This window comes from Lepidochelys olivacea (genome assembly GCF_965140295.1).
Source record: "Lepidochelys olivacea isolate rLepOli2 genome assembly, chromosome: 1".
Taxonomy (NCBI): Eukaryota; Metazoa; Chordata; order Testudines; family Cheloniidae; genus Lepidochelys; species Lepidochelys olivacea.
Genome location: NC_140411.1, coordinates 61379047 through 61523225, shown reverse-complemented (window position 1 = coordinate 61523225; position 144179 = coordinate 61379047). Strand labels below are relative to the sequence as shown.

Below are 144179 nucleotides of genomic sequence, written 5' to 3'. Positions count from 1 at the left end.
GGTCAACCTGGGTTAGACAGATTACTACATTTCTGTCACCTTTGGTAACCATCGATTGTAACTCATTTGTGCTTTAACCTGTAGAGAACTCTCTCACCTCTTTTAGGATATGTCTACACTACGAAATCAGGTCGATTTTATAGAAGTCAATTTTTACAGTCAATTGTGTATGTCCCCACTAAGCACATTAAGTCAGCGGAGTGTGTCCTTAATACCATGGCTAGCATCAACTTACGGAGTGGTACACTGTGGGTAGCTATCCCACAGTTCCCGCAGTCTCCGCTGCCCATTGGAATTCTGGGTTAAGCCCAATGCCTGATGGGGCAAAAACATTGTCGCGGGTGATTTTGGGTACATGTCGTCAGTCTCCCCTCCCTCCGTGAAAGCAACGGCAGACAATTGTTTTGCACTTTTTTTCCTGGGTTACCCATGCAGACGCCATACCATGGCAAACATGGAGCCCGCTCAGGTCACCACTGCTGTTGTGAGCATTGTAAACACCTCGCGCATTATCCTGGCGTATATGCCAAACTGGGCTGAGACACCAGCATGAGGAGGATTTTGATGAGGCCATGGACACAGATGTTCCTGAAAGCACGGGCTGTGGAAATTGGGACGTCATGGCGGCAGTGGGATGGATGATACAGTGGAAGACCGATTCCGGGCCCGGCAAACAAACACTGACTGGTGGGACCGCATAGCGTTGCAGGTATGGGATGATTCACATTGGCTGTGAAACTTTCACATGCATAAGGCCACTTTCCTTGAACTTTGTGAGTTGCTTTCCCCTGCCCTGAAGCACAGGAATACCAAGATGAGAGCTGCCCTGACAGATGAGAAGTGAGTGGGAATAGCCCTGTGGAAATTTGCAATGCCTGACTGCTACTGGTCAGTCGGGAATCAGTTTGGAGTGTGCAAGTCTACTGTGGGGACTGCTATGATCCAAATAGCCAATGCAATCACTGACGTTCTGCTGTCAAGGGTAATGACTCTGGGAAATGTGCAGGTCATACTGGATGGCTTTGCAGCAGTGGTGTTCCCTAACTGTGCTGGGGCAATAGACGGAACATATATCCCTATCTTGGCAACGGAGCACCTTGCCAACCAGTACGTAAACCACAAGGGGTACTTCTCAATGGTGCTGTAAGCACTGGGGGATCACAGGGACGTTTCACCAACATCACCGTGGGATGGCCGGGAAAGGTGCATGATGCTCGCATCTTTAGGAACTCCAGGCTGCAAGAAGGGACTTACTTCCCAGACCAGAAAATAACCATTGGGGATGTTGAAATGCCAATAGTTATCCTTGGGGACCCAGCCTACCTCTTGCTCCGATGGCTCATGAAGTAAACAGGTAGCCTGGACAGTAGTAAGGAGCAGTTCAATTATAGGTTGAGCAAGTGCAGAATGGTGGTAGAATGTGCCTTTGGACATTTAAAAGCTCGCTGGCACAGTTTGCTGACTAGGTTAGACTTCAGTGCAACCAACATTCCCATTGTTATTGCTGCTTGCTGTGTGCTCCATAATATCTGTGAGAGTAAGGGGGAGACATTTACGGTGGGGTGGGAGGTTGAGGCAAATAGCCTGGTGGCCGATTTTGAGGAGCCAGACACCAAGGTGATTAGAAGAGCACAGGTAGGCGCACTGCGCAACAGAGAGGCTTTGAAAACCAGTTTCATGACTGGCCAGGCTAGGGTGTGACAGTTGTGTGTGTTTCTCCTTGCTGCAAATCCACTCCCTTTGTTGATTTTATTTCCCTGTAAGCCAACCACCCTCCCCCTTCAATCACAGCTGGCAAAGGAAATAAAGTAACTATTGTTTTGAAACCATGCATTCTTTCTTTATTAATTAAAAAAAAAGTGAGATAACTGACAAGGTAGCCTGGGTGGAGTGGGGTGCGGGAGGAGGGAAGGACAAGGCCACATTGCTTATTGTAGCCACACTACAAATCAGAACTGTTTGAATTACAGCCTTCTGTTGCTTGGGCCATCCTCTGGAGTGGAGGGGCTGGGTGCCCAGAGCCTCCCCCCACCTCGTGTTCTTGGGCATTTGGGTGAGGAGGATATGGAACTTGGGGAGGAGGGCAGGCGGTTATACAATGGATGCAGTGGGGGTCTGTGCTCTTGTTGGTTTTCCTGCAGCTCCAACAGATGCTTCATCATGTCCGTTTGTTCCCCCATTAGCCTCGGCATCGCCTCCTGCCTCTGCTCTTCGCACTCCTGCCTCTGCTCTTCGTGCTCACTTAATGCTTTCCTGGCCTCTAGCACTGAATGTCTCCATGCATTAAGCTGTGCCTTCTCAGTGCGGGAGGACTGCATGAGCTCGGAAAACATGTCATCACAAGTGCGTTTTTTTCGCCTTCTAATCTGCAATAACCTCAGGAACGGAGATGATAGAGGGAGCATAGAAACATTTGGAAAGTGGGGGGAGATAAAAAGGGAGAGTAAAATTTAAGATGATACATTTCTGAGAACATTTCTGACTCTTTCACAGTGAATCAAGCAATTCACAGCAGACAGCACATGTGCTTTAGGTACAAGGTCGCATTTTGCCTTTTATATTAAGCGCCTGCCGGTATGGTGACACATCACACGCAGCTGGGCAACAGAATTCGGTTTCCAGGCAGCCATGGTAAGCCTTTTGGTATGCGGGGTTGGCTTCTTATGCCTTCATAACATGTGGGAATGGTTTCAAACTGCAGCGCCATCCTTTCCCATAGCAAGCAATGCCGATCAGGTTTCACATTTAAAAGGAGGGGCTGCGGTTTTTGGGTGGATGTTCAGCACACACCTCCCCCCATTCCACCGCGTGGCTATTCTCTGGGATGATCCCTTCACCCCTCCCCCCACCACATGGCTATTCTCCGGGATGATCCCTTTTAGCCAAGTGCAAACAACCCAGCATGAACGGAGTCCTTTTACTGTTCCCTTACAAAAATTTCCCTATTTCAACCAGGTGACCATGAATGATATCTCTCTCCTGAGGCTAATACAGAAAGATAAAGACCGAATGTTGCTTAAATGCGACCAAAACCCAGGACCATTCGCTGCCATGCTTTGTGCTGCAATGATTCCAGACTACTTGATACTGGCTTGGCATGGTAAAGTGTCCTACCATGGAGGATGAAATAAGGCAGCCCTCCCCAGAAACCTTCTGCAAAGGCTTTCAAAGTACCTCCAGGAGAGCTTCATGGAGATGTCCCTGGAGAATTCCCATTCCATCCCCAGACACGTTAACAGACTTTTCCAGTAGCTGTACTGGCTGCGAATGCATCCCAAGTCTTCAGGGAAAATCAAACATAAATACTATTGCTTTTAAATCTTGTACTGTAGTTACAAATGTGCACTCACCAGAGCTGCCCTCTCCGGCTTCAGGGTCAGAGATCCCGCCTTGGGAGGGTATTGGCTCCAGGGTGATGAAAAGGTCCTGGCTGCCGGGGAGAACAGATTCACCACTTGCCTGCTGTGCATTCTCCTCCTCCTCCTCCTCTTCCTCATCCACAAAATCCTCCTCCCTGTTGCATGAGACTCCCCCCTTGCAGGTGTCCATGGACAGTGGTGGGGTAGTGGTAGGGTCCCCTCCTAGAATGCCATGAAGCTGATCATAGAAGCGGCATATATTGGGCTCTGACCCGGAACGACCATTTGCCTCCTTTGTCTTTTGGTAGGCTTGCCTGAGCTCCTTAACTTTCACGCAGCACTGCTGTGTGTCCCTGTTGTAGCCTCACTCCACCATGCCCTGTGCGATTTTGGCATATATATTAGCATTTCTGCTTTTTGATCAGAGTTTGGCCTCCACAGGTTCTTCTCCCCATACAGCAATCAGATCCAGTGTCTCCCTTTTGGTCCATGCTGGAGCTCATTTGCGATTCTGCATGGTCACCTGTGCTGCTGAGCTCGCCACACTGACCAACCAGGAAATGAAATTCAAAAGTTCCCGGGGCTTTTCCTGTGTACCTGGCTAGTGCATCGGAGTTCAAAGTGCTGTCCAGAGCAGTCACATTGGAGCACTCTGGTATAGCTCCCAGAGGCCAATACTGTCGAATTGTGTCGGCACTACCCCAAATTCGACTCAGCAAGGTCGATTTTAGCACTACTCCCCTCGCCGGGGAGGAGTACAGAAGTCGATTTTAAGAGCCCTTTAGGTTGACGGAATGGGGTTGGTTGTGTAGACGCATTCATTATAAAATCGACTTAAACGGCTAAATTTGACCTAACCCTGTAGTGTAGACCAGGGCTTAGTTAATAAATCCTAAGTTAGGTTACTATAAGATTGGCTACCAGTGTTATCTTTGGTGTGAGATATAAGGTACCAATTGGTTTGGGGTAAGTGACTGGTCTCTTGGGACTGGGAACAAGCTGAATATTTTGTGATTCTTTTTGGTGTAAGTGACCATTGATCACGATGTCCAGCTTGCTGGGGTGGCATGATACACTGGAGAGCCCAAGGGGACTGTCTGTGATGCCATGGTAAGACTGTTATAGTTCTTCAGGAGTTCACACTTGTTACTGGGTCAGTGAAATCTAATTATAGAACATGCCATCAGTTTGGGGCATCTGCCCTGCTTTTTGACAGCCTGTCCTGAAGTTGGCACTCACAGTTTTGAACCACTCCAGGCAGCATGACAAATACTACTAAATCCTGTTATGTGGCTGTGAGAGGAGCATTGTACACCACTGAGATGTGAAAGTAGGGACGGCAGTTCCCCTAGTTTTTGTTCCTCACCACTAAACCCACAAATCATTGCTGGAAAGGTATTTTACTCCCAGCTATATAGATGAGTTAATAAGCATATAATGTGTGGTCTACAATATAGACATCAATAGGAGTGTATATAGTGTAAAGCAGGTCAGAATATAGTCCACATGATAAGAAGCTCATATTATATATAAAAAAACCTTGCTTTCTTTCGCTGTAACTTTCTTAACCCTGTTAAAGGGAAGGATTGAATTTAGCTCTTGACAGGTGAAAGATTTATGGCTAGAAATGTGACGGATGGTGACCCCTTTCATCAGCAGCCCACATGCCTAGTGTGTGAGAAGCTGTGATTCAACAAGGTCATAGTCATTACATACACCCTCACCCAGAGACACAGATGACAACTGCACCTCATCCTTCAGCCAGGAAGTTTGTAGTCCAGGTTGCTAAGGCAGCAGTGGTAATCCACACAACTCATTTTATTCCACCCCCCAAAGAAAATTAACAATTTCACTTGTGATCCTAAATCCGATTCTAACCTAGGTGTCTAGATGGCAAAGGCAATTGCTTTAATCCATTAAGCTACTTTAGCTCCCTGTCTTTATCTGAAACTTGCAGACAGGAAGTGTCACTGGGAACTTGATGGACTTAAATACTTAGTGCAATCAAAGTTCACTGTGTGTAAATTACATTTTCTTGGGTAGCTTGTTTAAAAGGGAAAAAGCGAAAAACCGATCCTTATCACAAGCCTGGACTCTTCGGATACAGCTGTGGCCATGTTAAACAAACCATGGCAGTGAAGGATTTGAGAAGAGCTGGGGACAGAAGTGGTTTGTTTGTTGTTATTAATTTGGAAGTGGCTGCAGCCTGGCAGACAAGCCATTTTTAAGGGTGATGCTAACCCAACAAGAAAAAACAACAGAGCCTGTTAAATCAGTGATACTACGAGTAGACATTTGTGTGACATGTTGATTTCTTAGGTTTCAGAGTGGCAGCCGTGTTAGTCTGTATCCGCAAAAAGAAAAGGAGGACTTGTGGCACCTTAGAGACTAAGCATTTATTATGCTCAAATAAATTTGTTAGTCTCTAAGGTGCCACAAGTCCTCCTTTTCTTTTTGTTGATTTCTTAGTCTCTCCCTATTATTTGCTAAACTGCATAAGGTTTCCAACAACTTTATGCTGAATCTAGCTGTCACAGAACTATAATTTAGCGTATACACAGGAATCAGTGTTTGATGACTGGTAGCAGAGAGATGCCTAATGTCAGCCTTTTTGGCCTCAGGCATTTTAAATCCTCTAAAACTGTTGTTATGTTTAGATTCTGATTGTGGAGAACATAAAACGTGCATCCAGAACTGCCCATCTGAAGGGGGAGGAGACTGCCATGCTCAGAAGCCCTCTTTCATTTACATTGAGCTTTCTTGTGCTACCTCAGTTCAAGATTTTAGAAAGTCCAGGGTTTGATTGTACTAACTCCCTGGGAAAGTCCTTCAGGGACTAAATGGTTTGAAAAGGAGTTGGATCTGAGATTGGAAACGTGGTCAGCTCTTCATGCTCATGCCCAAGGGCTCAAAATGAGAAAAGCTGGAAGCAGAGATACCTTTGCATTGAACAATCTGCTGGTGGCAACACACATGTTGATCCCGTCTTGAAAAATTGGCCTCTTAATACCTTCAGGGAGTGTTACTTCCTAGTCCATGCTCATTAGTAGGGTGGATACAAATTGATGTTTAAAAAAACCTAGATTTTTTTAAAAATGTAAGTCACAAATAAAAAATCAATACATTAGTAAAAAGTTAAACTCTATAATTGCTTAAATAAATGTGTATAGCTTTAATGTATCCTCCTAGTTAACAAAAAAGAAACCCCAAAATTTAGTGTATTAATTGCAAATCAACATGTTTTAATGGTTGCCAACGACTGAGAATTCTTTAGGAAAATAATTATAAAATATATATACAAAACACGATTAAAATCGATTATGTAAATCAAGGTTTCCTGCTTGCTGATTTAAATCATGATTAAAATTGGAGATTTAAATCGCTTTGATTTAAATCACGTCACCTGCTGATTAGTAAGAAAGCAGTCAAATTGAACACAAAGAGTCAGGGTCCTAGAAGGAAAAGAGTGTTTTCAATTGAGTAATAATTTGAACCACAGCTGCTTCTAAATGTCTTCCCTGATTTGCTGCAAGAGTAGTTTAATCTTGGAAAAGTTGGCTGAGATTTTCTTATACCCTTGCATCATAACCACCCTACCCATGCTATGTAACTCAGCTTGACAGAAAACCTAAAATGCTTCATTACCTTTCATGAGATTATTAAAGCCAGTGAACTAATGGATTTTCAGAGATAGAAGCCACTGCAAGAGGCACTAACTCAGCAATGGGTGTTGAATCTGAATAAACTACCCTCTTACCAGGCTTTTAAAGTCCCAAAGAGAAGTGCAAGAAGCTCTGTTCTTGTGCAGGCTTAAATAATCCACATAGTCGTACGTCCATCTATTTCCCCGGACGCGTTACTCCCAAAAGGCCAGATTCTGCTGTCTGGCTGCAATAATAGAATCCTACTGCAGCCACTTGGTGCACTGTTCTTGACTAGACTCTTCCAGAACCTTCCCTGCATGAGAGTTAAAATCAGAGGAGTCATTACGGACAATTAACTTTTATAGGAGGCACAGCAAGGACCCTGGAAATTTACAGATGAAGCTAAAATGTTGTCCTTTGTTCATTCCATTCTAATGAGGTTTTCCAGCTCATACACCCTCTCCTTGCTGCAGCCTGTAACTATTATTAAAACAAAGGAGTTTTGCATGCTGCAGCTGAGGAGCAATAGGGTTTAGGGTTGCCTTGTGTTCAGCTGCTTGTTGACAAAATTATCCATAATGAGGAAAGATGAAGAATATTTCAGGTTTAGCTTTATTTGTGTGGAATTAAACTGGTTCCTTTATATAGCCTTTTTTTAACAGCCATCACATTTTTACAGTAGTCCTTCTAACGCTAAAGGTAGGGTGACCAGACATCCTGTTTTTAAAGGGACAGTTCTGTATTTAAGCCCTCCTGCAGGTGTCCTGACTTTTTATTAAAAACAGACAAATTGTCCCATATTTTCTGTCTCCCTCACATAAGTACTGGCGTGTCCTGCTCCCTGCTCGCCAGCCGCTCGCCCACCAGTGGCTGATGATGGGGGTGGGGGTGCGAGGCTGGAGGTGGGGAAAAGATGCACTGTGTGGGGCCAGCCACTCCCCTGCCAGTCCATCAGCACAGCCCCCCTGCGTGTTGGCTCTTGGCCAGCGGGTCCCCACCCCCAGTCCCATTTCCGGCCAGCACTGGCTACACGGTGCAAGCTGAGTGGCTGGTGAGTGTGGGCAGGCATCAGGCAGCGACCAGTTACGTGTCACCTCTGTTGCCCACCCGTCAGCCCTTTACATGTTCCCTCTCCTGCTGTCCTCTTCCTGCTTTGCCCCTTCACCCCACCAACCCCACTGCTCCTCCATATCCCTCCCCCCTGACGGGGCATGTTCCACTCCCAGCGCTGTGTAGAGAACCAGTTCCTGCTCAGAGCGCTCAGCTCACCAACAGCCTGGCCAGCGGGCTCCTTCCTTCCCCCACTGCCTCTGGCTGGGCTGGTGCCCTGGGGAAGCCCAAGACCCTCCAGCCCAAAACCTCTCATAGCACTGGCATAGGGAAGCCTCTCTGCCCGTCAGCTAAGCTCTGGAGTGGCGGTGGGCAGAAAGGGGGCAAAGCGATTTCCAGCCTGTTCATGCCCTGAACCTGCAGGCGCCACAGCAGTCCCCAGGGCAGGGGCCTAGCACCCTCTTCACCTGCACCTCCCCTGCATCCTGCCCCTAGGGAGCGCGGGGCTGCTCCATGCCCTAGGCACCCTCCTCTGCTGAGTCGCCTCTCTGGCTGGGTTCGCTGAAGCCCCTGCAGTGAGGTTCCCTGGGCCCTGGTGCATAATGCATCTTTAGGGCTTAACCCCATCTTGTCGTGCTGTAGCTGGGGGACAGGCGGTGGCTGGTGGTGGTAGCCAGCAGCAGCCTGGAGGTGCTAGCTGCCTTTCAACACTGCAGACAGGAAGGGACAAGCTGCTTCCAGCCACACAGGAGGGGAGGGGAGGGGAAGAGATGAGCTCTGCAAAGACAGGGGCCAGGTCGTCCCTTCCCCTTTCTCCTCCCCTGCAACTGAAAGCAGCTCCCATCCCTCCCTCCCACACAGTGTCGAAAGGCTGCTGCTGGCCACATTCTGATGTGACCCCTGGAGGAAGTCTGGGGAGGAGGCATGGTGACCATGCATGACCCCCCACGTGTTGCCTTGGGAGGACACGGTGCCAGATACTAGGAGAGGCGGGTCTGTCTCGGGGGCTCAGCCAGCCATGGAGGGCGGAGAGTGCTAGACAGAGAAGATCAGGTCAGTCGGTCACCCTCCTTGTGTGAGAGAGGTGTACAGGAGTGTGTGTGTGTGGGGGGAGGGGGTAAAAATGTGTGTTACCTCTCCCTGTGTGAACCCTAAAGCCTTCAAGATAAAAAGGTAAATAAAAAGAATCCAGCTACACAGTATTTCTTTTTAACAGGGGCTCAGACAACTTGATGTTAATTTGAACGTTTGTACAATTAATGGCCCTTGAGCTCATTTGAATACGAGTAATTTTACCAGGTGTCCCATATTCAGTATAGGGAAATATGGTCACTCTATTTAAAGGAGACCTACAAAGGGTTATTAAGAAACTGGTTTGTGCTCCCTTTTCACTCCTTTATAGTGTAGAAAGAGAACCTGATTTTGTTCAATTTGTTCTAAAAAATTTCCTGCTTGTTTTTTCCCTTAGGAATATCAGGAACATTAAGTCTACTCTTCTCTGGTTTTGCTGGAGGATGTGTGGGAGGTCTTAGAGATAGCATCCTAATGGAAGACGGGAGGGTGTTAAAACCTTAACAAAAGTTCCCTTTATTCAAAGTGTTGGTCAATCACTGAGGTCAAGTAAGTGTTAGCAAAAACAGTTTTAAAATAAAACTAAAAGTACATACATTTTAAGTAGTCTAACAAAAAATCCCATCCCTGTCAAGTTGCTCAACTTTCACTCTCCTGGGTCTTGTGATGTCACCATTTCACTACTCCCCCGCCCCGTCCCCCCAAGCAGCTCTGTAGCTTCCCCTTCCCTACTGTTTTTGTTGAGGGATGGCTGCTTCTGTTCCTTTGTCCACTGATTCCTTGGACTCATTCTCAGAGCACTGGGCAGTTTCTGGGTTTCTCTGCTTAATGTCCCCCTCTGGATTCCTTGTTCTGACTCTGTGACCTACACTTCCACATCTGTTTTTTCATTCTTTGTCCCCTGTAAGCTGGGCTCTGTGGCCCCTCACATCTGAGGGAGTGGACCTTTCATTCTTTCTGTGGACTCTGCCCACCAACCCACAATCCAGGTAGGCTGACCTCTTTCGTGAGCATTAAAGTCATGGGCAAGATTTAAAAAGGAAGCTAAAACATGAATTTTTTTTTTTAAAAGAACACTTTTCTCACACTCCTCAGAATTTGCTCTCAGAGAGCTGCAGACCTGAGCCCGGCACAACCTGCCCTATGCATTGTGGAAAAGCATTATCCTCTTCTGAAGCATTGCTCCCACTGGCCGAATGGAGTCTGCTCAGGTATGTAGACTCCTAGGTTCAAAATGGTTAAACTATTTGCCAAATGCTGCTGCTGCTATTGCCCACAAACAAAAACAAAACAAACAAACGCACAGACATGAGATGATTTAGGCTGCTTTGTCATAACCTCGTGTCTGCTCCAAGACACAGGACGTTACTAGCTCATGAGTAAGAATAATGACCACATGGTTAAAAACCAAGAGCAAATTGAAGGCCCCCTTGAAAACAGATGTTCAGACGACTCAGACCCTCTCTCCATTAATTTCAGAATTTAAATGCCCGTTAATTCCTCTTTTTATTGCACAGCGCCACATTGCAGCAGGTTCAATGTCAGAGAGAACCATCCTGCGGGGACACTTGATTGATCAAATCTGAAGGTCACTTAAAAATGTGGGAACTTTCAAAACAACGGGGGTGAAGGAGGGTGGTGCTTCAAGCAGCAAGTTTCCATTAGGAACCACCACGTTATATCGAACAGCTGCTGAAAATAGAAACAGTTAGATGTGGGGAGCTGGCAGTGATGACTTTGCCCATGACCTGTAGAAAGAGGGGGAAGAAGGCAATACACACAAAGGGATTTAACTGTGGAAGTTACCCAACTCCTAGCCAAATAACCGCTGGAAACTGGTGAATGTCTAGTTTCAAGGAGGGGCAGATGGGAGTGTTTTGGCAGCTGGTGAAGAGATTAAAGGGTATCCATTCTGCCATGTTTTCTCCTCTTTTTATTCTGCCTCTCTCCCTCCTGCTTCAGTCTATTTACCCCATCCACTCCCTTCCCTAATCTTCACCCTTTTCCCTCTCCCTCACTCTTTTTCCCAGACGCTCATTCTGTCACATTCCCTCTATCTTGTTTCCTGTGTCCTCTACCTACCACCATTCAGCACTCCCCTCTCCTACAGAGAAAGTAAACAAAAGTACAGACGCCTTCCCCAGTGACAATATCTGGAGAAGGGGGTGGCTGAGTTGCTTATAGCCTTGCTGCTTAACCACTGCATAGTCTCCGACTCTCTATGGACCTAACTCTAAATGTAGAGGAAGGCTGCCTCTGGAAGATTCACCGGGAGTTCTCACTGAGGACAGAAACATATGACCAACCTAGTGGATGGTGGATCTAGGAGACACACAACACAGCACCAGGCTGCTCTCAATTTCACCAGTTCAGCTGGCCGATGGCTATTTCAGAAAGCCAGAATCAGCAGCAGACACAAATGCAATAAAGAGCCTATAAGACCCACTAAATGGTCTATTCCATTTAGCATCCCTATATACATCTTCTTAGACTCTTGTCTATGGTGGAAGCTTGTCAGTTTGATATCTATAAAGCCAGAAGAAATCATAATTGAGAATATGTCCAACTGGTGCAGTATTAATTATCTGTAACAAACATGTCAAGTCATTATGCTGCTTGTACACATAAGAGTAGCTTCAGTTAGTGCATTGAAAGGTCAGCAGAAAGGAGAGAGAAAATGAGAGATGTGAAAAATAACATCTCTGATGTTGGGGGATACGCTGTGGGTACTCCTGAGAGATTGTCTCCAGAGTATTCCAATCCCATTCCCTAAATGAGCTGTACTTTCCTTCCATACAGTTACTATTAATCATGATGCTGTCAGTATAAAGGCATAGGAATATGTTATGCTAGCCAATGACTTTCCGATTAATTCCAACTCTTCTGTCCATAGAATATAAATCCTTTACCCACAGAAATATTATTTCTGATGGTCATCTAAGAGCCGCTCCTTAAAAGAACAGTAAGTGTTATGGAATTCTGCAATCATAAATGATATTACTACATGATAAAATTCAGGGTGGACTAGAACCTATTCAGAAATATACAGTACTCCCTTAGGACTAACAAAGTACCTTAATAATTCAAGAGAGATATCCAAGGTACAGGTTAGGCATATTGATCATCTGATGCTGGTAATGAATTGAGGCACTATTTAGAAGTCTCCAAGGAATATGCTAATTGGGAAGGTATTGTTATGTTGCTACAGTGTGATGCATTAGTGACTATTAGACTTCTGTTTAATGGATAAAGACTAGGTGAAGGAGCCACCTCCAACCCATGCAAAGCAAGCAGATAAGGCTAGGATATTTTTTTAATTTTTCCATATGGACAATATAGGCAAAAAGCCACAAAAAAATGGGTGGTCCTTTCTATGATGGCGTTCTATTTTGCTGAGTACATCACTCCTATCAATGCTGTTCAGAGTTATGTGTGCAACAAGGAAAGACTATAAACCAGTTTGAGCTGCAAAGTCTAGTTACAATGGAGTCAACTAAACAATAAGATTTCAGCCTTATCTGTAAATAATCCAGGCCTTTGTAGGTTTCCTTTAAACCTCAGACCTGCAACACTTTAGAGAAAGTAGAAACCTACCTCAGAGAATACAGATTTGCAGATACATGGGTTAGTCTGTATTTTTAACTGAAAAAGCTGTTACAGCTCTAGTTGTATTTTGTAAATCTGTAATTGAGCTGATTTTACAGTGTATAAACTATTTAAACATGTGAGGAACATATATACTAAAGATAATGAAAACCATTCATATGCTGATTAAATATTTTAAATGTTACTAAAATAAAGTAGAGATTTGTAAGGACCTAACTCAATATTGTGGAATAACAGTGTAAAATAGTACTAAATCATGCCAGCTTTGAATTATAGACACCAGCTATTCAAGGACAGCAAACTATTTCCTTCCAGTCTTCCATTTTATGGATTCTGCTCTCCTCTCCCCCAAGATGTATAACACATGTAACTAGGAGTTAAAGACAAAGACATTAAATAACTTTCACCACGCACTGAATCTTAAACCTTTGAAAACAGGGGTTTATAATGTAAATATTGACATACTGCTATGTCCTGAGCCCTTGCCACTAAAAACAGTAAGAAAGACCAGAACAGCCTTGTCACTCCAAGCATCACACTGTACCCAACTGTGATGTTCATCTCATTTACTAATATGAACAGACTTCTGATTTTATTTTTATTTTTTTGAGGCTACATGAATGAATGTCATTAGCATTGGCATCAGTTGCTACTTCCTCCCCATTGTAGCCTGTTTGCTACAGATAAGTGTGACAAGTTACATTTATGCTGCAACAGAAGGGACTGATGAAAAAAATATTAAATCTAAATGAGGATTTTAATATAGCTTTCTTTCCAAAGGAGATGGCAGAAGACCTTCAGGAAGGCCATAATAATTCACATATATAGAGCCATTGAATCTTATCAAGTTATTAATGAAATTATTCGTCTTTTTAATTCTAAATGACTAAAATAGCCTCTTAGTTGAATGGCTAACTTTAATATCATATTGATTAAGATTTTGCCTCAGGGAACTTACATCCTATACTAACAATCCAATCCGAGGAACCCATTTAACACTCTTATTAGCTCTATACAAAGATTAATTAAGCAATAATCTCTTCAAAATGGCTCCTCATCAGTGGTTAATAACAGGTTTGTTAGTTAACTTCCTAAAGCAAGATCCACAGTGGTGAATGTTCTAGCAAGCTGGTTAATTGTTTTAATGATTTTTGCAGCTTTTATTGCTGATTTAAATTCTACTTCACAATTTGTAACAGGAGTAATGTTCATAAATAATTATCCACAAGATGCTGTTATGGCAGCACAGATGGAAAAAGTCAGTCATTTAACTAAAGGGGTTCTGGAATTCATTTAGAATGAAGGCCAAAATTTATAGCAAGTAATTCTTTTTAATACATTTTCAAATGTATCTAAGATTTCTTGGTTTAACATTTTGATTTAATTTTTTTTATTATTGCTATCTAATAACATTTCATCATTTCCTTTTAACCTACACTCCAGAAAGCATAAATGTCTCCACTACCAAGCAAACAAAAGCCACAACCACAGCAGAAGTGGAGGCTGGGGCAGGTGAGAAACATCTAAGGTCTATAAATAGGCCTGGCTATCAAATATAAAGACTCAAAGCTACATTAAAACTTACTATTGTAAAGTCTGGTAGAGCCCTTGCTAGATGCTGATGACTAGTATCCAACTGATTTCACCAACTACCTGTGCCTTGGAAAGATTTGCAGTGAAAAAAATAAAAATACAACCCCCTATTAAGAGTTATGCTGACTTCTCATAGGCTCTCTCACAAGATACTGCCAGAAGCAGACAATTTCAACTACACAGTGAAGACTGTAGCTAAAGGACTTCTCTTGTACCTGCAAACCTTGCATTGTTATAATCTGCTTAAAACAAATAAAATCTATCTATCTATCTAGTGTAAGCCAGGGTCTGAATGAGCTTTCCTCTACTATCTGTTGATGAACTGGGGGGAAAAGACCTCAGGAACCAACTGTATTTGCATAGACACACCTACTTTGCCTCAGTGATCAGCAGACAGACCTGCCTTGCCAAAGAGATTGATTTTGGTGTTTTGGGTTAAAATCCATTTTAGTCTTGGATGCAGGAGCAGTGAAAGTTAATGATCCTTATTGTTAGCATAACAGACAGCAGAACTGTACTTAATATGCCTTAATTGAGGGAGTCACCTTACACTGAACCTCGCTCGCTAAGCAGGGGGTAGCGATGCTAACTTCAAGAGAAAGTCAGAGGGTGGGTGTAGCGTCCCTGAGGATACTCAGGGGTGTGTGGCACCTCACCAACACCTGCCTTTAGCAAGAGGAAGCCCTTGTTTTTGGCTCCTCTAGATCAGCTCCCTGAAACTATGAGGCTTTAGCAGCACAGGCAATACAATCCAGGCCTTGATGGCCCTGTATGGGTAGGGATAGGCACACAGCGAGCTTCAAGTTTACTGAGCATTCCCCCTTTCCAATGAACACTCAACAGAATTACCAGGCCTGCTGTTCTCAAAGGAACACGTCTAACCAGCTTGTAAGATTCAACCCAGGACCAGCACTTGTTTAACACCACAGCATTAGATATATTTATAGTGAAAACAAGAATACGTTTATTATCAAAGAATAGAGATTCAAGTGACAGTGAGTAAGAACACTGGAAAGAAGAGGTTACACTCACCTTGTGCAGCAACTGGAGTTCTTTGAGATATATGTCCCTATGGTTGTTCCACTTCAGGTATGCTCACACCCCATGCAACTTTAATCAGAGGTACTTGGTAGTAGTCTCTGTTTGACCAGTGCATGCACCTTATGTATCCCTGTGCCCCACTCGGAAGCTATATAGGGCTGCACGGGCAAATTGCCCTCAGTTCCTTCTCCATCGCAAAGTCTCCAGAGGTAACTCCAAAGCAGAGGGGAAGGAGTGCAGGTGGTGAAGCACCCATATGGACACATATCTTGAAGAACTCCAGTTACTGCACAAGGTGAGTAACCTCTCCTTTTTAAAGTAATGTCCTTAGGGTGTTCCACTTCAGGTGACTACCGAGCAGTGCCCCCAGTGCAGGAGGGGAGCCTTTGGAACCAAGTTCAAGACTCAAGACAAGATAACATTTCCAATCTAGAAGACTGGGCCACTGCAGAATGCTTGGGAAAAGTATGTATGGAGGTCCAAGTGGCAGCTTTACAAATGTCCAGAATAGGAATCCTCTTGAGTAATGCCATAGATATATAAAGAGAGATCTCATGGAACGGGCCAATACCCTAGGAGGCAGCTCTATGTCTGCAGTTACATAGTATAATCAGAAATCCCTCCAGAGCGTCTCTAGGTGGAAATTGCCAAACCTTTAGACATATCAGCAAGGGACACAAATATTCTGGTGATTTTCTAAATTACTTAGTTCTGTCCAAACGAAAGGCTAATGCCCTCCTAACATCCAAAGTGTGCAAAACAGCCTCCTCTCTGGACTCATGCAGCTTTGGGGGGGAAAAACCACAAGATGGATATCTTGGTTGATGTTACACCTGGGGTAAAAATTTTGTGTGTGGACATAAAACTTTGTCCTTGAAAAATATTGTAAATGGAGGGCACACAACCATTAGAGACTCTTTCTCTAACCCTTTGGGCAGCGGTAACAGCCACCAGCTAGGCCATCTTCAGAGGTAAATTAATGAGGGAAGTAGCTGCCATTGGCTCAAAAGGAGAATCCATAAAATCCTAAATTCCAATTCCAAATCAGAGTGGGTTCCTTAACTGGAAGGGAAAGGTTCTCCGACCTTACAGTTGTGGGATGAGCGAAAACTGAGAATCTCTCAACCAGGGAATGAAAGGCTATCATAGCCACCAAGTGGTCCCTGATAGAACTCATAGATAGTTCTGTCTTTTTGGTCTCTAGGAGGTAATCTAGAAGTATTGAGAGGGAAGAGTGAGCAGATGGAAAATGTCTCTGGACACACGGAAGGCTGAACCTTTTCCACCTGTGATGGTAAATATAGCTTGTGGAATCTTTTCTACTGTTCAATAACACCTGTTGTACCTCCTCAGAACAAGTAGATTCTATTCTCACAAACCATTGAGAAGCCAAACTTTGAGAAGAAGAATCTTCAGATTTGGGTGAAGAGTCCTACCAGCATCTTGAGAAAGAACATGAGGCATGGGTGGAAGGCTGATTACCTGACAAGTGGGTGGGTAAAACATGTCTGTCTGGGCCACATTGAAACTATTAATATGATCTTGCTTGATTTTACCACTTTCAGAATCCAGGGTGTTTGTGGAAATGTATATAGAAGGCCTCTTGTCCACTGAAGAAGGAAGGCATTTCCCAATAAGAAAGGGCCTAACACCTCCCCCACCCCCTCAAGCAAAAGTGTTTACATTTCTTGTTGTTAACCATGGAAAAGAGATCTACTTCTGGAAATCCCCAAGCCAGAAAGATTTGATTGAGAATCCAGGAATCTAACTCCCAGCATAGTTGTGGGAGAAGTGTTATCTGAGGTCATTCACTATCCTGTTTTGTTCCCTGGGAGGTAAATTGCTGAGATTAGAATGCAATTGGCTATGCACCAGTTCCAGAGCTTCATCACTTCAGCACAAAGAGAAGGAGATCTGACCCCTCCTTGTTGACTGATGTAAAACATGCAAGGCTATACTGTCTGTCAAGATCTTTATCGACCTGTCTCTGATTAAAAGCAGGAAGTGGATACAAGGATTCCTGACTGCCCTCAGCTTGAGGAGGCTGATATGTCACCATGCTTCTTAGGCAGACCATTTGCTCTGAGTGGTGGAGGTCCCTAAAGGTGCTCCTGCCCCACCCAGCTCATCAGGGTTGCATCTGTTGTTATGGTGATGGAAGGAGGAAGTTGAACAAATAAAATCCCCATGCAGACATTATCTGGATCTTTCCACCAATTGAGAAACTCTCATGCTTGACAAGGGACCAGCACCAGCTTGTTCAGGCTGTGTTTGTTTGGAGTGTATAAACAGTCCTGAGCCAGCCCAAAACATCAAAGGCAGAGCCTGGCATGTTGTGTCACAAAGGTGCAAGCTGCCATATGAGTGAGTAGTTAAAGACAAATTCTTCTTGATGTCTGTGGGCTGATTTGAATCTTTGAGATGAGATTTGTTAACATCAAGAATCTGTCAAGGGAAGATAAGTCTGGGGTGATATTGCATCTAAGGATGCTCCTATGAATTCTAGTCTTTGTACTGGCCTCAAAGTGGATTTCTCAATGTTGAGCTGCAAACCTAGCTAACACAACAGGGATCTTATCTTTATGACAGCAAAAACTTCATTATAAGATTGGCCCTTGAGTAGCCAGTTCATCCCCAGGTGCTGAAGGTAAGCTGCAACCACTGCCAATATGTTCAAGAAGACTCTTGGGGTGAAAGAAAGGCCAAAAGGAATTACATGATACTGGAAGTGATCCTGACCTATCAAAAACTTCAGGAATTGTTTGTGAGATGGATGAATTGCAATCTGAAAATAGGCATCATGAAGATTGGGGGCTGAAAAACAGTCCCGCAGTTGTAATGATGGAATTATAACTGTGAGAGACACCATCCTGAATTTTTCTGATTTCACAAAGTTGTTTAGGAGTATTACAGCCAAAATCAGCCTCCATCCCCCATTCTTCTTCGTGACCAAAAAATAGTTGGAGTAAAAAGCCGCTCCCCCTCTGTGCTGAACTGGAAATGGTTCTACAGCTCCTATGTGCAGAATGGAATTGACTTCCTGCTTTAAAAGGTACCTGTGAGAGGTGTTCCTGAGGCGAGATGAAGAACAGAGGTAGATAGAGGAGAAGGAGGTAAAATGGATGGAGTACCTGTTTTATAACCTCCAGCACCCATTTGGCTGACAATATTTGCTCCCATCAGGATTGAAAGTGGGAGAGACTGTCTCCAAAGGAGGGAGGTGGGTAGAATGGTATAGATGCAGCTCAGTTTAATGGAGTTGTTCTGGGTCCTTGACCAGCCTGTCAGAACAGTCATTTAGATGATAATGGATGCTCAATAGTGGACACAGAAGAAGCAGATGGTCTCCTGCTCTGGAACCTTGATTTCTTCCAGGGTGATTCATAAGGTCTCTGAAACTTTGAGAATGGAGCGTGGTGGGATCTTTGGTGATCTGCTAAAGTTTCATTTGCTTGTAAGTGTGTACATCCTAAGGGATCTCAAGGTGGCTCTGAAATCCTTAAGGATATACAAGGACTCATCATTGGATTGAGTGAACAGTATGAGACCATTGGAGGGAAGTCCTCAACTGTATTTGGGACCTCCCTTGGGAATCCGGACAGCTGGAGCCAGGACACCTTCTGCATGACCACTGTCATAGATATGGATTGAGCAGCAGTGTTGGTCACATCCAGCAAGGCCTGTAGTGATGTTCTAGCTAACAGTTTGCCCTCGTTAATAGCCTGAAACTGTTCACGCTGTTCAGCTGGCAGCTGCTCAATAAAGGTGGTGAACTTGGCATAATTTGAGTGGTTGTGTGGTGTCTTCCCAGTACTGAAGACATCTAGTGGTCAACTTGGATACAGACTTTACTTAAGGAGACCATAGGTACTGATCTCATAGAGTACCTCTACACTGAAATAAAAATCCATGGCATAGCTGTGGCTGGTCCAGGTCAGCTGTCTCAGCCAACAGGGCTCAGGAGTGGGGCTAAAAATTGCTATGTAGATGTTTGGGCTCGGGCTGGAGCTTGAGCTCTGGGGCCTTCTTACCTTGTATGGTCCCAGAGCTCAGACTACAGCCCGAGCCCGAATGTTTACATAGCAATTTTACAGCCCCTCAGCCCAACCCCCATGCGTGAACTGTGTGGTGCTCTCTCAATGCTGCGGGAAGCAGCTCTGATCGAGATAGATCATCATCTGCTGATGTACAGCATCTCAGATTAAAGATGAGATAGACCATGGGCTGCCATGAGGAGTACTTTGGACCACATTCCAGAATGTGTTACTGCAGAGGGGTCAAATAGCAGGTGTCTAATTCTTTCCAAAGACTGCTCTATTTTATTTTTATTATTTAAATCCACAATCACAAAACACATCAAGTACAGTGTGTCATGCTTGGGAATGCTCCAGAATCCATTTGCTGCTGCTGCTGTATGATTACAGAAATTCAATAATTCAGATGAGTAGAAATCCAGTACAGACGTTTTGCCTGCTCTCCATTTAATTTGCTGGTCTCAAACACATCCCCTTCAGAAAACTGTACCTCCTATCAAAGAAAAATACATTTCAGGGGTAATCAGGGCCCAACAACAGTCAAAAGAGTATGCTGGTGCTGTTAACCTGTTACATTTACTCCTCTTTTGACACTCAAATCAATACACCACTGACTAGTTGCTCTGAACATTGTCAGAAATATTTGTGTTGCTGTAAAGACAAACAAAACAAAAGAGAGTCTTCTTCACTATTCTTAAAGACTACAGTGCTGAAAACCAATTTCTGCTATTTAAAAGCAAGCACAGAAGGAAAACATCTTTCCAGGTATTAGATTTATCCACTTTGGGAGTATGTCATTTTAGTCATGTCATTCTCTTCACAGTTCATACTTTTTTCTACAAGTGAAAATGAGAGTTGAATCACCCATATGTAAAGGTGATTATTCCTCTTCATCCAGAAGTGCGTGGTTGATTTAAGGCTAGGACTGATGTAGACCCCTTGCCAAATGAAAAAAAAAAAAAAATTGGACTATGAAATTCCTTGTCCAGCTACCTAATTCATTAACTAACCAGTACATTTTATTACAGGCTTCAGCAAATTAATGTGAAATGGGCCCATTTTATGCTACCATGGTATATGAGCAATGTGAAATTGCTTTTCCTAAAAAGGTACTCAAGTGTTGCCCTAACTTGAGTGTTTCCTTATGAACAAACACAGCAGCAATGCAGTATTTCCTTTGATGATATTTGCATATGCACTGAGAGGCCATTGCTCCAGTGCTCTCACTGAAACACTCATGTATCCCCATAAAAATGCACAAGGGATGTAGCAATTTTGCCTTTCACTTGTTTGAGATGACGAAGACCACTGCTAATATCAGTATATTTAAGTCTTCAGGAGATCTAGCAAGATCTCACACTTCCACCTGGACCACAGGAGACAGTAATTTATGTTAAGATGCCTCAGATAGCTTTCCAATTTTTAGCACGTTTACTAGAAGTATGCAGTGAACTAAACCAATAAAATGTATGTTTATGAATCATTCTGCTAAGCACTCACTCATTCTAGAACGTACTGTACAGACTCAAATTTGTGTGCCAAAAAAGGGGGAATGGGTTAGAGTACAGCAATTAAAAAATGAAAGGGATGAATATTTCTCAAAATTATTATTCTATAATTTCCAGTTTACTTTTGAGTTCAGATTCTGACAGTCAGTGAATGTTTAGACAAAATTTGTAAGGAAAGGTACCACTGCCTAGCAGTGGGGAACAGAGCACATGCTGCTCAGTGTGGACACAATAATATGTAGCATTCCCCGTAAAGATATTTCCTTTTATCAGTTGAATTTGCCACTTCTCCATTTCATTGAATGTCTCCTTGTGTTATGAGACAGGAAGAACAAAAGCTCCCTGTCCACTTTCTCCGTACCATTATTTCATATATTTTATCATGTACTCTCATTCATCTCCTCGCCAAGGTAAACAAACCCAATCATTTTAATCTCGTTTTAGATGAGTTTTTCCATGTCCCTAAATCATTTTTGTCCCTTTCTCTGAACCTTTTCTAGTTCTGCAATATTCTTTTTGAGATGGGATGAATACTTCAGAGTATTCTTGATGAGGCTGCACTATTGATGATATATAATGACATTTTCCATATTATGCTCTGTCCCATTTCCTATTCATTCTAACATCGTTTGCTTTTTTGACTGCAGCTGTACATTGAGCACAGGTGTTCATTAAACTATCTGCAGTTATACTCAGCTCCCTTTCCTGGATTGATATAGTTAATTTAGAACCCTGAAAGACGTGCTAATAGTTCACTGTTTATTGATTTGCATTTGTCAACAGTGAATTTCATTTGCCAGCATGTTATCCATTCACTTTAGTTTGGTCTCTGAAATTCCTCACAGTTTTCTCTGGTTTTAACTTATCTAAATAAATGTATAATCTGTAACTTTTGCTACCTCACTACTTGCTCCTCTCTCACCACCACTCTTCCATGTCATTATTATATTAAACACGGGACCTGGAACGGAATCTTGAAGCACCCCCACTGTTAACCTTTTGCCATGAAGAAAACTGACCATTTATCCTCTGTGTCCTGTCTTCTAGCCAGCTTTTGATCCACAATACTTTGCCTCTTGACTATTTAGTTTTTTTAATAGCCTCATGAGGGACCACATCACAGGTCTTTTGCAAGCCTAAACAAACTAAGTGAACTGGTTGTCCCGTACCCGTTACTTTGACATGTTCAAAGAATTCTAATACATAAGGGATAAATTTTCTTTTGCAGAAGCCATGGTTAGACCCTATTCTATTTAACTTTCAGGTGTTTTACTCTATTTTTAATGATCATTTCAACAAATTTGCCCAGTACAGATGTAAGACTTACTAGTCTAATTACTCAGATGATGCCAAAGCCTTTTTTCAATACAGGTACAACATTTGCTACCCACTCCTCTCGTACACTAGCTGTTTTTAATGAGAGATTGATTGTTTTTGCCAACAGCTCAGCCACTTCACAGTGGAACTCCTTCAGAATTCTTGTATGTTTACCATCTAGGTCTAGTGATGCCTTGCTTTTTACATCATCAATTTGTTCTAGCCCATCTTCCGACACTTCAGTCTTTGATATTACCTCATCTTTGGGTTTGTCTACGCTACCACTAAAGTTGATGTAACTTACGTCACTCAGGGGTGTGAAAAAACACCTCCCTAAGCAATGTAAGTTACGTTGACTTAAAGCAGTGTCTCTACCATGCTATGTTGATGGGAGATGCTCTCCCGCCTAAATAGCTTCTGCCTTTCATTGAGGTGGAGTACTTACATCAATAGGAGAGTGCTCTCCAATCAACATAGCGCATCTTCACCAGATGCACTACATGGGTGCAACTGTACCAATGTAACTCAGTAGTGACAACAAGCCCTTTGTTGCCAGAAAAGAGCAGGACAGGAGTCAGTATCTTCACAAACATCCTCTGTGGTGAAGATTATGCAAGAAATTATTTAAGTGCTCCTTTTAGCCCCTCGGAAACCAACAGACCAACTTTTGGAGGGTTGGGAAGAGTGAGATGCCTTCTTCTGATCTTTTTGTTTTTATACCTTTGGCTATTTGTTCTCTGAATTCCATTTTAACCCTTCTAACATCTTGCCTGCTATAATGTGTCCTCCTAGTGTCAAATTTCCAAATTTTGAAGGATTTCTGTTTGGTTTGAACAACCTCTTGAACATTTCCCTTTAGACAGATTGGTTTACTCCTTGCCTCCCTGAGTCCCTTGTTGCTCAGCAGTCCTATACCTCAAGAGCGAACGATGGTCCAGCTAGCCATCACTGGCAGTAAGAAGGAAGTGAAGGGGTGTGGGGTTGGCAGGGCCCTATATTGGGCACCATGAAGGCGTGACTCCAGGGAGCGCCCAGGCCAACCCTATGGACGCTGCTAAGTGAAAAATCTTCCGGCTGGCGTGCATGCGGCACGCACACACCTGATTGGAATGGACATGAACAAGCACTCGAAGAACAACTCCAACAGGGGAGAGAGACAGCTGGACCCCAAAATAATCCTAGTGGTTAGGGCACTCCCTTGCAATATGGGAGGCCTAAGTTCAAATCCCTGCTCTGACCCACACAGAGCGGGGACTTGAACCCAGCTCTTTCACGTGAATGTGCTAACCACAGGGCTAGAGGGTGTACCAGGAGGTAGGCTATGGCTCTCAAACTCCAGCCTATGGAGACCTTCCTGGTTGGCTATAGAATGTTTTTTTTAGAAGTAATCAGTGGGTGAATATGTCGTTGAAAAAGAAGTTGGTAGCCTTGCAGCAATCTGTATTCTAGTGTGATCCACAGCATGAAAGGTTTAGACAGCCACTTATAAGGATTCTATAAATGCCCAAAAGAAAAATTTCTGGATGGAAAGGGCCAGAAGAATAACCAAATAGAAAAGACCGTTACCTTTTCCGTAACTAGTGTGCTCCGAGATGTGTTGCTCATGTCCATTCCACAATAGGTGTGCATGCTTGCCACGTGCACCGGTGTCAGAAGTTTTTCCCCTAGCAGTACCCGTAGGGAAGCACCCCTCGTGCCCCCTGGAGTGGTACCACCATGGTGCAGTATAAGGGGTGCTGCACGCTCCCCCCACCCTCAGTTCCTTCTTGCCAGACAACTCCGACAGAGGGGAAGGAGGGCGGGATGTGGAACACCAGTTCTTCTTCGAGTGATTGCTCGTGCATTCTACAATTGGTGATTCCAAGCTATATCTGTTGGAGGTGGGTAGGAGTTCAGAGACACTTGGGACTAAAGTCCTGCCAAACCCGATGTCCTCCCTAGTTTGGGAGATGATCACATAATGTGAAGTGAACGTGTGAACTGAAGACCATATGGCAGCCCTACAAATGTCCTGGATGGGGACATGAGCCAAAAATGCAGCCGACAAGGCTTACGCCCTAATCGAGTGGGCCCAGAGCTCCGAGACTCGTCTAGTGTATGTGATCGCCCCCAGGAAGGCCACCTTCCATGAGAGGTGCGACCAGGAGCTTGTAGCTAGCAGTTCAAACAGGGGACACCAGTTCTTCTTCGAGTGATTGCTCGTGCATTCTACAATTGGTGATTCCAAGCTATATCTGTTGGAGGTGGGTAGGAGTTCAGAGACACTTGGGACTAAAGTCCTGCCAAACCCGATGTCCTCCCTAGTTTGGGAGATGATCACATAATGTGAAGTGAACGTGTGAACTGAAGACCATATGGCAGCCCTACAAATGTCCTGGATGGGGACATGAGCCAAAAATGCAGCCGACAAGGCTTACGCCCTAATCGAGTGGGCCCAGAGCTCCGAGACTCGTCTAGTGTATGTGATCGCCCCCAGGAAGGCCACCTTCCATGAGAGGTGCGACCAGGAGCTTGTAGCTAGCAGTTCAAACAGGGGACCCGCAAACCTGGTCAGCATCTAGTTCAGGTCCCACTGCGGGACTGGGGGCCTAACGTATGGGAAAAGACAATCCAAACCCTTAAAGAATTGGCCAGTCATGGCATGGGAGAACACTGTGTGGCCCTGCATCAGTGGGTGGAAGGCCAATATGGCCACCAAGTGCACCTTGATGGACAAGGGCGCTAGGCCTTGGGCTTTAAGTTGAAGGAGATAGTCTAAAATGAGCTGAATCGGAGCAGCCACAGGTGAAACGCCCCGATCAGCTGCCCACCCCAGGAAAACCGAGACCACTTTGTCAGGTAGGCCCGACGTGGAGGGCTGTCTGCTTTCCAGGAGGACGCGCTGAACCCCTTCCGAGCAAGTCCTCTCCTCCTGGCCTAACCATTGAGCAGCCACACTGTGAGGTGGAGTGCTGCTAGGTTGGGGTGGAGGAGGCAGCCCTGGTCCTGGGATAGCAGGTCCGGGCGGGATGGCAGCGGCCACGGCGGGGCAACTGCCAGGCTCATGAGAGTCCTGTACCAATGTTGCTTGGGCCATGCTGGGGTGATCAGAAGGATCTGGGCCCTGTCCGCTTTTATCTTTTCCAAGACCTTGCCAATCAGCAGGATTGGGGGAAAGGCATAGAGAAACCGGCTGACCAGGACAGGAGGAAGGCATTGGAGATGGCGCCTATGCCCACCCCCCATCGGGGCAGAAGTGGGGACACCAGCAGTTCTGCCATGTCGCGAACAGGTCCACCTGGGGAATGCCCCATGTTTGGAAAAGCCTGTGCACCATCTCCAGGTGTAGTGACCACTCACGCTGAGAGAAGTCTCAGCTCAGACAATCCACCAGAGAATTCTAGGCAACCAGTAAGTGGTGGGCTTCCAGGCAAACATCGTGAGCTATCCAGAAGTCCCACAGCCTGAGGGCTTCCTGGCAGAGGGCTGAGGAATGGGCCCTGTCTTGCCTGTTGATGTAGAACATTGACACCGTATTGTCCATGAGAACCCTAACCACTCTGCCCTCCAGGTACAAGTGGAAGGCCACGCATGCCAGACGGACCGCCGTGAGCTCCTTGACATCTATATGCAGGGCAAGGTCCTGCGTGGACCACAGATGTTGGGTCTGAACATTCCCCACATTAACTCCCCACCCCAGGTCCGACATGGTGGACACCAGTTCCACTGACGGGGGCTGGCCCCTGAACAGGACCCCGTGGAGTACGTTTCCTGGGGAGGACCACCATCACAGAGAGGTGATCACTGGTTCAGGCACAGTGAGGACTTTGTCCATCGGGTCTCTGGACTGGGAGAACACTGAGGCCAACCAGAGCTGGAGGGGCCATATCCTGAATCTGATGTGGCAAACCACATATGTGCACGCCGACATACGACCCAGGAGCTGGAAGCACGCTCTGGTTGTGGTCACGGGGCACCTTGTAATTGTGCTGAGGAGCTCCCTTAGGGTCTCGAACGTGTCCAGTGGGAGAGAGGCCCTGGCCGACATCATGTCCAGAACTGTCCCAATAAACTATGCGCTACACCGGGACTAACGTGGCCTTGGTGTCATTTACCAACAGGCCCAGAGTGGCACAGGTGGACAGGAGTGCCAAATGATCCTGCACCTGCGACCTGGAGCTGCCCTTGACCAGCCAGTCATCGAGATAGGAGTTCTGTGCCTTGCTGGACAATCCAGACAACAGGAGCAATGACGCCATCCTCAGACACTGCATGGGCCACAGACCTTGCACCTGTATGTGCGGCATCTGAGGCTGCCTGACAGCCGCCCGGGCAGCAGCCGTACCCTCCTCCACCAGAGCCTTAAACTTTTTTTTTATTGTCACACTCTTGTAGGGAGTCCTCAAATTTGGGAAGAGAGACCCACAAATTGAACTCGTATCTCCCCAGGAGGGCTTGATGATTCGCCACCGTCAGTTGGAAACTCGAGGACTAATAAACCTTTCTACCGCATAGATCCAGGCTCCTCGAGTCCTTATTCTTAAGACTAGGGGGTGGTTGGCCTTGCCTCTCCCTGTGGTTGACTGACTCAACCACTAGGGAGTTGGGGGCAGGGTTGGTATACAGGTACTCATGCCCCTTGGTGGGCACGAAGTACTTCCGTTCTGCCCTCTTACAGATGGGGGGCAAGGAAGCCGGGGTATGCCACAAAGTGTTTGAGATCTTTGCCACCCCTTCATGGAGTGGGAGAGCCACTCTGCCCGGTGCCAAAGCCGAGAGGACATTGAAGAGGGAGTCCAAGGGTTCCTCCACCTCCTCGGCTTGAAGGTTGAGGCTCGATGCCACCTTTTTCAACAGTTCCTGGTGGATTTTAGTCCTCCTGTGGAACAGGCGGAAGAGGGGCTGTGATTGCCTCATCCAGGGAGGATGAGGATGTGGTACTCTGCATACCCACTAGTGCTGTAGGTCCCACCACTTGGTCCCCTTCCGGGCACAGAACCGGGGATAAACGCTCCACCGACTCCTTCTTATGAGGTTGAGAAAGGTTCCAGCCACTTAGCGAGCCACCACTGGGGGCTGCGTTGGGGGTGTGATGTTGCACCCCATAATGCTTGATGGAAATATGCTTATGAGTGTAAATATGACATAACTGGAATATGTTTTGTGCTAGATATGCCATGTAACATATCTTTGCAAAGGTTATGTTTTTCTGCATGTATTCATCCTATTTGTATGCATGTATCATTTTTGTATTAGAAGTTATGAATATTGGCTGTTACTCCACCCCCAAAGGATACCTGAAAGAAACTGGAACAAAGGACAGTAACCACAGGGGTATGAGTGATTGCTGGACCCAGACTAGAAGGAGGCTAGTCTGTAAAAGAAACTTATTGGAGCATCTCTGAGGCTGAGATTTCATCTGTAATCACTTTCTTAGTGTATTAGGCTTAGACTTCCGTGTTTTATTTTATTTTGCTTGGTAATTCATTTTGTTCTGTCTATTACTACTTGGAATCACTTAAATCCTCTTTTTGTATTGAATAAAATCACTGTTTACTTAATACATACTCTGGGTTAATTAATAATACGGGGGGGGGCAAACAGCTGTGCATCTCAATATCAGTGTTATAGAGGGTGAACAATTTATGAGTTTACCCTACATAAGCTTTATACAGGGTAAAACTGATTTATTTGGGGTTTGGACCCCATTGGGAGTTGGGTATCTGAGTGCTGGAGACAGCAGCACTTCTTAAGCTGTTTTCAGTTAAGCCTGCAGCTTTTGGGGGACACAGTTCAGATCTGGGTCTGTGTTTGTAGCAGGCTAGCGTGTCTGGCTCAAACCAGGCAAGGCACTGAAGTCCCAAGCTGCCAGGGAAACGGGCTCAGAGGTAGTCTTGGCACATCAGGTGGCAGTCCCCAAGGGGGTTTCTGTGATCCAACCCGTCACAGGGGGCCACTGGGCCCATTGGTACCATGGTGCCAGTCAAGGAGCCCAGTTCCACTGCACCTGCTGTGGCACCGGCGGAGCAGTCTGTTCAGCTTGACTAGCCCGGCCCATCAACTGACTGCAAAGGGAGGCTGGGCTGGCATATGATCTGCCGCTATCCCGAGACCAGGACGTGCGGTGGCGTCGGGAACGGTACTGACCACAAGACTGTGATCCCGGCATGGAGGAGCGGGAGTACTGCCAGTAGCAGCTGCTCCGTGACTGGCTCTGACAGGCGGATCCGCGATGGCAAGGTGCCAGCAATTGACGCCCGGGACAGCGGGAATGGTGCTGTGGCTGGGACCTTGAGCAAGATGAAGAACGGGAGCAGCGTTGATGCCCGTACCGCGAAGAGTTATGGTAGCCTCTCAGAGTCAAGGACCTCCGGTCCCGTCTGTCCCGGCCCTGACGGCACACGCTCTCCTTGCAAGGTCTATGGTCCCTTGAGGCAGAGCCTGGAACCCCTGCCAGTTGGTACCCAGCCAGACAACCTGGTGGGGGTTGACGGGGACCAGCGCGGACTGCACACAGGGCAGTCACTGAGTGGGGAATGGCATCAGGATCCTTCCTTAGACCTTGAGTGGTACCGTCCAGGCGGCAACTGCAGGGGTCTGAGCTGTGGCTTGCCTCTGGACCAGGAAGCTGATGACGGCAGTGCTACCGGTACCGGTAGAGACATAACATCTCGAGCCGCCTGCAGAGCCTCTGGCATGGAGGGCACCCGGATGTTCACGGAGGTCGGCTAAGGGTGGGCTAGGCTACTCTGCTCAACTTGAGTCGGAGGCCAGGAGGCCGATGACGACCGAGAGCTGCCCAACATGGGTCTAGTCTCGCCCCTGGTCTTGCTCCGGTGTCTCGGGGGAGAAGAGCTCTTCTTAGCCTTTTTGGAGTGTCCAAGGGATAGGGAGCAGTGCCGGCTGGTGGAAGGCACTGAAGGGTCACTGCGCACCAACACCGCGGTGCTCAGTGCAGACTCGGAGTGGCTCAACGGTGTTGGGGTCAAGGCCGACTCCATCAAAATGACTCAGAGCTGAATGTCCCACTCCTCCTTGGTCTGAGGCCTGAAGGATCTGCAAATCTTGCAGCTATCTCTGAGATGGGTTTCCCCCCAGACAGCATGAACAGTCCATGGGCAGATCACTCACGGGCATCGACTGCTCGCAAGCGTCGCACGACTTAAAGCTCGGGGCATGCCCTGACCCCGGGCGCACTAAACTACATGTACTACTAACTATGAACTAGCAGAGTCCAAAAGGGAAGCTGCAGCAAAGCTGGAGCAGAGCAGTTCCGATGCACCTTCACTGGCAGCAAGAAGGAACTGAAGGTGGGGGGGAGCATGCAGCTCCCCTTATACCATGCCATGGCGGCGCCACTCCAGGGGTTGCTAGGGGTGCTACCCTATGGGTAGTGCTAGGAAAAAAACTTCCAGCACCGGTGTATGGGGCGAGCACGCACACCTATTGTGGAATGCACATGAGCAATCACTCGAAGAACTGATTTTTGTCACATTTCTATCTCATTGGTTGTTGCTCACACTCATTATATCTGATATACACTGCAGCAGTGGTTCTCAACCTATTTACCATTGTGGGCCCTATATGCAGCCCTCTATGTATAACGTGGGCTGCATTCACACAATATATATACTACCTGTATGGTACTGAGGATGTCACATGGGCCACAGCTGTGAGCTGTTTGGGCTGCAAGTGGCCCACAGGCGGCAGGCTGAGAAATACTGCACTACAGCCTTTTCAGAGCCAGGATTGTTTTAGTTTTTTTTTAAATAAAAGATGCCTGAAAACCTCCTAGCACCTGCTGGGCATATCATCAATAGGGTGGACTACATATTAACAGAAATTCCAGGTTAGAATACAAATACTGTGCAGTGTGTGCATATGACTGATCACACCACACTGAAAGTGATGGTAATGAGTCACCACTGCAAGAACTTGTGGAGACTGCTTGAACCATAACAATGAGCCACTTCAGCTACAGAAATGTCACTTCAGGACACAAATCAGCAAAAACAGTTTGTAATGCCATAAAAAAATGGTTCCTTGGAACAGCTAGTCTCATGAAAGGTGAGAAGCTATTCTTGATGCAATCCCTGATAACATTAGGAATGGTTCAGGATGTAGGACAGAAGTGAAATTCCCCTTCCCTAAACTATTGTAAAATTAGCTAAATGCACTATGAGGGTTTTATAATTTATATTCTGAATTGGCCTCTCTCAGACAGGATTCCTGGCAACTCTTATGTTCTCCAAAACCAGAGGACTTCCCCACCTATAAACACATTCACATCACTTTTTGGAGCCTGTTGTTGCAATGACTGTGCAAGTGCGTTGCATAGAACTTTTTTCAGAGTCCCTTACTGCTACTACCAAAGCATCCAGGTTTCCTGCAGAGCACTGTAATGCACTTCTACATTCACAGGCAGAGCAAAGCCTCTCCACAGCACTCACATTTCTTGTCACACTGGAAGCAAAAGAGCATACTTAATTACTAGGGTTGAATTCAGTGCTGATTTCATGCAATACCATTAGATGAGAGTATATATCAGTGCTGCATTTGGCCCTAAATTCAAACAGCTACTGAGTGAAACACTTCACCACTAGCCCATCAAACCTACTCTATTTTGCATTGTTTATAGGGCAAAGTGAAATATATTCTTCTACACGTTCAATGTGTATATAGACTCTGACTGTTTTACAAAGAAGATGAATAAAGAAAGTTCATTGTAATTACAGACCAAACAGTGAATCTATTTTGTGTACTGCAGTCTTAAACAAGACTGTTTTAGCAATGAAACGTGTGTTTTGGAAAAGGAGATTAAAATAGGCTTTAACACAATTGGAAGCTATGATTTAATACATTCAGCTCAAAGGTTGCCTTGTAGCTATAAAATAAGCTAGAGCACTTTTAACGCCTAGACAGAACAGGTACGTTAACTCTTGCTCAGATTAAACTACTGGTGTGTGTTTAAAATACACATTAAATCATAAAAAGAGATTAATAGCTTATAAAACACGTAGGGAAGACCCCAACAGAATTAAAGTAATATAAGCCATTCCAAAAATGTTAACGTGAGAGAGATAGAAAGAACGTAAGTTTTATATGGGCCACGTTTTAGTTTAATGAGCATAAAACCAATATTGTAAAACTTATGCAAAGGCATATCCTATACAGGTATAACTATACCTATATGTATGCATACAACAAAGCTGCATATTTTCTTTAAAAAAATAACATGATTCTCTAAAAGGTACACTATTAGCATTTTGTGTGCATAACAGAGCTGGATGCCTGCATACTAGGAAAGCATACAAAATGGTTGCCTTTATGCAGAGCTACCTAAAAAAAGCTGAATTTGATTTCACGTTGATGGTCACATTGTTTTTAAGTATCTGCAATAATATATAAATTACTGGTCCCACAAAAAATGATTTCAGAATGGAGAAAAAAAGATACACAGACAGTTTTCTTCCTCCTTTAATATCAGGTGATGCAATAGACTTCTAAAAATGGACACCTTGAAATTATTACACTTGATGCATAAAACAGGTATGTGTTACAGTGTAAGATTCAATGTTATAAAAGTTGAAATGACCTGAAAACAAAGATCTTTGTATTTTTACTATTAGTTATTCCCTCCAAACACATAATAGAATTACCTGTAAAAACAGTCTTTTGTCCCATGTCTTACAGCTGCTTTCCAACCAAATCAAAAAGTTCAAAAAGCTATAAATATCAACATTACTGATGGGAGATAAACTAGGAGTTCCAAAGTGGATACTGGCTTAAGACACACATACTTCCTGCTGGATATTTGGCTGTGGAAGTTTAGTATCTTCTGTTTTTTCCTGCCCAGGACCTTGGCACACAGTCTTGCGTTTAAATAATCGTAGACTCAACCTTAACAAGTCACTGTCTACTACTGGGGAATTCGTGTAAGTTTGTTTTGTTGTGCCCTGTTTGGATTGAAGAAAGAAAAATTAGTGGCTTTTTGACAAGTGAGCTGAGATGTTAGACTCAAATATCCTCAATAATTAAATAAATAACCATATATTCTTGGAAATGGTTCCTCCTGGCATTAATTCTAATAGTAATTTTGCCTTTTCTATTGACATGCAAAGTCAGGACACCTAATTCAGCATGTGACAACTGACAAATCCTTAGAGAAAATATTTTACAGGAACAAATATTCAGTAATATTCCTAAACTAGAAAACTATACTTTTAAAAACACTATTTGTACAAAAGCTCATAGAATCCAAAGACATCAAGGGATTATTCAAAAACCATCCCTGCAACCACATCTTTAAATTATTTTAATTTATATATTTTACCTTTACAAAAGAGTGTTCCCGGAATTTAATTCAAATCTAGCATATGAGGGAGCACCCACCCCTAGTCACACATCTCAAATTAATCTCTTAGGCTAAAGTAAAATAAAAACCCCATGACCACTTAATACCAATGGAAGCCCGTCCTCCATTACATTTTAGTCAGTAAACATTGATTTTACCACATACATACAGACAAAAAAATATTTCCATCAATAATCAAAATGTACAAATAGGAAAAGTAAGAAAAAAAGCTGCTTGAGAAGTCACTTTGATTTAAGAATATTCGTTTAGTATGTTTTGACATGTGAGGTTGACAACCTGTGTTTTAACGGTTATAAAACTTCAACTTTGTGAACGTCAACATCTGCTGCCAAATACAATTTGACCTGACCACTCCCTTAATTTTGCACAACTGTGAAAATTTAAATCAATACAAATTGAAAAAATGCTTAAATACAAACATTGACATTATCCACTGAAATTATGAAAAACTAATCAAATTCTCCCAAGTCTCATTATTTGTGCATGGAAGGGGGTGAGAACAGAAAGATAGATCAGCAATGACATGTAAACTATATCAGAAGAAAAAGTTATATCGTTGTAGAAATATTTTGAAGGCAAAGACAATTCATGTTCTTATATTTTGTATGCTTTATGTAATCCATGCACTTGCCTTTTCATTTTTCACTAGCTGCTTGCGAATTGCAGAATCCCTTCTAAAGCACAGGGCTTTACAGCAAGGACCAAGGTTACTAAGAAGACCTGCTCTCTCTTCTTTTCGCAGTAATGCAGCCATGTTCAGGGCCCCAAGTTCATGTTCAAACAAATTTTCTGCATCTACAAAGAGATGATCAGCATATATAAGAATAACTTTGCCGACTGTGAAATATTTTTGTCCCACAGAAGAGTGAATTTGGTGAAGTTAAAAATTCTCACATGTGATTTATAGACTCCCTGGTCACGTATTATTTCTAAATTCTTGCCTAAAGTTGAATTCAGTGTTGGAGGAAATAGGAGACGAGGTGACTCTTGGCCTCTGAGAAGAATACAAACAACAGTTCCTCACGTCACCCTTTCCACTGATTGGTGGAGCAGCATTAAATAGAAGAGTCTAGAATGAGTGTGCTTTTCACCTTCAGCACTGTAGAGAAAGGATTATGATGGCAGTCATAACTAAGGGCTAAAAACTTGGGCACAGCTCTAGAACGGAAGAATGGGCTTCCTCGATGATCAGATGAGTGGGTGTGAAGACAAGGGGGTTCAAAGTTGGCATTAATCAAAGTCCTATGTTCCCCTTTTGTGTATGACATCACCATCAAAATGGGCCAGATGTAGCTAAACAGATGTGAGATGTAGAATATTTCCCCTTTCCTTAGTGCAGTTGCCACATCTCCCTCTGCAAAAGGGTGCCCATAGAGAACAAGTCAGGAAATAGATATTCTAACCAGCACACTCTTCCTAGGAGTCTCTCCCACCCCCAAAAAACTATCCTGTTGATGCTAAATCCATCCTCATCATCGTATCCACTCATCATACTCCACATCTGAACATAGCCTTTATATGAACAACATATCCTCATATTTCAATGTCTGTACTTTGACCCGTTAAACTTTTTGGGGAGATTGCAGATTATGTATTCCTTACGCCACCCATTCCTAAACCAAGTTTCACACCCCTTGATAATCTGTACCTTATTCCCTGACAACCAGAAACTTCTATGCTTAAACTCTGTACCGTTTTCTTTTTACTTCAACATCACCTTAATAAAATTATTTCCCCTTTCCCTAGTGCAGTTGCCACATCTCCCTCTGCAAAAGGGTGCCCGGGAAACATGGAGAACAAGTTAGGAAATAGATATTCTAACCACCACACTCTTCCTAGGAGTCTCTCCCACCCCCAAAAAACTATCCTGCTAATGCTATTCGGAATGGAAGCATTAATACTTCCTCTATATTCTGTAGAATATCTCTGCCAGAAGTGTCAGTGGGCAGCTGCAACAGAGGAGGCCAGCCCCATTGCCACTGCTTTTTGTTGGGGGAATCACAGAGAAGTGTGGATTTGGACCTGAGCTTCCTTCTACTCTTTTCCAGGTCACAACCTCTAACCCAGATAACATTGCCATCCATCGAAGAATAAAAAGGAGAGGACATATCCAAACTCACCTCTGATTAATGTAAAAACAAAAGGATAACATATTAAAGCATAACAGTGTGATCAAAAAACTTGAGTTACAAAGTATAATGTGACATACTACAGAAAAAAAGCATGGCCTTAGGTACAATTCAGTGACATCTAGATATCAAAACTGTTTTATTTGGTGCTTGGCAGAGAGCATGAGCATTTTACATGAAGCCTCACATATGGCACTGTAAAAAGCAAGAGACCTGGGACAAGTCTAACGGATAAAGGTTCGAAGGCTAATGCAGAGATCTAGGCAGAATGCATACAGGGCATGAGGATACATTTTTTTAATCCACTTACAGAGTGATCTTTTGACCAAGCTGAGCAGGACATTTTTCAGACAAGGTAGAAATAAAAAGGTACTCAGAATCAAGGATGGGTCAAAGAAAATAACAATGAAGTTGCCAAGACAATCCAGAGGGCTGATCAGGAACTCAAGTAAATGACAGACCAACAGGCAACTTCAAAGCCAGCCTGTAACCAGCCTGTGGAGTCTGCCAAGGTACCAGATGCTGTTGCTCAAAGAGCATGTTTCACAGCTGAGACCTGGGTCCTAAGAAGAAACAGTTGTAAATAGTAGATGGGGAGGAAACAACTAAAGACTAGAGAATTAAATTCCAGCACTTGCTAGAAAATGGATAAGCAAACGAGAATCCCAAAAGTGGTTTTCTTCCTTTTGTACTTCAATTCACTGATGGAAGCAAGAGATCCATGGATATGAATAGGTGAAAAAGTAAACACAAATCAACCTAAATCAATGGAGCCACTACAATAATACAAATATACACCTATACCGGCAAGTATCAACATAATATCTATGTGCGTCTTGAAACTAAAACGCTTACTAGTTCATTCTTTTCAAAGACACTTTATAGACTCATAGAAGATTAGGATTGGAAGAGACCTCAGGAGGTCATCTAGTCCAAACCCCTGCTCAAAGCAGGACCAACCCCAACTAAATCATCCCATCTACGGCTTTGTTACTTTACTAATCCTGAAATGGCATTTTATCCCAGAGGGAAACAGAATTACCTTTAGGTTTTTCTAAAACTCTCTGGCAGGTTTCTTTAATTTTGGTGAAGAGTTCAGGGCCTGCAAGTCGTTTGGAAATGCCAACTCTCAACATAACAGCACATGGTGTGAATTTTAAGAGTGCCGCCCCAGGCTCCCGTGGCTCTTTTGGCTGCTTTGGCATAAGACTGGACCAATCCACATCTATGACATCAACAGGATCTGCAAAAAGATACAATGGAGAATGAGCTATCACAGTCATCCCTTATTATGATGAATGGCTAGCTTCATCTGGCGGCTTAAAGGTAGTATAAATCAGCTGAATATTGTTCAGAAGCCCTCTCAAAAGGTGAATTCTTTCATATTTCAGAATTAAGATTGTGGTGTCAAACTCAAGATGGTGGTGGTAAACTGGATTAAGGGATTCCTCCAAAATCTAGGTCTCCTGTTTGTATTTAAAAAGAAAACCCAATTTCTGTTTTTAATATTCTTGAAACCTCCTGATGAAGCAACTGCTTAGGCTCTGCTGAATCTGCGGGTCTGGAAATAGTCACTTCAGTAGGCATAGAAATCATAATAAAACTAGGAACACACTACAATGGACCTGATTTAAAATAGTTAACTGATTGGTGTATTAGACCAATTAACTGATTAGACCTTTGGCTGCTATTCTCTGCTGCAGCATTGGTGCAGGCAATAAAACATATCTGCTCTTTAAGGAGACATGTGATTTACTGGACAGAACTGGAGCGGTGTTTTTGTCTAACATAGCAGGTATGTTGTAGCCAGCATGAACATATCCCACAGGATTTAGTATGAAATGCCTTTCCTACATTGGGTAGGTTGATAGGCATTCAATTCATTAAGATACATTGAAAAATATGAATCTTGGAACCATTACAGTATCTAAAATTTCATGTCCCTTTCAAACACACCAGTTCCCTAGTAATAATAATGAATGGGATACAAAGATACTTATCGTTGAGTCAGCTGGTCCAATTTTTGCATTCAACTGCTAGTAAAAAGGGATTTACTATATATATTTTACCTGGCATCTTCTCATCCTCCTGTTGATCCTCCCTCTTTTCAGCATCATCTGCCAGAATTTCATCTAGTTCATCATCACTGATTGGCTCATATTCTCCAGCAGCAGATCCCAGTGATTGCACATCATCTATCTTGGACTCATCTTCTCCTCCTACAGAAACAGACATGCACTGCAAGCTTAAAAACAGTAATTTTTTAACATTTCAGCATCCTGATAACTAGGCTACTGCATGTATAGGCTTGAGCAAATAAACCTGATAGCTTTCTTGTGGAAGCACATTCAACACTGATAGAAGCTGTTGAGTTCTGCGGGTGGTCAAATAATTTTTTACACCTGACAGATAATAAACCCTTGAATTTAACCTGGCTCAAGTGAATTTCTACTTGTGCAATGTTAGGCAGCATGCATACTCAGGGTCAATAGGGTTAAAAGGAATACAGAAAGTGGTGCAAGTTTCATGAAGGTAGGTGTGTGTATCTTACACTTTCAAGCCCCTTTCTGGGAAGTGTAGAAAGGAGCTTGAAGATGGTTACACCAGGTTCTCTTAGTCTCTGTTTTGCTTGTTTGATAATTTGCAAACAAATTATACTACCCTACACATCACCCCTAAATTCTATCCTTTGAATTAGAAACACCACACTGATGTCATAATTACAATAACTTATGTCATCTTGCAGCCCATGGAGAAATGGCTGGGACTGTGCCCCTCCTCTGGGATTGAAAGCCCACCCAAAGCAGTAATTCACCAGCACAGCCCACATGCAACCCACACTCCAGATGGGCACCCACAATCCAGATAAGGATGTGTACAGCCAACTGGTGGTCATCTACTCCGTAAGTCACCTCAAAGACAGCATCGACAAGCAGGAGTAGACTTTCTGGATCTGGGCACCTAGGAGATGTACTGATTCAATCCACTGAGTGAGCAGCCTCTGCCAGCAGGACTCTGATCAAGAAAGAGCTGGAATGTACAGATACCCTCTCCTTGCAGAGTGTAGCAGAAATACTGCCACCTCTCTTCCTCGCCCAGAAGCGAAACTCTGTGTGTGTGGAAGCTACATCCAAGGGTATAGTTTGCTTGCCCTTGATACATTAAAAAATTATAAATCAATGCAGAAAACTCCGGGAAAGACAATAGTAAGAGTGTAAATTAACTACTCAGAACACCTGTCACTGCTTTGCAGGGAGTACAGCATCTCTGGCATCACTAAAGTCTTCACTTGATGCAAACACATTAAACGTTCAACACAAAATCATAACTAAGTAATTAAATCCTCACACATTTTATGTTAGGCCTATACACAATGACTGTAGCCTAAACAGAAAAAGACAGCTGGTGCTGCACCAACAACAGAGTTGAAAGTTGTATTAAGACACAGTCTCTTTTCTCTCGAAAGGGAAATTTTAGAATCTACACTAAATTTCACTCTGGATCTCATCATAATTTTCAGTGTCAAAACTTATGTAACAAACTCCAGATTTTCATGATACATCCTCTATTTTCTAATAGACCCTCTTAATACTGTACTACTGAACACAGCCGTTCACATTTTTTCTCAACTACATGCTTGAGTAGAGCAGATATTTTCTGATTTTCAAAAATCGAATGACCTCCTTATGAAACAACATATGTGGCACACAAAATGTGCATGAGCCATAATGCAAACCTAACCACCAAAGTTCTTAGGTAATAATCAGTAGAAAGAATAGGAGAAAGAATGTGCATCACCCTTTTGTTTTAGCTCCCATTTTAAGAAATATTTTGCTTTGAATTACTGGAAGTGAATTAATTTCTCTCTTTTCCTTGACACACACAAATTAAAACTGTGCTATAATTAAAAAGGTAAATATAAACAAACAGATTTCAGACTGCTAAAAAGAACACAATACAATCAGGAAAAACTGAGTGACAAAATAATTAGGGAAGGAAAGTATGTGATCCTTTGGGAGAAGGTATGGACAATATAAACGTAGCAGGAAGAATTTATTGAATGTCAGAGACATGCACTGAGAATACAGTTTCTTATTCAGTCACAAATTTGTGCTTGTTCTTTTAGATTTTCCAAACAGGTTATAGAATTTTTCCCTGCTTCATAATGGACCAGACAATTCAATCTCTCTTAGATAAGTGCCAGACTCAAGCGACTTAGTTCAGCTCTTCCTCAGTGGGTTTTAAACGTAGTTTTCGCCTGAAGTGTTCGCCCATGTCTATGTTACCTTGTTTCTTAAACCAAAGCACATTTTTTCAGAGCCAGAAAAACTCACAAATTTTATTTGTGTTGAATAAAATTACTTTTCTGAAGTTATTCCTGGACAAGACCTATCGATCTATATGCTAAGAACTATACACATCTTAAAATTGTACCATCATCAGTTCTCCGGCAACTGGCTCTGTGGGAAAAAATAGCAAGACTGAGACATCACAAGTATTACCCTTTAATGATGCAACATTTTTTTAAAAAATGTAGGAAAATAAGACTCAATTTTCTTCTCCTAAACTGCTTTCTATTTCTCTACAGTTTTCCGTTTTAACTCTTCTTACCAATATCCTCCTTAGCTGCCACTCCCACACTGACAAAAAGGCTAATAGTGTAAGGGGGTGATGAAGAAAAGGGAATTTTTGTTCTTTAAACCACCTGACTATTCAGAAATATGGTGCCTAAGCAAATTAGGTCTCATTTATGTTTATTTGTCTCAAGGCTGCTTTGGAAGTACACAATTAACGAAACACATGCTAAAAAAAGCTACTCATAGGGATTATGTCTCAGGGTACCTGTTTCTACAGTGGAAAAGCTGGAGCCAATCTGCATATCAGAGAGTGACCTTTCAGTGGAAAATTATTCTGATATGCTGTAGTTCGATGTTATGTTAAAAGGGGAAGGAGTAAAATAATTGACACACTAGTTTCTGTTCCAGAACATCTCACCTTCTAAGCTCTCCACTTTCTCAGCTTCATTTCCATCTTCAAATCCTTGTGAAGTTCCCAAGTCCTTTTCTGTCCTTTCCTTCTCCAAAGCTGTAGTGTCCCGGCAAACCCCATCAGATTCCTTTTCATGATCCCTGTCCAGTTTTGGTTCATTGCGCTTTGTCTCTGTTTGAGAAGAAATGTCAAGAGTTCTGTCCCTGTCTCTGTCTCTTTCAGCAGTATCAGGAAGTTGTCTCTCTCTTTCCCTGTCCAAGTCTCTTCTTTTTTCCCTCTCTCGCTCTCTGATTCTGTCACGATTCCGTGGCCAGTCTTTATCTACATCCCGGTCCCATTCTCTCTGCCTTACATCCCTCCTTTCTCTGTCTCGTTCACGATCGTGATCATGTCTATCTCGTTCTTGAAGCCTCTCCCGGCTATCAAAGGACCCAGATCTGGAATGGACCTGACGATCTGATTCAGGAGAACTTCTTCGTGAACTGTGGCTTCTTGAATCTTGACGATCTGAATAAAATATTAAAGAGACATGACTGTAGCAAATGAATGCAGTACACATTTATCTGTATCAAAACAGACAAAAATATCAAACACAACATTTTTACAAACTCTGATGTCAAAACAGACCTTTGAGGGCAAGAACAACACAGAATGAAGATTTCTTCACAAAAATCACCTCTATGTATTTGACCTTATTCAAGGGCATGACTTCTCTCTTAATTAACCCCTCCCCCCCGGAAACATTTTTCAAAAGCTAAAAACTGCTTCTTTAAAATCAAACTGTAGGCATTTCTGTATTTTGTATGTGAAACAAAAGGAGGGAAAACAAGTGTCAACATTTTGAAAATTTGCCATTCTGAAATCCAGTAAAGCCATGGTTGGCAAATAAACTTGTTCTGTAATGCCATCATATGTCAATTTAAATCAAGATGTGGATTGACATTTGACTGGGGCCCTCCAGGATATACCAAACTGTGGCAAGAATTTCGCATTTCCCCCTTGAGTCAGTACTGAACCAATTCTTCAGCATGGTTTTAGGAAATAGTGTGTTGGTGGAGGGTGCGTTCTAACCCATAAAAGAGGAAAACCAATTATCTGATCACTTGTAATCATCAACCATTTCAAATCAAGCAATGGTTTCTGCCTAATTTCTCCTTGCAATTCCATTCAGAGACTATTCTTCACTTACAAGAAGTACTTTGTAGCACTGCATGAAATGTTAAAAACAGCTTCGTTCAAACAGACATGGCCATATTTCCGCAGAGGGTGAAAATATTTTCTATACATTCCTTACCTGCCCTCAACAATCTTTAAATGAAAGGTCCTAGGCATGTGCAAGTTATGAAGATTGACATGTTTATTAACTAAGAGCTACCAGTATAGCTTTCTTCCCTCACTGAAGTTAAAGACCCAGTAGAAAGGCCGACAGTATTGTCAGGCCATCACACATAACCACTGCCCAGCAATAAGAGTACAGGATAGAGACAGAGGACCAAGTAACCGCTGCCCAATTCTCTGCAAAACAATAGAAAGTTTAAAACAAATATTCCACTGTGTCCAGTATCACTTAAAGGAAACCATCACCTACAAAAAGCTTGTTATTGTATTTAAAGATCCACAACTTTAATTAGTATGTGTAAATGCTGTTTATTTTGAAATGTTTTCATATGGGTATATTTGTGTTCTTGACAGTATCTTACTATAAGAACATAAGAATGGCCATACTGGGTCAGACCAAAGGTCCATCTAGCCCAGTATCCTGTCTTCCGACAGTGGCCAACACCAGGCGCCCCAGAGGGAATGAACAGAACTGGTAATCATCAAGTGATCCATCCCCTGTCGCCCATTCCCAGCTTCTGGCAAACAGAGGCTAGGAACACCATCCTTGCTCATCCTGGCTAACAGCCATTGATGGCCCTATCCTCCATGAATTTATCTAGTTTTTTTGAACCCTGTTATAGTCTTTGCCTTCACAACATCCTCTGGCAAGGAGTTCCACAGGTTTACTGTGTGTTGTGTGAAAAAATACTTCCTTTTGTTTATGGCAAACCTTTACATATTTGAATCCATCAGGTTTAAAAAGTGTGGCACAAAGTCCATGTATTTTCTTGATGCTAAATCAAGACGTTTTAGGAGAAGCTTGGTAGGATTATTATCCTAATTTGAACTGAACTGGACTAGAAAGTGCAGGAGAATACTCTGGAGGCTTGTCCAGACCTCTGAGGAGACAACTGGAAGTCACAGCCACATTTTTTCATCAGAAGACTGTAGGGAATAAGTTGGACAACAGAAACATCACCACAGAAGGTGTTGATGGAGATTTCACCTTAAAATGGAATCTGTAAATAAAATAAGGATACATAATATGGGGACATATTTTAACGTCCTAGAGGGTTGAATCCTCTGTTCATGGTTTAGCAATTAAGTTTGAAGATCATCCCTCTAGAGCAAGAAAATTTTTTCAATATAACAGCCTACCTGAAACAAACGGGGTGGGGGGGAAGAGACTTGAAAAACAATGCTATCTGGTCAGGGGTCAGGTCAAGTCTTTCAACCCCACAGCAGCAATCTCAGATTGCTATGTGTCAACAAAAATTATCTGCCATCTGAAAAGGTTAAAAAATAAATCAGAGTTTGGGACACAGAAGTATGCCAATTTTGTCCTGACAACATCCAGGCTGCTCTTACTTCTTCCCTGCTCTCTTTTCATATGGAAGAACGTCCACTGATAACTCTATCAGGCAAACATCTAATTGTTCCCCTTCTGCCAAGTGGGTGAAAAGCATTTTCAGTACTGCTAAGTTACGTATGATTTAGTACAGGAAGCAAGAAGAAAGCTGGAGCTCTCAAGCAGCCAGTTCGTTTCATGAGACCAGTAACTCTCCAATGAAGGGACCTAACATCTTAAATAATTTCTTGCCCGTTTTTCTCACTTTCCACAGGCATAAAGCTAAGCAATTCAGTTCCAACTGATTATTTTGGTTCAGGGCAAAGATGATTTTCATTTGTATTAAACTTACTATTAAGGGCCGCAACCTAATGACTTCACCACAAATTTCTCTCAGGAACCATGTTGAACATAGCTCCCTGAAACATGTAAAATTTAACTTCATGCATATAATTTCATAATTTCAGTATTAAAATTTAATTTCTATTTGTTTATAATTTTTAAAATACATTTTATATAATCAAATTACTACTGTGCTCTGTGTTAGCATAAGAGCTTTTCTAATTTAAAAGTTTAATTAGTTCTACAGATATGTTTTAACCCTTACAGCATAAATTGCTATTTCTTGTTGAATATTCCAGGCTCAGCAAAGGGATAATTCATCCCCATTGATGCCAAGAGTTTTAAATCATAATCTGAAGGAATATTCAATTCCCTCTAATTTTGTTATGGAGGCAGAAGAGACTTTTCCTTTCATATCCAATGAACCAAGAGCTTAAGGCCATGCTAGAAGGATTTGGAAGTGGAGTCTATTCACTTTCACACAGTATGATATAAATCAGTCTCGTTAGGACAGTATCTTATTACCTGAAGACGTGCTGCGGCTGGGTTCCCCTCGTTTCAACTGATCAATTCTGGACTTCCGTTCCCCAGTGATTTCTAAGCTTTTTTTCTCTCTGTCCCTGGAGCTGCTGTGCAGGACCCTTTTCCGACCTGTCTGGTCATCTCCACTGCGATGAGCAGATTCATTGGAGGGTGATCGAAGTCTGCTTGATGTATGACTTCGATTGCTACCAAGACTGCTGCTGCGCTTCTGATCCACAGGTTTGCGATGAGGTGCATCTTCTATAGTAACATGTGGGGTTTCTACCTTGTCTCCCCTCAGTCTGTGGCTTTTCCTGTGGGATTCTTCAGTGCTTCTTTCTGGAACAATGATTTCACCACGTTCTGGAACATCTTCATCTGACCAGTCACTAAATGTTGTCTCTTCTCTTTTTGGAGCAGCTTCTACTGTCACAGCTTTCTCAGCTACTGCTTCAACCAACTCCTCTTTTGTTGTTACAGGGGGAGTTCTTGGGCCTTTTTTCTTTTTATGGTGCGGGACAATTTCTTCATCAGAAACCTCAGAATCACCCTTTGACCTCTTACGCTTCTTCTCAACATTCTTCTTTTTTGGAATTTTCTTGGGTGAAAAGACCTGGCCCTCCTCTACAGTTGACTCAGTGTACCGTTCCACCCCGATGTCATCATCTTTTTTCTTCTTTGTGGTCTTTTTCTGCACTTTAGATTTCTTCTTATTCTCCTCATGTATTCTATCAGATGCATCTCGTTCTTCAGAAGGGTGATGTCCTAAGCTCTCTTGAACCCTGGTTCGTGAGTTTTCAGTGACTTCTGTTTGTTCTCTCTGCTTATCTCCTGAAGACACCCTCTCTTTGAACTCTGGTTCTTCGTAACGTCTTGAACTTTCCTTTCTCTCTGGCTTTCGACTCTGCCTGTCTTCTGTAAGGTGCGTGGGGCTGAGAGATCGGGATTCTTGTGGTCGCACAACCTGACTTAACAGCCTGTGCTTCTCATCTACAAGTGGAAAAGATATATATTTTTATTGTTCAGGAAGGGGAAAATACACATTTTGTGCATCCTGTACATACCAAAGGAAGCGTCAATCAAAGCAATCCATTATTTCCAGCTACATTCTTCAAGCTTTTAAACATCTGGAGTATCAATGGATTTTTTCCACTTTTAATAGATATGCATCTTAAAGACAAATGTTGAGGTTGCTGCCCCAGGACAATACCAATATATTATAACAAAATTAGCATATAGAATAAACAATATGTCAAACATGTAGCCCCACCACTCAACAAGAAAAACAGCCTTACAATGAAAAAACAGGGAGATGACACTTTGAAAAGCTTAATCCCTCATTTTCTATTTAAGATTGCAAGGAACTTCTTCATAGTTACAGGTTAGCCTATATACTGTGGCAGAGACAACCCACTTCTACTTACTTTTATCATCTCCACTGTTGTAGGTATCGCTGTCAGGAGAATGTTCACGGCGGCGCTTGGGTGATGGACGAGGACTAGGGCTACTTTCATTTCTGTGACGCTTCCTATATTGAAAAAATAAATGCAAATTCCATGCAGATTCCTTTTAAAAAAAAAACAGCTGTATTTCTTTATCACCTCTGTAAATATCAGAACCACCACCTGTACTTTATGCACCTCTCTCAAAATACAAGGTACTAAAAGATGTCCCACAATTTTCTAGCTTCATTAGCAATACAAAAAGTGTAAAATTTATTCCATTATTATTATTCCACGGTATGCATCCGATGAAGTGAGCTGTAGCTCACGAAAGCTCATGCTCAAATAAATTGGTTAGTCTCTAAGGTGCCACAAGTACTCCTTTTCTTTTTGCGAATACAGACTAACACGGCTGTTACTCTGAAACCTGTCATTAGCAATACAGTTTCAAGTAAGATCAGTTTTGTTTGCACTCCAAATACTTAAAATACTTTCCTTGATGAGACTTCCCAACTTTTAAACAAAACATTATTTAAGATGATCACTGTGTTTTAGACAAAGGGAACTTCCAACCTTGTTAAGTATTGTTTCTGAGATGATCTTAATATCAATGTTTTTTGTGACAAAGGTCCCACACTAGCCCATACAGATACCTAGAATCCTATGAATCAGCAACACAGGCTATGCCAGAGGGGCAGTCATAACCTGCAGCACCATGGTGGGCAGTTCAGCCACACCAGCCTTAAACTCCTAGGCTACGTCTACACTGCACTTTCGTCGGTAAAACTTTTGTTGATCAGAGGTGTGAAAAAAACCAAACCCTGACCGACAAAAGTTTTACCAACTAAAAGCACCAGTACAGACAGCACCATGTCGGCAGGAGACACTTGCCCACTAACAAAGCTACTTCACCTTGTTGAGGGTGCTTTTATTTTGTCACCGGGAGAGCTCTCTCCTGTTGACAAAGAGCAGCTACATTGCATACCTTACTGTCAAGGTTCCTCCCCCACTCTGAACTCTAGGGTACAGATGTGGGGACCTGCATAAAAAAAAACCTCCTAAGCTTATCTTTACCAGCTTAGGTCAAAACTTCCCCAAGGTACAAAATATTCCCCCCGTTGTCCTTGGACCGGCCACTACCACCACCAAACTAATACTGGTTACTGGGGAAGAGCTGTTTGGACGCGTCTTTCCCCCCAAAATACTTCCCAAAACCCTGCACCCCACTTCCTGGACAAGGTTTGGTAAAAAGCCTCACCAATTTGCCTAGGTGACTACAGACCCAGACCCTTGGATCTTAAGAACAATGAACAATCCTCCCAATACTTGCACCCCCCCTTTCCTGGGAAATGTTGGATAAAAAGCCTCACCAATTTGCATAGGTGACCACAGACCCAAACCCTTGGATCTGAGAACAATGAAAGAGCATTCAGTGTTTTACAAGAAGACTTTTAATAAAAAATAGAAGTAAATAGAAATAAAGAAATCCCCCCTGTAAAATCAGGATGGTAGATATCTTACAGGGTAATTAGATTCAAAAACATAGAGAACCCCTCTAGGCAAAACCTTAAGTTACAAAAAAGATACACAGACAGAAATAGTTATTCTATTCAGCACAATTCTTTTCTCAGCCATTTAAAGAAATCATAATCTAACACATACCTAGCTAGATTACTTACTAAAAGTTCTAAGACTCCATTCCTGTTCTGTCCCTGGCAAAGACGACTACAGACAGACACAGACCCTTTGTTTCTCTCCCTCCTCCCAGCTTTTGAAAGTATCTTGTCTCCTCATTGGTCATTTTGGTCAGGTGCCAGCAAGGTTACCTTTAGCTTCTTAACCCTTTACAGGTGAGAGGAGCTTTCCCCTGGCCAGGAGGGATTTCAAAGGGGTTTACCCTTCCCTTTATATTTATGACACTTACAATGGCACGTCTGTAGTAGCACAGCAGTGCTGCTGTAAAGTGCGCACTGTAGACACAGCCTTAGTGATGTTTCATCCTCTTTCTTCTAGGCTGATGCTCAGAATTCCAGTACCAAAACCCCTTTAGGACCTTTTTCTTGCCCTTGGTAAGACAACCAAAAATGACACAGAAGTGACCTTAAAAGGAGTTCCTGCTTGAGGCTGAAGAAGAGATGGAGCCAACAAGGAGCCCACACTCAATGGCCTTTGGGTGTGGAACTAACTTTCTTAGCACTGAGGAAGATCCTGGCACTGTGGGAGTAGTCACACATTGTTCCACAGGAACAAATCTATTTGGTGCCAAAGGTGTCTTCTGCACCAATACACCAACAGGTTTTTGCTTGTGACCTGGATCATATTTATAAAATCACCTTGGTAAGAAAGGCATAGAACCCACACTGCCTATTGGTCTGGGTTCCAAGTGTGACAGCCCTCCACACCAAGAATGATCCAGAGAAAAAAGCTTTTCCCAGGAAGTACATACATACAGACGTGTGTATCTACTTCCAGGAGGAAGGAGCAGCATGATGAATACCACTTAAATCAATCTGGCATTCCTGTCCAAGTCTTTGGAGACACATCTGACGAAGGCCCAAAATAAAAACAAAGGACCAGAGTCTGGCCCCTGTTCCCACTCCTTTGCATGACTCAAGTGGTGTTCAGGCTGCAAAGACTAGAAAGCTCAGGATTCTACTGGAGCGCTGGAATCACTGGTAATTTAGAGTCAAGGAGAGGTTGGTTGCCTGAATACAGCTGTACATCTGGATGCAGAATGGGCCCTTGAGGGCTATTGCAACTTCACATAGTATAAGCTGCTTGGAGATTGCTCTAACTTAGACTAACAGTTAAACTGGGCCCTAGTTTATTTGCATTTATCTATAAGCATGCCTTCTACTTGGAAAGGAAAGTGGAAAGGTCTGAGGCAATTCTTTGTTCCTGTGGGAGTTCCACAGTTTTGCACTAGCAACTGAGGTCTTAACTTTTGTAGACAAAACAGTGAAGGTGTAACACACTGAAATGCTTCTCCTGCCAATGTAATTCCCCTGGTATGCAGACACAATAAAACCACCTCAACAAGAGGTGTAGGGCTTATGTCAGTGTAGTTAGGGCAATGCAGCATCTGTGTAGAAGATCCTGCATTCTTTACATTGGCTGCTCGCTGGGAGCATGGCAGCTGACCCAACTATGGGTGTGGATCTCCCCGCCAGAAGTGAGAAGCCCGAGGCGGCTGCCCCCTGCTCCTGGCTGGGAGTGCTGAGGTGAGAAGCCTGAGGTGGCAGTGTGGAGCTGCATGGAGTTGAGAACCCTCGCTTTCACTCCCCCACATTGCCCCTCTTCAGTCAGTGGAAGCGCTCCTGGTAATGACACACACCACTGACAGAAAGAGGGTTGTGTGGCCATCAGCCACTGCAATAATTAATGCGGTGGCTCTAAGTCGACCTAACATAGGTCGACTTACCTTTGTAGCACAGACATAGCCGAAGAAAGCACAAATAAACTTAACCCTTTCATTAAACTATTTAATTGTGCCAGTGGAATGGAGATGATTTGCAGCTTGATCCAGAGCATGAAACTGAAGTATTGCTGGGACAGCTGAGGAACTGGTCCTAAAAGCGAAACAGTGCAAGCTATTTCCTTTACAAACTAGCTAACCAACAATATATGAGAAATTAAAGGAGCTTTGAATAAAACCCAATAAATTGCTTTGAGTGCAGTGAAAAGATCCCAACATCCACAGCTGGCTACATAAAGAACTGATTGGGGTTAGTCTTGTAGCCCCATTGAGCACTGCTTTAAAGACAGTTCACAAAACTCAGACGTGCATCCTACAAGTGGAAATACACAGAGATCACTCCAATGGAGAATCAAGAATTTATTTGCCAGAAAGATCAAGAAAAAAGTTAAGTGCAAAATTTATATTATCCTTCTAAACTTTTTAATTATTTAAACTAATTAGATTTTTAAAGAAAATTAATTCTGTATTTAAAGAGTAAATGCTGTAAGTTTAGGGAGGATATGCTATCTTATTCTCACATAACAGAGGTTTCATCTCACCTTTAAGCAAGAATCTCAACACAACCACAACCTAGGATCTGCTACAGTAACATCTGAATGAGACAAAGTGAACTCTCAGAGATTTGCTAGGGGCTCTGGCGTCAACACATAACCTTTACAAGCTACTACTAGCAGGTGCCGCTACTTGTGCCGTAGCAAATATCTGGTTTACAACAATGAAAACAGAAACAGTTACACCATGAAACATTAAAGGATCGCATGGTATTTTACGTTTTTGGTGAGAAAATAAATCACATGCAGAATCACTTACTTAGATTTTCTCTCCTCATGGACATCTCTTGTATTCCTTTCTTCTCGGACATCCTCTCTCTTATCTCTGCGGTCATCCCTTCCTTTTTCTTTATCCTCCCAGTCTCTCGGACGTTCTCGTTCCTTATCCCTGTCGCGACCCCGTTCTCTCTCGCGCTCTCGTTCTCTCTCGCGCTCTCGTTCTCTCTCCCTTTCCCGTTCCTCCCTCTCTCGCTCTCTTTCTTTCTCTCTCTCCCTTTCTCGCTCTCTCTCCCTCTCTCTGTCATGGTCTCGGTCTCTGTCCCGTTCGCGTTCTCTGTCTTTGTCCCGCTCTCTCTCTCTCTCTCGTTCTCGGGCACGATCTCGTTCTAGTTCTCTTTCCTTTTCTCTCTCCCTCTCCCGGTCTCTCTCTCTTTCCCTCTCTCGTTCTCTCTCCCTCTCTCGTTCCCTCTCCCTGGCCCTTTCATCTCTCCTATCATCAACCCGGTCTACCCTTCGTTCTTCTCTCCTTTCATCACGCTCAAGATCATCGCTCCTTCCTGGGTGCCGTACTGGTGAGCTTGGTCTTTGATCTGTAAAGAAAGTCAAGTTTCACTGCCAGTGACTAATTAAATGGATACGCCTCTCACAGTACACTAATCATTTAAAATTAGAATAGAAGCTTCTGTATTCTTATTAAAGTAGAAGGATACTATCTATATATCTGCATTAAACATAAACCAGAAGCTTCTTACAGAATGCTGGAAAAGGTTCTGAATGACATGAGGGGAAGGGCACTATCTTGAAATATTTTTAAAATGAAGAAATTTAAGTCTTTTCTACTTAAGCTTAAGGTCACTACAAACCATGACTATAAAGGTTTTATTTTGTATAAGTCTATTCCCAGTAATTTCAAAACTTTATCTGCTTGCCATTTGACTACTACTATTGCCAAGAGCATGATCAGATATTTTCTATACGATTTCAATTAAACAGATGTTTAAAACGACACTCATTTTAAAATGAAGTTTATCATTCTATTAAAGAATGCAGGATTTTACTTTACTTCAATCCATTCTCAGTTCTACGGTCCCTCTAGCCAGCACTTTCAATACTTAGAAAAATATGAAACAGACTGGCCCAGTGGCTCATCATCTGATCATTCAGGTGACTCAGACCAAGAGAAGGAAGCAAAGGGGAAATATTGGAAACATCAGAACTGAAATCATTCGAACATTCCTTGCGGCTTCACATGCAAAGCTGTTATAGGCATAGCCCACAGGAACTGGTGGTGATGGATGGGGGAAGAATACATGTGTAAATAGGAAATAACTAGTCTAGAATCACAGGGAAAGCCCTATTTAACTTGAATATTAGCAGCAGCAGGGGAGGAGGAAAGACTAGAAAGGAAGACAAATTCTGATGCCTAGGTCCTTAGCAACAAAAAATATACATAGTTGCAGACATCTAAATCTCACTTAAGTGGATATAAATTGCAACTAATTTGCATCAATAACTATACTGTTATCTTAATTCCATTTTAGTAAAGAATAATGGAAAAATCCTCCACGGCATATGCTAAAGACTTTATGTAAAGGGGTGGAGGAAACATTTGTATGAATAAAGGAAAATGCAGATTTGATTTTTTGTCCATTATTGCAAAGCTGACATAATGCATATCTCCATACATTATTGAGAGAATATCCTTCAGGGGCATACATGTGGAGTTTGAACAGAACTGAGTCAATAAAACATACGTTCCCATCAGTTTAATCAATTTTCACCTGCGAGTGAATTAATAATGACTTAATGCTCCCTTGATTCCAGGTAAAATTAAAAGTAAATAGGAATGACATTTCCTGCTATGGCCGAAACAATCATTTTTTGGATATGAATCGTTAGTTCAGGCAACTTGGGTCCAGATACAGGATTTACATTCTTTATGCTGGTATGCCCACATCATTTCAATACCACTTATTGCAATAGTGCTACACTGTAATTCAAGTTCTTCATGTTTAAACTATTATTTTTCCACAGTGTATTGCCATGAGGAGTGGTATTAAGTATCTGCAAACAATGCTTAAATGTGAAACACGACAGACATCTGGAAGTATATATTTTCTAAATACACATGGGTATGGATGGATTAATAATTACTGCACTATACGTTCACATCTTTCTCCTTTGAAACACTATACTTGTGTTTCGAAACATCAGATTTAACTTTAAAAGTATTTCTGTTTTAGCTGAATATACGATACCTAATCCAGAAAATCTGTATTTTAAACCATATTAAAAACGACTCCTAGTGCATTTGGAAAGAAGTAAAATTTTCTCGTATGTGTTCCCTTTTTAAAGCACTGTCTTAGTATTTCTCAAACATCATGTAAATCGGTACTTAAAATTAACTCTTGGAGAAGATTTTAATGTTAGAAAAACTCCAGTTTTTTTTTTTTTTTTAGAAACAGAGCAAAGTAAAACCATAGGAGCTAAGGAAAGATACTTAAGCCTGACTAATTCTATTAGAGCTCCTTACAAACATTTATTGCCCTAATGAAATGCACTTCACTCTAAAACAAATGGCTTGCCTCCCATAAATTTCCTTTGTTTTACTGGTATCTTTATATTTACTTCTAAGTTTAAGATTTTTACTTAGGACTCAATAAGACATGAAAGTTCAAACTGCACTATAATTTAATCAGCTGGTTACTGCAAAGGAGATAGAGATAAAAAGTAATTAGAAACTGCCAATGTCCGGGACACTTTCAGACTGCAATCCGTAGGCTAAGGACAAGAAGGAAGCTGCGGATTAGGTTCAACAAAATCCTTCATTGAAGGTAGAAGAAAAACTAAAGCAGAGCAGCAGTTAGAAAAACTTCCAGAGCTTTTCACAGGAACAGAAGACATGACATATTGTGCTGCTCTGTGGAGAGAAGAAAACTTGACAGAGTAGTGCCAAGGAATGAACACAGGCAGCATCTGGGATTCAATGGCCACATCCAACACAATCAAAAGCTCCCTGAAGATCAAAAATTCATTGTAAGTTTACATTTATTCTCCTCACTGTCCCTCAACCCTGAGTTTGCTTTAATTAAGCTCTCTTGTTCTGCTAACTGAGGAAGTCAGCAAGCCAACTTTTTCAGAAGCCAACTCTAGGATGATTCTTCAGACTGAATGTTAGAACAAAACACCCTAGGGACAATTTCAGCACTCTTTCTGCTATGAAAATGAAGTATCTCATGCTAAGTCCAAAATGGCAGATGCTTATAAAAAATTGGACTCTCCCCATCCTCACCAGCATCTGTATCAAGATTTATTAGCCATATGACACTGACCACAGCAAAGCATTAATCAATATTAAATTCCCAAGTCAATAAAATGTCATACTGTATTAATCACAGTATTATACTGTGCCTTACTTTAGTAGCCAGTCAAGGTTAGCTAAACCTTTGCAACAGCATATTTAAATACTAAGACAAAAAATATTCTGTATGAGTCTATATCAACAAGTAACATTGTATTGAAATGCGACAGTAGGCACATGCTCATGTATATAAACAGGTAACATCCTCCAGAAAATAACAATGAAAAATGTGCAGTTCTTTTCAACTTATTCATTTTACACTGAAGTCACCCCAAGCTGTTTGCTTAAAACATAATGAATGAATAAAAACAGCAGTGGGGCAATGCCATAAGCCAGTCCTGGGAGAAAAAAAGCAAATATTATATAGCTGTGTTAATGACCATTTGTACTAGATATGTCAATTTTCATTAGCCTCAGCACAAGACTGATGCCAAACTCCAATATCAGGTCAGCTGTATGTTTCTGAATTAGTGCATGCATGTTTGCATACCTCTCTCTCTGTTGTCACGTCTGTCCCTTTCTCCATGTCTTCTTTCAAAGGATGAATCCCTTGCTTGCTCTCGATTGTCATAGCGGTCTCGGTCAGGATAGCTACTCCGTGATTCCCAGCTGTCATGGTAGTTGCCACTACTGCTATGACTGTCAACTTGAGATCCTCTGGTTGCCCTACTTCCTATGGAAAACATTTTCTCCCGCCGTAAGAGTTCAGGTGTAAGAAAATCCCTTGACATTTCACAACAATTAACTATAAGATTTAAAATATCTAAGTTCATTTAATTATACCATTGAAACAGAAGTTAAAGTCTAAATTCTATTTGACACAGAAAACTGTTTCAATGCTCAACTCCCCATCCTGATGAATTTAAAAGTTTATAGTTAACAAATCTGATACACGTATTTGGGATAATGAAATGACAACCTACCAAAACCAGAATTAAGATGCTGCACTTGTGTTCTAGGCAGCTGCAAATTATATACACCATGCCCAAATACTGTATTCTATTTTCAGGAGAAATCAACTTCCTCTAGTTACAGTATAGGGCTTTGACTGGTAATAAGGTAGCAAGGAGGTGGCAGAAATTTGTCCTTAGAAGAACATAAGCCTGCAGACAATGTGCAGAAGGAAATGAGCAGACCAAACAGTCAAGAGATAATGGAGGTTATTTTAAAATTATTGGAAGCTTTTAAAAAAGAAAATAAAAAAATTGTTACACTAAAAATAAGAAACCAAAGCAAAAAACAATGAATATAAAAGAATTAACAGTTCTTCAAATACAAATTACAATGGAACGGGTTTTGGAAAGCCATAGATAAAGTTACGTATTTTGTATGTGAGAAAAATGGGAGGAGAAGTTGAACCTGGGTATACATGCGTATTTGAGAAGAAGGAAGAGGGGTTGTGCAATGCATATGGTTAGAGAATCTGCCTCTGCTAGTCTTTCATTACACTTCAGGCTCTTATTTGTATTTCATGGCCCTTGGGAGAAGCTAAGGTTGCAGATACATTAAACAGAGTGGCGCAGGATGCCAATGCTACACTGTTTTAATGAATGGAAAACAGAGGAGTGCTATGCATTTAAGCAATAGCAGTTCTGTTTTGATGAAAATACCACTTAAGATAGCTCTAACAGCATATGCTTATTTGGCAGAAATTCATCATCAAATAATGTAGTACAGACATTGAAAAAATCAATCATATAGTACCTTTGTCAGATAATTCTGGACCTCTGCCTCGACTTCTGCCAGTCCGGTCACTTCTAGTTTCATTTCTTGACTCATTTCTGGATTCATTCCTTGTGTCAGCACGGGAATTCTCTTCTCTACCATGGGTTCTTCCATAACTGCGTGGTTCCTCCTGATACTGGTCTTCCTTTTTATGGGTATCTCGATTCTCTCTGTCTCTGTAGTCATGGGTATCTCGTATAGAACGTGAGTCTCTCTGATCACGGCTATCTTTATTATCTCTGCTGTAATCCCTTGTATCCCTGGAGTCTCGAGTGTCCCTAGATTCCCTTGGCTCCCTGCGGTCTCTGTTATCCCTGGTATCCCTCCGATCCCTTCCATCCCGAGATTCTCGGTCATCTCTATGATCCCTGGAGGTACTCTGCTCTTGGTCATAATCTCGTTCCTCTCTGGTTTCCCTCTCTTTCTCCCTTTTTCCTCTAGTTTCTGGAAAACAAAAAATTTAAATGTAATATTCAGCTTGATTAAAGTCTGTAATACTAGATTTTAACAATCCAAAGTAGAAAGGATATAAAATGATACAAGCAAATTAGATTTCTTACATAAAAGCCTATGGGGAGAGATTTACAAAGGCACAAATTGGAGTTGGGTGCTTAACTACCCTGGTTGCTTTAGAAAAATCTCCCCCATGGATTTGAATCTGTGACCTAGTGAGTATCACATTTCATTGTTTAGAGATTAAATGTATTCAGTAACTTCAAAATGTGTTAGGATGATAATTTGCTGCAATAATTTTAGGACCAGGAGCATATTCCTTTACAGAGTGCTGAGTTCAAGTGCTTTTCTTGTGGTAATTTCTCTTTTCAATTCCTTATGTACCTGACAATGTGCTCAGAGTGTATCTACGCTATCATCTTTGTTAAGATCTCTCACCACTGAAACCTGATTTTTAAAATATTTATTCACAATATGTTCCTATTATATATACACAGCAGAACCCTATTTATCCGATCTAATTGGAACCGGGGCCAGACTGGATCATCAAAAATTCAGATAATCCAGAATGGGAAAGTGTGAGACTGCAGCACCATCTAGCGGCTACCAGACAGATCGCTCACTTCTGGACCTGTGCGCGCTGGTTGTTCGGTTAATATGGAGAGACGGGTAATGGAAGGTCAGATAAATGGGGTTCTATTGTATTGTCTTATAGCTGGTCTATAAATCTTGACAAATGTTCTCTTCATAGGTTTGGGGGTGACAGTATTTTTGTTCATCAAGACTTGATAGGCTATGTGGCAGAGGGAGTGCTATAATCTTCCTTTGCACTTAGCTAACTAAAAACCACGGAAGGAGTCATCAGAGAGGATTGGATGATATACTTGGGCTCTTCCTGGTGAAAGGGGAGACAGTCATTTACAACTCTAGAGTTTTCTCTCAGCTGGTCCACTGGCAGGTATTTGGCATCTTGACAGAAGACCACTATCCTACTGTGATTGGTGCAGTCACTGCCATATACAGGAAAGGGGGTTAAATGCTAGAGAGAAAAAATGAAGGCCATTCTGGACTTAAACACATATCATATAGGTGAGACCTAATACAATGAAAGAGACCTTGCCTAAACTATCATTCTTGTTAAAGTCTCTCCCCTTTGCACTATCCCTGATACAGCAGGAACAGGAGTGCTGGCATAGATGTCTGCTGGCATTTTAACCAATGTGTTGTCTCACTGCTTGGAGCACATTAGATGACACGATTAAAATAATCAGGTTTTTAAATTGTCAGCTAACTACAATTTGGGGGCAATGTAAAGCGTTTCTGAAAAGCATATTCTTCTTCGTACCATCCCTCCTTTCGTGGCGTCTATCATGCGACTGTGAAGTCCGGTCACGATCATGCCTCCCCTTCTCTCTCCCTGGGGATTGATGTCTTGAAGGACTTCGCTTTCTCTGAGGAGAGGATGAAGAGCGCGGGGGATAGGGAGAGGAAGAACGCCTCACAGGTGGGGAAGTTGTCCTTTGATAGGCTGGAGAAGGAGTTCTTTTACGGCGGGGGGAAGGGGAATGTCTTTGAACAGAGGAGCCTGATTGTGATGAAGAGGAGTGATGTCTTGATGATATGGGAGAGTGATGCTGCCCTGGTGGGGAAGCAGACCTGTAGGACACATCATTAAAATAGTCACCACATGCACTTTTTTATGATACTATAAAAATAAATAATAAACCCTCAATACAAAAAAAAAATATTGAAAAAAATAAAATAATTTCTATATTCTCTGCCCTCTAGCCATCAACTGGAAAATAAAATCCTTCTAATTTCTAAAATATATAAATTGCATTCCTCTCTCCCATGCATATCTACTGTTATCTCAAAAATAAGGATACTTTAAGAGTTTGTTATAACCACTCTATATTCCTAGTTTGATCTTGAGATAATATTCAAGAGCAAGTCATCCAGAAAAAAAACCTAAATATTTCAGGGAAAAAAAGCACCTTCGATTACACGACAAAAACTTTGTTGCTTATGAAACATGCAGTTTTCCCCAACAACATAGCTATTTTACCAAATATGAGGTGCTTTCAAGAAATCCTGGTAACATGCAGCAGACAAATTATACATTTTCTTTCTTGGGTACATACTCTAAGTATAGCTATATACAGCATCCCTGTGGCAAGAAACACTGACTTCTTAATTTCTGTTTTTGACAATTTAGGCCCCAATCCTGCAAACTCTTATGCACGTACATAACTTTATTCACCTGAATAACTACACTGAAGACAACAGAACTACATATCTGCTTAAAGTTATGCGGGTGAGAAAGAGTTTGAAGGACCAGGGATTCACAGCTACTCATGTTAACAGTAAAGTAGATTATTCTTTAACACTGCTACTAGGGTAAATAATTCTGTATCAAAAGGCTCATGTTTGGAAAGAACACTGATACCATGTGATCTAACCAAAGAGAAAGTGACTTGATATGGTGGCAGGAAAGTTTTAATTGTTTAGGAAAATAAGAACTATATATTAACTTCCCACCTGCGAGAGGGTGAGAAAGTATGCTTGTGTGTAGTTGACTTGGCTGGAGCTCGGGAGGTTTGTCTTCTCCTTGAGGCAGGAGGTGAATATTCTCTGGAAGGAGAGGAATTACTGCCAGAATGATCAGCAGGACTTGGAGAACGCTTCGGTCTATGGGAGCCTTCTGAAGGATCTCTAAGAAACATAGAAGTAGCAGCTTGTTCAGCATGCACAATATGGGATCAGTATATCTCCAATCAATTAAAGTCAGCTCCAAGACCATACCCATAGTAGAGGATCAAGAATTACTTCTGGTAGAATAATCAGTTCATCATATATGAAATTATGTTCATCATATAGTGCTCTTCCAGAAGATCCCATTTAATATATTTTTCAATCTAATACAAAGAGGGTGAAGCCTGAACCCTTCATATTATCTGTAATTTGTTAAGCAGCTAGGTGTCAATACAAATAGGGAATTTGTTGTTTTTGTTGCTTTAATTTAATGAATTCTGTAAAATCAGAAATTTACTATTAAAAAGTTCAGACACGTTTTCGGACCTTAATGATGGCTTCTGAAGGAAGAAAAGGACTGCTGGTATCTTGAACTGCCATTTGGCTTACTGAAAGATCAGGAGGATTTCCAGTATTTGTTTTTAATATTAAGTAACTTTAAAAATTCACACACAAAGGTCACTGACATTTTTATAACAGGGCTGCAGCCACTGCCATGGAAGTACCTGCTGCTATCATGGTACCACACGCACACAGGCTGCCAAATACACTCCCGCTTCTATCACAGCTGCACTGAGTGCTCCCCACTACTGCTTGTGACCTTCTGCCACTAATTACGGAGAGGGGCATAACACTGCCTCAGATCCAACCACCTTTCTGAGTCTTTTTACTTTATCAGCTCATGACAGAATGCAAAGGTCTTCCTAAACTCCTTAGTCTTCACAAAGTAATAGCAAACTGCCCACTATACATCTTATTTTTGTGTGAGAGAGAATATTGGGGGGGGAAGGGGGCAGGAGAGGGGCAAAGAGAATGAATATGACCTTCCTTCCCCAGGTGGACATATAGGTATAGGGATGGATAAGGTGGGCAGGTATTAGGGTGAATACAGAGAATGTAAGCATCCCAAAAGGTAGGGACTTTTAAGAGTCAATTTTTGAAGAAACAGCATTGCTAAAATACTAGATTTACTAAATGAGGCTTTAGGGACAGGAGAATGCCTCCTAATGGCCAATTTGCGGAATAATAGTGTTTTCTCTTCATAGGTCCACTGACCTGATATTCTGAAGAAGTGAAGTAGTATACTTCTACAAGGGGAAGTTCAAGGTATAATGGAAAAATTATGGCTTTAGAATGAAGATATGAGGAGGACCCCAGACTGGACCACCAGTCAAGGTCTGACTCACTGATGGAAAACATGACAGCTACTTCAGAAGAGCATCTCAACAAGTTATTTTTATTAAAGTGACAACTATTAGCTGTAGTTTATTAGTCCAATATACAATGCATTTATTATATTTAATGAATTCAGAGAAACGTTGGCAGCAAGTCAAATGTAAAACCCTCTCTATTTAGTGCAATATGAACTACAGATTTAACAGAAATGCAGACAACCTAAGCAAGGTTACATTAATTCTAAAAACCTAATAATGCAACAGAACTCACCTCTGTTTCTCTTTTTTCTCCTTATGTCTTTCAAAGTCACGTCCTCTCTCTTTCCCCTCTCTTGTTTTTTCTTCTAAACGCTCTTTTGCTTTATGTTTTTCTTTATGCTTTTTCCCCAGGGGAGTCTCCTCTTGTACTGGAGGAGGTGGACTAGGTGTACGAGGACCCTTCTTTTTATTCTGGGTGCTTTTGGAACTCCTAAATGTATCAAAATACCAGAAAAAGCTATTTACAAGACTAAGTAAAATATCTGTTAATCACTCAGATACGAGCAGCACCAATTTACAGAGCCAAGCACTTTGAAGCTTTTGGGGCAGACTTCTCTATTCCATCAGCAGATAGTGGCACTTACAGCTGTACTTGACTGAATGGTGAATATAAAGGAAAATTAATGTCAAGCTCTCCTTTGAAGTCTCCCATAGCCATTTGAATTTATAACCCTTATTTCTGAAACAGGCTTGCAAAATTTGGAACTGCTCCCAAATGTGTAATTACAGCTTCCAAAGTTACAATGCCCTTGTAAAACTGCATGCATCAAAACACCAAAATCATTTGCATCTTGTCCGCTTAACACTAGATTCTGCAACTGCATACAATACATCTGTGTACAATACACTGCAGGGTCAGTGCCTCAAATTTTAAGCTGTTTGGGGTAGGGATCACTCATTCCTTGTATGTAAAGCATCCTACCATATTTTCAGGAGCTTTATGAATAAATATTGAACATTTTATTTCCACCATGAATTATAAGGAAATGTAAAGGTATTTCCTTACACCCATATGTATTTTTCATAAGTCAGTCACAAACAGATACAAACATATTAGTACCTAGATGTCACTGCATCTTAAAGTACTGTAGCAAGCAATCCCTTATACTAGTCTTTTACAGCAAAACCAACATTTACGAGTATTGTGCCCTTATTTAAGCATAACTTGCTTCAAAGGCAATTTGCTTGGCAAATATAGGTGCCTGTTTTTGTATTAGGGTTGCAATTTTCCTCACATCTAATGGAGCTAAACATGGATTCCCAGGTTCTAGAGTCAGCAAGATCTTTTTTAGTTGATTGATTTTTTTGTGGCAAAAAGCCTAGTTGTAACAGCCTGTGATTTTACCTACTTCATTCCCTCTTGTCTCCCTTTTCCAGTGCTATAATGCTCCAGCTCACTCCTTAACCTAGAAGGTCAAGTATTATCTCTTTTATAGCAATATGTAGTGTCAACAGAACACCTGACTCGGCAAACTTCAAAATTTCAATTCTATCCTAGATTAACTTGCATTTAACCACCACCAACACCCCACACCATTGAACAAATGTAATTTGATTTCTATTTAGATTTCTCCAGTGTATCTCACAGGCTCTAAGCAGTTCACATCATTTAAAGAAACAATGTTCAATGAAAAATCTACAAGTTACTAAAATCAATGGAGACATATATTTGCTGCCTTGTCCCAGGGATTTTTGTGAACTCTGCAAAAATCTACAGTTTCAAGACTGGTTCATTGAATCCATACCTTAAGGGACAATGAAAATGAGTAGCTATATCCACTGATTAGCACAAAACATTTCATAATGTATCGACATACCACCCTGTTCCCTACCCATAATGTATGTCTACCTACTGACCTCTGCTGGTCCAAAAGCGGTGAAGACACTGTAGAAGTCTTCTTCTCTTTCTTACTAACTGAAGATGAAGATTTGGGACTTGACCTTCGTTTTGGAGATTTAGACTTTCTTGGCGAAGGAGATGGTGATAATTTAGATCTAACCACCTCTGGAGAAATCTTGGATAAAGAAAAAGTTTAAACTACAACCAAATACTCATGTGCTGTATATGTATCCTGAATAAGGATCCTAATATTATTCAAACTTTAGATAGTAATAACCACTGACACACCATCTGCCTCAGACATACTAACCACATATTTCTGCAGAAGTAGTTAATTACATTAGTATTAAAATATCTTAAAATAAAGCTGATCTTAAAGAAAATGCTGCACAAATGACCTACAACATAATTAAACGACAACCAACAGATCATTACATTTCATATCCATAAAATGGCTCTAATTATTACACTAAAGTTAGCCTGAAAAATTGCATTCCAGTAAGATTTACCTACAGTCCAAAAATTCTGGCTCTTAAGGTCCCCCACCCCAAACAGACATTCTTTCCAATTATGAACCACCCACCAAGATTATGCCTAATAAAATCCAGTGTAATATGAAGACTGAGGGCAGATGGGGGATTGGCGTAGATAAAATGGTCCAGACTGAAGCATATGAAATAAATTCACAGCTCCTAAACCCCAATGGGGGCAGACATGGAGAAGACCTCTCTCACATGTACTTCACAGGTTTCAGGACAGCCAGTTTGAGTGTACAATGATTTGTGCCCCGAAGTTCCTCTCCTATCTGCCTCCTTCCCTGTCTACACAGAAAGGCTAGCCAGAACACAGCCCTGTCTTTGTAAAGTTATGCCCAACAGTCATTTATCATTTGCCCCGTGGTAACACATAGAGGCTCCAGTCATGTAGAAAACAATTAGGACTCTAAGGACATAAAATGGTTGTTGATTAGTTATAAGAACACATGCCTATTTTCAAGATACAAACCTCCTTTTTAATGACTATTTCCTCTCGCTTCTCCATGTTTTCCTGTTCCAGCTTCATGAGTTCTCTCTGAATCTTTTGACGTTTCATTTCCAAAGACAGCTCATGGTCATAATCATAATTAACTTCTCCATTATCAGAGTCTTTATTTAAAAAAGATGACAGGCAATATATGACATAAGTGGTCTTAAACAGTCATACTTCTCAAAAAACATCACACCCGAGTGACTTATTTATGCACACCTAATTTTCTAACGTAGACCAGGCCTTATACTTCGATTATAAGCACTTTGGGACAGGCAGCATCTTTTTGTCCTATGTTTGTACAGAACCTAGCAAAACACATCATAATATTCAACTACTCACAATAGCATGACGTATTTCATAGTTATGTAGATATCACTTAGCTTCACCGGAAACCAGGATAACTTCATAGTAAGTCAGAACAAGTCAACTATCTCCCGCAACAAAGGGAAATGGAACAATTCTGGTGGAAGATCACCACTTCTGTCTCAATCCAAAAAACAGTTGGTACAGTTTTTTAGTTAAATGAAAGCTAAAAAATGAGTGCTTGTGACTGAGATCCTGGACACCAAAATCCTCTTTTTGACAACAGAACAAGGAGCAGTAGTAAGCTTTCTTTTGTCACCCTGACAATGGGCTTCAACAATGACCTATATGGGCTATGTGCAAACATAATTTAGTTTTTGTGCTCAGTGAGACAGGCAAACATAAAAATTGTTGCAAAATGGAGTCTTTTTTTATTTTAAATGAGGTAAACACACCTAATTTCACTGATCAGCTGTTAATCAGCCACAACTGATGTAAGCTGGATTTGAACCAGTGACCTAGGTATGAAAGGCCCTGCCAGCCAGTCAGTGGCTGAGGGCCAATTTCTTTTTGCTTATGTACTGATCAAACAATTCTATGACTGATGTCTTGTTCATCCAGTTTCAAAACAGATTGAGAGAGAAGGCAGACAGTAACAACCTCTTGTTTTGTATTATATTTAACTTGGAAGTATTAGATTTTTAATAGCAGATGTCAGTAAATGTTGATTTCACAAACCAACAAATATTTCTATTGATAGGCAAAGTAAGAAAAATGCTGCTTGAGAAATCAGAGTTTGATTTAAGGATATTTACTTTGTACATTTTGACATGTGATCATGACATCATCTGATTGTAATGCTTATAAAGCTTTAATTTTTTTAATATTAATGTCTACTGCCATTAAATAATTGTCTGACGCACTCAATTTCCCACAACTGTGAAAATTTAAATAGATACAAATCTTAAAAAATGCTTAAATATAAACCAATATCTATTGAAAGTATAGAGAAAAAAAAGTCAAATTCCTGCCAACCCTAATTATATGACTTGATCCAATCCCAACCACTAAATTTATTCCTTGTCCACAGATAAATTGAAACAATCCTTATTCATCAATAATTCATGAATAGTCAACATATCAGTCCATTGGAATGGACAAAACTTTCTACAACCTGAGAATTTGTAGTATTTGGAATATTGTAATAGATTAAATGGAGAGTCTTACTTGAATTCAATTTACCTTCTCTATTTGTTTCCCAGTCTCCATTTTCCTCTTCACTTTCTGGAGTCCTCTCCTTCGTAATTTTGATGTCTTCCTTCTCTCTATGCCTTCCTCTTGAAGATTCTTTCTACAGGGAAAAAATGCTGAATTAGAGTAACAATTTTTTAAAACAGAAGCCTACAGAAGTCAATAAATTTGCACAGTATTTTGTGCTTTATAGAAAGAATTAAACTAATTGTTTTCTTTAGTTCGATTAGTCTAAATATCTTCTCAGCTAAGAAGCAAATTACACTGGGAAAATATTCTAACGTAATTTCACGTAATCAGTGGGTCGGGAGGAAAAACATTCATACAGGTGAAGTCAACAAAGACTGAAGGGTAGGCCAAGAAAGTGATATTTACAATGGAGACTGAAAGATCAGATCAGTTTTAAAGACCAGAAATTTTTATATGAGAAATTTAGTAAACATTTAGAAGTATTAGAACAGCTAGAAAAAGAGTAATACAATTTTAAATGAGAATGGTTATGTGCAATTTACAATTCAGCACCTGAGGATTGAACTGACAATGGATAACTAACTGCCTATTCCTTTAGAGGCTAAAGCCTGTGGAAAGTACCAAAAAGCCCTGTGTGGAGGTGGGGTGGGGAATTAAAAACATATAATAGGCTAAAATTTTCCTGACACCTTTACATCTCAATTATGTATTTTACTGGCCTAAACAAGTTAAAGTCTTTCTACATACTGTAAGGGCACAGAACCCCATGGATCCACAAGGAAAACAGAGGTCAATCTTACAGAAATAAAGTCACCAAAAAGACAGCTAGCCTTATGCTGCTCCTCTCCGCTCACCCAATCCCAGTAGCCAATGACAGCTGCTCTTGAGCTGCACTGTCTCTATGCCTGCTTCCCAGAGGGCTTTTTGGAGGAGGAGTATACTGCAGATCCACCACTTTCTCTCTGCCCCACCTCCTACAAATGCGGTGCCTATTCTGCCTCTTTTTATGGGCCTTCATTACAGACTTCTAGAACACTTGCCCAGTCAAGAAAAAAAGTTACCCAGAAACCAACTCGGACACTTAATTTCTCTCTATTGGTAGCTTGAACTGGGTTTGATTTCAGACCTCAATCAGCATCTTAGAATTACAGTAAGGAAACGAGATCACATAATCACTCCCAACTGCACAACATTCTATTTCCTGGTTTTTGCATTAATAGTTTTAAATGTAGTCTCAGTTAAGATTTCCATAGCTTCCAAGGCCAGAAGGGACCATTATGATCATGTTGCGTGACCTCCTGTGGACCACAGAACTTCCCCAACACAGGCCATAGAACTTCCCCAAAATAATTCCTAGAGTATATCTTCTAGAAAAATTTATTTTCTTTTACAAAATGCACTACCACGTGAAAATACTGTGAATTTATTTGACACTGCCATTTCCGAAATAAATATGCAAATGTTTATTTCAGTGCACAGCTATCTGAAGTTTCTCTTTGATGCACTGTTCAAAAGTTAAGTGAAATGCTTTCTCAAATGCTATACACATTTTTTCCTCAGACAAATTGTTTCGAACATGTCAAAGGCAATTATTATTTAAGAACTCAGGTGAAATTTAATTAAAAGCAGCATGTGTTATATGAAGGGCTTGGTTTTGAACTGGTTTTATTTTTTCCTTATTCATGGTTGGATATCTCAAAAATGCTAGGCCACATCCTCAACTGGTGCAAATCACATTACCTTCATTGACATAAAGTGGTGTACACCACGTTCACGTCAGCTGAGCAGCTGACAATAACTTATCAAGCTTTCTAAGAAAAATTGCACCTGGTCTAAGGCCAAGTATGGAACATTTCAGCCAAAATACACATTTCTGAAAAAGACAGCCCTATTACAGAAATCTCTTAGCTGTGCAAGTCTATGAACGAACATCATTTGCAGCCTTTTTCCCTTAGAGATTCTTCATTTTCCAAGGTTCTTTTCCATCCAGTCTGCAAACACCCTCTTTTATAATGCTGACAGCCTACATTCACCATTAATTACCTGCTACTTAATTAAGCAATAATATTAATGGAATGTGACATTGATGCTTCAGTAAAAATCTGAGAGTGGATGTAACTAGCAATTTGAAGTTTGCACATATAGTGGCAGATCCTCCACACATTGACTCCAATACACCTCTACATTCTCAAAGCCTATATACAAAATAACTTGTCAGCATAGTAGGTGCACTTATATGAGCTAGAAGGCCTGAAGACCAACACAACTTGTTAATACAACAGAATGTTTTATCCTCCAAAAATTAAAAGCTGTATGCGATATACTTTGCCTAAATCTCTAATTCATGTATTACTGGAGCCCAAATTGCATTGTTAACTATTATTGCAGATCTACAACCAAGTCTAAGCCTCAAAAACAGTTTGCTTATATTCTTTCCTCTAAATAACAAAATGCAGAATGGCGGTTGTGATGGGACAGTCTGCCCTCTATAATATAATGGGGAACAAGCATGTTTGTGAAAGTAGTTCTTCCTTTAATTACCGATAAATTCAGTGAAAACAGCTACACAATCAGTTATGTGAGTAAGCTAACTTACGATTATTATTCTAGTTTAAGAAACACACAGTACACCTGTAGTTATGCTAAACAACTTCATCCTTTCAGTTGTCAAAAGAGATCAGAGCTTAATAAGCAGAGCATTTAAGAAACACCACTCAATTTATACATTCCTATTGTTGAATATATGTATTTTTCTAGAGGACAGAATTAAAAAATCTAAGTTATTATTTCCCTAATAGGTCCTGTATACATACTACTTCCATGAGACTTAGAACACATCCAGTGGCAAGTCTTCTAGTTACTCATTTTAGTTTTATTTCACGCAAAAAACATTGTTTTTGTTCCATCAAAGTATGCACCAGACTTGCTGAGAAACCCCGCAACCTTATTAATGTTGCCCTTTCTTCAAACTTCCCTACAGGGAAGGTACGCTCCTCATTATTTGGTAAACACCTCTGGGCAAAGATTCTGCCTTATCTGTATTTGGAAGGATTTAATACACTTTTGGGTGCATTGTAAAACACTCAACCCTTTCCGCAGATTGTGAAAAAGGAAGTGCTTGCTCAGAAAACTGAGCAAGAATAGAGCCTTTCACAGCACTTTAAAATTTTTATCTTCTATAACAACTTTATTAATGGAACCATGCTGTAAGCATAGACAATAATTGAGTAGCCCCCTCTCCATTTGGCTTCAGAGGCACAATGGGATCATTCACAAAATGTAGCTACTGGAAAAGAATCTGTTCCCCAGAGGTATGTTTACAGATTAATGGCCTGATGCAGAAGTTAAAGGGATCTGGTACTTAGAAAAATATCAGATCTTAAGGGACCAATTCCGTGAGATGCGGAGTACACTGAGCTCCTAGTTAAAATCAGAGTTGTAGGAGCTCTGCCTCTCAAAAAAGGTGTGCAGCACCTCAAAATTGGACTCTTATGGCCTGATCCATACCTAGAGCAATTTCCTATTAAAGTCAATGAAGTTTGCCTGGGTAAGGATGTCAAGCCAAGAAGTTTCATTACCTTACTAATGTTAATTGAGAGAAAGTTCATGGTTCTCCTGTATCCCGCAATTCTTTTATACTAAATGTCTTATGCTTACCCGGTGTAGTAATAACCTATCAGTACATGTGCACACAGTACTAGTATAAACTGAAATATGTACACAGATTCTAAACCACAGAAGGTTTGGCGTTTAGTACAATTAAGCTTCTACTGATTGTAGCTAGAATCTTTTGGACAAGCACAACACTATTTAGCTTTCATAACATATGTTACACTTCAAAGCACTGCACAAATACTGATTAATCTCCAAAGCTCCCGACTGAGGTAGGAAGGTACTGACTCCACTTTAGAGAAGATAATGGAAAACAGAATTAAGGACGTTCCCTATGTCAGCAAACCAGTGGTAAAACGGATTAGAATTCAGGTGTTTTTGTTCTAAGAGGCCCTTATTTGCTGCATTATTAGACTCCAATGGTCTCTCTCATTCACATGGTCAGTAATTCCATTCCAGTCACAAACATGTTACTACATGCTGGTATCTGTTCTCACATCAGACATTCAGATACCACAGTGATAGACAGAGTATAAGTACATGGATTAGACATACATACGCCTTACATTCCTCCCAATAATCTTGCCTAACTGCATGCTTTAAGACCTTCTCTCCCTCTCAGCTTCATGCTGCCTCTGCTCTTCGAACTGCCTCCCACTACGTGCACCAACCCATCCACACTCTTCATGTTTTGTGAAATTTCCCAGTATCAAGCCCCCAATTAGAATGCATCTGCTCATATTCACATTTGAGCTGCTCTAAGTATTATACTTGTCTAAATTAGATTGTAAGCACAGTGATCTTGTCCCATTATTCATAAAACATTTTGCATACACTTACTTATATTTGCATACAAAATAATTCCATATAAATATCTAGGAACATAGGAATAGCCAGACTAGATAAGAGCAGTTGTCCACATAGTCCGGTATACTCTCTCTGAAAGTGGCCAGGAGCTAGATAGGTCCAAGGAAGATGCAAGAATGCCCAAAATGGACAATTATGGAATATCCAGTTCATATGGGAAGTTTCTTCCTAATTTCAGGCAGTTATTCATTAGCTGAAGCATGAGGATTTATATCCCATCTAAAAAAAGTTTTTTTCCCCCTATCTAATGTAACTGTCTAGTCCTTTTATGAAACATACTAAACTCTTGGACTGTGCCTTATGGCAATGAGTTCCCCAGGTTACTTACACATACTGTAAGAAATTTCCTTATTTTTACATTTGTCGTCTTTTAGTTTCATTGGAATACTCCATGTTCTTCTAGTATGAGAAAGTGTAAACAGGAGTGCCTAATTTACAATCTATTTACCGTTCATTATCATATACCTCTATCACGTCCCCGCTTATTTGGCTCCTCTCCGAACAGTGCCATTCTCACCTCATTGTTCACCTTCCAGACATCATCTTCTATTATATCTTCTTTCAGATGGGGTGATCAGAAACAAACAGTGTTTCAGATGAGGGTGGACTATTAATTTACATCATGGCATTTTTTAAGAATTATTTTCTACTCCATTAATTATACATCTTAATATTTGTTTGTTGTTTTGACTACTACTGCACATTGAACCATGTTTTCATTGAGCTATCCACAATAATCCCAGGTCTTTTTCCTGAGTGGTTGCAATTACTTTAAAACCCAGTAATGTGAATGAGTGCTTTAAGTTACTCCCTTTAATGTGCATTACCTTGCATTTGTTAACACTGAATTACATCTGCCATTGTACTGACCCAAAACGGCTTCCTTTTTAGGTTCCTGTGAAATTCCTCATAATTGTCCCTAGTTTTGACTAACCTACATATATTTTTTTATCTTCTGCAAATTGTCTTCTTACTGTTCAACCCTTTCTCCAGAATCTCCTTGAAGCATTCCATTGTGGAAAACTGACCATTTCTTTCTTTTTGTCTTCTGTCTCTTGGCCAGTTTCTAATCACACCTTGACTGTTTAGTTCTTTCAGAAAGCTTTTGTTTCAAGAGAGGCTACTCAAGTCCAATTTATGTCAACCAGTTCTCCTTTAGCCACTATTTTGTGGACAAGTTTCAATTCTAGTAGAATAAAGAAGTACAATTTTAATTTACAGGAGCGGTGTTCATTTTCCCTATCATATCATATTCCAAAAAGTGTTTTGTAACTATCTTTACTTATTTCAAAATAAAGCTTACTAGTTTTTGATTCTCAACTTCACCTCTAGAGGTTGCTTTTTTTTTTTTTTTTTAGATCCAATTGCGACCGTCCAGTCCTTTGGAATAGTAGCTGTTATAAGACTGTATATTTTCGTTAACAACTCAGTCACTTCATCCTTCCTTCAGAACTCTTGGTTGTTTACTGACTGGTCTTGGTGACCCATTGCCCTTTATCAATTTGTTCCAGCACCACCTCTTTTGACAACTCATTCTGTGACTTTGCTTCATCTTTAATACCTGAAAAGAGTATGTCCAGAGTAGCTATCTCCCCAACATTGCATCAATCTTCACTACAGGCAAAGGACTAGTTTTGCTTCTCTGCGAAGTCTTTATCTTCCTTAATTGCTCCCTTTACTCACTGGTAGTTCAGCAGATCCACAACTTCTCTTGCAAGATTCCTGCTTTTGATATACTTAAAAGATTATCTTGGATTTTTTGTGTGTGTCTTCGGTTACTACAGGAATAGAATATTATAGCTGCCTAGTTAAGTGCTCAAAAAACGTCCACACTGAGGTTGCACACAGCAACTAAGTCATAACACCTTTTTTTATTCATGGGAAAAATACACTTTTCCCACTCTCGTTGTACTCAAGAACTGAACCATTTTTGCTCTAACTTAAAAAAAAAATCACCTTAGTGTAGAGAGTTGACAGCACTGAAAATTTCAGCAAGTTATCAGCAACTGAAAACAAGGTTAGAATGGAAACCATTATGTAACTTTAGTGACAGCAGTTCCTGTTGATTCCTTTATAGCAGTCTTTCAAATTTCCACTTACATACAGCAAGGAACAGACCCAGAAGAGAAATAATGCCAACAACGCTCGCAGAATTCAAAACATTCATTTAAAAACAAAAAGGTTTTAGCCCTTTTGGTTGTGAAAAAAATTTAAATACTTAAAAGTAAACCAATGTTCCAGCTGTTGTCCAATTGCAGAGGAGCTCTACCAACTTTGTCTCTCTTCATTAGCAATGTCAGTGGAGGAGAAGGTGATATAGACTTCGCTGAGAAAAAAATTGATTGGGGGAATGGGATTGGACGATGGCAGAGAACAAGAATTGGTGAATTTGTTGCAGAGGTAAAAACTGATGAACCAGGGTGAATGATGGGAAAATAGCAGGGGAATGAATACATGGAGTAGTGACTACATGGGCTTATGAAGGGGGTGTTTTCTGATAAGCAAGATGGAGTTGGGGGTGACTAACAAGTAAATGATGTGTTATAATGTGAATAAGGGTGGGTGCTTTATACATGTCAGTGTTTAAAGTAAAAATGAGCTAGTAGGTGTTTGCCGGGGCTGGTACATTTTACTGACAATTTCAAAAGGTTCTGCTATATTGTTAAATAGCTTCCATGTTTCACACTGGAGGTAGCTAAATGTCAAAATTTTATAATATGCATTTCAGCTTGTGGAATTTGTAAGGAATTCTGGTAACTTTCAAGACACTACTATACAGATGCACGATAATATTAAATACTAAATATTTAATATAAAATATGAAATTAAATATTTTATAACACATTATGTTATTTATTTAATATTAAACAATTCACAATGACCATGTTTCTGAAACACACTAACCTACTGCTATTGAGGGAGGCTGGATATTCCATGCCCTCCATTCTTACCCTAACGGGAGAGGACGATTCCTCTGTATTTCGTTTCTGTGGCTCAGTCTCCACGTCCTGACGCTTGTTCTTCATTCTCTCCCGAAGATCCCCAGTGGGCCTTTCTGGTGACCTGTATAAGGCAGAAAGACATATGATGTAGCCACTTCCTTTTAAGGAAAAGGACACTCAATTTCCTTTACTGATTTTTGTAACTAATTTTTATAGAAAAATCTGTTCACAAAATTTGATTTTAAGTAATTCAGTCATGACGCCTAAGATCCCCACCCAGCAAAAGTGAGGAAAACTAGTTAAATCTTAATGGGTTTGGTGTTACTAAACAGCTTTCGGAAATTAAAATCACGTAACAGCTTCCTAGCAGTCAAGAAAGACTGAACTTCAGGAATGGGTTATTTTTTTACTGGAAGCAAAATGACTTGGTACAATATTGTATTACTAGTCCAATTAAACTGACATGCAGGGCTGAGTGCAGCTTATAACTCAGATGCAGCTTCACTTTCACAACTGTATTCAAAATTCCAGCCAGGCTGACTAGGTCTCCCTTTTCCCAACTATTGTCTAGCTGTAGTTTTCACACTCATGACCCACTAAACCCTTCCAGTTATCTCTGGCTCTGTATAAATTCAAAGATGCACTAGATTTAAAGAAAAACCATACTTTTATTTAAACCAGTGCAACTCTGAACATAGACCAGGCCTTTGAGCAGAGATCATTCAAAGTTGCCACTCACACATTGCCTTGGCCTTTTTGCAAACAAAAGGAAGCCTACTTGAATTCAGGTTTCAACAACCTGCACCCTAAGGCCAAGACTACATGCAATTTTTGTGCTCGTATAACTATCCTGATTAGGTGTATGATTTTTTTAAAAACTGAAATAGTTACAACAGTACAACACCCCTAGTTCAGATGTAGTTATGGTATAGAGGTGCCTTATACCAATATAGCTTATTCCCCCTCTTAGGGAATACCTTGTATTGGAATAAGGCACCTTTATACCAAATATAACCGTACAATTAAATCAGTACAACTTTTGTGGTTAGACAAGTCCTTAAACAGAAGGGCTGAAGTGAATGATATGCACGGCCTTTTAAGTTAAAAGCCATCTATTGTTCTCACTAAATAAACCTAGCTGAATACTGAGCTGTGTGAATCCGCAATGGCTGTTAATTCCTACTGCTGATGCTCATCTCAGATAATTCTGTAAGGTTATTAGCTTTATATCTTTACCAATTTTGTTATAGCTACGCTGAAAGATACTGATCAACTACTAGCTCCAGGAAGCCTGTCTAATATTTGAAATAATGAAACTTCCATTTGCTTCAGGACAGAAGTTTTCAACCCCTGGGGGCCCACAGACTATGTCTAAGGGATCTGCAAAAGGTGACTATGAAAATAAAGTTTCAGATCCCAGAAAAGGGAAATTTTTCTTATCAATAAAAAGTATGTGACTACCCCCACCTACAGGTCAAAACCCAGAAGTGTTATTGTTACCACAGAAGCCCAAAGGTTAGCATCCTTTCTCAAGCTGCATCAAATGCCATGCCAAGCACGTGCAACATCTACAGTTGAATTCTGTTCAGCCAGTTTTCAGTCTAAGACTTCTGTGGCAGAGAACCACAGACCACAGGTTGAATTTCCAAATGGATCTGCACCACCACTTGAAAATTTTTAGGGATCCACAAATGAAAAAAAGGTGGAAAACCACTTCTCGGAGCATTTGTTTTTTTCCTAGAGGGATTGGGAATAAGTATTTCCTGTACATGCAGCTATTTTAGAACAAAAATAAAATTTGTTTCTACTTTTAAAAATTGCTTATTTGAAGCCTTGTTATTTATGTTTCAATTTTCTCTTCTGCAATATTTTCCATCATTAAAATGTTAAATATGGCCATAAGGTACTATCTTAAAAAGATCCAATAAAAAGGCCAGTGACTCCTATTTATCCTCCTCCTGCTTTTAAATATATTTAATGTGCAGCAAAATTGTACACACAAGTCAGGGGAAAGGTTCAACAGTAACAGGGGTTTTTCCATCTGCTCTCTTTCCCAGCAGTACTAATCAACAAAATACCCTGCACATAAATATAATTAAAAGTCACCTTCCTAATATGTGTACTTGCACCATATTTTAAATTTACAGTTTTAAGTAAATTATAGCTCATTTTTAAAAGTAATTTTTTAATCCTCTAAAACAAGTTCCTTTCAGCTGTATCAAAATTTTTTCAAAGACGCTCTATGCTACTCGTTCCCTCCACAAATAGCTTTCAGCATTACAAAAAGTGGTTTTTTTTTTTTAATGTTTTGTGTCAATTTTATTTAAAAATGAGTTCCATCAAAAATCCCAAACTTGCTACATGAGGGAGGACTTGTGGAATTGACCAAATTTCATTTACATGGCAGAGAGATTACATATATAATCTAAGGATGACATACTTTGCCACAAGAACACTGGTTGAAGCATTGTTCTCATAATACCCTCTGTGGGCAAATCAGAGAAGCAACAGAACCTTCCAACAGCAAGAATCTGATGCTACTAGAATGCGTAGGGCTTTCTCCTTAAGTTTCAGGATAAGTGAGGAAACCCACCAACCCCACCACTCTCAATACACATTTCTAAGTTGGAAAAAGCTGGAAACCAAAACAGCTCAATTTATTTAGGCATTATTAAAAACTACTTTAAGATGAGGAAGGCCATCAGGAAATTAGAAGCAGAAAAAAGCATTGTGTGGTTGTCATCTTTTATTGCTTTGGGAGATAAACACTGAGGTGAAATGAAGGTAAACCCTTTTCCCCTGCAAATAACAAAACAACAAAGACAGTAAAAATAAGTAATTTGGTGAAACTAAGTTAATAGGTTTACTCCTTAGCAGGTGGTTGCTTAGGCGGCATTGGCTGGTTTGGGTACTTTGGTTTAGGGCACAGAAAAAAACCCCCATGAACTGACTGAATTTTCTACAAATGTTTCATCTGGTACACTGGAAATTGTTTCTTTTAAATAATGTTTAAGTTCGATTTATATATAAACTACACCACAGACATGTACAATGTATATTTATATATAGCGTATATTCTGTGTGCATATTATGCTTGAGTGGTCGCGAGGCAGTAATTAAGGTTGCGTCAGAGTTTTCAGTTCATCTCTCTCTTATTAGTCGTGCCTCTCAATACATCATACACATATTTGTACCTGTTAACTTTACGCTGTATTTGGTTTCATCGGTGGTTTGTTCCAACAATTGTTTCAAGTGGTTTTGTACAGCTTGCATAGTTTGCGATGAGCGTGGGCTGTGCCTTCAAACAACTCTATGACAACACTATTGCAGAAGGCAACCAGATCTCCCTACACCTGCTGATGGCACTATGTGCCTGGATTCTGCTATAACAATCCAGGACACGGAGGGAAGACATCTCTCCAGGAAAAGTAATGAAGTCCAGCCAGTCATCTTGTACCTCATGCCTCACGTCATGAAATGATCCCTCAAGAAGGTGTACCAGACATCAGGTAGTATATGAGGAGTGATGAACAACTGGCTACTGAGGTACCATTAGCAGGTAAGTAGAGAACTAGGATTCACTTTGGGATGTGGAGTAACTCTGATGTCTCAAAGATAGGGCTCAGGCAGCTGTTTACCGTGATGCCATCCTTGTCCCCCAGTAACGTACATAGTAATTTATTGGTGTGTTATTAAATTTTCTCAAGAGGAATGCAGCATATGTGCCGATGTGTCTCTCTGATGATCTATTTTATGTTGTGATTGTCATTAACAGACCAAGGCCCATGGGGAGAGAACAGGGAATGTTAAAGTACAAATAAAGTTTTATGTTAATGTTTCTGAAGTTTGAAGAAGCTAATATGTGTCCTGTTTTCCTACCCTAGGGTTAGGGTTTGCGGAGGGTGTAATGGTCAGGATAGATACATTAAGTATCACTGTGGCTTCTTTTGGGCAGGCCTGGAATCGGAGGGGCAGGGACAGGTGGCAATATTTTCTGCTACCAAAATTGCTTGCAAGACAATCATGGGACTACGCTGAGAGGATCAACTGACCCAGTGCAACCATAACACCTGGGCTTCCCAGATACCGTAGAACTGACCATGTCTGAGCTGAAATAGTGCAGACGGAAGCATTTACAAGACTTACTTGGAGACAGTATAACTGTACAGGTTCTTTGAACATAGTGTTTGACAGATGTTCCCTGATACAAAATGGTACAGAAGATGCCAAAATTCTTTAGCGTAGAACAGACTCTTTTGTGCCTTGCGAAGACCTATAGATGAGTTAAAGCAAGCTTCCAAATGCTCTGGTTGCTCACTTATCCAAAGTTTCGAGTCAGTAAGCAGCAAGCTATGTAATTTGACTTTTATATAAAACTTACAGGAGAAAAGAGTTAATATAAACAAAGATGTAAACCAACATTATTCCTGAATACCAGTGATAACTTCATGCCTTTATATGAAGCAAAAAATTAAAAACAAAAAACCTGCTAGCCATTAAAAGTAAACATCTTTTTAAAAAAAAAATGAGCAAGAAGGGCTATACACTCAATGCTCCAAATACTGTAGCAAGGGAAAGTGACATTCAGCACATAAAGGTAAGTTTAGAATCATTTACATGTGAAGCACCTCTCTTCCTTTGCTGTTTGGAGAATTCAGCACATAACATTACAATACGTTCCCTTGCATACTGAGAAAAAAGCTTAAAGATAACTTGTATTTTGTATCCCAGTTGCTACAGCTTTATAAGCAATGACAGTTAGGATGGTCTTAAGATTAAGGCATAGAAATGGGAAACAGAGCTAGGAATAGAATCATAACATCCATGCCAGACATTCTGTTTGACCTTCAACAAGTCACTCAACTTCTGTGCCTCAGTTCACCCATCTATACAGTGAGGCTAGTTCCTACCTCAAAGGGACATTGTGAAGCATTATTAATGTTTGTGACATCTTTGTATGAAAGGTGCTGAAGTGAAAATTATTAAATCATTTTTTTCCCTTCAGAAAGAATGATACAGGCTTACTGAATACAGTTCTGGTTAGGCAGCATGGACTCATGCTACTACACAGTGCCCTTTTTGAAAGATAGCACTGTGTATAATATTATAAGTCATTATAAAGTGCATTCATTTTACTTAACAACAAAGGCACATTTTTTTAATCTCTCTGCTGGACATTTGTCTGCAGAGGTGGTCATGAAACCACACTTTCCTATCCTAGCACAGTGGTTCTCACCCAGAGGCATGTGTATTTCTGGGGCGAAGCAGAGGTCTTTCAGTGGGTACATCAGCTCATCTAGATATTTGCTTAGTCAGTACAAACTAAAATTTCATACAATGACTTGTTTATACTGCTCTAATACTTACATTTCAATTGGTTTATTTTATATATAATTATATGATAAAAATAAGAAAGCAAGCAATTTTTCAGTAATAGTGTGCTGTGACACTTTCATATTTTTTGTCTGATTTTGTAAGCAAGTAGTTTTTGAATAAGGCGAAACTTGGGAGGTACACGAGACAAATCAGACTCCTGAATGGGACACAGTAGTCTGGAAAAGTTGAGAGCCACTGTCCTAGCATGTCTCCTCACAACTGGAGAAAAAGAACAGCCACCTCACTCTCCAACAAAAATACTGTTACTGGTGAAGGCAAAGGGATATGGGCTGTGATTTTGAAAGTATTGCCTTAACAGTTGCAAAACAGCATTTTAGTAGCAGAAAGAGAGGAAGACAGAAGTTGCAGTGACACACTACACAAAAATCCATTTATTAAAGTACTTGCATGTCCCATTTCAAGGCAGGTTAAAACACTGTTATGAAAAAGAAGTTAATCTGCATCCAGAGCACTTTATTAATTATTTTTAAAAGTTACACACACAAGAAAATCCAGGGAAAACCCACTGCGTCTTGCCAAGTTACTTGTTTTCAGCAGCTTCACAATCCAATAAGGTTACTGATAAAACATACCATTAGGCACACCACAGCATTTCAAATTTTTACAGAAGACACATTTGAAAAAGCTATTTTCCTACAGCATGTGAACAATTCAAAGTGAGTTCTTGATTTACCTTCTATAACTGCTGCTATAGCCTTTACCTCGTGGTGAAGGGCCATGTACGAATCTACATGTGTTCCCATAGAGGCAGTTGCCAGTCTTCAGCCAGTTACGGCACTGTGTCTAAGAGACAGACATTACTAGGTGAATTTCACACTCATTTCTGGAAATACCATTGGTGTGAGTGTGGCAGAACAAACAAATGAGTCCACATTTACTCCCATTTATCTGAGATTTCCATCCACCAGTAATTTACTTTATTAAAAACCAACAATGAGCATTAAGTCTGCCAGATAAAAAATTTAGGTTTATAAAAATATTAGTAAATGTACATTGTTACCGCTCCTCACTAGAAGCTGGAACACCACAAGTAATTTGAAAATCTAAAGATTAATAATATCTTGAACATCTAAGTGTGAATGTGTTCTCTTTACCTTTACTAACATGACTAATGACTGAATATTCAGTACTCATGAACAACTCTACCCCACTAATGTCCTGGAAGAGAAGATGCTGGGGTGGGAAGGAAGAGAAAAACACTTTTACAACTCACCTCTGCAGTACTTCCAGTGCTGGGTCCAAGCCTTTCAAACACACTGGGTCTTCGGGATGTGCTATCGGATATGGTCTTGGTATTTTCCACTGTGACCTTCCTTCTAATTTTTGACATTTTGTACTACTTCAACCAAAAAAAAAAGCAAAACTGTAAAATCCTTTAGTTTGGAGCTACTGCCACTGAATTCACAAGAAAAATTTATTATGCTATAAATTACAGGAGAATTTCTGCAGAGGTGACGAATAATGGAACGGAAGAATCATAAATAAATGGAATGTACCTGATTAAAGGGATGCCTTTGATTAACAACAAAATTGGTTCAAACTAGTCAACTGAACACCAACAAGGAAAGTTTTAAATTTTATTCTATGACCTGCTTTGGATTCCCCAACATCCCTTTGGGAGAACATCAGATGCTGTTCTGCTCATTCAGGCAGCAAACACAAAACAGCTGCTTTCTTTGGTCATGTGTGTTTGGCCATTACCTCTGATTTCAAGTGTAAAGAGCACTTTGAATGGTATTTAATCACTCTTTCGAGAGATGGGGTTTGACTGGTAAAGAGGGCTCAGTTTAGCAACTTAACGATTCTAAGGAATTCCCATTTCTCCCCTCACTGTTTATGACAATTTATTGGCAGCCATCCTCTCCTCTCCCCTGCCATACTTTAGCCATGCTCATTGTTCATGCTGGTTTGTTATTGTATGGCTGTTTGCAACTGCTGTGCTTGAAAGAAAGAATGCTGATGTACTTCTGATTACTAAAAGAACTGAATACATTTTGCAAACAGATACACCTTACGTTTGACAAATCTTCCTAGCCATAATCTGTCTTACCTGGGACCAAGGAGGGAAGCTATAAGGGGAGAGGAGGATATGAGACAGGAGAAAGAGGCTACAAAGGAAGGAGAACTGAGTCCAAAATGATTCTCCATTTGTTTAAGTGATATCAATTTATACAGAAAAATCAGCTTGGGAAAGCCAATCTGTGTGAAAACAATCCACAAGCAGTTTTAAGAAAAATCCATTACATAAGAAAAAAATACTACTAATGTAACCTACATTTTACATTTCTTGCACCTTTGACAATGTCTCTTGATTTCTTCACTACACTGAGACTTCGTTATCTGACTCTCATGGTTATCTGAATGTTGGCTCTTTCTCTGAGTTTTGACTTCAGGGCAATGTTCTCTCTCTGTAGAAAACTAGACACTGAACTCCTTAAGCTCTTTAACCCTTCTATAAACTGCAGGAGACAGCTTAGGGCTCTGCAAGAGGCTTTCCCAGTCCCCTGACTATTTATCCAAATCTTTGCTTGGGACATAACATTCTTTCAGATAATCAATGTTCACATTATCACATTTTTATTGTATGCGCAAGGTTGCTACATGCTGTGAGAGAAGTTAATTGTAGGATGTACTAGGGATTAGAAACAATGGTTAACATTTATTAATGATCTGAAGGGTGAAGACAGACAGCAAAATAGTAAAACTTGCCAGTAACAAGAAGTTATTTAGGTTAGTAAAAACTGTGGAGAATATTGAGGAACTCCAGAAAGTTCTATTGAAGCTAGAAGACTGAGCAATATAACAGCAAATGAAATGTAAATAAATGCAATGTAATGCACACCAGGAGAAATTATTTCAATTTGTATATAGATGATGAGTTCAAATTAGCCCAGTCTTCTGAGAAAAATAATTAGGAGTCATTGTGGATAGCTCAATGTGCAGCAGTGGTTAAAAAGTCTAAAGATAAATTGTCGAAGTTAGAGAATGAAACATCAAGTCCAGACTAGCCCAGCTCCCTTCCAGTTCAAGGTTGTTCCCTACAGTTTAGACTGAACGAAACACCTGGATAATTTTTAAGGTACCATGCAATTAGATCCTTGGATGGGGGGGGGGAGGAGGAAGAGAATACAGAATATATTAAAAAGGCATTGTATATATTAATGGTAAGACCACACATCAAATACTGCATTCACTTTCACAGGCTTCATTTTAAAAGAGACATCTGAAACAGAAAAGTTTACAAGAACAGTATGAAAGACGGCATGGGATGGGGGGAGGGTCAACATATGAAAGGGGAGTAAAATGAGATTATTTAGCACAAAAAGGAGTCACAGGAGCATAGTAGAAGCATATGATATATGGAATAGGAACACACTGATAAGGGGTTCCCATTCATCTTGCCTTTTAAGAAGAATGCCCCTTTATTTTCAAAAAAACAAAGGCAACAAACAGAACTGGTTATTTTTAATTTACTCTTCACTCAGCAACTAATAAACTTTTAGAATTCATGGCTACAGAAAAGTTAAGATGATTTTCAATTTTAAAAGGATAGATCTTTTATAGTATTGTGATAATAACAGCATACTTATGACTAAAGAGGTACTTTCATTTTAACTACCTGCTATTAGGCACCTATAACATTCACACAAAAATTACACTTTGGACCATAATTGCTTCATACTCTTTTGAGCCAAAAGAATTTTTAGTTAAACTCCAGCCATTTGAGTTTTGTGAACATGGAAAAAGTGTTTTCACACTTCACCAAGTTTTTTTTTTAAATGGAGTTTTGTATGCATGTGTTCAGATACCATACGATCAATTCCATTTTTAAATTTTGGCACGTTTCCAGCTGTCAACGAGAATCATGTACTTTGCTAACCGAAAAAAAATTGGTGAGACAAACCATTCCAAGTGAAAACAGCATGCTATGAGCGCACAGCATGTTGCTTTCAAGGACCATCAAAGTGCACATAAGGGTCTCAATCCTGTAATCAGATCTGCATGGTCAGACCCTAGACCCTAGAATAAAGGCCCACTGACTTCCATGGGGATCCATGCATTTGGAGCCAGTTACAGGATCAGGGCCCAAGCATGGTTATGGAGACAGAGGCAAGCATATCTGAGAACCAAATATACTGTAACACACATTTATGAAATTAAGTAGAATGCATTTATTTGAATCACTAATTTTTTATTCTTCAACAACCAAGGAAATTAAATGCACAAAATACAGTCGATATTTTACATGCAAGTAGTGAGGAAAATTGGTTTTTGACTATGTTGTGGCAAGAATAAGGAACATTCCCCTTGCCTTCCTCCATATGCACTCTTGTATAGGCAGAGGGAAGGAGGGATTCCAAAATTTTAAGGGGGAAGTTTTATTTCTGACTCTCTCAGCCAACAATTTAACAGATAGCCAAGAGCAATTGAAATGTAGTGTCCCCATAAAATTCAGCAAATTACTTTAATTCTTCCTAGGTTTCTCTAAGAAGTGCTTTTACACTTGCTTGACCACAGTCCAAAGAAAAAACAGTCCTACAATGATCACCAATGCAGTTCAGACTCCTGATCCCATCTGATCTGCTTCTGTGTCTCCTCTTTCAACTTGTTCAACAAATTTTGTTTGAGCCCCAGTGAGGATAGAGCCTTAAGCACTCAACAGTTTCCAACTCAGTCAATAAATACATTAAATGCAAAAAATTGGGAAATATCTTTTTTAAATTAATCTAAATAGAAGGAATTACTGTTAACTATTTATTTCAGTGACATGACAAAACTTAGTAACTAAATACATTTAGGAATATTTAGAAGTTTGCAACTTCCATGACGACATCTTATCACTATTAATGAATATCATAGAAAAATAATAAGGAAAACAGGACAGGGAAATCAATTTTATAATACTTAATCAATTTACAGGGTTAATTGTATTATTTAAACTGTCTAACAACAAAATACTGCTTCCCCTCCCCCCCCCCCCCATTTATATACAATCCAAAGGCGGCACTATAAAAAAATAGCAATACACCATGAACACAATTATACCTTATTCTCTTGTAGATACTTCTATACCACTCTGCAGTACAAAAGATGGCTTATTATTAATGAAGCTTTTTCAAGTGCATGACACATAACATTTAGTGAACAGAATTAACTGTATTACTATATTGCAAATGAATTCACATGTACTCCCCATCAATGCATCTGTATCCATTTGTTGTCTCTTTCTTATAGTTAGATAGTAAGCTCTCTGGAGCAAGGACTGCCTTTTCGTTCGGGGTCCTGATCCATGACGGTGGCTCCCAGGCACCACAACAATACAAATAATAACGTTCGGGTAATATTTTCCTTCCTTCTGTTAATGATAATGTGTAACGGGTGGAACAATTTAAATCAAAGTGATTTAAATCACCAATATTAATCATGATTTAAATCAAAAAGCAGGAAACCTTAATTTAAATAATGGATTTTAATATTGTATTGCATTTGTACTTTTTAATTATTTTCCTAAAGAAAGGCGGATTCTCATTAGCTGGTAACCATTAAAATATGTTGATTTCCAAGTAAATACAGCCTTTACACAAAATTTGATACTTCTTTTTGCTAACCAGAAGGATACACTATATCTACAGACACTTATTTAAGCTGTTACAGTACAAGTTTTGTTATTCGGCATGTTGAGAGAATGGGATTGGAGATATCTGTGTGTGTGCTGGTAAGTCAGAAATTCCGGTTAACAAAGAGGGAGGGAGTTTGGCAGCGGGAGTGGGCTCAGGGCAGGGGCACCAAATCCAGGCGGTGCTCACCTTGGGAAGCTCCCCGCAAGCGGCAACATGTCCCTGTTGCTCTGGCGGTTCTGCACGCTGCCTCCGCCTGCAGGCGCCACCTCCGCAGCTCCCCTTGGCCACTGTCCTAGGCCAATGGGAGCTGCTGAGCCAGCGGGCTGGGGGCAGCAGCAGCAGAGACATGCTGCCACTTGTAGGGAGGCGCCCAAGGTGAGCACTGCCCAGTCCGGCACCCTAAAATTTCCCCCGCACCCCAACCCCCTTCCCCTTCCTACACCCAAACTCACTCCCAGAGACGGTGTCCTGCACGCCCTCCCAAAATGCTGGTTTCTAGAGTTTTTCAGTTGGCAAAGTGCAGAATAACACAGCTTTTACTGTATATAATTTAACTTGCATGTATTTGGAATCTTATTTTTTCCCCTTTTTATGATGTTAGAAAATGGCGAACAATGCATTTCTTGTTTACTAGATGATTAATTTTTTTTACTTGTGAATTGTGTCAAACTATTTGGATGGAAACAAATTCAATTAAATGCACAAAGAGCATTTTAAATTTTTGTATTAGTTTAATAAATTACCTTATAGGTACTGAGTATGTGAGAAAAAAGTTTACCAAAACATAGATTCATAGATATTAAGGTCAGAAGGGACCATTATGATCATCTAGTCTGACCTCCTGCACAATGCAGGCCATAGAATCTCACCCACCCGCTCCTGCGATAAACCTCTCACCTATGTCTGAGCTATTGAAGCCCTCAAATCATGATTTAAAGACTTCAAGGAGCAGAGTCTCCTCCAGCAAGTGACCCGTGCCCCATGCTACAGAAGAAGGCGAAAAACCTCCAGGGCCTCTTCCAATCTACCCTGGAGGAAAACATTTTGCATTTAGAACTGATTTATTAAACAAAGCAAGTATTATCTGTAGTTAGTGAATTGAATTGATTGTTTCTAGTCACCATGTCGTTCAAGATAGTCATGGAACTGAACTAGCTGAATAAACTAAAATAAAGAAAGAACGAGGAGTACTTGTGGCACCTTAGAGACTAACAAATTTATTTGAGCATAAGCTTTCATGGGATAAGCCACTTCATCAGACACATGCAGTGGAAAATACAGTAGGAAGATATAGATATACAGATATAGATATATATACAGAGAACATGAAAAAATGGGGGTTGCCATACCAACTCTTAACGAGACCAATCGATTAAGGTGGCTATGATCAGCAGGAGGAAAAAAAAACTTTTGTACTGATAATCAGGATGGCCCATTTCAAACAGTTGACAAGAAGGAGTGAGTAACAGTAGGGGGATAATTAGCATGGGGAAATAGTTTTTAGTTAGTGTAATGACTCATCCACTCCCACTCTTTATTCAAGCATAATTTAATGGTGTCCAGTTTGCAAATTAATTCCAGTTCTGCTGTTTCTCGTTGGAGTCTGTTTTTGAAATGTTTTTGTTGAATAATTGCAACTTTTAGGTCTGTAATTGAGTGTCCAGGGGCATTGCTGGCACTTGATGGCATATATCACATTGGTAGATGTGCAGGTGAACGAACCTCTGATAGTGTGTCTGATGTGACTAGGCCCTCTGATGGTGTCCTTTGAATAGATATGTGGGCAGAGTTGGCAACGGGCTTTGTTGCAAGGATAGGTTTTTCCCCCTACTGTTACTCACACCTTCTTGTTAACTGTTTGAAATGTGCCATCCTGATTATCACTACACAAGTTTTTTTTTTCCTCCTGCTGCTAAGAACCCCACCTTAATTGATTGGTCTCGTTAAGAGTTGGGTATGGCAACCCCCATTTTTTCATGTTCTCTGTGTGTATCTATATGTATCTTCCTACTGTATTTTCTACTGCATGTATCTACTGCATGTATCTGATGAAGTGGTCCCACTAAATTTGTTAGTCTCTAAGGTGCCACAAGTACTCCTTGTTTTTTCTGCCGATACAGACTAACACGGCTACCACTCTAAAATGAAGAAAACACTCTCTCTACACCTACAGAAGAAACTATTGCTGTCAAAAGCTGGTCTAGTACTTCAACAAATTCTGGTTCTAGGTGCTTAGTCAGTGATTTCCACCAGTTCAGTGGTTTGACTTTCTTTAAGACTTCTGTAGCAAACGTGTACTGCTTAATATTTACTTTACATTATTTTAATATATTATAATAAATGTAGGCCTTAATAAACTGTCATAATTTCACATTTAATTTTAAATAGTTTTTTTTAAATAAGTTGGTATTTAAATAAAAAATCCAATTTCAATACAAATAATTTTTTTTTAAATCATTGGTTTTTATTACACACTTGAAGGAGATTACACCCACTGGGTTTACTTAAGTAACAGCAGCTGCTATACTATGATACTATGCCATGATTCAGGATAGAATATAGTGTACATTTAAATTAATAGTAATGATATACCTATAATTCAAATGTAGTCCAACATTTAGATTTTGTAAAAATACAATTTCACAAAATCTAAAGTTAACAAAAATGTTCACATGAAACATTGTTGATTTATCACTGATTTTGTTTTAAAAAGCAGAAAAAACGAACACTTTCCCTTGCAATAATAGCATCCTGCTTCAGTAGAAAAGCTAGCAATTGAGAGTAAATGGAAACTGATTATAAACAAAAGTGGCACTGAGTAGACTATTTTCATTGTCTAAGTGAAATGTAAAAACTAAAAGAACAAATGATAATAAGGTGGCACTAACAAGCAAGGCAATTTATGTGTATTGCCTGACTGTACAAGTTATCATCCTCTGCCATGTTGAATAGTGTCCATCTTTAAAATGCTATAAATCAGGAGTTCTCAAATTTCATTCCACCACACCCCCCTTCTGACAACGAAAATTACTACAGGACCCCAGGAGTGGGGACCAAAGCTGAGCCAAGCCAACCCTCACCACCGAGCGTGTGAGGGGGTGGGTACAGCGGCAAAGCCCAAGCCCCACTTCAAAGCCGAGGTGCAAGGGCTTCAGCCCCAGGCAGGAGGCCTGTAACCTTAGCCACACCGCACAGGGCTGAAGCTCTCAGGGGTGGGCTTTGGCCCTGGGCCCCAGCAAGTCTAAGCCAGCTCTGGCTATAAATAATATCCCATTAGAAAACAAGTCTTTTTTTAAATTGAAAATATTTTTAAAAATTTAACTGTACACTGATTATGCTACGGTATTCTGGGATATAGCAAACTAATGTCATTAAGAGATAAATAATGACACTTTTCTCCACACATTAGAGTGCTAAAAAAAGGTTAAATGTTGTATGTTCATATAGAGAAGCCAATTTTCAGATGCATAACATACAAAAACTGGAATGTCAACTTAAAATTAAAACCAAATTACCAGTCTTCAAGTTACACATGAAAATTTGTGTCTGACATGCAACAAATAATTACTCAGAGTTGGGTTTTTACAACCCTCTGCTATGAACATGGCTTCTTTTTTAAGTAAACTACACCTCTTATTTAACACAAAGCATCTTTATCATCTTAAGTGTATAGACCAATAATGGTAAGTAACTGATAGCAATGTTTCAGAGTAACAGCCGTGTTAGTCTGTATTCGCAAAAAGAAAAGGAGTACTTGTGGCACCTTAGAGACTAACCAATTTATTTGAGCATGAGCTTTCGTGAGCTACAGGTTTTCTCACCCCCCCCCCCCCATCCCCATACACACACAAACTCACTCTCCTGCTGGTAATAGCTCATCCAAAGTGACCACTCTCCCTACATTGTACATTGTAGGGAGAGTGGTCACTTTGGATAAGCTATTACCAGCAGGAGAGTGAGTTTGTGTGTGTGGTTTTTGGAGGGGGGTGAGGGAGTGAGAGAACCTGGATTTGTGCAGGAAATGGCCCACCTTGATTATCATACACACTGTAAAGAGAGTTGTCACTTTGGATGGGCTATTACCAGCAGGAGAGTGAGTTTGGGGGGGGGGGGGCGGAGGGTGAGAAAACCTGGATTTGTGCTGGAAATGGCCCAACTTGATGATCACTTTAGATAAGCTATTACCAGCAGGACGGTGGGGTGGGAGGAGGTATTGTTTCATGGTCTCTGTGTGTATATAATGTCTTCTGCAGTTTCCACGGTATGCATCCGATGAAGTGAGCTGTAGCTCACGAAAGCTCATGCTCAAATAAATTGGTTAGTCTCTAAGGTGCCACAAGTACTTCTTTTCTGATAGCAATGTGTTTACATTTGTGAATTGGGGTTAGCGTGCTATTGGTAAAATGCAACAATTCAGTCCCTAGGATTACAGAAAAAGGTAAGCAATAAAAAAAAGTATGGATGATGTCTTATATGCATGGTATTTCACATTTTGTCTGAAAAGGTAGGGAGCCACTTCCCAAAACAACTTTTACCATACTAAGGCCTGGTCTTCACTACGGGGAGATTGACACTGCTGGGATCGATCTAGTGAAAACCCGCTACATCGACAGTCAACCCTATTATTCCAGCTCCCCAAGAAGATTAAGGCAAGTCGACCAGAGAGAGTCTCCCATTGAGGCAGTGGAGTGAAGACACTGTGGTAAATTGACCTAAGCTACATCAATTCCAGATACTAGCATAACTCCCCCCTGTAGTGAAGATAAGTCCTTTGTCTTTAAATGCAACGGCCAGTTCCCATTAGGTCCCATTCAGTAGCACACAATCTATTGTACAGTAGAATCTACACTGCAAAATGTCTTGAAGCAGACCAATCTAAAAAAAAGCAATGGTCTAGGTCTAGCGAGGAGCCAGTAGAAATCCCCAGGTGTGATGCTGGAGACAAAAGGAAGAATCTATAATACTAGTCACACAAACCCATATCCTCAAGGATATGTAAGCACCCGACTCCTGTTGATTTCAATGGGAATCAGGCACCTAAATGCCTTTGAGGACCTGGGCCATCAGCATACACCAATGTTTTTCAAAGTACGCATCATGACCCAGTACCGGGTCATGGAATGTCAGACACATAACAGACTAGCTAATTAAAATTATAAAGATCGTTGTTGCGCAGCAGCTCTCAAGGGCCGCACAGCAGGGACCTGGAGAGGAGAGAGGTGGGGGTGGGCGGGAATTGGGGAGGGGAGCAAGTTGGGGCTTGCAGGGCTACGGCGGGCCTCTCCCCCAGCCCCAGAGCCAGAAGGGGGAGACACAGAAAGGCCCCTCACCCAGAGCTAGCTGCTGCTGGCAGGGAGAGGACAGGGGGGAGTCTTCTGGCCCCAGCCCTGGGCAGCCTGCTTGCACCCCAAACTCCTCATCCCTGGCCCCACCCCAGAGCCTGCACCCCCAGCCAGAGCCCTCACCCTCCCGCATCCCAACTCTCTGCCCCAGCCCTGAGCCCCCTCCTGCATCCTGAATGCCTCAACCCCAGCGCCATCCCACAGCCCTCACCCCCGCATCGCAACTCTCTGTCCCAGCCCTGAGCCCCCTCTTGCACCCTGAACCACTCATCCCCAGCTCCACCCTAGAGCACTCACCCCCACACACCACCCTCTGCCCCACTCTGGGCCACCTCCCACACTCCTTACCATAGCTTACTAAGACTAATGTCTAGTGTTAGGTATGTAAAGTGAGTTAAGCTGGAATGTATTGCAATATTATGATTTTATGAAAACTCTAGTGAAAAGATATTATGTTAGGTCACGGGTATCAACAATTTTCTTCAACTGGGTCACAAGGTAAAAAGGTTGAAAACCACTGGCCTAAACTACAAGTTCTAGATGGTCGTCAATGACAGAAGACTTTAAAGAAAAGACAAAAGCACCAAGGTTCAGGATCAATGCTATAAGGGCTGACAAGTTCTAAATTCAGCTAAAAAGGCTGATTACATTTCACTACTCTCAGCAGCTGTGACAGGGACCCCAGTACCCTGAAGCCCACAGAGGACAGAGATCACATATCTGGGAGGCAATGAGGAGCCCACAACAGGGTTCCCCTCTGTAAAGTATCAACCACAGAAATGGTAGGATGGCAGGTCTAGCTGGCAGTTCAAGTGTCGCAGGCTCTCTGGCTGATCGGTGCCTTGTCTGACCCACAGCTCTACCCCTGCTTCTTCTCACAAATCACACCCCGCACAATCTTCCCCCCATTCCTCTCTCCCAACCCGCCCCCCATTCTCATCTCAGCGCCAGGGCAGAGTCGCCCCCACAGCCTGGGGCCGATCCGCTCCCGCCTGCCCTTGCATCACGATTCCCCCTTCCCCCCCATGGCCTGGCACAACCCGCGCCCCCCACCAGCTGCTCTCCGACTCCCTGCCCGGGAGCCACCTGCCATCACCCTTCGGCCCCGCTGCCCTCCCAAGCCACAGCCCCTCAGCCCAGCGCTTCCACCGGGACCCCCGGCCTCTGCAGCCGCTCTGGCCGGCCCGCGGGGCGCAGGATGGCGGCGCGGGTGGGGAGGCGCCGCCGCCAGCACCGAGCTCCCCTCCTCCCGCCGCACGGGGATGCGGGGCCCCGCTGGCCTGCTCCTCGCGGCGGTGGGGGGAGGGGCCTATTCGCCGGGGGGGGGAGCCCCGCCCCTCCCAGGCCCGGTTTCCCCGCCGGGGCGCCACACTCACCTGCTCCTTCCGCTGCCTGGCCGGTCCCCGCCGCCTCCTCCGCCGCCGCCCGGGGCGGAGAGGGTGGGAGGGGGCGAGGGGGGAGTCCGTCCTCCCGGGCCTGCGCGCCGAGCCACACGGGGAGGAAGACAAGGAGCGCGGCCCGCTCCGGCAACCGAACGGCGCTTCCCAAGCCCAGGGGCTGCCGGGAAAGCAGCGCAACGAACCGGCCGGCCCCAGCGCCGCCGCCGCTGCTGCCGCCGCCGTCGGGAGGAGGAGCCTTGGCTCACCGGAAGCCGCCGGGCCGCCATGATCATGCGTAACAGCGCAACTTCCGGCCGCGCAGGGCAACGATGAGCCGGGGGGGAGGCGGGGGACGAGACGTCGAGGCTGAAATGCGGAAGGGTGGGGCCTAGTCAGGGAAAACGAAGGGGGCGGGGCCTGAAATGAGGGAGGAGCCTGGTCAGCGGAAGAGAAGGGGCGGGGCCTGAAATGAGGGGGGCGGGGCCTAGCCTGGGGTAGAGAAGTAGGGTTGCCGCCTTTCTAATTGCTGGTAAAGGGATCCCTCAAGGCCTCACCCCTGACCTGCCTCTTCCCCCCAAGGCTCCACCCCTGCTCCACTTTATCCCTTGAGGTTCTGCCCCCTTCACCAGCTGCTCCCCCAGGCTTCGCTCCTCCTCTGCCTCTTCTCCCCAAAGCCTCGCCCTCGTCACTCACCCCTTCTCCCCATCGCTTACTGGATCACCTTCATCTCCCTCCCGCACCAGTTGGCCGTCCTTTGCTCCGAGGCTGGGATAGGAGCTGCTGCAGCCTGACAAGGTGCCTGCCTGTAGGTAGGAGGCGGCCCTGGCTATGCAGGGACTGGCGAGGGTTAATCACGTGATACCTCCAGCGCCCCGCAGTAAGCAGACTTTTGGTGTCTGGTCAGTACGTCTGACTGGATACTGCGAGTTTCCCTTTTTGACTGGACTTTCCATAGGCATATCTCTTCAGTCTGTTCAGATGCTGGCCTGATTGGGAATATTGGACATTTGAGCTGTGTTGCGTAATAGTGAGTGGTTAGCTCAGTCATATGGTGTTGTTCCCACTTCCATGGCGAGGCACCTCAAAGGTAACTGCCACCATCTTGGCCGAAACATGAGGGATTAAACCAGGGACTTCTAGTGCTAAAAACATACGTGGCTACATCATGGCTACAGAGCCATGGCTCTCTAGCTGGGGTTGTAAGACATTCATACCCTCTGTGGATCTGGCACAGGGAGGTACCTGTAACATTGTCATCAGTGGGTTACACAAGCACTTCAGGTACAAATATTACAATTTGTTTTAAAAGTTGCTTTTCACCATTGTTGGTGTGAGTGAACTGGATTATTCAAAAATTCTCCAAAAGCAAACACTAAAGAGGTACTAAAACTGACAACATGTATTTGTTTGAATATTATTGGGCTTGGGAGGTTGCATTTGCACGGTTGTAGTTTATCTGTCACTACCCTTCTCACTCTACAGATGGCTACATTTAAGCCAAATTGTGAAGCAATTTAATATATGTCAAGGTGAAAGATAATGAATGAAACACCAACCTGTTGCTCCTAAACAAATAATAATTATAATAACTCAGTAAGTAATTCCTTTTATTTGAGTGAACTAAAAAAAAAACCACACTCGAATGAATGACACTGCCCATCGGGTCACCTAAATTACCAATTCAAGCAATGAAATGCCAAATTAAAATATAGCACATTAAACATTGTTGGTAACGTGTAAAGCTATTGCTTTGATACCACTAAGTGCTTCCATACAAGTGGGTTTAATTAGATTTGTAGGAAGCAAAAATCCATGTGTTCCTCTGTCCCGAAGTTCAAAGGTAAAAGAATACTTAATGCCAAGATCATAAGCCCAGTCATCTGAACCTCCAGGAGCTAAATCTGTAGGAGAATGAAAAGGAAACAGATTATTATCTGCAACCGTGGTCTCAGTCCTACACACTGCTTTGTGGTAGAGAGGATATTCTGTCATACTGATTATAGTACTAAAAATGATACTTACAGATAGTTTGTGCACCAGGGCCAGACTCATATATTTTGTGAGTTGTTTTTCTAATAGATTGAACTACTTTATTTGCCACAGATAGCTGAAATCAATAAAATATTAATTAACTTTTATAATTTAGTAAAAGTGTTTCACACTGACTCTGTTAGAGCATTGTAACCATCCACTATGGGTATAATAAAGAGAGAGGATCTGTTTACAGCATGGTTGTCCCCAGACCTGGCTGCATTGCAGTTTGTAATGTGAATATGTGGTTGGCTTTAGAATGCTTATAAGATGTGGCTAAACATGGTTAGGTTATGTCCATGATACAAATAGCATCTATGCTGCAATTGGACAGCAAACTCATCACCAAATCCATGATTCTGTGTAGCTGTCCTGTATTTTCCAATTCCAATTCCAAAAGGTTGTTTAAGTAACCTTTAAGTATTTTAAGTTAAAGTTAATGTTGAAGCATACAAAAAAGGATTTAATAATGGAACTGTACACTACCCTTGAACAACTGACTAGAATGAACTATTCTGTAATTAGTTTACAGGATGTCACATCTCTGCTTCACAGGTAAAGATGTGACAAATCTATATTTTCTTTACCCTCTTTCACAAATGCATTAGCTAGGATAAAAAAATAATTTAAAAGGGATATAAACCCTCAACTTTCAGGCCATAAGATGGTCACTAATTGAGGAGGCTTAGGAATAAACATTCCCCTAGAGGCAAGTTATTTCATGTTAGCTACAAGATTTTTTACTCCTTCCTGTGAAGGCTGGCACTGGTCACTGCTAGAAACAGCATACTGGACTGGATAGAGATCTGGTCTGATCAAATATGACAGTGTCTATGTTCCTACTGTATCACTGTACAAAGCCCATTAATTTAAAAAAAGAAAAAAAACTTCCATTAAAGAGACAGTAACAGCTAATTTTTAAAATCTTCCTTAAAGACCTAAGATCTGTGTGGGGAAAGAACGGATGGAATGGGAAGATTGGAGGCAACATGGAGGAGCAATCCCAAATACCCATCACCTGTTGCTGTTGCTTGGCTCCATGCCAGGGATGCTGTGGCATAAAGAATGTCATGAGACTGCCCAGGGAAGTTGTGGAAGCTCCTTCTCTGGAGGATTTCAAAAGGAGGCTGGATAGCAATGTTCCCTCCAATTTTTTATATCCATGTGTGGAATGATTTTGTTATGTGTACCAATAGGGAGGTGATGTGTGATGGGAGTGGGACCAAGGGGTTTGGAGTGTGGTAGGGGGCTCGGGGCTAGGGCAGAGGATTGAGGTGCTGGGGGGGGGGGATCTTTGAAAATCCAAATCCTGGATCTTTGAAGGAGGTTAGACTAGATGACCCTTGCAGTCCCTTCTAACCCTATGATTCTATGTCCACCCTGATGATGTCCTGTGTCTCCACATAGCAGGTCCCATGGAGTGAAAAGCCCTTCCCCATTCTGTCAGCCACTTCCTGCTCTTTCCCTGGTCCCATGCAGGAGGCACTTGGAGTAAAGAACCCCTGACCCACTCCTCCATGCACGGAAAGCACTAGGAAATTGGCCAGAGGGAGCAAGGAAAGGATTCTTTACTCTGTGGGGCTTCTCTTTTTACTCCTTACCCCAGGAAATCTTGTGAGGCTCTTCAGCAACCCAAGTAGCCTAACTGGCCTGCATATATTGGCTAACTCCAACCTAGCCTGGATCTCTTTTCCTAATCTAGATAAACCTGAAGACTTGGGGGCTAACCAGTGGAGGAAAAAGAACAATGGTGTTCTTCACTTCCCAGCTTCCCCTGTTTATCCTGTTGATTAATAGAACGGGAGCTGATCCTACGCAACTCCTAGACTCTGCAGGAGAGAGGATCCCTGATTGTGTGGACCTCCAGAACTTCACAGGACTTAGACTTCTTTTATATAGGCCTTAGGAGACCTTTAGCCCCAGGACCCCGGCTAGCGGACAACTTCATGACCTGCAGAATCAAAGAGGTGTTCTGCTTCAGTGGACTACCTATGATCTGCTTGTCCTCCTGAGGACCTCAAGATCTGTAAAAAAGGGCTTGTCTCCATCAGACCATTAAGACCATTTAAACATATTTCCCATAGAAAAAGATTTACAGAAGGTGCAGTAAAGGCTGCAGGCACCTATCAGTGTTATGGATGCACACTATTCAAGAGCAACAGAGTTAAAAAATGTTACAGACTCAGTAGGTTCAGATATAGGGAAAAACTTACAAGAAACCTGCACTTTAATGTATTGAAATGCAGTACTAAGGTACCCAAGTTACCTTTACTTTGCCCCCTTAGCGATACCTTAAAAATATCAGAAAGTCAGGCTACCTTATTCATCCAGAATAAACACTTTCATCTTATCAGTGTCCTCCAAAACTAGAATACTTTCTTGTAATCATATAGCGGTTGTGCCAACAACCAGCTTCCTTATGCTCTTATCCATCAAAAAATCAATTTTCCCAAATCTTGAGCAGACTTAAAGCCTACTGAAGGCGTCATTCACATTTCTCATTAAATGTCCATTCCTGCAAGGTGATGAAGGTGGGAGGTATAGACGAAACTTAATAAGTGGTAACACTTACCAGCTCATCATGGTCTTTACTTTTATTTGTAGTGTAGGAATATGGAAACAGTACCATCTGTGAGTAAGAGTGCATAGTTATATATGCCTTAATGTGATTTTTATGCTTTTGGAGAAAATTAGCTACAGCTTTCACTTCTGGTTCAGACTCAGGATAGGGTCCACAGTATATCTCATGACAATCATTATGAGAGGCACCTCTACCTGTAATAAAATAGAGGATACAATGTCACCTGTTGAGTTCTTATAGTATATACTGAATTGTCTCATGGCTCAGTGACAAAATAAAGCATTAGGATGCTATACAAGTGAGCATAGAATCTGGGAGACATTGGATGCATCATTACTGCATGTATCATTATTGCACCATTTAAGCATCTTGGCCTGATTCTCCTCTACCTTGCCTTATGTTAAAAAAATTGGAGAGGATACAGAAAAGGGCCACAAAAATTATTTGAGGGCTAGAGAAAATGCTTTACATTCAGAGACCTAAAAAGCATAATATGTTTAGCTGATCAAAAAGAAGTTTGAGAGGTGACTTGATTACAGTGTATAAGTACCTTTGTGGGGAGAAAACATGGGTACTAAGGGATTCTTTAATTTAGCAGAGAAGGACATAACAAGAACCAATGGCTGAAAGCTGAAGCTAGCTAAATTCAAATTGGAAATAAGGCACACATTTTTAACAGTGAGGGCGATTAACCATTGGCACAAACTACCGGGGGAAGTGGTAAAATTGGAACAAACTCTGCACATGGACTGCCTGTTGGATTATAACCTTTTAAATTGATTCCAGAAGGATTTTTACAAATCAGCAGCCTCACCATCTCTGTTATGAAACTGACCTAAGAACTTTATTCATATCCCTATGTATATTGATCTTTTAACCATAGCAACTCTCTTTTTTCTTTTTATTAATAAATCTTAGATTTAGTTAATACAGATTGACTATAAGTGTGTATTTGGGTGAGATCTGATATATTCATTGACCTGGTGAGCAATGTGTCCAGTCTCTTGGCACTGGTAGAACTTTATATAATGTGAATTAGGTTTTTAGTAGTCCTCAATATATTAGACTTGGCTGTGTGGGTGGGAGCCAAAGGCTGGATTGCTTAAAGGGGACTGTATTTTGGCTTCTTGGTAACCCGATAGATGTTTGGTTACTGGCTTGGTGAAATCTAATTACAGAATAAATCACTAGTTTTGGGGATTGTCTGCCCTATACTTTGTAGTTTGCCCTGAATAAGCATTCTCAGTGAAGCCCTTCCAGGCACCACGGTCACACCAGATCTACACTACAGACTTAGGTCGGTATAATTACATCATTCAGGAGTGTGAAAAATCCATACCCCTGAATGATGTAGTTATACTGACCTTAGACTCCCATTTAGACAACGCTATGTCAACAGGAGATCTTCTGCCTCTCAGAGAGGTAGATTAACTACACCAATGGGAGAGCTCTCTCCTGTCAGTAGAGGAGCGTCTTCACTTAAGTGCTACAGCGGCACAGCCCTCAGAGTTTCACAGCTAAATTCAAGGTGGAACAAATTGTTCAGCATAAATAATTAACACATATTTCAAGGGACCATTCAAGGAGAAGTGGCCCATTAACTCACCTCCAGTCAGAGAGGGGAAAGGAAGGGATGGGGGCAAAAGGCAGCTGGGTGCGGAGGTGGGGGCATTGTTAGTGGGTTGCAGATTGTTGTAATATGCCATAAATCCAGTGTCTCTATTCAGTCCATGATTTCTAATGTCTAGCAAAGTTATGTATTTAAGCTCCCAAGCTAATCTTTTGAAGATCATGGGCAGATTTCCTTTGAGAATGAGGATTGAGAGGTCACATATAGAGTGATTGTTTTGTAAAAAATTGTTCACACACAGGCAATATGGTGTTTATGTCTTTTATCATTTTTCTGTTTGAGGGTTTCACCCATATAATTGTTATTGGGCATTTAGTGCACTGGATGAGGTACATCACACGTTGTGATAGGCATGTGTAGGACCCATGGATCTTAATAGCTGTGTTGTTGGGGTGGTGATCATCATAGCAGTGGAGATATGTTGACAGGTTTTGCATATCTTGTTCTGGCAGGATCTGGTTCTGCTTTAAGTTAATGTGTTCTGGTCCATAATGCCAACTGAAGTCAGTTGTAATTGTACCTGCTCAACACCTCTGAAAATGAAGCCCTTCCTTTAAAGAGTGGTTCTACTTTGAAAAATACCTGTTAAATTGAAATTGTTGAGTTCCATCTTTATTGTTTCACGATGATTGTGTGTCAGATGCGTTCAGTTTAAGTAAAAAATATTTTAAAAAGAATTATAAAACTCAACCATCATCGATAATGAAGAGTCTGCAGCCAAGATTACGTTGTGATTTACACCTATGCAATCCCATTACTTTCAATGGGGTTGCTAAGGTGTATATTATTGAAATGTAATAAGCAATTCTATTGAGGATGTCCAAGAAGGAATAGAATTCTGTTTGCTTTCTGGTAGCTATATTGGTTCCACAAAATAGAAACTTACTTTAGTTACTGAAGTCATCTGATATGACTCAGTATACCCAGAAAGTAAGTCTGTTGCATGTAAAGGTGCCCTTTTTTGCCATGTGCTGGCCACCGCTTCCTGCAGCTCCCATTGGCTGGGAACGGCGAACCGTGGCCACTGGGAGCTGCAGGCGGCCGTGCAAATGTAAACAAAATGTCTGGTGGCCCACCAGCGGATTACCCTGGTAGGCCACGTGTGGCCTGCAGGCCGCAGGTTGCCCACTTATGCTCTAACCTCAGTGTGCCTGTTTCCTCACTTTTAAAATAGAGATGATGTTGGAGTTGCTAAGCATTTTGAGCACTTTGAAAATTAAATGTGCTATATGAATCCCTGCTGTAATTAATATTCACAGCATATACATTTCCTATTAAACGTACTGATTTCTCCAACTTCTGTACTGATTAAGTATTTTACGTTTGATATTACTCTTAAATCTTATATGGTCCCCAACAGCATAGTAGCTTAGCATCTCACAAACTTTAATGAATTTATCCTCACAACACTCGGTAGGGAAGTTTCCTTATTTCCATTTTACTGATGGGAAAATAGGCACATAGAGCTTAAGTGTCTTGCAGATAACCATACAGGAAGTATATGGCAAAACTGGGAATTGTTGTCTGGACTCGTGACCTTGTTATAAACATTTTTATTAAGTTCATTACTAAGGTACATTATCGTTATATCAGAAATGACTTTATGAATAGATAAATAAAAATATTTTCAAAGTGAAGAACTTTGAAGGTTAAAACGGAAATGTCTGTAATAAAATATAAAGAAAATTGCATCGTACCACACCAGCCTGCATCAAAATTCCTGTTCATGTCGGTACCAATGCACCTGTTGTTGCCATGCTTTGAGCGGCTCTTCCTCCACAACCGATTCTGTGGACAGAGACACAAAAATGTGGGTTTACATAAAAGTTTAGAAAAATGCTTATCACTATTTCACTTGCTAGTGAAAATGCAACTTTTACATGCCTAGATGTCGAGGCTAGAAACCTCCAATGAAGTGGAGCAAAAAAGCAGATTTGGGGAGCCTATAAAACAATAAGCTAGTTATCTGCATGGAATCATAGAAGGGAAGGACTGGAAGGGATCTCCAGAGGACATCAAATCCAGTCCCCTGCACTCAAGGCAGGACTATGTAATAACTAGACCATTCCTGACAGGTGTTTGTCTAACTTGTTCTTAAAAACCTCCAATGACGGAGATTCCACAACCTCCCTAGGCAATTTGTATGGTGTTTAACTACCATGACAGTTAGGAAGATTTTCCTAATATCCAATCTAAACCTCCCTTGCTGCAGTTTAAGCCCATTGCTTCTTGTCCTATCCTCTGAAATTAACGAGAACATTTTTTCACCCTCCTCTTGTAACAACTTTCTATGTACATGAAAACGGTTATCATGTCCCCTCTCAGTCTTCTCTTCTCCAGACTAAACAAACCCATTTTTTTTTCAATCTTTCCCTCATTTTCTAGACCTTAAATCATTTTTGTTGCTCTTCTCTGGACTTTCTCCAGTTTGTCCACATCTTTCCTGAAATGTGGCTCCTAGAACTGGACACAGTACTCCAGCTGAGGTCTTATCAGTGCAGAGCAGAGTGGAAGAAAGCAAGTCGTGTCTTGCTTTCAGCACTCCTGCTAATACATCCCAGAATGCTATTTGCTTTTTTTGCAACTGTGTTACACTGTTGACTCATATTTAGCTTGTGATCCACTGTGACCCTCAGATCCCTTTCCGCAGTACTCCTTCCAAGGCAGTCATTTCCCATTTTATATGTGTGCCATTGATTGTTCCTTCCTAAGTGGAGTACTTGGCATTTGTCCTTATTACATTTCATCCTATTTACTTCAGACCATTTCTCCAGTTTGTCCAGATCATTTTGAATTTTAATGCTATCCTCCAAAGCACTTGCAACCCCTCCCAACTTGATATTGTCCACAAACTTTATAAGTGTACTCTCTATGACATTATCTAAATCATTTATAAAGCTATTGAACTTAACCGAACCCAGGACTGCTCCTTTCGGGACCCCATTCAATATGCCCTTCCAGCTTCACTGTGAACCACTGAAAACTACTCTCTGGAAATGGTTTCCAACCATTTATGCATTCACTTTATAGTAGCTCCATCTAGGTTGTATTTCCCTAGTTTGTTTATGAGAAGGTCATGCGAGATGGTATCAAAAGCCTTACTAAAGTCAAGATATACCACATCTACCTCTTCCTCCCTATCCACAAGGCTTATTACCCTGTCAAGGAAAGCTATTAGGTTGGTTTGACACAATTTGTTCTTGAAAAACATGTTGACTTACTTGTCACCTTATTATCTTCTAGCTGTTTGCAAATTGATTACATGATTATTTGCTCCCAGTTATCTTTCCAGGTACTGGAATTAAGTAATGCTAAACATGCTAGGTAACAAGACGAAAAGTGTACAGCACAACGCCTGGTTGTGTCTGGTATAATGATTCTGATTTGACTAGAACTTGGACTACACAAATAGGGGAGGACTCAAAAGATTTGTCCAGACACCCAAGTTGACAGCTGCAAATCAAAACCACATTTGAGCTTAATGAAAGAGTTTGTTAAAAGTCTTCTGAGGGGGGTAATTAAGAGAATTTCAAAAGATGCTGTTTAAAATAAAGATTGCACAATTCTTGCATACAAAAGGGGAAATCGTGACATTCTTAACCAGTCTCTATTCAGTCAAACTCTCATTGAGGTCCATGGGAGTTTGCCCACATAAGGACAAAGTAAAAATTGAGTCAGTATTTTAGAATGTGGCTCCATGACCCAAATTCTCCTGTTACCTTAATCTCACTCCATTGATTTCAATGGCACTATGCATTATAACTAGGAGGTGAACTACTGCTAATGATAGAATTTTCATACACCAAACTCTTTTGCATGCACACATTGAGATCCATTGGGTATATCAGATGTAAAGTCTATGAATTGTGGGTGCAACTGGTAGCCTGTAAAGACTGTATATATAAAGTTGAACATACACAAATAGAGGCTGGATTGCGGCCCTTTTAAAAACATAGCCCAAAGTTTATAGAAATGGAAAAGACAGGTTTCTGCCTAAAAAGGGAATCTGGAAACTAAGAAAAAAGATAAATTCATAAAGCAAATGAATCATTCAGCCTCTGGGATTGTTGAACTTTCTTCTCATAGTGAGTAAGTAAAATACCTGATAAGACACTGGGATGTTGTCTGAGCTTACCTGTTTCTCATTCATTTACTTGAAACAACAAGTCTTGGGAAAACTATACTATCTGGCCTTAGACCACAGAAAGGAGAAGTGAGTTGTTCAGTCAGGCCTTTGCGCCCTTATGGTGGATTGTCATAGTATTGGCAGTCTTGCTGATGGAGCCTACCATAGTTATCACCTGACATCCAAAAGAATTAAAATCATAGGGTGGATGCTCTGACACTCCAGAGCATTGGTTTGACCTGGGATTTGGAAAATGCCTGTGTTCTATGAGTTAAAAATACAAATTTGCAGTAACTATTGTGAAGGGGCAAAGAATAGAGAAATTCCAAGTGCGAGTTAAGAGGTTTGGGCTCAAAATTGCCATATGGCACTTTGAAAAGTATGCCTTTAAATCTGTCCAGTATATCAGCCCTCACAGTACTTGTGAATAACATGCTGGAATATTCCACGGTCTGTCTAGAAACCTACGTACAGTAGTCCATGTGTATTCATAGCCATCTACATTCATCACAGGCATGACGTAGAAATCAAGATGCTGCAGAAGTCTTGTCATGATCCGATCTTTCTCACGGAAGTAGGTTGTCTATAGAACATGAAAAGAACTTGTTCATAATGTTTATAATAATGTTTTCCTCACCATCCTTGAAAGGCACCTGACAGGTCCTCAGCTGGCCCTATGTAAAATAATAATGGGATGGTGGTGGCGGCATCAGTCCAGCCCCTGGAGGAAAAATACCCCCATCACAGAAGACACCACTACAACCAAAACCTTAGTTAGCAGGGAGAGGCTTGGAATTCAATTAAAATGGAGATTCAGCTGTCTGCTTACCCAACTGGGTGGTCACTCTAGGCCAGGACTGAGGCATATTGGTGAGGAAGCTTGTACTTTTGCTGCTTGTGCAGATAAATAGTGTAAGTCTCCAAAGTTGCCACATGCACTAAAACTGCTTAATAATAGCATTTGAAATGGCTGTTGCAAGTATGCATTGTTTGGGGTTTTTAAAATTATTAAAAATGAAATACATCCTTGTGCAAAGGACCACCACAAGACCTAGCACTACTTACGTCCCATCTAAGACCTATGTTGAGGGCTCAAGTGGGACATAAGTGGCACCTAAGCCTTTTATTTGTCCTCTGCATAAGGGTAAATTGTACCCTAATAGGTTTAGCTGGGTTACTAAATATAAAGAGTTAAGTTTAATAGTATCTTTTTCCCCCCTCGTATGTCTTGCATTTGGCATGTCCTATTCTTGTAACTTCTCCTGTCCTTTTTATTCCCTGGCAATTGTTTTTCTCTGATGTGAATATAAAGTGGCAGTCTTTATTGTGCCTATAAACACAATTCAAAACATCATTAAGGAGAAGCTACTACCTGGAACGTGTATGGCTATGTTTGTGACAATTTTAATAAAAGTGTTCCTTCATAAAGTGACATGGGAATAAAGTTTTGGATTGAATTTAAAATGCTCAGGTAAATTAGATGAAGGAGATAGGGAGTTTACATTTTCTCTCAATTTGTTAACTGCTTACAGATGTTACAGGTACATTTCAGTGGCATGACAGCAGCACAGTTGGTCATCATTTAGACCAACAACAAGAGGTTAATTAGCATTAGCTCCTAAGGGAGTGTTTAAGGCTGACCTTTTTCAAAGGAGCTTGATGGAGTTAGGTGCCCAAATCCTATGGACTTTCAAAGAGATTTGGGAACCTAACTCCTGTAGGCTCCTTTGAAATCTCGTATCTAAACTCCTTCACATACTGCCAGCCAATTCTGGATCCACACTGATTTCAGTGGAGTTTTATAGGTGTAACTGAGGGCTGAAGTTAGACCCTTGTGTTTATTCTGATGCCTTTACTCTCTATATACCATTCAACTTCATAGTGGTCAAACTGTTATTCCACCTTCTAGTTGGGTAACTCTACATTTGGACTTTACCATTCAAATGCACTCTTAAGGTATGTCTGCATTGTCAAGCTGGAGGTGTAAATTCCATCTGGAGGAGACATGCCCATGCTAGCTCTGATTGAACTAGTGCACAAAAAATAATGTTCTATAGTGGCAGGAGGGGCTGGCTGCCCTGAGTATGATACCGTCCGAGATATTAGGCACGTACGCAGGGTAGTTAGCCCTTCTGCCATTCGTACCATCACAGCTACACTCCTATTTTTAGCTCACTAGCTTAGTCAGAGCTAGCATAGGTATGTCTCCTCCAGCTTGAAGTGTAGACATAGGTTTAGTTTGAAATACAATAACCTGTGTTCTCCACTCCTGACCATTCCATAAATATGAAAGACTTGGCCTAACTTACTGCTATTGTGAAAAATTTACCCTTATATCTGCTATACAAACTGAGCTTTTTAATCTCTGTCTTATGCAGACACTTTATTCTTCAGTGCTGTTGCATTAAATTGAATAGGAAGTTGTTGAGATAGAGCACAGTTTGCAAGAGAAGGAAAATAGGATCAAGGTATTTTGTTTTGTTTTAAATATTGTAATGAAAGCTACTCACATGTCCTATGAACCACAGGCAAAAAGCAGGAGAAATCCATTCCCTTGCATGGATACCACAGTCAATCCATATGGCACTTTTTGGTGTTCTGTCTCTATTAGACGAAAGCTAATGAAAGAATATGATATGTTTAAGGCTGTAAGAAAGTTGTGGATTTTTGTTTGTTTGTTGGTTTCATTAAAGTTGTTGTTTATTAAAGTTGTGGTTTTGGTGCAATCAGCGTGTCAACATGGCACTAGGCAGACACTCCCCTGGAGGTCTCTCAGGCTTCCTCTCAGCCTGTTTCCTGATGAGGAATGAAGACCCCCTCTGAGTACCCGGACAGGAGCAGCAGCCCTGGGTGCACACCCACATGTAAACTCCAGCACCTTCTTCCAAGGCATGCAGCCTTCCAAAGCAGGGCAGCAGCACAAAAGGACACATGGTGTATCCTATTTTGCTCTCAGAGGCAAGCATGGCAGAAGGCCATTTGGGCCAAATTTGAGTGAGTGTCATTGCAATGTGGTGCACAGGGTCGCAACACCACTCAAATTTGCGGCAACTATAAAAAGATGCAGTTTCCACACAAAAATTGTGGCCCGCGATTTTCTTACAGCCTTATTTATGTTGAAAGGGCACATGAGAATGGAAATAGAACAGTAAACAAAAAGAAGAAAGAGACAAGAAAAGGAAGTGCTCTCTTTCCCTCTCTCTTGCATGGCATTCTCAAGGAGACACTGGGCTGGATGCTGATCTCATTGACACTAGTTTATGTGCCCACTATCTCAAATGACTTACTGTAGTGTAAAGGAGAGCAGTATTTGACCCACTCTGTATGCCAAAGTTTAGCGGCACCCTGTTTACTTTTGGGAAGGGAGGAGTGGAACAGTACAAAACTTAAAAAAAAAAAATCACACATTTTTCTATCAAAACCATTTTTGATTGAGCTACTAGTACCATTTTTTAAAATTCTCTCTGACAAAAACCCTAGACCTATAGTTTAAATTACTACAGAAAAAAGAGCGCACATTAAATCATAACGGTACCTTCAATATATAAAGTGGGCGTTTCTCAAACGAGGATCCAATATACAGTTTCTGGAGGAGATCAGCATTCATCTCTGTTATTTCTTCCATCCAAGAATATATCTATAAAGATGGAGTGGCTCAGTTAGCAAATATAGTTTCAGTTTAAAAGTCTTCAGCCCCAACTCTGCTCTCCATGCACAGGAAATATTCCCACTGAAGTTAATGGCAGGTTTCCCATTCATTGCAAGGAATGCATGGCTGTGCCTTCTTTTTAGAAAGGGAAGGAGGGATTTTTCCAAAGTGCTTACATGACTTAGCGGCACAAGTTCCCACTCGCAATCAGTGGCTAATTATCCATAGCCAGCTCTTCTATCTCATACAATTTGAGAGACAAAAGAAGAACAAGGCGAGTGAGGTAGTATCTTTTATTGGACCAACTTCTGTTATAAGTGAGACAAGCTGTCGAGCTACACGGAGCTCTTTGTCACGTCTGGGAAAGGTACCAAGAGTGTCACAATTAAATACAAGTTCCAACAGATAGTTTAGCATAAGTATTTAGCATGTATTTTTAGGGACCATTCAAGGTAAAGTGGCCTGAAATAACACATTCAAGAGACAAGATAGGTTTCTTTAAAAGCTGTCTGAGTAGGGGAGAAAAGGCAGAGAACGCTTTTGGATAATTTTTTTCAGACTTTTTAAAGGCAATATATAAAACCAAAGAATGAATTAAAAGTGCTGTACTGAACACAATATGGAAACTTGGAAGAATGTCAACAAAATATTCATTAAGAAGGTTTTTATGGGGAAATATTAACTGGATGTGGAAAAAAAGTTAAATGTTTTGGGCCTTATGTTCAAAATTAGGTGTTTAGAGAAATACAGGCATATTTGTGTATCTAATTTACATGCACACATCAAGTAATTGTATATGCAAATGGCTAGTTACACTTCTAGTAATTTGTGCGTGCATTTTCATGTAATTAAATGAAGATTGAAAAGTGGATACTTTCTGACAGCTATCTTGAATACATGTTATGTCAACAGATATAAAATCAGCTGGAGCAGAAATACTATGTTCTCAATTTTTTTTCCAGTTTGCTGATCCTTCATTTTTTAGCTTAATTAGAAAACGTGTAAACTGTTAATAAAGTTATTAATGCAGTACTCTGTGATTTATCTGTTCTTTCCCAGCTCCACCACAGAAACCCTAAACAAGACATTGCAAGATCAAATTAGGAAAGGAGCTAAAATACGATTATACTAGGATAATTTATCTAGGACCAAAGCCTTTAGTTCAAACTGAATTTTTACTCAATTCATTACACCTGTAACATAGACGTGTAAGACATTTTACAACAAATACAGTTTCTTAAGCTGTTCTTCTGTTTCTCCTCCATGATTTAGAAAAAAAAATTCAATCATCCCTGACTGTATGTGAGGCCAGTAGAACTGGGTATTTATTAAGGTTTTGCCTAACACTTCCCATTATGAGACCCTATTTTCAATTGCTTATAATTTTGTTAAACTCTAAAAGTTTAGGCTGAAATTTTACATGCCAAATGTCAGCCACAGGCTGTTTAAAAAAAACAACAACTGCCAAAAAGGCCCAAGGAAAATGTTGTTTTGCACATGTTAAAAAATTCTAGTTACCTTTTTAATATTTTTTCGTAATATTCTAGCACCCCCATGCTTAGAACAGGTACTTGAAGTTTGGCAGGGGGTGACCTTTGTGTCAAGGATGTGCCTTTGGCCATCCCTGTAAAAATCCACCCAAATATGGCCAAGTTATATGCCTTTGAAAAATCACAGTTTGCACATACTCAGTAGAGACTTCTCTGATTTTACCAGCTAAAATCGCTGACTATTCCAGCCTCACTGAGCATGCTCGAGCGTCTCATAGCTCCTTGTGCTGAATAAATAGTATGTGATCAGATACTTGAAGACTGTGTGCTAATGCATATCCACAAAGGGCCAAATTAAGAGTACACAGGAACCTTAACTCTGGCATTTTCTAACTTCTGAGTGCTTGACTTTGCAATCTTAATAATGTTTTTTTAACATAGTTTTTTGTGTGGAATATAAATATACAGTATAACCTGCACAAAAGATTATCTTTATTAGGAGCCTAATTTAACATTCATTGAAGGCCAGTTTCACAAAGATTAAAACAATTTTGATCCTGATCAGCTGGAAGGAAGAATTCAATCACAAGAATGTGAATGGTAATTGGGAATCTTTTATGAACACCTTACTAGGTGCCCAAAAAGCTACAGTCCCAGCCTGACATTGATTCTGGGCGAGATAATGGAGAGGCTGATACAGATCTTGGTTAATAAAGAATTAAAGGAGGGTAATTAATGCAAATCAGCATGACCTTATGGGAAATAGATCCTGTCAAACTAACTTGGTATCTTTTTTAGATGAGATTACAAGTTTGGTTGATAAGGGTAATAGTGTTGATGTAATAGACTTCTGTAAGGCATTCAACTTGGTACCACATAGCATTTTGAATAAAAAACTAGAGTGATATAAAGATTCACATTTATAATGGCACACATTAAATGGATTAAAAACTGGTGAGTTGATAGGTCTCAAAATGTAATTGTAAATGGGGAATCATCATCAAGCAGATGTGTTTCTAGTGGGGTCCCACAGGGATCTGTTCCTGGCTATACACCAAGGATCAGCAACCTTTGGCATGCAGCCTGTCAGGGTTCCCTTGTTGGATCATATTAAAGAAGTTCTGTATTAAAATCACAAATGAGTTTGATTCCCCATAGTTTAAATTCCAGGGTATTACTAATTAAGAGGTCTCTTGGTTTTTGGTACTGTTTCTCTCCCTCTATGTGTGAAACTTGCAAGCTGCTAATTGTGTTAGTACATTCTAAGACAGAGTCTATTCTCAAAAGGTTTCAGAGTAGCAGCCGTTTTAGTCTGTATTCGCAAAAAGAAAAGGAAAGGAGTACTTGTGGCACCTTAGAGACTAACAAATTTATTTAAGCATAAGCTAGAGCTCACTTCATCGGATGCATTCAGTGCAGTCTCTAAGGTGCCACAAGTACTCCTTTTCTTTCTGTTCTCAAAGCAATTCTTTGTAACAATAACTACTCACTCAGAGAGAGACTCAAAGCAATACTCTGTAACAACAGAAACAGCACCCAGAGACTCCCCGCCCTTTTGTTGTATTCATCTCGCTTTGTTAACAATTGTGATTAAAATAGAGATAGAGGATTTATGTGGATGGATGCTTGGTGTGGATAATAACTGAATGATCAGGGAGGTGCCAGCCTAAGAATCCAGTGTCCATCAGCCGAAGAAGGCGTCAAGTAGAAATAACAGAGGACCCCCGGAGGGCAGACTGGAATCCACCCAACAGCCTCAAGAATGGGAGAACCAAAGAACAAGATAACATCTGGCAGCACGGAACCATCAGGAATGTGACATCTGCTGACTGATTCAGCAACAGCATGATGAAGCAATTCCTGTAGACTGGCATAGGAAAAAATTCCTATAAAAATGGACTCTAGAAAGTGAGAACTTTGGGGTCTGATTCTGCAAACCAACTTCCAGGAGCATCAGTTGAGCATCTGACAAGGCCCTGCTCCCTCCTCATGTCCAGGCCACCTGGCCAGTGGCTTGGCATGAGCAACTCTAAGGCTGGTAACTATGATAACAACCTTGCAGAACCTGTGTGTGTGTGTGTGTGTGTATGAATGAATGTATGAATAAATATGAAATTGAATGGAATGTTAAAGCTATAACTAACTGCTTACTATGATTCTTTCTGTATTCATAATAAATGTGGCATTTTGCCTTTTCCACTTTAATAAGCTCCTGCTGGTTTTTATTTTATTGGTATAACACCTTCCCCACTCTGAACTCTAGGGTACAGATGTGGGGACCTGCATGAAAGACCTCCTAAGCTTATTTCTGCCATCTTAGGTTAAAACTTCCACAAGGCACAAAGTCTTTGCCCTTGGATTAGATAAAATGCTGCCACCACCAAGTGATTTAGACCAAGAACAGGGAAAGGACCACTTGGAGTTCCTATTTCCCCAAAATATCCCCCCAAGCCCTTACACCCCCTTTCCTGGGGAGTCTTGAGAATAAACAAGATGAGCACAGATCAGCTTTGGATTTTTAAGATCCAAAAAACCCAATCAGATTCTTAAAAAACAGAACTTTATTAGAAGAACAAAAAAAGATAAGAGAACAACTCTGTAAGATCAGAATGGAAGATAATCTTACAGGCAGTCAGATTCAAAACATAGAGAAACCCTCTAGGCAAAACCTTAAGTTACAAAAAGACACAAAAACAGGAATACAAATTTCCTCCAGCACAGCGAATTTCACAAGCCAAAACAAAGAAAACTTAACACATTTTCTAGCCAGATTACTTACTAACTTTACAGGAGTTGGAGGGCTTCCATCCTTGCTCTGTTCCCGGCAAAGGTATCACACAGACAGACCAAAGCCTTTCTCCCCCCGCCTCCAGATTTGAAAGTATCTTGTCCCCTCATTGGTCATTTTGGGTCAGGTGCCAGCCCGTTACCTAAGCTTCCTAACCCTTTACAAATAAAAGGACTTTGCCTCTGGCCAGGAGGGATTTTATAGCACTGTATACGGAAAGGTGGTTACCCATCCCTTTATATTTATGACACAGCACATCAGGGAAATCCACTGGCGGGCCAGGACGGTTTGTTTACCTGCAGCGTCCACAGGTTCGGCCAATTGCAGCTCCCACTGGCCACGGTTCACCGCTCCAGGCCAATGGGGTCTGTGGAAAGCAGCAGCCAGCACATCCCTTAGCCTGCCCTGGTTCCCGCAGCCCTCATTGGCCTGGAACAGCGAACTGTGGGCAGTGGGAGCTACAATCGGCCAAATCTGCAGACACTGAAGGTAAACAAACTGGCCTGGCCCTCCAGCAGCTTTCCCTGATGGACCACGTGCCAAAGGTTGCCGATCCCTGCCCTACACGATCTAACATTTTTATCAGTGACCTGAAAGAAAAAGTAAAATCATCACTGATTAAGTTTACAGATGACACAACAACTCGGGGAGTGGTAAATAATGAAGAGGACAGGTCACTGATTCAGTGTGATCTGGATTATTTGGTAAACTGGATGCAAGCAAACAATATGTGTTTTAATATGATTAACTCTAAATGTATGCATGAAGGAACAAAGAATATAGACCATACTTACCGGTTGGGGGACTCTATCCTGGGAAGCAGTGACTCTGAAAAAGATTTGGTGGTCGTGGTGGATGATCAGTTGAACATGAGCTTCTAATGTGATACTGTGGCTAAAAGAGCTAATGCGATCTTTGGATGCATAAAAGGGCAATCTTGATTAGGAGCAGAGAAGTTGTTTTACCTCTGCATTTGGCACTGGTGTGACCACTCCTAGAAAATTGTGTCTAGTTCTGATGCTCACAATTCAAGAAGGATGTTGTTAAATTGGAGAGAGTTCAGAGAAGAGCCACAAGAACAATTAAAGGATCAGAAAACATGCTGTATTCTGATAGACTCTAAGGGCTCAAACTATTTAGCTTAACAAAGAGAAGGTTAAGGGGTGACTTGATGACAGTCTATGAGTACATGGGGAAGAAATATTCAATAATGGGCTCTCAATCTAGCGGGGAAAGACATAACATGATCCAATGGCTGGAAGATGAAGCTAGACAAATTCAGACTGGAAATAATGTGTAAATTTTTAACAGTGAGGGTAGTTAACTAGTGGAACTAATCACAAAGGTTCATGGTGGATTCTCCATCACTGACTATTTTTAAACCATGAATGGATGTTTTTCCAGAAGAGATGGTCTAGGAATTATTCTGGGGACGTTGTATGGCTTGTGTTACACAGGAGGCCAGACTAGATGAGTGCAGTGGTCGCTTCTGGCCTTGGAATCTAAGAATCTGTAAATGGAGCTTTTTCCACTGGTTTCAGTGGGCACTGGATCAAGCCCTGGGTGACCTCCTGTCTTAAGAGACCACCCTAATGTACACCCAAATATAGTCAGTATACACAATTCAATCCCATCTTTATGTGATGACCCCCTGTGTTAAGTAACCCTGTGTAATCTCTCCTTGACAATTGTCACTGCATTTTAAGAGTGGGCCAAGCAGGGGAACCTCACCCTAATTTTTCAGAAAGGGGAACATTTTGGTAACATACTTTAAACTAGGGCGGTTGATTAATCGCAAATAACTCACACGATTAACTCAAAAAAACTAATCGCAATTAAAAAATTGATCATTAATCGCACTGTTACACACTAGAATACTAATTGAAATTTATTAAATATTTTTCATGTTTTTCTACGTTTGCAAATACATTGAGTTCTGTAACAACACAACATTACAGAGTGCACAGTGCTCACTTTATATTATAATTTTTATTACAAATATTTGCACTGTAAAAATGAAAAACAAGGGAAATAGTATTTTTCAATTCACTTCAGACAAGTACAATCTCTTTATCATGAAAGTGTAATATTTGAAAGTGCTTCACCACCCTCCTAGTGAAATAGTGCTTCCTAATATCCAGCCTAGATCTCCCCTACTGCAACTTGAGACCATTGCTTCTTGTTCTGTCATCTGCCGCCACTGAGAACAGCCTAGCTCCATCCTCTTTGGAACCCCTTGGAACTCCATCCTTGTATGCCCCTTCATGCTTTGGCCACCATTCCAGATCACAAGTCCAGATCTAATGCATCCAAGGGTGCTGAGGGAGTTGGCTGATGTGATTGCAGAGTCACTGGCCATTATCTTTGAAAATTCGTGGTGATCGGGGGAGGTCCCGGACGATTGGAAAAAGGCAAATATAGTGCCCATATTTTAAAACGGGAAGAAAGAGAACCCTGGAAACTACAGACCAGTCTGCCTCACTTCAGTCCCTGGCAAAATCATGAAGCAGGTCTTCAAGGAATCCATTCTGAAGCACTTGGAGGAGAGGAAGGTGATCAGGAACAGTCAACCTGGATTTACCAAGGGCAAGTCATGCCTGACCAACCTGATTGCCTTCTATGATGAGATAACTGGCTCTGCGGCTATGGGGAAAGCGGTGGATGTAATATAGCTTGACTTTAGCAAAGCTTTTGATATGGTCTCCCACAGTATTCTTGCCAGCAAATTAAAAAAGTATGGATTGAATGAAAAGTCTATAAAGTGGATAGAAAGCTGGCTAGATTGTTGGACTCAACAGGTAGTGATCACTGGCTCGATGTCTAGTTGGCAGCCAGCGTCAAGCGGAGTGCCCCTGGGATCGGTCCTGGGGCCAGTTTTGTTCAACATCTTTATTAATTATCTGGATGATGGGATTAATTGCACCCTGAACAAGTTCGCAGGTGACACTAAGCTGTGGGGAGAGGTAGACACACTGGAGGGTAGGGATAGGGTCCAGAGTGACCTAAACAAATTGGAGGATTGGGCCAAAAGAAATCTGATGAGGTTCAACAAGGACAGGTGCAGAGTCCTGCACTTAGGAAGAAAGAATCCCATGCACCGCTGCAGGCTGGTGACTGACTGGCTAAGCAGCAGTTCTGCAGAAAACGACCTGGGGATTACAGTGGACAAGAAGCTGGATATGAGTCAGCAGTGTGCCCTTGTTGCCAAGAAGACCAACGGCATATTGGGCTGTATTAGTAGGAGCATTGCCAGCAGATCGAGGGAAGTGATTATTCCCCTCTATTCGACACTGGTGAGGCCACCACTGGAGTACTGTGTCCAGTTTTGGTCCCCCCCCACTACAGAAGGCATGTGACAAATTGGAGAGAGTCCACCGGAGGGCAACGAAAATGACCAGGGGGCTGGGGCATGACTTATGAGGAGAGGCTGAGGGAACTGGGGTTATTTAGTCTGCAGAAGACAAGAGTGAGAGGGATCTGATAGCAGCCTTCAACTACCTGAAAGGAGGTTCCAAAGAGGATGGAGCTAGGCTGTTCGCAGTAGTGGCAGATGACAGAACAAGAAGCAATGGTCTCAAGTTGCAGTGGGGGAGGTCTAGGTTGGATATTAGGAAACACTATTTCACTAGGAAGGTGGTGAAGCACCACCTAGAGAGGTGGTGGAATCTCCATCCTTAGAGGTTTTTAAGGCCCGGCTTGACAAAGCCCTGGCTGGGATAATTTAGTTGGGGAATGGTCCTGCTTTGAGCAGCAGGTTGGACTCGATGACCTCCTGAGGTCTCTTCCAACCCTAATATTCTATGATTCTATGAAATCACAGGTGGAAGATTAGAGATGTAAAACACGCAGCAGGTCATCTAGCATAACTTTTTGCAGCAGCAAGGAAGAAAAGATATTAATCAAGAAAGAAAAACATATTCCTATCTTTGCATTTTCCCTAACCTTGCTTTCAATGAGCTTTCCACATTATTCTTACTAAAGACTTCTTTGGAGTGAACATTCAATCCATGTTAAGGCAATTTTGGCAGAAATACACAACTGCACCATGCAGAGTGCCTTTTTAGGTGAACTACAGAATGATCCATTGGAATTACCATTTTCAGAAGCAACTGAAGTTATGATTGTAGACTTAGGGTGAGCATTTACATGAAATCTAAAATGTCTTGACCAAATTTCATTTTAGGTAATTACATTGCACCTACCTTAAATTTCTCATATGATTTCAGTTGGTGGGTAAAGTGGTTCTTATGTAGTGTGTTTTGTAAGGTGCTTGGATCCTTCTTTAGTAAAGGTACTGTATTAAAGTGAACTATTATTAGCTAATCAATACAAATCTAATTGTTTCCCCTATAGGGCTGTCATGTAACAGTCCATATCTCCACCAGACAGTCCATATCACCATCATCATCAAATTAAATTTAAGCCCTTGTTAATGAAATAACAATAAATGCATAAAGGATCATGAGAAAAATATAACGTATCTTACTTCATTCAGAGAGTGATATTGTTCATAATAGGATGCAGAACTGCGGGGGTTGACTGTGTCATTGACAGTTTGTTTTTTGATAACTTCTTGAACATCGTCCATCAAAACTCTGAACAACAAACAAAAAGCATAAACCATTCTTAAGCAGTGTCGCCAATTGGCTTGAATTTCTGATTTCATATCTTCACAGCAAGAAATAAGAATCATACTTGTATCGGATGGTGGATCGGTTTAGCTCAGCTTTCACATCATTTATATCGGACACATTGACATAGAAATGGACTTCTTTGTTCTTCATAATGTTTTCAGCTGAATCAGGTTTCCAGAGAATAACCTACAAAGTTTCCAAAAACAATTTTTTTCACAAGGAAAGAAAAAATACTTTACCATTTAGTAAACATTCTGAACATGATCAAAACACAATACATGTTTTCAATCTAGTAGGTCATGTGTGGGAAGCAGTTTCATGTGTTGTGCTGTCACATCATGCTATTGCTGAAAATGAAAAGTGTGTGGGTAAGAAAAATTTATAACAGCTGAATATAAATTCATAAATCAAGAACAAAGGCAGGAACATCACCTTTCATGATATAATATTACTAGTTTAATATATCTGTTTAGCTGATTATTACAATCCAAATCCTCAAATCAGTGGAGGGTTATTTTTCCTGAGGGTATTTGGGGAATTAATGCAGCTCAGACTAGTTTTTGCAGTTATTGTATTCAGTGATTACTTTGATTAGAGCTGAACCAAATGCCAGAAGGGATTTCAAAATAAATCCAGATGAAGCAGCAATATAAAGGGGCCTAGAGAGATTAAAATTGGGCAGAAAATAAAATGAAATTCATTTTAGTAAAATTCAAGTTAGGAAAATGAAAGTTAATGAAATAAAATAATCTGAAACTCAGCTATTCAGTGGGAGATTGAAAATTGGGAAGCAATAATGTTGAAAAGACTTAGGGGTGGTAGTGGACAGCAAATTAGACATGAATTTATAATGCGAAAAAAGGCCAGTGCAATTTTTTTGCTGCATATTCAACACCAACGTGTCATGAAGTAGGTAAATAATAGCTCTTCTCTCCTTGGATCTGGTGCAACTACACTTTGAATATTGTATTAATTTTGATGCACCATACAGGACTATGTTAATTACAGGTGCCAACTTTCCAATGTGCTGGGGGGTGCTTGACCCCCACTTTGTCCCAGGCCCTGCCCCCACTCCACCTCTTCTCCCAAGCCCCCTCCTCTTCCCGCTCCACCCCTGCCCTGCCTCTTCCCACCCCATTCCGCTCTCTCCCCGGAGCGTGCGGTGCCCTCACTCCTCCCCAGAGCCCCTGTACGCTGTGAAACAGCTGACCGTGACAGGCAAGAGATGCGGGGAAAGAGGGGGAAGTGCTGATCGGTGGGGCCCACCGACGGACAGGTGGCACTGGGGCAGGAAAAGGGGAGTTGAGGGGGGTTGCCGGTGGGTGCTTAGCATCTGCCACTTTTTCCCTATGGGTGCTCCAGCCCCAGAGCACCCATGGAGTTGACGCCTATGATGTTAATGCAAACTAGGTAGTTTTTAGTTCACACCAGCAGCATCCACATGGGGCAGTTAGCACCCAACATTTTGGTGTGCTCTGCAATTCATACCTCCATAGCCTGCACTGCAGTGCAATGTAGCTATAGCCTTTGAAACAACCAACGTACAGAAAGCCTCTGGAGAATATATTCTAAATTTTAAACAAGATGAAGGGCCAGATTCCGAAAGGTACTTGGCTACCTAGTCACCTCTTTAGGTGCTTATGTCCACCATTAGAGGCTGGAGACATTCTCAGAACTAGTGCTTAGCTTCTGCCTAACCCAATAGGCACTGACATTGCTGCTGGTGGGCATGCACAAAACTGCCTTTGTCCTGATGCCACCCCATAGCTAAATAGCTACTTGGAGACCTAGCGCAAGCCAAAGTCCTAGCAGTCCCCAAGCGGGATTCTCAAACTGTGTGTTTCCTTGCCTGTCTTTCCAGCAGACCTGATCCCACATCCACATGCACAGCACACCTTCAGGCTTGGGCCCTGCATGCACGTATATACACACACACACAGAGAGAGTACATGTTCAGAGTACCTAGTAGTTAGGGCACTCACCACATTTAAATCCTCACTCTGCCTAATTTGGAGTAGGGACTTGAACCCAGTTCTGCTTACACTTCAGATGAGTGCCCTAATCACGGGGCTATTGGGTACACTGGACTGGGTTTTTCTCAACCTCTCCTGCAGAAGCTGTTCCTCTTTGTATAAAATAATTAAATATTTATTGTAAAAGGGACTTGAACCTGAGTCTCCCACATCCTAGCTAAGTGCCCTGACTTCTGGCCTATAAAGTTAGTCTCCCTCTGACTCAGTGAATAGTTAATTATTCATTTAAACTGGAACAGCTTCAGCAGGCGACTGAGAGAGAGAGAGAGAGAGCAAGAGACCTACCCGAGAATACCTCATAGCATGGTGATGAGGGCACTAACCTAGGATTCAAGCAACCTGGGTTAGAGTCCCTGCTCTAAATCAGGCTGAGTGGGAACTCAAAGCTGGTTTTCTTACATCCTATGGAAATGCTGGGCATTCGGGGCACACACACTTTTAAAAAAATAATAATAAGGGTGTCATTCTATTTTTCTGTGAGAAAGTGCTGCCCTGATGCAGAGGTTCCAGGCAGGGGGAGGCACCTAAGATCCAGATCAGTGGGAGGTAGGTACCTAAATACATTTGAAGACCTGGGCTCTAAGCCCCACACTTTTCCTCTGCTATCTTCTGGCAATGAATTCCACAGGCTAACTGTGTATTGTGTGAAAAACTATTTCCTTTATCAGTTATCCTTAAATGTTACATGTTCTGAAACCTTTCACTTTTCCTCCGTTCTGGCTGGCTTAGGCTGCTTCTCACTCTTCTTTCTTAGGGTTTGTCTACACTTAAAATGTGACAGTGGCTCAGCTGTGCTTCAATGTAGATACTACCTATACCTATGGTAACTAGGTTGACAGAAGAATTCTTCCGTCCGATCTAGCGCTATCTACATAGGGTCTTAGATCAGTTTAACTACACCACACAGGGGCATGGACCAGGGTCAAGGCACAAAACATTAAGAGTTGCAATGCCTACGTCCCCTATATGAATCTAGCCTTGGGTGCCTATCTCAGGGGCAGACTAGGGGTAAGGCCTGCAACATAGGCATTGACTCCGTGGTTGCTCTCGGGTTGGAGCAACCATGGGAAAAAAATAGAGGTGCTCAGAACCCACTGGCAGCCCTGCAGGTCAGCATCTCTCCCTTCACCCCCAGTGCCTCCCGCCTGCCGGCAGCCCCGCCAATCGGCTCCTCGCCTCCCTCCCAACACCTCCCACCCGCTGTGATCAGCTGTTCCATGGTATGCAGGAGGTGCCTGGGGATAGGGGGGAAGAGGCAGGGTGGGTGGGGCCAGAGCCTTGGGGGAAGGGGTGGAGTGTGGGTGGGGTCTGGGGCGGAATGGGAGTCAAGCACTCCCCTGGGACATTAGAAAATCAGCACCTCTGGCCCGCAATGCCTAAGTACCTTTGTGAATCTAGTCCTCAGTCTGTAGTATAGGCAGGACAATAGAGGTTTAAATTAGTTTTAAGGAGACATATCATACAATCTGAATGCAATCAATTAAGCTGCTAGTCTTGAATACCCAGTATGAAGGCCGTATTCAAAGGTGAATCTAAATCTGGAGGGAGTGTAAACTGGTATAACTTACACTTTCTTTCCAGCCCCACTAAAATATATATTGCATCAACGTATGTATTTGTTCAATAACCACTTTAAGAACATGCAACCTTCTAGTACATATTTCTCTAAATCTGGCCTACTAAGTCTGAGTATAAGGAAGTACAATGAAGTCTAAGTTGGTATAAGTAAGTTAGCATAGAGTCTAGCAGGTGAATGAAGTAATCCAGGTAACACAGGAATTGTCAGAATGGCTCAGACCATTGGTCCATTTTGTCCAGTATCCTGTCACCAAAGTGGCCAATACTAACAATGTCAGAGGCAGACACAAGAATCTCTGCAGGAGGCAGTGATGGGCTAACTTGCCCCCAGAGAGAGGTTAGCTTATGCCCACAAGCATGACAGTTTATATCCCTTCCAAAACTCTCATTAATTTTCAGATATTTATTATTATAACTCTGTCAGTGTACAATGCTTTGCTGAATCCTGCCACCCTCTTGACCCCAGTGATATCTTCTGGCAATGAATTCCACAGGCTAATTGAGTATTGTGTGAAAAACTATTTCCTTTGTCAGTTATGCTTAAATGTTACATATTCTGAAACCTTTCAGTTTCAATACACATTTTTTGTTCTTATATTAGGAGATGAACGGCAGTGGTCATTCTATCTTCTATATACCATTAATTACTAAAGGCAGCACTGCCTATATTTAAGGTTGCCTGATATTTCCCATTATAAGACCCAGTTTTCCACTGCATTTGCTTTTAACTTTGCCAAACTGGCCTACTAAATTGTGGTAAAAATTTCCATGCCACATGACAGCCTCAGGCTGATTTTTATTTTTTAAGTTTCAGCTAAAATAGCTCCACTGTTTCTGAGAACAAGAATTCATTGTTTTGCCCATGTTAAAAAAGTTCTTACAGCTGTTTAATTAAGAAGCTTTAGTGCCCTCATGCTTTGGAGCAGGGACTTGAAATTTGGCATGGGTTTGACCTTTATGCCTTTTGGCATCCCCATTGAAAATCCACCCAAATGTGGCCAAGTTATAACCCTCTGAACATTCTCAGTTCACACATGATCAGTAGAGGCTAGTTAGAATTTGGCAGGAAAATCACAGAATGCTCTACCTTCACTGAGCATGCTTCAACCCAGTTCTGCAGGAACTGAGCAAGACTTTCCCTTTGTGATGCTGGAAATCAAATGCCAGCTCTGGCCAAGGCCATAGGCTTTAACTAAGAACTGACAAACCCATAGCTGGAAACCAAACCAGCTCACCTGTATGTTAATTTTGTTCAAAATAGGTATTAGTCTTATAAGAATGTATTTAGTGTTTAGACTCTATGAAATGCTTGTAAGTTGCTGCATGCATTAATCTCATTTGTAACATCTGCATTCCATGCTAAAAGGTAAAATATAAGTTTGTTTTATAATTGTAAAATGCCTGCTCTGAACTTGTGAGGTCAGACGGGAAGAGTAGTTCCTTTGCCCATCGAGAAGGACTATCAAGACTTAATGAGCCATCAAGGACAAAAAGCTTTTTTGATTGCCCCAACCACCCAGGAAGAATTTACGTGCAGGAGCCCTCATCCCATTGGCTTGATCTCTGGGGGAAGGTCATATAGAGATGCTCACAAGAAGAAATGGTGATCTCTTTGCTGTTTGAATTTTCACAGGGCCAGAGACACTAAACTAATCCCCAGGAGTTATCCCTAGGTCTGCCCGGAAAGACATTTTGAATTGACAGATAACTATATCTCTGTCATCTTTAGGAACTGTAGATGGTAACTCATTTGTGTATGTTTGCTTGCTTTAATCTATAAATAACTCTCTCAATTTTCTTCCTAGCTATTACACCTTTAGACAGATTGGCTTCAGGCATTGTCTTTGGTGTAGGAGCTAGGGTACCAATTGATCTGTGGTAAGTGACTGGTCTTTTGGGATTGAAAGCAACCTGATTATTTTGTGGTTTTTGGTGTAAGTGACCATTTATCACTAAGTCCAGTTTGTCTGAGTGGCAAGATAGACTGGAGAGTCAAAGAGGACTGTCTGTGACTTCATGGTAAGACTGTTATAGTGATCCAGGAATTCACACTCGTTACTGGGTAGGTGAAATCTAATTACAGAACATACCACCAGTTTGGGGTGTCTGCCCTGTCTTTGACAGTCTGTCCTGAGGTTGGCACTCTCAGTTGTGAGGCACTCCAGACAGCATGAAACCCTTTACTTACTCTTTCTGGCATGTAGGGGGTGTGGCACCATGGACTGGAACTGCGTACAGGGAGATTGTCTCTCCTCTGCTTTCCGTGCCCCCCCCCACACCCCCAGCCACACTGGAATGCAGAGTGAGGGAAGAGGGGATTACAGTAGCTGGAGAGAGAGGAGGGTGATCCACAGGTAGAGGGTGGGATGCAGCAGAAAGGGGAGGGAAACGGGAGCTGGTGTGGAGGAGGTGGATAGGAGCAGTTGGTGAGGGAGATAAGAAGCGGGGAAGGATAGGTGAAGGGTGGGAGGGCAACAGGAGTCAGGGGAGCAAATTGGACAGAGACAGGCTATGGGCACAGGGGCTGTTAAAGGCTCTGATGATCAGGACACATCATGAGGGATCCTGGTAACGACACTGATTGGGGAAATGGTTATGCTTTTCATTATGGGGTGCTGACTTCAAACGAAAATATGATGAAATAATGGGGGAAGTGCTTTAGAACAAAATTGGATGCCTTATTTTAATTAAATGCTCTTTCCTGTAATGGCAGATGGAAATCACAAAATCCTGTTGGTGTTCTAAGAGATTATGAGTTCTAGATGAAGAGATTCTTATTATCTAAACTCTGTCTTTAGCAAAACACCACCAAGTACTGTAAAATCCAGTCCTGCGTGTCGGGATCCTAGAAGTCATACAGTCAGAAATTGCATCAGCTTATGCTCCTGGGACTTCCTGACAAATGATTTTACCAACCATCACATGTCAGTACTTTATCATCTTTGTTTTGTTGCTGCTAATATACAAAATCAATTACATAATTCTGAAATCGGGTGCTTGATATAATATGATAAAATGTTATCAGTCAACAGAATCTGCTCATCTCAATCAGTAGACATTAAATTGATGGAAATAAAGCATCTATTGCGCTTCTACAAACTAAAAAAATATATAACATAAGAGAATGAAAGGGGGATCTAAATCTTCCTCCCAGTGGAATGGCATTGGTGTGCCTGAGAGCAGAATTTAGCCGAGAGTTTATAGAGAAAAAAATTACCTCAAAGTTGGTGGTTAAATTCTGAAGGAATTCAGCTTGTCTGTCTGATCGTGGGAGAGCACACAACACTTGATCACTGGAAAGAAAAAGACATTCAGAAAAAGCAAAGGCTTGAGTGTGAGCACGAAAACATTTTGTATTGATGTACAAGTCTGAACAGTCCATCTCAGTCCCAATTGGTTTCTCTGACTTAGGGGCTAGTGGAGCCAAAGGAGGTTCAAGCAATGAAAGCGCTGGGCCAGATTCTATCCCCTTTGCATTGCTGGAAAGCTCCTGGAGCTCCCCCAAATGGAGGAGTCCCCAGCTGATAAAAAGCTGAAGTAGCAGTAGTTCTTACACTGCTCTCCCATAGCCCCGGGGTGTGTCTGGAACCAGCCTGACCTATTTTAGAGCAGCCCGAGGCACTGTAAAGGACATCAGGGCTGGTGAATAACTGGTCCCAGGATTAGAAAGCTGTAACTAGCTCTTATGCTGCAGTCCCAAGAGGATGCTGAGTGCAGCAGAGAAACTGGCCCTCTCTCTTTACCTGATGAGGTCATACTGTGAGCACCTGATGGCAGGGATTTCCCTAAGCTCCCCCCTACACCCCCCCCCCGAATTTCCCCAACACCCCCCCACCCCGTTTTGTGAACTAGTTACATGCAGTGTTGCCAATTTAGTGGCTGTTTGGACATTTGTGCCACAAGTACTCCTTTTCTTTTTGTGAAACATTAATACACACTTTAGAACCATATGTATGATAAAATATGTGTATCTGCAAAAGTATAATACATTTGAGAAGTATGAACATAGACTAGCTTCCTTATACAGCTGTTGTTTTTTTATGACAATGTCAGTGCATTCATTTCGGTGATGTTGGCCAACCTAATACTTTCAAATTATGATTTGTAAGCAAAGTCTAAATGAGCTCTCCCTGATAGCTAGTGATGGGCTGGGGGGAAAGGCTTCAGGACCAAACTGTATTTACATTCACACCTAATCTACCTAGGTGTCCAGCAAACAGAGCTGTGTTGCCCAGGTGATAGATTTTGGCTGGGGTTTGGTTACAAATCACTTGAATGCAGGGGGGAGGGTAATTAAATGTTGTTGACCTTATTGTTTGAGTAAAGGGCAGTGGAACTGTACTTAGCCTCTGCTGATTGAGTGCATCAAGAGAGAGGGTGGGGACAGGTGTTTTGCTTGATGGTCTGCCTGAGTCACAAGTACTATTTGACCTGCCCCTCTCCACTGTTTAAAGACTGCACTGATTAGGCTCCATGGATAGTTTCTTGTTTTGTTAAGTGACCACTACAGTTGAAATCACTGATAATCAGGTCAAAGTGCTAAGACCTGCTGTGGGACAGCATTTCTGTGGAAGAGATGGCCCCGCCTGCACTAGCAGCGAGGTTCACCCACTGAGAGCTCAGCTGAAATCACTGAGAGCTGGGTGGAACCTCAAGAGACCAACTGGCAGAGGTCACAGTGGCAGGTAGCAGCAGAAAGTGATGGTGCAGGGCCATTGGCAATAGAGTGATGGAGTGAACGGTGGCACAATGAATAACAGTGACCAGAGCTAACAGTGAGCAGCTGGAGGAATGAGCAAGGTGCCTTCTTGCCCCCCACCTGGGAGGTGAACTCATGTGAAAGCACCTCTGAACTCTGAGTCTCCACTGACCCAGGACACCAGTGAGTGTTAATGAGGCTGTTAAAAATGCGGGAGACATAACACAGTTCATGCGAACAAACATGGCTGTGGCATCATACTTTCTATTTAAGCAAGAGATACCACACATTATAGACTGGAGGCCAATGTTAAGTGCATTGTCACTTGTTCATCCTGAAGCTGAACACTGGTTCTGAACAAGACCAGCAAATGCTCACTATCTTTCTGCAAGAAACTCAACTGACTGGCTAGAATGATGCAACACTGAAAGACTCAACAGTTGAAAAAGTGAAGAACTCTCTCACCACATTCAAAAAATTTGCATACATGGCTGATGAATGCACCTATGCAAATGGGCATCAAGTATTAAGTCATGTGTACATTATCTTGATATCTGTGGTAGGCCAGTAGATGCATTTCTAGATGTTCAAGTTATAGAAGACACACTGGCATCATCTGTGACAACCCACATCTTAGAAGAGTTAAATGCTTCTCAGTTGGACCCCAAACAGATGGCTGCTTGTGCATTTGATGGAGCTGCAAACTTCTCTGGAAGACATGGTGGAGTACAAGCTTTGCTTAGAGAAAAGTGTAACCCTAATCTCTCCTATACACACTGTAGAGGCCCTCTACTCCAACTAGTGCTTGTACGAGCTGCAGACTCTTCAAAAGACATTTAAAAAGCTACACATTTAATGTCTTCATTATATTCTTTTTTCAGCAAGAGTCCAAAAAGACTGAATATCTTGGAAAATATAGAAGATACAGTGGGACTGAAGTTCAAATTAGTCCAACCTGGGAAAACCCTCTGGCTTTCTCATGAACGATTCTTGGCTGTTGTCTTAAAATTACTCCAGCCGTTATTACTGGCTTTGGAAAGTATCAGTGAAGATGGGATGGATCTAAGTAGTGAGGCTGGTGGATTACTTTTGCTACTACATTCAGAGAAGACTATTGCCGTTCTCTCTCTTGTAAGTCTATGTTGAAACCACTTGGGTCATTAAACAATGCCATCCAGGCATCTGCTACAGCAGTAGTAGATCTTTGTCCAGCAATAGAAGCTACATTAATTGGATTGGATTAATACATTGGATTAATCAGAGAGCTATGCATTGAAAAAGTACTGGAAGAAGCAAAGACTTCAGTCCAGAAGTTGACTAATGAAGGCATTTATATTGAATCCTTAAGTGAAGAGGACAAGAGGTGTTTGTTAAGACAACTGAAAAAAGTACACAGACATGATTCTTAAAAATCTACAACAGCGACTTCTAGATTCTACTCAACCTCTATGTAGCTTTTATGGATCCCTGTCCTATAAAACACCGACAGTTGAGTGGAGTGAGGCACTACCAGCAATGGGGCTGCCATGTGCTCAGGACAGAATAGAGAATTTGAACACAGAGTGGAATATCATTCAATGAATGAATGAAGATTTGACTTCTACTTCTTTTTTATCATCACTAGTGGCTCGACTTGATCTTTGTGCTATGTTTCCTGGGATGAAGGAAGTAGGAGTTCATCTCTTGCTACTTCCAGTCACAACAGCTACAGCTGAGCATTCTTTTTCATCATTGAATAGAATTTTGTGTTCTGAAAAAAGTCGCCTTCTGCCTGATCATGTGAATGAACTAATGAGCATATCAATTGAAGGAATGGAAGTTCCAGACACACAAGAAGCCACCAAAGATGAATGCATTGCATTCAAGAAGTTCATTATCAGAGTTGTGCAAAATTATAATAAAAAACCAAGAAGGATGTAGATGTAGTGCTTCATAGAAGGCTTGAGTAGCCAACTTTAATTTGTGTGATGATTTTAAAACATGATTTAAATCTAATAAAATGGTCATGAAACATTTCTCAGTTTTTACTATGGTGCCATACAGCCCACCTTCACCCTCATGGTCTCACCCCTCATCAGCCCTGACACCTCCCCCCCTGTAATTTTGAACACCCCCACTAATTTCAATTCCTGGGGAAAACACTGCCTGATGGCATGTCCTGGATTGCCACAAAATATGAATATACTCCTTACTTACACATATTAAGGATGCCCCAGCTCTCTTTTCTTCCCAGCGCCCAATCCTGTTGATCTCCGCCTTCCTTTGCTCCCCTCCCCTACCATCTACCTGCCTGTGGGTCATTTGGAACCCTATATACCACTGACCGGCTCCTCTCTCTCATTCTTTACAGTTACTGATACTCATCATCCTGCTTGAAACCCATAGCCAGAGTGGCCAGCTATCTGTTGTGCTGCTTAGTGGTCCAGTTGTTCAGTTCAGAGCTAGGTGTCCTTCCTCTGACTGCATCCCTCACCCAAATCAGTGCCTGTTCATCACTGTAGGGAGAGACTGAGATGGGAAGCAGACCAAAGATGCACACACGCTGCTGACTGGGAGTTAAGGAATAACTTTCAACCCCTATATAAGTGCAGAACAGTGGTGGTTTAAATGCACCCTTATCAGGGAGTTAGGAGAAGCCTGAAATAGTACATGTGTATCAGGGATGCCAAGGGTTGGCTGTCCTTAAGAGTGAGATTTATAGCCTCAAAGAGTCAGGTGGTGTGCTAGGTCATTGCTGAAAACAGGGACTCTCATCTTTAACCTATAAATAACTCTCTCAATTTTCTTCCTAGCTATTACACCTTTAGACAGATTGGCTTCAGGCATTGTCTTTGGTGTAGGAGCTAGGATACCAATTGATCTGTGGTAAGTGACTGGTCTTTTGGGATTGAAAGCAACCTGATTATTTTGTGGTTTTTGGTGTAAGTGACCATTTATCACTAAGTCCAGTTTGTCTGAGTGGCAAGATAGACTAGAGAGCCAAAGAGGACTGTCTGTGACTTCATGGTAAGACTGTTATAGTGATCCAGGAATTCACACTCGTTACTGTGTAGGTGAAATCTAATTACAGAACATACCACCAGTTTGGGGTGTCTGCCCTGTTTTTGACAGTCTGCCCTTGGCAACATCCAATAGTCCCAGTTTTTAATCCAACCAGCACTTAATAGTTTGTTTTAAAATATGCGTTGTTTAATATTGCATATGGAACACTTAAATGTCCTCATCCATAGTAAGTCTAGGGCACGTGAGAACTCTAGATGCAATGCAAACCAGTGGATTTTAATAAAAACAATTATTTGCTGGTTGGAACAAAAACCTGGATGGTTGACGATCCCTGAGACATAAATTTGTCCAGTGTGGTTTACATTTTGAACTGTATTTTGCAAAACCCACCATCTTTTGATCAAGTCCTGCTCGTTTTTTGGGTGAATTCAGATTTTTTTTTTTGCCTGCCAAGCATTCACACACACAAACAACCCACCCACCCCCGCTGCGTAGCTTCTTCTCTCCTCTTGCACGCGTATAGAACGTGGGCCAGTAATCTCCATGCTTACCACAGTACACAAGTTTGGAAAGTGGCTTTCCAAGCTCTAAGCCTTGTGCCTGAGGCCCTCGATATATTGTTGTCTCTTGCAGTGCCTGAGTAAAAATATTTTAAATCTTTATATATTTACTCAAAATGAGTGGGATAAGCTCAAGAATCTGTGTGAGAGTGAGACAGCTTGCTAATGAGTGAGTCTGAGAAAGACTTGACATGTCTGGTGTATTGGTAGGGGGAGCAGGGAGAGGAGGCGGTGCAGGTCTGAGCTCCATTTCCATTTTCTTGGAGTGGAAGCTGCTGACCCAGAAACCCCATGGTGCTGGTGACAGTGCATGAAGCAAGCTCTTGAAGGATGACTGACAACACCATTTCAGAAGATTGCCCTTAAAACAAAACAGACAGGGCTCTCAAAACATGTAGTTTTAATCTGTGGATCATGATTGTCACAACCCACTGCTGTGATTGATTTCTAGCTGTGACCTGACTGAGGCTAGCAACCAAGTGATTTATCATTTCTGATTTTAGCGGTGTTCCATGCAATCACTGTTGTTTCTCAGGCAGAACCAACAATGTGCAGCTTCTTCCCCTCCCCCCCATCATACGAGAGAGAACCAAACAGCAATCACAGTTATGCAGCATTGGCTACTTGCCCACTTCTCAGGGCAAGGGCACTACATAGCTTGTCATTGGGGTTGTTTTGAAAAGGAGCTTGTCTCCTGATGCTGCTATCTACCATGGGAGTTAATTTTACAAAGGGTGCCTGAACTGGGCTGCCTGCATGTGACTTCTTCATGTAAGTTCCATCACTCATTATAGTGCAAAGTCTTACAATAAGGTGACTACTGTGTATTCATATCACTGTCTTCTGTTGGATGGAATCAGAACTGCTCGGCTGACTGTTATAGGCATTACATTAGTCAACAGTTAATTGAGATTCTCCTATAACTTATGTTGGAAGGGCCTGTGCTTTTGGAGCAGAAGGATCTGAATTCTGTCCTTATTGTTATTGTGCAATTTGGTGTGCACCCTGGAGAAATTGTGAAATCCTACTGAGATATCTGGAGGACAGGAACTGAGAATTCTTATCCTAGACCCTCTCCAATCTGGCTTCTGTCACTTTCCTGTAACTGAAACCACTCTCTCCAAAGTCTCTAATGACCTCTTCCTAGCCAAATCTAGAACTAGTACTCCATCCTCATCCTTCTTGATGCATCAACTACCTTTTACATCATCGAACTTGCTTTCATCTTGAAACCCAGTCCTCTCTGGGCTTCCATGACTTTATCCTCTCCTGGTTTTCCTCCTCTCTCTCTAATTGCTTTTCAGTGTGCCTGTCATAAATATAAAGGGAAGGGTAAACACCTTTAAATCACTCCTGGCCAGAGGAAAAACCCTTTCACCCGTAAAGGGTTAAGAAGCTAGGATAATCTCGCTAGCACCTGACCAAAATGACCAATGAGGAGACAAGATACTTTCAAATCGGGGGCGAGGAGGCGGGGGGAGAAACAAAGGGTTCTCTCTGTCTGTGTGATGCTTTTGCCGGGAACAGAAAAGGAATGGAGTCTTAGAACTTAGTAAGTATTCTAGCTAGATATGCGTTAGATTCTGTTTTGTTTAAATGGCTGATAAAATAAGCTGTGCTGAATGGAATGTATATTCCTGTCTTTGTGTCTTTTTGTAACTTAAAATTTTGCCTAGAGGGATTCTCTATGTTTTGAATCTGATTACCTTGTAAGGTATTTACCATCCTGATTTTACAGAGGTGATTCTTTTACTTTTTTTCTTCAATTAAAATTCTTCTTTTATGAACCTGATTGCTTTTTCATTGTTCTTAAGATCCAAGGGTTTGGGTCTGTGTTCACCTATGCAAATTAGTGAGGATTTTTATCAAGCCTTCCCCAGGAAAGGGGGTGTAGGGTTTGGGGAGGATTTTGGGGGGAAAGACGTTTCCAAGCGGGCTCTTTCCCGGTTATATATTTGTTAGACGCTTGGTGGTGGCAGCAATAAAGTCCAAGGGCAAAAGGTAAAATAGTTTGTACCTTGGGGAAGATTTAACGTAAGCTGGTAAAAATAAGCTTAGGGGGTTTTCATGCAGGTCCCCACATCTATACCCTAGAGTTCAGAGTGGGGAAGGAACCTTGACAGTGCCTATCAAGGGCTCCTCCTCATCCCCCCTCCAACTTCCTGTGGGTGTTCCATAGGGCTCTGTCCTTGTTCCCTTTCTCATCTTCCTCTGGACATTAGCTCTGCGTAATCTTATGTACAAAGACAAATTCAAATACCATTTCCATGCTGACAACTCACAGATCCCTCTCTACTCCAGACCTGTCTCCTTCTGTCCAAACTAAAATTTCAGACTGTTTCTTTGACATCTCCTCATGGATGTCTAGTTACCAATTCAAAGTCAAAACAGAGCTCTTAATCTTCTCCACAACCTCTCCCCACTATCTCCTCTCTCGATAACTGTGGACACCACCACCATCCTGCCGGTCATTCAGGCCTGTAATCTGGGTGTCATCTTTGACAGAGACCTCTCTCTAGATCCTCATATCAAGTCTATGTCTAAATCATGAAGATCCTTTCTGGATAACATATCTATGATATGGCCTTTCCTATCAATCTACACAGCTAAAGCTCTCATCCAATTTTTTAATCATCTCATGTCTCAATTATTGCAACATCCTTTTCTCTGGTCTTGAAAAATGCGGTATTGCCCCACTCATATTTATTCAGAATGCTGCTACAAAGATCATTCTGATAGTCAATTGCATTGACTGTCAATCTTCTCTTTCCATCCCTCCACAGACTTTGCCTTCTCTATCTCTTGAAATGTGACCTACCTATCTTTAGATTCAAGGCCCTTCATTTCTATGCCTACCTATGATTTCTCCTCTGATCGGCCATCACCCACTTGTTAAATTTTCAGACACCTCCAGTATTTCTCTCTGTTGTTCTTCATGCTTGGGAGCTGCTCCTTGTAAACATCAGCAAAGCTATCTTATTATCCACCTTCACATCCCTCCTTAAATCTCTCCTTTCCCATGATGCCTACAAAAAACTTGGCAACAGCCAGACTCTGATGTTCTGAGAGACCATTGTCCGTCATGCTGCCCACTATTGTCTCATTATGTTCTTGTACTCCCTCGTCAGTCAGTCTGTATCCATGTGTTGTCACTTATCTTCTACATAGATCGCAAGCTCTCTTTTTGTTCTGTGTTTGTACATTGCCTAGCACAAAGGAATCCTGGTGTACAAATAGGGCTCTTGGGCACCATGGTAATACAAATAGTAAATAAGCATAACAGGTGGCCATGGATTTGTTACAGCTTCTTTCTGGCAGCCATGAGTGTCCTTAATCTCACCCTGTACGTATCTTGCTTTCCACAACTCATGGCTTGTATTTTTGACACATAAAATTGTCCCTCGTGACTAGGAATTAAGATATTTCATGACAATGGAGAACAGAGTTGTGAACAATGGAGTCTGTTCCCTCCCACACACCTTTTAGGTGCTGTAAAACCATCTCCACCCTTATCCCCTCCCTAAAACAGTTCAGTGAGATGGACACATTCCAGCGTTGCCAACTTTCATGATCTTATTACTAGCCTTGCAATATTTGGCATTTTTCTTAAAGATCCACCTTCTGGAATCATGCTACAGGCATTGTGGTTACAGAGAAAAGTTTGGAAATGTGATCCCTAAATGCTCTGATACCAGTAGTCAAATAAAATGCATTAGTTTTGAAATCTCATGACTTTTCAGCCAATTTCAATGTTTTTAGGGGACCTGACTCATGATTTTTGAACACTGGCAGTTGCAAATACTGCATTTCTGCTGACTAGGTCAAATCTTAACTATTTTGTTTATACGTTAAAAAAAGCTTCAACTGGTCTAAATTGGTGTAGCTCCATTGACTTCACCCAAAGGTTATTTTAATGAACCTGTCCACTTCCTTCCCTATTTATCCCATTGTGCGTAACCAGTTGTAACCTGTATTTGGGTAACCATTGGAAAATGTGATTACAACACAAGGCAATAAAAACAATCTTGTGTTTCGGGCACAAGACTAGGAGCCGGCAGACCGGCATCTAGCTTCTATTCCCAGTTCTGCCACAAACTTTTAGTGTGAACCTGAGTAAGTCACATAATAAGAGTGTTGTGAGGTTTAATTCATTAATATTTGTGTAGCAGTTTGATATCTTCCAATAGTAGATGCTATTTAATCATGATTATTTTTGTTACTGGTTTTGCTCAATATTTGCATTATCTTTTTATCTCCACATAGCACAGCGTTTCAGATTTTAAAACCAACTAAATATTAGAAAATATAATCTTTTTGGCTGTTTTTGTTTCTGGCATCTGTTTTCATGTTTTCACCAGAGCTTTTTGGTTTCAGGCCATTTCTGAGGTTTATCAATAGGTAACAATAAAGCTGGTTCTCAGATGTCATACACGGATGAAATGGCTATTCGAAAATGAATTATGGCAGGAAAAAACAATCATAAAAACTCTTTTAGAAAGAAAACAGATTGTTAGCACTTTCAGAAATGGTTTCTATTTCCACTTCAAGAAGTAATTCATTTAAAGCCTTGTTTTAAGGCAAATGAAGCAAATTATTTTTTCCCATTAAGCTTAAGTATGCCATTTAACTGCATTCCAGAGCACTGACTGAACAGAATTGATTTGCACTTAAACCAAAAAGAATAGTTTTAATATGATTAAAAACATAGGATTTATGGTTGCAAAGGAGACATATATTAATTTCATTGCCTACGTCATCTATATATTATATTGATCTATACATCCAATTACAAATGCAATAAATAACCTTAGATCTTTGTAAAATGTTTGTTTATACCAGTAGGAGATATTATGGTTCAGCCAGACAACCTTCCGTACCCACAGCCACTAAAATACAGATAGTACCAGGAGTTTGTTACCTTTGAAAAGTAAAGACATGCTTTTGCTGAATGCAGATAGCTAGGGTGACAAATAGAAGGTAAAACTTCATCTCAGCAGCATCTGCCATGAAATCAAGTGCCATTAGAGGAAGCCAAGGGTTCAGGACCTACACTATAGATTTCTAAAACCATTATTTGAAGAGTGGTTAAAATTTAATACTGTCACTCTTCTCTGTCCCCTGCTTCCTGTGGTTGAGTAAATGTGACTTAATTCCTGTGGGAGATTCTGATCATATTGATGAAGCAAATACTAGAAGGGACATGGTACATTTTAATCATTTTCATATTGATGAGTCACTTTTTCTTCTGAGCTTTTAAATAATTTTATTGTGGCTACAAAATTCAGATCTAAACAAAAAGTCACATTGATACCTAAATTGTTGATGTTATCATTCTATACAGCATACAGAAAATCATGGTCTTATGTGAAACGGGGATGGTGCTCTCAGCCCAACAGAAGCAGATAGAGATCCATGTTATTCTCTTACTCCTTCAGATCAGGATTGGAACACATCTCCTAGACCTGCTTCAGCCACAGCTGACCTTGCCCACTTTTGGTGCTGCATTGGCCAACTCTAGCAGTGCGGGGACCGTGGGCCACTTGCATTGCTGCATGCCCTTTCTTGGGAGATTTTCCATTGCTGAGCCCCAAAGCCTGGATTTTCCACTGGTGGAACCCAGGTAATGAATCAGGACCTCGAGGTTTAGCTTTGTGATAGGAAGTACTAAGAGTTTTGCATAGGATTCTTCCTGTCTTACAATCCAGAGAGGAGCACTGATGCTTTCTGCTTTTAGGCCCAGTGAGACTGAGAGGGGAAAATATAGAAACAATAGTGCTTCAAATGAAAATTAAAGGCCCCAAACTTTCCCTGTATCTTTGTTAATTGCTGCATATAATACTTGAAATAAGATAGGTGATGATACCGGGCTGAAGAACCTGAAGATCAGTGTGGGGGTTGATGTCTAGTGATCACAGCAGGGGATAGACTTCTGAGTTATAGTCTCAGCTTTGGTAGTGGTTTGCTGCATGATGTTGGACAGGTCCGTTAACTTCTCTGTGCCTAAGTTTACTTATATAAATACATTTAATAATATGTACCTCCCTTAAAGGAATGGTGTGAACCTTAATTCATTAATGTTTGCAAAGTGCTTGAAGATCCTCAGATGAAAGCTGTATAGTATTATTTAACAAAAACAGTTGAGTCTTTTAAACTCAGGACATTTCTTAAATGTATCATAAGACAAATAATGGATCCCAACACAGCCAAAAATGAAAATAAGCCAAAGGAAAAATACCTCTAATGTGTCAGTAAAGATACATGAATCATTAAAAAAAGACCCTGAATTACAAAAGAAGGGCAAGACTGATTGAGCAGGACATAGGAAATGAAAAATAATAACAAATAATGAAAAGAATCACTACAATGCCCCACATTACTGCCTAGATTTCAAAGTCCCTTTTTAATCTTTTCTAAACTTTGTACAAATAAATATCAGCTTCTAGTAAGTTACACAAACAATTCTCAGATAAGGAAGCAGTGAGCACTCTGCCACCGTGGTTGATGTTTAAACCAATGGTTCAAGTGCTCCTCTGTCACATGAAAAGCTGCCTGCTGTATTGAGACCAGATCTCCAGAAGGCTCTGGATAAATCAACGATTTATCTTTAGAATTAACTGTCTCTCTTCATTTTGAAATGTGTAGCAAAGTAGAATATTGGAGGATAGTGCAATCTGAAGACTGAGCTTCAAATCACATGACACAATCTGAAGACTGAGCTTCAAATCACATGTAGCAGGGACCCTAGGAAATAATGTATTATAGTCATCCAGACTATGAATGTATGTAGTTAGCTGATTGATTAATTGATAAAAGTGCCCATCACCATAGTCTCTAGTCATTGTATTAGTTATAGAAACAACTTACCGGATAATAACACTAAAGAGTCTTATTCCACTGTGAAACCAGAACCTCTTACATACACACACAAACATCACTCCGAAGTCACTCCTAGGTAGGCAAAAATTAATTCGTTTCACAAGATTCTGTTGACACTAGAAAGTCTTGTTGCTCTCTTGTTAATGGTTACTAGACTTGGTACTTCTGACCTCTCCTGGTCTTTTTGAGTTCACCCTCCTCAGGTCTCAGGCCTTAAGATGTCTCCTCTCTCTTGGGATAGAATCATGTGATTCTCTCACTCTCAGAATCTGCCCTGGACTGCAGCCCCTTGTTCTCAACCACAACTACTGTCAGCAGGCCTGATTTATCTTCAGCGTGTGGATTTCTGGTCCCACTGACAGCAATGACAGTGATAACCAGTAACCAGACAGCCTTCTGAAAGCAGAGTATTATTTATTTAGAACCAAAGCATTTAAGAGCAAATAGATCTTAAAATAATAAACCAGTCTATTGGCATGCCTGCCTCTCCCTAAATCTTGCCATCCCCTGGATCTGGGAAAGCCCAGCTTCTTTAGAGCCTCTGTCAGTCTCTGACAATTGACCTCTCCCTTTCTCTGCTAAGAAGGGCTTTTTAACTGTTTTGTGTCCTTTTGATCTCTCAGTTCTCAGTCTGGCAAAACAAGGCTTGAATCTGCATTGGAGACACTATATAGGATCCCCAAAGCTAATAGCTTTCCCCATTAACTTTGAAGGTGTGTTGGAGATTGCTTATCTAGATCTATTGTGGTTCTTTCCTGCTTACTCATCCAAAAACTCTCATTGAGTTAAATCAATATAGACATATAATAAACATTCCAATCGCCTCATCTAGTTTTACAGTCTGCCTCAATTACTAGGCTATATATACCGCGTTCATAATATTATTACACTATTCCTAGATGAATTAGATGAATCTGGGAGAGGCTGTGCCTTCCTGCTCATTAGCATGGGGCTGGAAGGGATCTTGAGAAGTCATCAAGTCCAGCCCCCTGAACTCTGGCAGGACCAAATAAACCTAGACCATCCCTGATAGGTGTTTGTCCAACTTGTTTTTAAAAACCTCCAGAGATGGGGATTCCACAACATCCCTTGGAAGTCAATTCCAGTACTTAACTATGCTTATAGTTAGAAAGTTTTTCCTGAAGTTTAAGGTAAATCTCCCCTGCTGCAGATTAGGTTAATTACTTCTTATCCTACCTCTAGCTGATGCAATTGATCACACCCTCTTTATAACATCCTTTAACATATTTGAAGACAGTTGTCAGGTCCCCTCTCCCTTTTCTTTTCTCAAGACTAAATATGCCCAGGTTTTTTAACCTTTCATAGGTCATGTTTTCTACATCTTTTATCATTTATATGTTGTTCGCCTCTAGACTCTCCAATTTATCCACATATTTCCTAAAGTATGATGCCCAGATCTTGACACAGTATTCCAGTTGAGGCCTTACCAGCACCGAGTAGAATGGGACAAGTGCCTCCTATGTCTTACCGCCTGTTAATACCCCTAAAAATTATATTTGCCTTTTTCCCCTCTAAATAGAAGACTTACACTTTTCTTCATGTTTCTCTTTCTCCCAGTGTATTTATAGAACCTCTTCTTATTGCCTTTTATGTCCCTTGCTAGGTGTAACTAATTTTGTGTCTTAGCCTTTCTGATTTTATCCCTACATGCTTGTGCAATTCTTTTGTACGCCTTAGTAAGTTGTCTGTTTCCATTTTTTGTTGGATTCCTTTTTTATTTTCAGATCATTAAAGAGCTCCTGATGGAGCCATATTGATCTCTTCCTATCCTTCCTGTCTTTCCTTCACATTAGCATAATTTGAAGTTGGGCCTTTAAAATTGTCTCCTTGAGAAACTGCCAGCTCTTCTGAATCCTTTTATCCCTTAGCTTTTCTTCCCATGGGACCTCTCTCACTCAACCAGTTCTCTGAGTTTGTTAAAGACTGCTTTTTTTGAACCCCATTGTCCTTATTCTGCTGCTCTCACTACTTCCTTTCCTTATAACCATGACATCTGTCATTTCATGATCACTTTCACCCAAATTGCCTTCCACCTTCGCATTTGCAACCAATTTTTCTACCTGCTGGTCAGAATCAAGTCTAAAATGGCTGTCCCCCTGGTTACCTCCTCCATTATCTGAAACAAAAAGTTGTCCCCAATACATGCTGAGAACACACTGGAAATTTTGTGTTTTATGTATAACTGTATTAGTTTTCCGACCGATGTTTGGTTAATGTTCCCCATTACTACCAGATCCTATGTGTTTGGATATTTCTGTTTGTTCTAGAAATGCTTCATCCTCCTAAATTGGTGGTCTATAATTAAGGCTACGAGTCTGTCACAGAGATCACTGAACTCAGGGATTCCATGATTTTCTGGGACCTCCAGGACTTCTGCAGCCTGCTGGTGTGCCTGACTCCAGGACCCCCGGAGCAGCTTGGGTGGCCCCCGGGCCAGCCCCACCAGTCCCCCCAGAAACAGTGGCGATCCTGGGCTGCCCTCCCCGCAGCAGCAGCGGTGGCAGCAGTCTCGGGCCGCCTCACCCCCAGCAGTGGCGATCCCGGGCCACCCCCCGCCTGCAGCAGTCTTCCCAGGCCATCCCCTGCCTGCGTCAGCAGTCCCACTCCCCCACCACCAGTGACAGCGGCCCCGCCCCCACAAGCGGCAGCGGTCCTGGGTCATCCCCCGCCAGTAGCATCCTCTGGGTGTCCCAGAGCCCCCCGGAAAATCAACGGGTGCCCAAGAGCCCACCAGCACCAGTGGGCACCCCAAGAATACCCAAGATGTAGTCAGGGTTACATAATACAAGTCATGAACAGATCACAGGCTGTGAATTTTTGTTTATTGCCCATGACCTGTCCATGACTTTTACTAAAAATACCTGAGACTAAATCTTAGCCTTATCTATAAAAGACCCCCTACCATGATATCATCCCTATTTTTGTCCTTTTATGCATATATATAACACCAGAGGACATACATTCCCATGAATACATTCCACTGTATGCCTATTGGCCAAAATTTTCAAACCTAGTTGCTAAACTCTATGTTGCTGAATTTGTTTTTTGGCACCTATATTAAAGTGGCTTGATTTTCAGAAGGGCTGAACACACATACAACTCTCACTAAAATTGAGGCTATCTTTTTTTAAAGTGCCTAAATATCAGTTTAGAAATCTAACTTTAGGCACCCAGGTTTGAAATCTTCGCCAATATGCATATAGGGCTAAATTCACAAAGGAACTTGCGGGTTGCAACACTCAGCATCATCATACCTAACTTTTAGGTGCCTAGAAAGTCACTGGGATTCACAAAGCCTGAGTTACATGTTCAGGCTTCTTACACAATTTATGGAGGGAGACAGTTGTCTAAGTGCTTGTCTACACTACCTGCCGGATTGGTGGTCAGCAATCGATCCAGCAGGGGTCAATTTATCGTGTCTAGACTAGATGTGATAAATCAACTGCTGAGCACTCTCCCATCGACTCCGGTACTCCACCAGAATGAGGAGTGCAAGTGGAGTTAATGGGAGAGCGTCAGCTCTCCACTTACTCCAGTGAAGACACCACGGTAAGTAGATCTAAGTATGTTGACTTCAGTTATGCTATTCATGTAGCTGAAATTGCACATCTTAGATCGACCCTGTGTGGTAGTGTAGACAAGCCCTAAGACTGGGATTCATAAAAACCAGCACTCCACCTAAGCTAGCCAATGTCATGGTGAGGGATGTGTCCTAAGCCCCACCTGTCTCAGGACATTTACTGCCTAAATCTGGTCTGGAGGGTCATACCTCCCTCCACTTGGCATTCTCAACAGTCAATTCTCATAACTTTCAATCCAGTGGTTATGGTACTCATCTGGAATCAGGGAGATCCAGGTTCAAGTCCTCCTCAACCTGAGGGGGAGAAGGAATTTGAAAGGAGATCTGCCACCTCTTAGGTGTGTGCCTGAACCACTGAGCTATGGGATAGTCTGGCCTGGGTCTCCCTCAATCTCTCCTATTGTACCGTGGATAAATAATTAATGTAATCAGATTAGAGGGACTGGATCCTGGGTCATCCACATCCTGGGTGAGTGCTCTAATCACAAGCCTAAGGAATCATTTGCATGCTTTCTCTCTTTGGTCCAGTGACTTGTTTTAATTATTTAGCCAAAGTGGAACAGCTTCAACAGGAAAGCTTGAGGGAGACCCCTCTCCCACCATCAGAATATCCCATTGTTCAATTGAGACTGTGTGTGGAAAAGAAACCTTTAATAAAAAGGGGAAAGCAACCCAGCATTAACTTGGAAAAAATGCTGCAAGAAGGATTCGTAAGTATAAGACATGAGCAAAACACCCACCACAGAGTATGTTGGGCAATGTCCTTTGCCTCATGTTCTTAAGTCCGACAACCAAAAGTTCCTTTAAAGTGTCCCTCCCTTCTCCCTTCACCGCACCCCACTCACAGTTGTTGTTCTTGGTCAGTGAAGACCCAGAGTTTAGAAGTGCATTTGCGTGAGTTCACCTACCACCCTGGGAGGTATGAGGGGGGGAAGGCATCTTGTTCACTCCTCCAGCCACTCATTCTGCTGCTGGCCACTCCATCTGCTCTGACACCTGCTCCAGTCCACCCCACTGCTCCTCTGCCCACTCCACTGCACCCTCTGGGGTATCTTGAGGTCCCACCACTTAACATAGCTTCCAGCAATTTCAGTTGTTAGTAGGGAAGCCTCCCTGCTGGTACAGGCTAGGCAATCTCTTTCACAAAGACACTATCCCAAAGCAGGGATAATGCTTAAACCTGGTTATCAGTGATTTCAGCTCTAGTTATCTGCAACAGAAGAGTCTCAATTGAGTCTTAATCAGTTCTGTTATTACACAGTGAAATGAGAGAAAGTCAGATGGTGCCTACAACCCTTAGGCAGCACCCACACCACCATATACAAACTCCTGTCCCCACCCTCTCTCTTCCCTATGGGGCTTTGGCACCTCTATCCCATGCTGAGAAAGTGCAGTTTGGTTGAGGGTGAACCCCTCAATCAGGGCATGCCAAGCACAGTTCGGCTTCCCTTGATTCACACAACAAGAATAACAACCCTTTATTACCCTTACACCCAATAACAAAGTGACTTGCAATCCAACACCAGCCAAAAGTGATCATTTGGGCAAAGCAGCCCCATCATGCTGCACATCTAGGCAAAGTGGATGTGTCTATGCAAACAAGGTGTCTGTGCAAACATGGAGTCTTCTCCCCTAGCTCATCACTAGATGCCAGGGGAGAGCTCATGCATACCCTGTTTACACAGTAGTTAATGCCCATTTCTGAAAGGTGGCAGATCCCCATTTTAACTCCCTTCTCCCATTATGTGAACAAGGGATTTGAAGCAGGGGTCTCCCACATCCCAGATGAGTACCTAACCAGTGAGCTAAAAGTTACAATTAAAGTCCTTCTTCTCCTCCTCGTCCTCCCTTTTGTATGCTTGTCTGATGAGGTTTGATCCAGTAGCTGTGTTCAGAGCTCACCTACTAGATTGGGCCCGGCAGGAGAGTTAGGTGGACAAATGCCTACTTTCTTCCATTTCATGAATTGCTCAGGATTTAGCCATTTGGACTCCTAGAGTGAGGAACAGTGTATGTGTGTATGCATGTTCAGAAGTAGAAACAGAAACATAGGTACCTCAGGTTTCAGAGTAACAGCCGGGTTAGTCTGTATTCGCAAAAAGAAAAGGAGTACTTGTGGCACCTTAGAGACTAACCAATTTATTTGAGCATGAGCTTTCGTGAGCTACAGCTCACTTCATCGGATGCATACTGTGGAAAGTGTAGAAGATTAAAGCTTATGCTCAAATAAATTGGTTAGTCTCTAAGGTGCCATAGGTACCTCAGATACTTTTACTGCAAAAACTTAAGTGCAGAGTTTAGGCACCTAGAGCATTCGGCGGCAGCTGAGTGGGAGTTTTACGAATACCAGTGGCATCTGATCCCGGGATTTAGGTACCTAAAGTGGAAGTCAGGCATCTAAGCCTCTTGGTGAATCTAGCCCATAGTGAAACATGTCCATGGAGATGTATGTCATGTGACGGTTAGATGTGTGATACTATTGAGCATGAAGGCACGGTGTTCTAGAGCAGACTTCCTGCCAGTTTCCTCTTCAAGGCACTTCTTCAATAACTCACAAATCCTTTTGTCTATTGACAGACCTTCTTGGGTTTTGATGTATTAAATTAACTAAAACGTTTCAAATAAAGTTAAGCCCATCTGTTTCCCTTATCTCTCCCATATCTTTTCTGCCTGTAGTTTCACTCTCAAGTTTCTCTGCAGGAGTCTACTCATTCCCAGCAGCATCCGTACTCCACTCTGGTCTCCCCGAGCACCCTCTCCTTCTCTGCAGCTTCCTACTGTTCTTTATAGGGGAATCAGCTGATCCCTGCTTAGGTGTGCCTAGGTAGTAACCAGGACTGGGATAAACCCCGGGCCTCTAGTCCTTAGGGGGAAGGCCACCCTGTTGCACTCAGTCTCTATTACAGATTCATTTCCGACTGGATCAGATTTCTAGTATTCATATGATACCTATTTCTGTCACTGAAGTTTGTTGATTGACGAACCTATGAACCATACACTCAATTACCAACGCAGCAATAATAGACCACAGATATGGTATAAGGGATGTGAATGAGTCCAGGCACCATACTCAGATGAGCATTGATTTCTCTGACTTAACTCTATTATTATGGTTTATCAGCTCTCCTGTAATTTAGGACTGCATTCCACCATCTGCTCACCTGCCATACTTACACTGTCTACCTGCTTCAGCTGAAACCGCCAACTGCCTCCACCCCTGAAGACCCGAGCTGATTGCGTGTGCTGTGTTCTGGAGTTCCAGAAGCCATGAATAAAAATGTGTATTTTTGCCAGTTCTGATCGGGAATTGGTCTTTTCATCCCATGAGAATTTTTGAGATTTTGAAATTTTTCTCCAGCCTAAATTGGGATCAAAAGTTGATATCTTGAAAATTTTTGTGAAATGAAAATCTCCCCCCCCCTCCAAAAAAATCCTGATTAGGTAAATTTAAGTATTTAATTTTGATTTTCACTTTTTTAAAATATATTTTACTATAAATTAACTTACATTTCTAAATGAAAAGTAATTTAGAACCTAAAAAGAACTTTTTATTTCAAGAATTTATTTCAAAAATTTTTCAAAATGGGAAATTAATCTAAATCAACCCTTGTCTGCAAAAAGTTCAGATGTGATTAATTGGCATTTTCAGATGAAAAAACATTTTGTCAAACAATTCCCCACCAGCCTTCATTTTTGCAGCACTTGGGTTAACATTGCTTTTCCATTAAGTGGAACATTAACCCTCACTAAAACCACACCTACTGATTGTTGCTCACATAACAGATATGCATAGATTTTCTGAGATGGTAAGGGACAGTTTACAACTTTATGTCTTGGAGTAATTTTTAGTGTAGCTTTCCCCATTCCTCATGTTTTTATTTCAAAAGGGCTAATCTGGCCCAGAATTTGTAGGGCAGGATGTTAAGAAATTCATATCTTTACGTGTTAATGAAGGAAATCTGATATCAACATTTTGAAGAGACACTAAATACAAACCTCAAAATGTCATTTTTAAAGTCCCTTTTTAGAGTATAACCATACTTCAAAGGAAACTTTAAATGAAGTCTTATCCCATACTTGGCCATTTGATCATACTGACTTCTTCACCTGCTCACAGATTTGCTTCCCCATTTCTTTTCCTGTGTGCTACATTGATGTTGTAACTCTAAGTGTTCTAAAGCAGGCTCCATTGTGAACTTGCCCAGTAATGTACAGTAAACTTTTAAATTATAGGTCTGGTCCTGCATCAGCATCCCCAAGCATGGAATCCTGCACCAGCACAGAGTCCCTCTTAGTTCAGCAGACGCCATGTGTGTGCTGTGGTCCATGCTAGCAACTCAGGATGCCGAGTAAGATGTAAGTTTGGCCTGTCGGTTGCTACTGATAAATCTATTAGAAAAGCAGACATTAAGAAGCATAAAGGGAGGAGGGCACTTATTATTGCAGCCACATTTCTCAAATACTTCTCTTTTTTTTTTCTTTTTTTGTATTAGCATATTCTCTCCATTGTTGTTTTCCTGGTGGTAGCCTGTTAGCTTTCAGCTGATCAGCGATGAGTCCCTGCAGTGGACCCATCTGATTAAAGGAAATCCCAAAGGCCAAACTAAACCATGTTGTTATGCTTCAGGTTGTTTATATTCAGGTTAAATTGCTAAACAACTCCCCTAGATAATGTTTACAGATCCTTACCCCCTTCCCACCTCGGGTATTATTACTATTATTATTATCAGTGGGGAAAAAATAACTAGCTGCTCTCCATTTTATATGATGGAAAGAACAATGACTAAAGTCTAATTAAACTCTGCTCTCCACTGTCCTCCATACTAGGCAGCACAATGCTGTTGTTCATGAACAACGCAAGGATGCAATTAGTTTAACAGCTCTTTATTAGGAGTGCAGCAGAACAGAATTAGAACTCAATTTAAAAGTCTCCCTCTAAAATTCATTCAGCCATTAAGGCCACACCATCTTTCAGTTTTTCCATGGCATATAATTGATAAATGATTTCTCCCTCCACACCTCTGCTCTTCATCTTTATTCATGAATCAATTCATCTCCGTAGGATACTGTGATAATTTACATACATGGGCAATGTCACCAACTTCTGTCATCTTGTTGAGGAAACAATTTTGCAGCCTATCAAACCAGTGAAATAAAAAACTCTTGAGTATGTCTGAATCAATATGATTCTGTAATTCACTTCTGGCTAAATCTTGATCTTACTGAAGTCAGTTGGACCAGGAATTAGCTTTTACATTGGGTTGTCTGCTCCCAGTACCAAAAGCAGTAGTCAGTCATTAGCAATGTGTCCTTGGAAACAGCCCTTGTAGATGCACTTTTATATTTTCCTTAATTCTTGCTTTTTTCTTAATTTTTGACATTCTGTATTTTTTAGTTGAAAAAATAAATAGAATAATCATAAATAATAGAATGAGCCACAAATGGGAAAGATCATTTTAAGAAAGGAAAGATCTGTCACATGACTGGGACTTGTGCAGTCATAAGAACATAAGAACGGCCATACTGGGTCAGACCAAAGGTCCATCAAGCCCAGTATCCTGTCCTCTGACAGTGGCCAATGGCAGGTGCCCCAAAGGGAATGAAGAGTCAGGTTATCATCAAGTGATCCATGCCCTGTCACCCAATCCCAGCTTCTGGCAAACAGAGGCTAGGGACACCATTTATGCCCATCCTGGCTAATAGCCATTGATGGACCTATCTTCCATGAATCTATCTAGCTCCCTTTTAAACCCCGTTATAGTATTGGCCTTCGCAACTCCCTCTGGCAAGGAGTTCCAGAGGGTGACAGTGCATTGTGTGAAAAAATACTTTCTTGTGTTTGTTTTAAACCTGCTACCTATGAATTTCATTTGGTGGCCCCTTGTTCTTGTATTACGAGAAGGAGTAAATAACACTTCCTTATTTACTTTCTCTATACCACTCATGATTTTATAGTCATTCTTAGTGGTTGGAGCAGGAATCTGTAGCTAGGAATCAGAGCCAAAGGTCAGTGCCAGGGTCAGAGGGCAGAGCCAAGGGTTAAAGCCGGAGTCAAGAGCCAGGAGTGAGGACCCAGATCAGAACCGGTTTCAGAGCCCATAGTCAAAGTCAGAGATCAGGAATCAGAGATGAGGATCAGAACTGGGTTATCTGGAGTGACTCAAGGCAGGGGCATGGCTGGGTCCATGCAGGTTGAGAAACAAGCAGGCTCAGGGGCAGTCACAACTGTGGGCAAATGCTTTGAGCAGCCACTGAACTGCTGCTGCTGCTGGGCTTAAGAGCCGGTCTGGGTCTCCTTCCAACCGATCAGGCACTCGTCAGGTTGCCCAGAGACTGGCTCTGCTGTAGGCCCCAATTCCTGACGAAATCCTTAGGATTCACCTCAGTGTTTCTTCTTTCTAGAAAGCTGTAATTTGAGTGGAGACTTAGCTAAGAAAGGCGGTAAGGTCATTGTTGATGCTGAGACATGGCTCGAGAGTTCCTCAGAAGGAAATATACATTATGGACTAACTTTTTAAAAACAGTCTCCCATTTTCAACAGCAGTTTTGTGCCTCCTGCTGCCAGTAACTGATACCCAGCTGCTACAGCAATGGGCATATTAGAACTGCCATACATATGCAGTGTCTATCTGTCTGATCTTGTATTTAGCTGAGACACTCTTAGTACCTTCCCCAGACCTGAGGAAGAGCTCTGTGTAGCTTAAAAGCTTGTCTCTTTCACCAGCAGAAGTAGGTCCAATAAAAGCTATTACCTCACCCACCTTGTCTCTCTAATATTCTGGAGTCAACACAGCTACAACAACACTGCATAGATATGCGGTAGTCAGGTGGATGAATGAATGCTGGAGGTGCAAATATGAGTATTTGCATAAGTACATGACCACATCAACCTTTCAAATGGTTAGCTATCTAACTGCCATCAACTGCACCTGCACCTGTTTATATCTCTTGAAGGTACATATTTGGAGGGGAGGTTGGGGCCCCTTTCAGAAGTGTGGATCTATGTCAGCAAGACAGTCTTGCCTTCTAGGATGATAACATTTAAAGGTTTTTAAATATTTAAAATTTCTCCCTGCACCGCTTTTTTTTAAAGTTTGTTTAGATTGGACATTCTTCAGGGCATGGCCTTGTCTTCCTTATGTATGAAAAGTGCCCAGCACACTTTAGTCACAACCACAATCTAAGTAAATAATAATAATATCATCTCACATATAGGATCACAGAGTTACAAAGTTCACACTTTTGCAACAAACTCACACAAGCCTTCTGTATATCCTAGTGTGACCCAGGGAACCTCTTGATGCCAACTGGTTTAGGACATTTGGGGTGAATAGAGATCCCCTGAGTCAGCTATATAGACATGTTAGTTCACCAAAGGGTGGCATGAGAGGTCTCTACCGAGGGCCAGTAGCCTGCTGGTCATCATAATCATTGTGAAATATATGTAAAGGTAATATTGAAGAAATTGTGTATTGATACTGAAAATTACGTTCTTACGGTAAGGCAGGTCACCAGAAGGTGGCATGGCCGTGTGCAGCAGATGCTTATCTCCCTATCTGGTCATTAGGTACTGTCCATAGTGTGGTTTAGCTGCAAACTGAGCCTTATGCTAATCAAAAGATTGCTAAATGGACAACAAAGGAAGCCACAGGAAAACCCAGTCAGCGGAGGGGAGCAGGAAGGAAGGGAGGATAAGGGGGTCCTGTTTATGAAAAATAATAAAGGACTGTCCTGCTATATCTAAGGCACAAGAGACTCCCAGCATCTTTCACCAAGGAGGCAAACTTATCGTTATGTCTTGTCTCATGAATGGAAGATCATATCAAGCCTGGCTGTAAATCACTGGAAGTACCTTGGTTGAGCATTGCTCTATAAGACATGAAAGTATCTAGTTAGGTAAGTCTAGAATGCAAATTATGATTTTATTTTATATGTAACCATTTGTTTCCAATACTTTTACCTTTGGTCACTTCAATCTCTACACAGTACTTTGTTAAATAATCTTTTACTTGTTTTCCCTAAAAACATATCTAAGTGCTATCTATTTGTAGTGGAGCGATGATCTGAGGTCGAACTGGTAAACTGGGGTGTACTGCTTCTTTGGAAGAGGTAATCTGTAAATACCGCATGTGTCCAGTGGATCAGGGGATAGACGCTCCAGGGAGATGCTCGGCGGGCTTGGTGGTTGGTGTGTGCCTACCGCTAACCTGTAGAGAGAGAGTGGGGGCCTGTGTAGGCCTAGAGGAGAGAGCTTGTGTTGCCTGTGGCTGCTGGAGTCAGGGACCTGAGCCACAGCAGACACAGACAAGACTTCCTCACGCTCAGGGCAGGTGGTAGCGAGACAGCGCACAACCCTGGGTGCACCTAGCAAAGTCACATAAGCGACTGATGCAGAATTCTGGGACTTTTGAACATATTTTTGAAAGTTACGGGCTACAGCCTGTGGGTTCCACACATGGAATGAAAGCAAGATATAGCCCATGTTGTACAAATTGTCATAGTCAGCAATAGAGTCACCTTTATTTTGACTATTGCAGCATCTCTTAGAGATGGGCCCAAGCTCAGATCTGGATTCAGATCTGAATTACCCCAAAGTCTGGACACATTAGAAACCAGAATCTAATGTTCTGATTTGGCCCTGACATATGTATGAGCCAGTTGTAAAGTTAATATCTGGATCCAAACTTTACCAAACTTCAGAGCGGGAACAAAATGTTGCAGAAATAGAGTTCTGGTTTGATGTCATTATAATGTAGATGTACACATTGGTACCTCCATAGTAAAACATAGCAAGCATCCATCCAATTTGGTATTCTGTTTCTGAAAGAAGCCAGGACCACATGATTTAAGCAAGGTGTAAAATCCTCATAATGCACCTAATTAATCTCTACTATACCATGGGGGAACATTTCTGTCTTACTCCATCTGGTGATCAGATTATGCCCTGAAGCATGCTGACTGAGCCCTTGTAATTTTCATCCTAGCTAGCGCAACTGCTGATGCTCTATTCTTATTCATATAAACGTCTAAGCCTTTTTGAATCTTTTTAAATTATGATGACTTGTGCACTGAAAATCAATCATGAAACAGTTTACAAAGCCAGCTTGCTTTGGAAGTGAAGACTAAAAGACAGCTGCTGCCTTTTGGGGAGATAGAAAAGTAGGGAGAAAGAGACAGTGAAGAATTCAGAATTTCTGTGCCATGATCAAAATGCCACGGAATGATACCTTTTGTAATGACTAAGAGCATCATTCCATGCCACGTTTACCAGTCCATCAAAGCAAAACCTCAGACACCACCTGAGTCCATCAGCAAAAAGCTAGTGAGGTTCCATTTGCTGTATGTGAAGGTGAAAATATTTATATCATTCTACAATAATGTAGCTATTCCAGGTTTATTTTTCACATAAGATTATAAAATGTTAGAGATGAAAGATCTGCTGGGTCATCTAACTATATTTCCCTGACAATGCAGTACTGTAGCTGATTGCACATGGAGAGGTGCTAATTTTATGTCCAGATTTAAATATCCCAAGTGAAGGGCTTCCACTGCTCCCCATGGCAGATGGTTCCACAGTTGCAAGGTTACATACACATATATTTGTGTTAAAACTCCAGATAGATGTATTGCCATCTGGTGGTTAGTTTGCTCTACTGCATTGTTAGTATTGGGAGCATTGAGAGCTGCTAGCAAAGCATTGAGGTATCATAGTGCAGTCCGTGAGTGGCCTTGGCATGCTGTTTGAGCGAGAGAGTAATGTTCTGGGCTCTTCACTAGACCCTGCTGCAACACATCTGCAAACTTAGCTCTTTTTCATAGGAAGCTTTTATTTGGGACTTGCCCTGGTTTTTTTACTAGGTTTGTAAAATACGGTTTAAATAGGTTTGTGTAAGCAGAGAACTCACATGAACATCATTCGGGGATGTATTAGCAGGAGTGTTGTAAGCAAGACACGAAAAGTAATTTTTCCACTCTACTCCACAGTAATTACGCCTCAGCTGGAGTATTGTGTCCAGTTCAGGGCACCACATTTCAGGAAGGATGTGGACGAATGAGAGAAAGTCCAGAGAAGAGCAACAAAAACAATTAAAGGTCTAGAAAACATGACCTATGAGGGAAGATTGAAAAAATGGGGTTTGATTAGTCTGGAGAAGAGAAGACTGAGAGGGGACATAACAGTTTTCCAGTACATAAAAGGTTGTTACAAAGAAGAGGGAGAAAAATTGTTCTTCTTAACCTCTGAGAATAGGACAAGAAGCAATGGGCTTAAATTGCAGAAAGGGTGGTTTAGGTGGGACATTAGGAAAAATTTCCTGTCAGAGTGGTTAAGCACTGGAATAAATTGTCCAGGGAGGTTGTGGAATCTCCATCATTGGAGGTTTTTAAGAGCAGGTTAGACAAACACCTGTCAGGGATGGTCTAGATCAGCATTTCCCAAACTTTTTTGGCCACGGAACACTTTTTAGCCTATTACGGAACACTTATAATATTATTTTGTAGTCGTTTGGTTTTCAAATAAACAATTGCGTTATTTATGCTCAAATATATTTTATTTTATAAAACAAAGCAAAAATACAAATTTAAAATAACCTGAACTAACCATTTCTAACTGGAAAGCGCGTATAAAGTAGTACAAAAATCAAGTGTAAGAGTCAAAATTAAATTCTGGATTCTTTCACTGAACACCTATACTTATCGTGTGGAACACCAGTGTTCCATAGAACACAGTTTGGGAAACGCTGGTCTAGATAATACTTAGGGCTGCCAAGAGTGCAGGGGACTGAACTAGATGACCTCTCAAGGTCCCTTCCAGTCCTATGATTCTATGAAATATTCTACCCTTTAAAAAACAACAAATAGTAGAAAGTATGCAAAAGAACACCCAGTTCCCCCCTGCCACATTATCCTTAGTCACTCACTATTGCC

At 41.5% G+C, this 144179-nt stretch overlaps 2 protein-coding genes across 2 annotated transcripts; both read right to left on the bottom strand.

The window, feature by feature from the left end:
• Positions 1 to 31661: 31661 nt before the first annotated feature.
• Positions 31662 to 88230, bottom strand: ZC3H13 (zinc finger CCCH-type containing 13). The gene is made up of 20 exons (XM_084611760.1): positions 87972 to 88230; positions 76846 to 76968; positions 76306 to 76415; positions 70245 to 70356; positions 62836 to 62944; positions 61267 to 61406; positions 60279 to 60436; positions 58654 to 58851; positions 56995 to 57168; positions 55802 to 56112; positions 53983 to 54447; positions 52769 to 52951; positions 48958 to 49507; positions 44652 to 44755; positions 43231 to 44217; positions 39702 to 40202; positions 36776 to 36925; positions 35749 to 35949; positions 33209 to 33372; positions 31662 to 32158 (listed from the first exon to the last, which is right to left on the bottom strand). The coding sequence occupies exons 2-20, from the start codon at positions 76960 to 76962 to the stop codon at positions 31988 to 31990; spliced, it is 4905 nt and encodes a 1634-aa protein (XP_084467886.1). The 5' UTR covers positions 76963 to 76968; positions 87972 to 88230; the 3' UTR covers positions 31662 to 31987.
• Positions 88231 to 89564: 1334 nt separating this feature from the next.
• On the bottom strand, positions 89565 to 127828 carry CPB2 (carboxypeptidase B2). Its single transcript, XM_084628768.1, has 11 exons — positions 127695 to 127828; positions 117732 to 117807; positions 110965 to 111089; positions 110756 to 110864; positions 101878 to 101979; positions 100853 to 100960; positions 98815 to 98925; positions 95914 to 96004; positions 92578 to 92780; positions 89997 to 90081; positions 89565 to 89875 (listed from the first exon to the last, which is right to left on the bottom strand). The coding sequence occupies exons 1-11, from the start codon at positions 127796 to 127798 to the stop codon at positions 89691 to 89693; spliced, it is 1299 nt and encodes a 432-aa protein (XP_084484894.1). The 5' UTR covers positions 127799 to 127828; the 3' UTR covers positions 89565 to 89690.
• Between the last annotated feature and the right edge of the window lie 16351 nt (positions 127829 to 144179).

Bases quoted from the DNA above. Each gene is read 5' to 3' on its own strand.
- ZC3H13 (XM_084611760.1), bottom strand. From the start codon at position 76,962: ATGTCAAAAATTAGAAGGAAGGTCACAGTGGAAAATACCAAGACCATA. The intron at 70,357-76,305 runs GTAAATCAAGAA...TGCCTTATACAG, and splicing joins TATAGCAGCAGTTATAGAAG to GTCACCAGAAAGGCCCACTG. The intron at 57,169-58,653 runs GTGAGTTCTGTT...TATGTTTCTTAG, and splicing joins GAGAAAAAAGAGAAACAGAG to AGATCCTTCAGAAGGCTCCC.
- CPB2 (XM_084628768.1), bottom strand. From the start codon at position 127,798: ATGGCACTTGATTTCATGGCAGATGCTGCTGAGATGAAGTTTTACCTT. The intron at 100,961-101,877 runs GTACCGTTATGA...TTCTTTCATTAG, and splicing joins GCCCACTTTATATATTGAAG to CTTTCGTCTAATAGAGACAG. The intron at 96,005-98,814 runs GTACGTAGGTTT...CTCTGTCCACAG, and splicing joins ATGAATACACATGGACTACT to AATCGGTTGTGGAGGAAGAG.